The following is a 144,179-nucleotide window of genomic DNA, read 5'->3' as shown; positions in this document are numbered from 1 at the left end:
ATCTAGATCTCAGAATCATCTGCATAGAGATGCTAATTAAGCTCATGGGAGTTGATGAAACTCTTGGGAGAGTGTAGAGAGAAAAGAGCAGAAGGAAGAGGATACAACGTTAGGAGATACCCACACTTAGTGGGTTTGACATTAATGAAGAACCAGCAAAAGGGAATGAGAAAAAGCTATCTTATAGATAGGAAGAGAACCAGGAGAAAGCATTCACTAGTATCAGATATTGGAGGATGGTTAAGAAGGATAAGAAAGAAGAGACTATCAGTCTTGCCAATTAAAAAGCCACTGAAAATTTGGAAAGGGAGCTTTTATTTGAGTGATGAGGTCATTTTATGTATGAACTGATTCAAGTTCAATATGTAGAAACAGAACTAAACAGAACCAGGAGAAGAATCCACACAATAACCACAGCAATAGAAATGAAATGATCCCTAAAAGAAAGTTGAATTTAAAGAAACATAAAAATGAAGCAATTATTGGAAAGCCAAGGATGATTCTGGAGAAGAGATACATCGTCCCTCCAGACACAGAGGTGGGACTCCTAGGATAGAAGCTTGTATTTCTTGTCAGGTACAACTATTGTATCGGATGTTTTGCTTTCTTGTTTTTCTTTTTCACAAGAGAGAATTCAGTATGAAAGGGGAAGGTATTAAAAAGACTTATATAAAGACAAAAGGAATCAACAAAACATCAATGAAAAAGAAATGAATACACAAATGCAAAATTAGGTCAGGGTAACTGGGACTTTACCCCAAGGTACTGAAATTTTAATGGTGAAAAATTAAAAAGACTAATTCCAAAAGTTTCTGAAATTTAAAAATATTACTATGATAAAAACATATAAAGGTAAAAGATTTGCTGCACATATACACATATGTTATACACACTACATTTGCATTTTAGCAGTTTAGAAATTAGTGAATGTAACCAGTATGTTTCCTCTCTCTCCAGGGATGAGTTTTGTTACACCTTCTCCTCAGGGTCCTCTGATGCTTTTGAAGAGGTTGCTCTTTTCTGTCAGCTTCAATTCCCCAGTCGTGTTTCCCCTATTCTTAGGTGCCAGTAAGTAGCACTCCAATTCCATTTAACAAGTTAACACCAATTAGATTTTTTTTTTTTTTTGCTGAGGCAATTGGGGTTAAGTGACTGGCCCAAGGTCACATAGCTAGGAAATGTTAAGTGTCTGAGAACAGATTTGAACTCAGGTAGTCATGACTTCAGAGCTGGTGCTCCATCCACTGAGCCACCTAACTGCACCATCAATTAGATTTTTTAAAGGCATATTTAAACAATGGGATCACAAATGTACAAACATTTCCCCCTAGTTCCTGGAGACTTTCCCTTATTTCATCTTCATCTCTGTGGAAAATGGGCTAACTCTTAGAACTGTTCCCATATAACATCCTCTCATCAATTTCACATCCAAATTCGACATGACTGCTAGATGAATCCCTCTCTGACCTATTAGTTGACTGGGTCTTGATATTTACTCCATGATCCTTGAAGTACAGATACTAAGCCAACTGCTGAAAGAATTCAATACCATAATGGTAATAACTAATTATTCATTTGTGAGCCATCTTTTTACTCTTATTTCTATTAAGACCCCACTCCTGAAGAGATCAGGCAGTTTTAGAAGGAGAATAGTAATCTCCTAACCTCTAAGACTTAACTAGGTTGGACAGGATATCCCTCCTCCCCTTCCCCCCTGAGAAACTTGATTTCTATTTAGATTATAAACAGAATCTATTCTGGACAAACTCTTACTCTGGGGGAAGGAACTCCTGTCCTTAGTCCCCTCCTTTAGAGTTTAAGGTGACCCAGCTCATGAAGGAAAAATCTAATCAGAGAAGCCCAGAGAGAAATGGCTTCCCCTGTCTGGATTTCTGTAGGCTGCAGAGTTTCATGATCAAGCCATGTTCTCAGTAGAAGTTAAAGACTTTGAGCTTACCTCCTCATTAAATGTCCACTAATCAAAGCTGAGTTTGACCTGTCAGGAAAGTTTCCTATCAGAAGGTATACATCTGATTTTTTACATCAATAATAGCTTTTTTATTTTTCAAAATATATGCAAAGATAGTTTTCAGCATTCATCCTTGCAAAACCTTGTGTTTCAAAGTTCTCTCCCCTCTTCCCCTTCCCCCTTCCCTAGGCAGCAAGTAATCCAATATCAGTTAAACATGGACTTCTTCTAAACATTTCCACATTTATCATACTGTACAAAGAAAATTAGTTCAAAAAGGAAAAAAAATGAGAAAGAAAAACAAGCAATCAAACAACAACAACAAAAAAGGTAAAAATACTATGTTGTGATCTATATTCAGTCTCCTTAGTCCTTTTTCTGGATGCAGATGACTTTCTCCATCACAAGTCTATTGGAATTGTTCTGAATTATCTTGTTTAAAAGAGTTGATTATCACATAATCTTGTTGCTGTGTACAGAGTTCTCCTGGTTCTGCTCATTTTACTCAGCATCAGTTCATGTAAGTTTCTCCAGGCCTTTCTGAAATCATCTTGCTAATCATTTCTTCTAGAATAATAATATCCCATTATATACATACACAGAACTTGTTCAGCCATTCCCCAACTAATGGATCTCCATTCAGTCTCCAATTCTTTGCCTTTATAAGAAGAATTGTACAAACATTTTGCATGTGTGGGTCCTTTTCCCATTTTTATGATCTTTTGGGGATATAGACCCAATAGAGACACACCTGGATCAAAAAGTACACACAGTGTACAAAGGGTATGGTATATATTTCCATACAGTGGAAGTACGCCCTTTGCTCTCCAGAATGGTTGCATCCATTCACAGTTCTACCAACAATGTGTTAGTGCTCCAGTTTTCCCATATCCCCTCCAATATTTATCATTATCTTTTCCTGTCATCTTAGTCAACCTGAGAGGTGTGAAGTGGTGCCTCAGAGTTGTCTTAATTTGCATTTCTCTCATTAATATTGACTTAGAGAATTTTTCATATGACTAGAAATGGATTTAATTTCTTCATCTGAAAATTGTCTGTTCATATGCTTTGACCATTAAGTAATTTGAGAATGCCTTGTATTCTTATAGATTTGAGTTAATTCTCTATATATTTTAGAAAGGAAGCTTTTATCAGAGCCCTTGGATGTAAATTTTTTTCCCCCAGTTTTCTGCTTCCCTTCTGATCTTGACTGCATTGGTTTTGTTTGTACAAAACCTTTTAATATAATCAAAATTATCCATTTTGCATTTCATAATGTTCTCAAGTTTTTCTTTGGCTATACATCTGATTTAAGGCAATTTTAGAGCTTCTCTTGGTATCTTTTGTTATTAATTTTGTTATCTTTTTTGTTACTGAGAGAAAATACTAATCAACTATTTATTGATTATTAGCTAGCCTAATAAATAAATAAATTGATTATTAATCTCCTGGAAGCTTTGCTTCTCAGGGATTTTATTCATCAAACTGCAATCCTAGATACTGAAATGCTAGTATGCAGGTTTGTCAATATGTCTGGGATGCTATGATCTCGGGAAGCCATTTTCCTTGCTGATGGTGTTTCTGGAGACCCAAATGCTCACATTCTTGACATTCTGGTCAGAGTTTCCATGTTCTTCACCTAGAACAGGAGAGAGGAAATACAGAGGTCTAGCACCAAGGCCATGTCTTTATCATGATGGAGGCCCAAGACTTATCTTATCTAGCCATTCACTAGAATCTGTTAGGGGAGGAGCCAAAACTAAAGGGAAGCAGACAATCAATCAGAATGAAACCAAAAAGAAAATGGTGGAGGCTGAGGCCCTTTTGAAGATATCCCCAGTTCCTACTACACAGCCAATCAAAAAGGCTTCTTTTAATCATGTAGCTAGAAAACCAGAACCAATTACAACAGGTTCATATATGCTCAAATCTTTCCAGCTCTATCCATTATATGATATGGCAACTCTCTTGGAAAAAAAAGGGTCCCTAGTAACTTCCATATTGGAAGATGCTTATTAAAGGTACAATGCCCAATTTTTCCATTCCCCGTGATATGAGTAGAATTAGTTAAAGCAGCAGGTTAGCAGGTGTCCAAGAAGCTCCTTCTTGGTCTACCCCCACTCTGCTCTTTTTTGGCAAGTGGCCTTTACAACAATGGCTTTTGGTATCCTGGGCTCTATCCCAAAGTATCAGTTTCCCCCGCCATGTTGTTTAAACATGTTTCAGCACTACAATGGCTAATTTTGACTTTACTAAGAACTGGAAGCAGCCAGTATAGACCACATGCTTGAGGCATTTGACAGCTAGAAGAGTAAGGGAGATTTGACACTGGCTAAAGGGAACAGTGAGGAGATTTTTTTTAAAGACTGAGAGAACTTGTATTTGAAAGGGAGTTTGGAAGCCCTCAGATAGGGAGAGACTGAGAATATAAGAGTGGGAGGGACTAATTGTGCATCCAGGAGAGGTTGAGAATAATGGTCATTTAGGGGATGGGTCAGGGCTAGCTTTAGGATGAAAACATCTCTGTTGTTGTTCAGTACTTCCATCAGGGAGAGGTCTGACTCTTCCTGACCTAATTGGTGGTTTTCTAGGCAGAGATATTGGAGTAGCTTGACATTTCCTTCTTCTCTGGCTCATTTTGCAGGTGAAGAAGCTGAGGAAAACAGGGTTAAGGGATTTCAGCCAGAGCTGGGAGATAAGTCTTCCTTTGCCAAGCTTGGTGCTCTATCCACTGTGTCACCTAGCTGCCCCAAGCTACCCCAGACACTCTGCATTGAGAGGGAGGCTAAAAGACAGCTCTAGTGCCTTGTTTGCTGCAGAAAAGCAGAGAGTCCATGAAGGAGTTAATGTCAGATGTTCTCTGGCTTCTCTGTGAAATATGCGAAGTCATCCTCCACTAGTGAGGGAGGCAGGCGAGCTCCCCTAAGGAACAGCCACTCAGACAGGCAAAACGTGGAGACTTAATGAGGGAGGAGACAGTCTGGAATCTTTCCACCCCAGGAGATGGTGAGGGGAAGATGAAAGACGAGAGAGAGAATTTCTGAGTAATGGCGACCAGCAGGTTGACGTGAGAGAGCATGTATTGAGAACATCCTGCTTGCAATGATTTTGCATCTTTCTTCCCCACTCATCTTTGGCTTGAGAGCTACAGAGGGATAAGCTGGCTGAGGCTGGCCCATGACTTAGCATCCATCCAGGTGCCTTTGAGCAGGTTGTTCTGCTCCTTATTCTATAAAGTGAGAAGGAGAGAAAATAGGGTCTCTGAGGTCCCTTCTGGCTGCAAAGCCTCTGATCCTTTCCTGTCCTCCTTAAGACACACATGGAACCTGGATCAAATGTCATTTAGCAATGTGGTCCTGCCCTCAAGGAGCTTCCAGTCCAGTTGTAGGCAAGAGAAACTAGTGACAAGATATAGACAAGGTCCCATCATTTCTTCTTCCTCTTTTTTTCCTCCTCCTCTTCCTCTTCTTCCTCCTCCTCCTCCTCCTCCTGCTCCTCTTCTTCCTCCTCCTCCTCCTGCTCCTCTTCTTCCTCCTCCTCCTCCTGCTCCTCTTCTTCCTCCTCCTCCTCCTCTTCCTTTTCTTCTTCCTCTTCTTTCTCCTCTGCCTCCTTTTCTTCCTCTCATCTCTTTTCCTTCTCCTACTCTTCTTCTTCCTCCTCCTCCTTTCCTCCTCTTTCTCTTCCTTTGTTCTCCTTCCTTTTCTTCTCTTTTCCTCCTTCTCTCCTTCACACTCTCCTTGTCTTGATCCTCATCCTATTGTTGTCCTGCTCCTTGCTCTCTTCTTTCTCCTCTTTCTTTTCTCTCTTCCCCATTCTTCCTTCTTTCTTTCTCTCCCTCATTCCTTCCCTCCCTCCATTCCCTCCCTCCCTCTCCCTTTTCCTTCCTCCCCCTCTCCCCTCTCTTTCTCCCTCTTTTTCCATTTCTTCTTCTCCTCCTTCCTCCTCCTCCTCCTCCTCCTCCTCCTCCTCCTCCTCCTCCTCCTCCTCCTCCTCCTCCTCCTCCTCCTCCTCCTCTTCCTCCTCCTCCTCCTCCTCCTCCTCCTCCTCCTCCCCTTTCTCCTTCTCTTTCTCCCCTCTTTCTCCTTCTTCTCCCTATCTCTTAGTCTCTCTCTGTCTCTGTCTCTGTCCCTCCCTCCCTCTTCTTCATTCTTTTTAATTTTTTTTCTGAATTCCACAAACACCAGATAAACAAAGATGTCCATTAACCCTTTTGTTGTGGAACAATAGAAGAGGACTGCTCAGGAAACCCCACATCTCAGTCATGTGGGGCCCTGTTTGTTTTTTTAAGTATGTAATAAATCTGTCACTTAACTTCAAAAGTGATCTTGCTTATCTTGATTTCCTTCTTTCTGTCCCTCACTTCTATGTCTCCATCTCTTCTGCCTTCACTCTTCTTTTCCTTTCATTTCCTTCTTCCCAAGACCAAAGAATAAAGGTAAATTTAAGACAAAGAAACATTCATTTAGTTTGTAAGTTCCAAACATTAGTTATCTCTGAAAATTCATCATCTCCTACTGGTTTAATTAACACCTTTGCAGAAACAACTCCCAAATCTACAGACCCAGTTCTATCTTGTCTGCTGCATGTGAGACCCCATTGCTAATGGTCTGTTGGATGTTTCTAACTGCTAGATGCCCATCAACCTCTCAAGTTTGACACATCAAAAATGGAACTTATCTTCTAAACCTTTTCATTACTCCAAAGCTTCTATTTTTTTTTCTGAATGTACCATTACTTTATTCGGCTCACAATTTTAGAACAATCCTTGATTCTTTGTTCTTCAACCTTCCTAATCAATTTTTAAAAAAAAATCCTTATTAAGTGCCTACTACATGCCAGGAACTGTGCTAAGCACCTTAAAAAATATTACCTCAATTTTATCTTCACAAGTTTCAAAGGTAGATGCTATTAAGATCTCCATTTTACAACTGAGGAAACTTAAGCAAATAGGAGTTAAGTGACTTAGTTACATAACTAATAAAATTGGATTTGAATCCAAGTCCTCCTTACTCAAAATCTAATACCCTAGCCATCATACCACATTACCCTTTCCCTTTGAATATTAATTCAAAAGAAAGTTTTGAAAACATTATCTCAAGGTTTCCACCAAATGATTGAAACTATCATTTCATTTTAGGTAGTCTGTTTTTATTATTGTTACCCAAATCAACGGAGTTTAATATATCTTGTAATCCATCCTTCTGGCTTTACTGATATTTACCCTTCCATGATTATTATTATTACTATTATTATTATTATTATTATTTTTTTTTTTTTTTGGTGAGGCACTTGGGGTTAAATGACTGCCCAGAGTCACAAACTCAGTTAAGTGTTTTTGTTCAGATTTGAACTCAGATCCTCCTGACTCCAAGGCTGGTGCTTTCTTCCACTATACCATCTAGCTGCAGTCCCCCCAACTTTTTTTTTCAGCACATAAAATAAAATCAAGGAATATTCTCTCTCTCTTTCCCCCTTTGTCTCTGTTTCGGTCTTGCTCTGTCTCTGTCTGTTTTTCTTTCTCCCTCCCTTTCCCTTTCCCTCTTCCTTTCTCCCTTCTGTCTTTGAATTTGTCTCTGTCTGTCTCTCTTCCAAATCATCCAATGGTCCTAGAAATCACCCATTATCATCCAACCCTCCAAGGTGTCTCTCTGACAGGGAGTTTGTGGACAGGATGCTTTAAGAGCAGCCATGTCTGTAGCCTCAGTGTGGAAAGCACTCATTTATTTCATCTAATCTTGCTAGAGAGTTTGTAATTTATCAAAGCTCAGAATCCTTCCTAAACCTTTTCTCTCAGCAACTTAAGACATGAGAAATGTTTCTAGAAGATGGAAAGATTAAGAAAATAGCCAAGCAGCAGGCAGGACTTCCAAAACCTTAGGAATAAAAATATTAATTATAATCCTAATAATTTGCAATGATGAAGTATTTTAAGGGTAGATATACTGAGCACAGTAGCAAGCCCTTTCAGGTAGGCACTACACTGCATGGGATTTTCAGCTGGTATCTGTGAATTAAAAAAAATTAAAATTGTAACTAGGCAACAGAGGTTTTGGCCCAGAGCTTCATTATCATGGAGGGGAGAAATGTTATAATGGCTGGCTGGTGATCCAGCTTCCTATCCATGCCCAAGCTACTGTGGCTTTGTGCCACTCTCTGAGGACTTGCCTTTTCTTCCAACTTCACTGGGGCACAGCCCCATCAATTTGGAGAATGTACTTCCCCTCATCCTGGCAAGGGTGCACCCATCTCTGCCACCGCTGCCCATCCTACCCCTGTCCCTGGTGCAAAGACTCCTACTTATGGCTCTGTCTTTCATAGTGCTTTTTCATTGCCAGAAGGGGGAATCTGCAATGCTCTGAGGCTCAGCTACCTTTGCACTGTGGGTTTTATGTGAGTTTTCAGGGATTTCAGGTGGGGGGGTGTCAAACTCTGAACCTCCACTAGACCACAAACCAGATGAAAATATTAGGAAATGTTTCATAAAATTAATACAAATAGAGTATGACACAGAGAATATTAATTTGGGGTTTTCTAAATCAACATGCAGCTCACAGGAACCTTTTTCAATCTGAAATAGATACCACTGCCATGACTGACATTTTCCCAAACCAAAAGCCGGGGGGAGTAAATCCCTTTTGCAATCTCCCAGACACTACAGGAAAAGAGCTATAGCTGTAGCCTATGCCTTGTTTTGTCCTGAAACTGGAGAGATCTCTTCAAAGGAGGGGAAATCTCTGAATCTTCAGGCTTTCGGGCTGAAGGAGGGAAACATTGGATTTAAGAAGCCCAAATGAATGTTATCAGATATAATCAATTCCCAGGCCTTCCTGTTTGTGTAGAGTGATTAGGAGGAAGAAACTCTTTATCAGTCCCTATTTTCCATCCCCCAGCCTCTGTGCATCTTTAAACAACCTTTGAGATAGTGATTAGCAGGTCTGGGACCTGGTTTGCCAGGTGAACTGCATCTGGTTCCTTGATCCTTCCCTCTAAGTTCCTGCCTTACTTTCTTGGTTTTCCCTAGAAACCTCTAAAGCTGTATTTTCCCTATCAAGGATCTGCTCATGATGAAAATCTTTGCTACATTCTTTTCATGACCAAATCCAGTACAAAGTACTCTTTTTCTCTTCCTCATAGGGCCTTCTCTTTAATGGCACTTTTCCCCCTTACTTTAGCTAACTCTGGTTAGTCTGCTGAATTCCTCTATGGATCTAACTTCAGTCAATGGCTCCCACTTCATAGGATATTTCCTTTCCCCTGGTTAATTGTGAGTTCCCCTGGGGAACTTGTCTTTTCCTTTCTAATTATATGCTCTTCCAACTTTATTTCAGATTTCCCACTCCTATTTTGCCTCTTATTTTTGTCTGTAATCTTTCCCCCTAAATAGGCTTGCCTTTTGCCAAAGAGAATCAATGGCCATTGTGAATTTGTCACATGTTTATTTTTAATTTTTTTAATTTTATGTTTTTATTGACAAAACATATACATGGGTAATTTTTCAACATTGACTCTTGCAAAAACTTCAACTTTTCCCCTCCTTCCCTCAACCCCCTCCCCTAGATGGCAGGTAGTCCCATGCATGCTAGATAGTCACATGTTTATTTTGAACTAGGCATTGCTACCCCGACCTCATCAAATGCATTTGTTTTATTCCTTGATTAACTCTTCAATGCTTATTTAAAATTCCGCCACCCTCCCTCCTTGGGTGATAGCCATTGGGGTAATGACTTAGAATCAAATCAAATTCAAATCAGAAAACCAGAAATTTTTCCAAGGGAAAATGTGGAAGGTTCTGACTGAGATGCCGTGAAAAATCCGGGATGTTTGAGTTCAGAGGGCCAGGGATCAAAGCCCAGTTTTGCCATTTTCAGATTATGTGACCATGAATCAAGTCTCTTAAACTCTCTAGTCCTCAGTTTCCTCATCTGCAAAATGAGGGGATTGGACTAGATTACTGAGAAGATGTCTAGGTCCATGGTGCTGAGATCTCATGTGTACAATGAGCAGATTGGACTCAATGGAAAAGGTACTTTGAGCTATAAATCTGTGATTGAGAAAATGCTTGAATGGTCTGCCATTGCATTTAGGATATAATATAATTTAGAACTCGGTACAGAAATTGGCACTTAGTAGATGCTTAATAAAGGCTTGTTAATTTGACAAACTCCCATGTATAACGGTTTGTCACCTAAACCCCTTTGCCACCTGCCTGTAATCAGCAATTTTAGACTTATTTCAGTTGATTACATTTTCTACTCTGTGTTTCACACAAACTGCCCTTCCCTGCTTACAATTCTGTCTTTTCCCTTTGTTTGGCTGTGCTCCATATTGCAAATGCTCTCCTTTTGCATCTCCATCTTTTGCACTCTCTAGAGTCTTTCCTGTTCAAACAACAACTTCTACAGGAAGCCTTTTCTGATGCCCTCTTTGTTGATACCTCCTTCAAGTAGTTTTATATGTTCTCTCTTTCATGCACCACAAATGGAAGGTAAGCTTTTCTGAAGGCAGAAAACTCATTTGTGTATCTCTAGCATCTCGAGTCCTGGAGCACAGGACATATTTAAAAGATCAATTGAATTGAATTCTTTGGTCTTCTGTAATCACCGAGGTTTTCCTCTTCCTCACCACCATTTTAAAGAGTCACACTGACTTTTTCTCGGCTATGAATTCTGAAATGAGTCATTTCTAAATCAGAAAGGGAGGGGAACCATTATTGATGATAACTCATCACCCAAGTTAATTTCTTGTCAGAGGAGATAATTAGCTATTCCAGGTGTTCTTCATCAGTTTAACAAGACATCATGTGGCTAGTGATGGTTCCTTTTGCAATGAAGCTAATTAAACGTAATCCAACCACTTTGGGTTTGCAATACCCAGCTAATTATGAGTAATTAAACAATGCTAGGTTTTAGCATATGCATATTATAACATATTTGAATTTGGAAAATCATTTTCTTCAGGACAGAATGATCCTTGATACAATAAGATGCAGGGATCAGGCCAAGAAAGAGGAAGTTTACTCAAGTTTCCCCCCCTTCCCCTATGATCCTTCATCAACTTTTTTCATCATCAACTCTGAGATGTTTCATAATATTTTAATTCATAAAACATGTAAGAGAATGAATTTCCCCAGGCAGGGTACAACATACAGAAGAGCCAATTAACTGTGATATTATGGAATACATTACTTATGGAAAACGAGGTATTTTGAAAGTCATGGTGAATCATGTATTGAAAGACACACTCCAGTGCACCCGAACTCCCTCTGGCTCTCCCTTTCTGCTTTTGCAATGTGCATCAATTTGGAACTCTTTCCCAGGGGTGAAAAAACCTTCCCTTCTACTTCTCATTTCTCTGCTGCTCTCTGATTTATATCTTGAATGCATAGAGACTGGTTCTCTTGTAGCTAGCTTGGTGACAAACTACTGTGTTGAGTTGGGAATCATAGAGACTGCTTCTGCATTTATCCCCAAAGGCATTATGTCACCGGGGGGCACATAGCTAACAGTCTGAATGACAGATTCAAGATTGAAAAAAGAGTTTGACAGTATAGAATGTTGGGCTGAATCTAAAAAAATAAAATCTAATAGGAAAGTCTTAGATGTGGGTTAAAAAGTCAACTTTACAAGTAAACAACATGGCAGTTATGGTTAGATTGAAGTTCATCTAAAGAGAATCTTAGTGGACTACAAGCTCAATATGTGTCAAAAATGTATTATGAAAAAGCCCAAATTGACTAGAGAGTATGTTTAGGGAAATGATAGCATTTGTTTTTGCCTTGTCTGCCTTTTAAAGAACATTTGTTTGTTCCATACTATATCTTTCACAAGCTTTGAATACTCACTATTGTGGAATGCTGTGATGGATACTATGATGGACACATGGTTCATGCTCTTTTAAGAGCTCAGATCTTTGGGATTCGGATGGATTTAAAGATTTCAAATCCAAATTCTGATGTAAATTATCTGCATGTCACTTTCTTTGGGCTTCAGTTTCCACATCTGTAAAAAGATGGAGATGGATTAGATAATTCCTAAGGTCTCAATCAGCTCTAAATAGCATGTTCCTATGAACTGTGCTAACCACGGAAGGATTACTATAATTTCTACTAGTTCTCTATATCACTTACAGCCTACTTCTGAGCATATTTACTGCTATGTTTTGGATTCACATAGACCATGTCTTACTAGAGGGTTCCTGCAAAAAGATATTTAATAAATGTTTCTGGATCAACTGATATAACTTAAGTATAATTCTTATCTTTTAATTTTTTTTTTATAAATGTGGGTCTCCATGGGGTTTTATATAAACATTTAGATGAACAAATGGCATTGGGAATAGGACAGACTGCATTTTACTACACAGAAGATACAAAGGACTTTAAAGAGTCCATAAACAAATATGGGAAACATATAAAAAGACTCAAAATAACTCTTTAGGGATCAATATTATTTTCCTATATCTTAGCTTCTCTGACTTCCCTCCTACTTTAGCTTAAGTCATCTCTTCCAATAAGCTTCTCTTCAGCTTTTGATGCTTTTCTGATTCCAAATAATTCTATTTTCTTTGTATTTATCTCATATAGTTATAGTAAATAACTATTAGCATAGTTATTTATGTTATTTCCCCCATTAGAATATGAATTCCTTGAGAGCAGGGGCTACTTTCCCCTTTCTCTGTATCCAAGTTCCAGCTTTAGTCCTTAGCATAATACCTGGTATATAGTAAAGTGCTTAATAAATGCTTGTTTGACTGATTGATTTTCTCTTTAGTAGGAATCTTGTCCACAAGAGTTCTAGAATCTTTCAGAGTGCTATCCATGGTTTTGACACCTTTTTGAAAAGAATTGAACTTGGGTTTTTATATAGGACAATACTTCAAAACTGGTGAATCATTCCTTCTCACAGAATTCTACATGGACATAATAGTACTTTTGAGATATTTGGACTTTCCTAGAAGGGAAATAAGTTTTGAGCTATTAGGTAAGTAGCCTTTTTCCATCCTTACTACCATCCTTCCCTCTACCATTATCTGAATAATTTACTATAATAGATCTTTTGTCTTTTGCCTTTTGCAATATCTTATTCCATGTTCTTTAGTTCTTTAAAATAATAGCTAATAAATCTTGTGTGATTGTGAGTCCTCAGACTTTGAATTCTTTCTGGTTGTGTCAATATTTTTATCTTTTGTTGAAAGTTTTGGAGTAGGATGTGTGCGTGTGTTCACACATGGGTTTACTCACACATACACCATTCATGGTGGGAGTGTGTGTCAAGGCAATGACTTTGTTTTTTGTTTCCAATTTTTTGTCCATCCATCCTATCATCACCTGGTTGGGGCCATAGTCCTTTGTTTTTGTTCTTCTCAGTGGGAAATTCCCCTTCTCTGGATAAAATGGGGATCTTCACACTCTCAAACTGGAGTTTATTGACAAGGTTTTAAAGTCTGTGGTTCGTGTTGCCCAATAATTCTTTTTTCTATGACTAGAAAGATAAACTCTGAGATTAAATTGACTAGTAAATTCTTCCCATTGGGCTAGAAGAAGTACTTCAGAATTCTTGAACTTGGGGAATATTTTCAAAAATCTCAAAATAAAATTCATTACCTTATAACCCATAAAAGTATTGTGTTTGAAAGCATACTTTTAAAAAAACTTTGTTTTTCTTCTTTCTTTTGTTTGTGTTTTCTTTCACAACATGACTAATATAAAAATGTGTTTTTGCATGACTGCACATCTATAATCTATATCACATTGTCATCTGATGAAAGGATAAGGGAGGGAAAGAATTAAAATAAAAAACTCTTAAAATTGTTTTTATGTGTAATTGGAAAAAATAAACTATTTTAAAAGGAAAAAATTACCTTATGTTTACTTTGCAAATACTTTGAATAAACTTATGTTTTGCAAGTGTTTTCCCTGTTAGAAAACAAGATCCTTGAGGACAACAAATTTTTTTCCTTTTGTATTTGTAGTCAAGACTCACCATTGGTAATTCATGTCTAGACTATGCTCTGGATTGTCCAGACTTTGCCACTAAGATTTTATGGCTTTCTCCTGCTGGAATATCCTTCTGTCTTGCCTTTTTCCATTAGTGAGTTCCACATGGATCCTCTAATTTTTCTTTTAATTTTTAATTTATAGAATAAAACAAGTATTTCTATAAAATAGCATATATATAAAATTGCTTATGGTTGCATATAAAACTGCAAATCCACCATGTACAACTTATTATTCTTTCTAAATATATAACAAAGGTATCATGTAAATTTCTTCCCCCCCCCTTTTTTCTTCTTTGTTCCTGTACTGCCTTAAGAGATGGCTACCATTTTACACAAATACACCTATACATGTAAAATTATTCTATACATACTTCTATTTATTAGTTCTTCCTCTGGATGGAGATAACATCTATCTTCATACATCCTTTCTTTTTAATTTGTATATTTATAATATTCAAAATGATTTTGTTGCTCAAAATTCTTCTTAATACTATTGTTACCATATACAATGTTTCTCTTGTTTCTGTTCACTTCACTTTTCAGCATTTTATGTAAGTCTTTTCATGCCTTTCTAAGATCACTGAGCTTATCAGTTGTTGTTTTTTTATTAAAGCCTTTTATTTTCAAAATATATGCATGGCTAATTTTTCAACATTGGCCCCTGCAAAATCTTGTGTTCCAAAATTTTCCCTCCTTCTCCCCATCCCCACCCCTAGATGGCAAATAATCCAATATATGTTAAACATGTTAAAATAAATGTTAAATCATATATATATATATATACATACATATTTATACAATTATCTTTCTGCACAAGAAAAATCAGATCAAAAAGGAAAAAAATGAGAAAGAAAACAAAAAATGCAAGCAAACAACAACAAAAAGAGTGAAAATACTATGTTGTGATCTACACTAAGTTCTCATAGTCCTCTCCTGGGTGTAGATGGCTCATAAGATAAAAAATCTTATTGTTGGAAAGAGCCACATCCATCAGAATTGATCATCATTAATCTTGCTGTTGTTGTGTACAATGATCTCCTGGTTTTGCTCATTTCACTCGGCATCAGTTCATGTAAGTCTCTCCAGATCTCTCTGAAATCACCTGCTGATTGTTTCTTATAGAACAATAGTGTTCCAAAACATGCATATACCATAACTCATTCAGTCATTCTCCAGCAAATGAGCATCCACTCAGTTTCCAATGTCTTACCACTACAAAAAGGGCTGCCACAAACAGTTTTGCACGTGTGGGTCCTTTTCCCTACTTTAAGATTTCCTTGGGATGTAAACCCAGTAGAAACAGTGTTGGATCAAAGGGTAACTTTAGAAGAGCTCATCATTTTTTTATAACAGTAGTATTTCATTACAACCATACATCACAACTTGTTTAGCCATTCCCCAAACTATGGGGACCTCTACAATTTCCAGTTCTTTGTGACCACAAAGCTACTATAAATGTCCCATTCTTATTTAAAATTATAACGCCTATGAATTTTCCTCTATCTTACTCATTATTTCCTTTCTCAACCTCTTTTTACCCTGTTTTGGTTATTTTATCTTCTCCCTCATTCTCCCACTTCCCATCCCACTCTTCTCTAAGAATCCTCTTCACCCTATCCCCCTTCCCAATCCACATATTTATCCAAAAGTTCCTCTCCAGTCTTTGTTCCTACACTCCCAAATCTCAGTCAACGCACTCATTTCCCCACCCTGTCTCTCAATTTTCTTACCTCTCTATGTTCACAAGGCTTCTATCCCCTTCCAGATGTACATGTTGTTTCCTTTTTAACCCAGATGAAAGTAAGGTTACATTACCAGTTTTTCACCCCTACCTCCTTCCTCTGTATAAATTCTTCCTTTCGCCCCCCATTTGAAAAATACAATTGCTCCCTTTAATCTTTTCCTATCCACTTTTACTTTTTAGAATCAACTTCTCATATTCAACTTGGCTCCAGCCTTTCTTTCAAACTTTCTTCGTAATGATAACAGTTTTAAGAATACTGATAATATTGAGAAATTGGGGCCTGTATTTTGAGGACAGGCCCATGAGAGTCATGTTCTATTTCTCTCTTTCTCTTCCCTTTGTGTATCGTCTTTTCTCATTAGAATATAAGCTATTTGAAGGTAGAAACTATTTTTCTTTTGGCTTGTATTTATATCTCCAGTGCTTAGCACAGTGCTTGGCACATACTAAGTGCCTAATTAATGCTTGTGGCCTGTCAATACCCAGCACAGTGCCTAGAACATAATAAACACTTAAAAATGCTAGTTGATTGATTAAAATATAGATGACTTGGAAATGATACCCCAACTATAGATATACACATCCATCCATCCATCCATCCATCCATCCATCTATCCACACGAGACAAATATACATAAGAAGAAGTAAGTTTTATGCTTTATTAACCTTTCCTTTCTATACCATTCTTTCCCAAACACAGCAAATAAGAAGACAGTACTTTGAAAAAAAGAACTCCTTGGCTTTCTGTGACCCAGAAAGGTTTCTATTTTCCTTTGAATAGGCACGATCAGTAAATATGATTTCAGGTCTCTCTCCAAGGACATGTCTAGTGTCTGTTTTTGAAATCTGGAGATATTCAATTGAAGAAGGGTTAAGACAAGAGTGAGGGTAAGTGCCCATGTGTTTGTTGTTTCTCCAGAGGGCCAGCTAGGTGTGATATTTCAATAGAGACATCAGTTCTACATGGGCAGGTAGAATAGACCCAGATCAGCAGTTACACTTAGGAGTAGATAAGTAATGAAAAGGTCATTTCTCAGCTGACATCCATTTTCACTTCTCTTCCCCTCTATGGACCAGCAATGAGCCTTTCTTTTGATTGAATTTTGATTCCAATTCCGGGTTTCATGGTTAGCACTTGAAATGTGGCTGAAATGTGAATCTTCGAAAATGAGAGAAAGGGGTAACACACACATTCACGCTTGAATGAGAGACGGAGACAGAGAAAGACAAAGCGACTGAGGGAAAGACAGAGACACAGAGAACTAACTTTTTATTTTATTTTATTTTACTTTTTGCTGAGACAATTGGGGTTAAGTGTCATGCCCAAGATCACCCAGCTAGATATTTGGCTAATTTTAAAAATACTTCCAGGAATGGATGATGATGTTGATAGTAAAAGATCTTTCAAAGGGACAATTTCTGATCCTCCTCTGCCTTCTCATTTTGTGAGCAGTTAGGTATAAAAGATTAGCATACATTCCCCCTTTCAGGTATAGTGACAAGGGAAGCTAAAAACCAGCAATATTTAGGAAGAAGGCAAATAGTTATAATCTTAGTTCAGTCCTACTCTCTTTCGGAGAAGAGAACTGTCAGTCTCATGGCTCATTTTCCTGCTTCCCATCCAGGCAGAAATGTTTTCCTTGAAGAAGGGTGGGCAAGAATCCAAAGCTCTACTCAAGCTGTTGGTGTATTCATTTAGACATCTCAGGAAGACACGAGGGGTATAGTTGGTAAGAGCACTGGGCTTAAGGTCAGAAAGACCTGAATTCAAATTCTGTCTCAGATACTTAATAGCTATATGAACTCAGGGAGATCACTTAACCTCACAGATTCAGTTTCCTCAGCTGGGAAATGGGGATAATAATAGGACTTATCTCACAGGGTTGTTGTGATGGTCAAATGAGAAATTATATGTGCCATACTTTCCAACCCTAAAGGCCTATACAAATGTTAACCCATTCTCCTCTTCCTTTACCTCCTCCTCTTCCCTTTCCTTTCCTTTTCTTTCTCCTCCTCCTTTTTCTTTTCTTTCTCCTCCTCCTCATTCCCCACCGGTAGCACACACCTTGAAGACAAAGAAATGCTCCATTTATGCATTTGTCTTCTCAGCATTTAACACTGTTCCTGGTATATAGCATGCATTTAGTAAATGGTTTTTAATTAATTTATTCAATTATTCATTCATTCAGGGATCAGCAGGAGTAATGAAATCTCTTGAAGCTATTTCAGTGCTTAGTATCTGGACTTTGGCCTGAGGGGGAGAACAAATGAAAAAGTCCACAATCTCCTGGTGGGATGCTCATGGGATGCCATATTCCTTCCTGCCATTCATCTTCTTTTAGCTTTCTTTTCCAAAACTCCATCCCAGAAACATCCTTAAAGTCCATGTACTGACACAACCTTGGGGCATTCTGGTGGCTTTCTGTGGGGCTCTATATGGGAGACCTCTTCTTGGAGGAGAATCTTTAAGAGGACATTTTGGTCTACCAAATTAAGGACTTAAACCCCAAACAATAGGTTTGGCAGTGGGAATCTTGTATTCTCTACCCCTTTCCGTTTTGTGTGTCATGGTAGGATCTGCTCTGCTCTAGAATATGGCTTGTGAAAACTCTTCTGTTCATATTTTCATCAAGGACGTTCTCAGCATGTGTTTTGAGCATTCTCATAAAGATTTTGTAGAGGAGAAAAAAGAGGCATATAGTGATTGATGTCTTCTCAATTGCCTTTTTTATCTGATTTCCAACCCCCACCCCCTCATTCTGTAGTTTTCCCATTTTTCAGATATTCAGGTTTGACTAATGAACCAATTAATATAGAAGAATGACAGGCAGGAATTAAGAGAGGTTGTTGCATGTATTACTTTCTTTCACTCCTGAATTATTCAATATCCCTGTCTTCCTATTTCCAGGATTTTCTCCACTCCACTTCATCCTTCTCAATGTGGTCAGATTAGTCTTTCTAATATATTATTTTCGTGATGATTTCCATCCCCTGCTCAAAACCCTTGAATGGCCCTCGCTGCCAATCAGAAAAAGGCTGGCTCAATTTTACTTTTTCAGTCTTATTTCACATTATTCCCCTTTGTGCTAAGATGAAGAAACACAGAAGAGAGAGAGATTTAGCCTCAAAGCTGGGAAGGCCAGGGTTCAAATACATCCTTGACCATACTGGCTGTGTGACCCTGGGAAAGTTACATAACCTCACAGTGCTTTAGGCAACTCTCTAAAGATATAAATTGCTGACGTGTAATGGTAGAAGGAGTTTCCTTGCTGAGAATCTCCTATATAGGCTAAAGGAATCACAGATCCACTGTCTATTTTTCCATTCCATCTTACACAAACTTCATGTTTCAACTGGATGACGGATCTCCAGTCTAGTCATTTCATTTCCAGTCTCTATAACTTTATATAAGACATACCCATTTCTTTCTTATTCCTGTCTCTTAGTATCCTTATGCTCTTTCAAGGATCAATTGAAATGCCATATTCTCTGATTTGTTAAATACTTCTCTCTCTTCTCAGATTACCTTACAGTTACTTATATACAGAAGTTTTTGCCCTCATGGAGTTAACATTCTACTGAATGGAAACAAGATTCTTCCAAATCCAAAGATAATAGAATCATAGACTGACAAGACTTCCCAGCATTTACTTAGTTTAGTGTCTTGTAAAAATAGCAGGTGCTTAATAATGATCAACCTGTTGACTTCTCAACTTCCTCTGAATGCTTTATATCCATCATTTAAAATTATTTATTTTAAATTTCTGGAATAAAATAAGCATTTCCATTACATAGTATAATAAAAAGATGATTGTATGTGGAACTGCAAATATTATATACAATTTTCTATTCCTTTTAAATATATAATAAAGTTATTATGAAAATTTCTTTCTTTTTTCCTCCTCACAATATTGTAATATTCTATTACATTTATGTGCTGTTTGGGCTGTGTTAGCAGTTCTCCAATCGATAGGTTCCCACTTGGTTTTTAGCTCTTTGCTATTTTAAAAATTGATTTAATTGAATAATTTGATTAAATTAATTAATCTATTATTAATATTTTTGCCTTCATAGGTCCTTAGGGATAGGCAAGATTCCAAAGCTATCTTCCCCTTGATTTAACAATCTTTATGTTTAGACCTCCTAGAGAACATAAGAGGTGAGAACCAATGGGTAAGAGTCCTGGACTTGAAGTCAATCTGGTTCAAATTCTACCTCAGACTCTTAATAGCTGTGTGAGCTTTCCCACTGTCTCTGATCTCTTTGGGATCTAGTAGTGATTTAGTCCCTTTCCTGCTCTGTTTTCCAACCTTCCTTCCCCCTTTAGAGTAGTACCATTGGGTCTAGTTTAGTGACAATGTCAAATTGTTTTGCAGCAAGGAAAGGTAAAGTTATTGTTCCAGCAACAGAGCACCAGGAATCCGAGTAAAATTTTCATGAAACTTGAGCAGCATGTGTGGATTTAAGGGAAAATAAAGAATTCATCTTCTGGGAACGTGTCAAGTGCCAAGAACACCAAGACTCTTAAGCTGACTCCTTAATGAGGTCACATGGGGAGAAGCAGCTTACCTTGAATATGCTTTGTTTTCTTATATGTTCTGTGTTTTCTTTTTATCTCTGGTGTCAGCAATGATGGGGGAGAGAAGGTGGATGGGATGGGATGAGAGCCTCTCATTTTTCTTTCTTTCTGATATTGTTGCCTTCTATTGAATACACCCCAGAGACTGGCCTGTCTCCCCCTTCTGTTGATTGCCAACAATTTATCATATAGGTATATTTGATTTGTACATAGTTGTTTGCATGTCATTTTCCCCATTAGATTGTGAGCTGCTAGAGGGCAGAGGTTGTGTTTTTACCTTTCTTTGTACCTGACACATGATAAACGCTTCATCAATGCTTGCTAATGGATATGGAGTCCATGGACTGAATGATATTACTTCTGGTTTACCTTCTTGACTAGGAAGTCCATTCAAGGTCCAGAACAAAACCATAGGAACCTTGATTGCAGTTGTAATGAGCCTGAGAGAAAAAGTAATACAAGGTGGTCAAGAGATTATAAAATTAAATTGAGTCAAGTCAACTCACTCTTGGAGGGATACTACTATGTTTTTTCAAATTTCTTAGATTTCTCAACTTTATATAGATGTTGGATGGCTTAATGGACTTTTTTTATGAGAGTGAGCTAATTTTGACTTCAAGAAAGTACTGAAAACAAGCTTATTGGTGTTCAATCCTCCTGTTCTTGATTTCAAACTTCGCATAGATTTTCTAAAATCTTAAAACAAGATTCACCCTGTTGAAATAATTCTCTCCTTTTCAATTTCACATCTTGGTGAAAAGTTAAAATGAAACAGAACTTCATTATAGCACGTATCAGAAATGGATGGTCTTGGGAGGTATTAGGTTCTCTTTCATTAGAAGGCTGTAGTCAAAGATCTGATAGTTACAGCTTTTTGGGTGTGATTCTTATTCAAGTTCAATTCAGACTAGACTTCGCAAATCCTTTCCAGTTCTGACATATTTTTTGGCCCCTGAAAATCCACAAATAATGACAATGTTCTATTCATCCCCATCAATGGGTAATTTTTGACAAGGACCTTAAAAGTAGGTGATAGTTACTTGGTAGCAGTGAGAGTTAGGGAAGTTGTAGAAGTGTTTTTGTTTTTTTTTAATCAAGATGCTGTAGGGTTCAAAGATTTAGATGGAGGAGGTGACATAACCAGAAAGGAAATTCTGATGGCACCATTTCCCAAAATCATTTAGGATTTAGTGAGTGCCAGAAAGCTCTTGTCATGCTGTTAAAACAGCTGGATCCTGAATAGGACTGGAAACTTGGCTTGGAGGAAATCCTCTGTGGATCTTGGTTTCCTGCAGATAGGATTTACTCCTTACCGGTTGAGGACAAGGATGCAATAGGCAATGTTTAGAATACAAAGCCAGATAAGATGCCTGCCCACTGGAGCTAACCTTTCTCCAGAAGAATTAACCACAGTCATCCCCCTCAATTGCAATGACACCATTTCCTGTCTTGAGATTTAATTGTTCATGACCTACAAAGTGAAAATTAAAAACAAAATCATAAATGAAACTGATTCATAGAATTCCTCCTAGAATTCTTGTTATCATATATTATTTATTCATCAGAATTCATCAAGATATTCATCGAATACATAGAAATGCTTTCCACTTAAAAATGCCACTTGTTTGTGACCTATAAGGAATAAAATGTTTATATTCATTTTATTTCTTTTTAAAATGTTTTTCTCTATCTCACCTTTTGGAAGTACATGGTGGATTTATTTGGAACCTTAAGTAGAAATACAGATGGTACTTTGGGAATCTTTGCTCATAATAAAATATGATTCTATTAGCAGTACAATGGGGAAAAAACACTTTAGATTTGGCATCAGGAAGATCTGAGTTCAGAACCTGTTCTGAAAAACAATCTGTTTGGCTACAAGCAAATCACTTAATCTCTCTGAGCCTGTTTTCTTATCTGTAAGACAGTGATAACCATACTTTTAGTCCTAAACTAACAGCATTGTTTCAAGCCTGAGAGGAAATAATGTATATTAGACAGAATCTTAAAGCAAATGGTTTCACTTAAACTTGGTTGGAAAAAATATTGTTAATCCCAAAGGTGAAATATTTTATAAATGTAATTTGTTGTTATTAGTATCACTTAGTATTTTCTGTCTTGAGTCTTATCTCTGGCAAAGATGGCAATGCTAAATTCTTTCCCCTGGAAAGTTTCACAATAAACATATGTTCTCAGTGGGAGCAGGTCAAAAGATATGTCAATTTCTTCATCCCAATATGTTCCCCATTTCCATCATGGAGGTCTGACTTGTAACCTGATAGCTTTTTTTGTCATGTTATTAAAACAAGAAAACAAACAAAAAACCCAAGAAAACAAATATAGATTAGCTGGGAATAAAGAAATGTCCAGGTGAACTCCTCTGAGGAATTGAGTGACTACAAAAACATTTCCTAAAAAAATGAGGATGTGGCCTGAATTTAGGTTTAATACCATCAGTTTTATCTTCCTTTCCTTCCAAATTTGTTGATGAAGGGTTTCCATCAAGCAAAAGCAAAAAATAAACAATAAAATCCAAACAAGATTCTGGGAATTATTGTAATTATCATTTTTTAAATAAAGCCCCCAATCCAACTTCTAATACATAGTGTACATACATATATACATACACATACACAAATTTTTTTTAGATCATGTGTGCTTATCAGAGAGAGAGGCTCAATGAAAATGTGATTGAAAAAACAGACCTTCCAAGGGAAGGAATTCTACCAGAGACAGCAACACCATCCTTGCCTGAGATCCTAAATGATACCAAAGAGCCAGACCCTTGACTGTTTTTACAGAAGCCAATGATTAATTGAATAGCTTTTCCAATTGCTGGAAGTGACACATGGACTCAATCAGCCTGAAGGTGGAGGAAAGGAACAGGGATAAAAGAAGCAGATGTTCCGCTTGAAATTTTCACTAGGGTCAGATGTTTTTGCTTGGGAAATTGATGCTATTTTAATTTTTCCTTGCTCATTCTCCCTCCTGCCATCTTATATCACCCTTAGTTGACTAGCTCCACATTCTGGGAGATTTCAGAAGTCTGTTCAGAATGAATAGATGATTCTCTTTGCATTTAGATTAATTGGCTCTTCCCTGGGTTCTATCAATCAATAGTCCTATGGTTCAAGATTGAAGGATGGGTTTCTGAAGGGCCTTGGAATTACTGAATGGTCAAAAACTTTCTGAACCAAAAACCTTTCTATTCCTGTGTCTTGTTCCCTTCCCTCCCCAAAAAAGATTTTTAAGTTTCAGGAGGCAATTTCTATCACTAATCTATTCGTTCTGTAACATCTAGGCTTGATCTAAAGTACTTCACTCAGGTTCCATTTTGAAAGGGGGAGACAATCACAAAATTTCAGAGTTGGAGGGGACTTGAGTAAGTAGCACATAATGTCCCATACATATGATCAATAGCTTTTCCTTCAAGACCTCCTATGAGGTAGAAAATCCTATTTCCCAAGCAATCCCCTCATTCTGCTTTTCAATCATTCTATTTGTCAGGAAGTTTTTCTTTATATCAAGCCCACATATAACATATATAAGGACAGAAAGCATGTCTTAACATTTGTTTCATAGAGTGGAATAGCATGTACAACAGTTCTCACTGTTCTCCTCCCTCTAAGTTCCCTCATTAATTTTCACTACTCACTATCATGTATGTCTTTGGATTGGCAGATTTCATTTTTAGAAACCCATCATGGAAGACAGAGTAAGAGCAAGAGGAAGAGTAATTATATTCCTGAGTTCCCAACAGAGCTTACACTTGAGCTGCTTGTGAAAGGTTTGTATATGGCTTCATCTCTTCCTCATCCTCCCACCGGGAGTGAAGGTGATGATGGTAGGGAAGGTTGCTGTTTGTATGAGCAAGTTTCTCTAGATTATGTTTTGAGAGAAAGGTCTCGTTTAGATTCTGCTAGCCAAGAGGGGAAAGGCTGTCCATGGATTGTTCAGAGTGAGAAATATGTTTCTAGTTAGTAAAATGGCAGTCACCTTCTCCAAGCTTGATAACAGAGTGTATTAATTTCTGGCAAGGTGACATTTGGAAACCTCCAGTGTTGTATTTCAATGAAACCCAGAGTTCATGGAATATGATGGAGAGAGTTGGAATACTCTTGGAGCCACATGGAGTCAGGAGAGTTGGGTTTCAGTCCTGGCTCAACTCCTCGGGGCTATGTGATGTTAGCCAAGTTTCCTCACCCATAAAATGGGAATCATAACAATCTCACTTCCTACTTTACTGGGATGGTTTATAAAGGGTAAAAGCTTAAAACACTTTAAGGTTTACTTACTTTAAGAATTGGTGATTTCCTTCTAGCTTCCAAAAATATTCTAGATTAGCACCCACTCAAAACCATGAGCCTTTAACCCAATCTATGTTCCTCTAACTAAATTTGACCAGTGGATAAATAGGACAAAGTAAAACACATTTACTTAAAGAGCTTAACAAAAGAGATGACGAGGACAATTATACACACAATACACTTCTGTTGTTAAGTTGTTCCAGTCATGTCTGTTTCTTTGTGACATTATTTGGGGTTTTCTTGGCAAAGATACTGCAGTGATTTGCCATTTCCATCTCCAGCTCATCTTACAGATGAGAAAACTGAGGGAAACAGGGTGAAGTGACTTGCTTAGGGTCACCTAACTAGGAAGTGTTTGAGACTGGATTTGAATTCACATTCTCCTGACTTCAAGCTCAGTGCACCACCTAGCTGTCCACATTGAATTCCACTTAGTCAATTAATTAATAAGAATTTAAAAAAATAACTTTTTTTAGTTAGCCAAAACTTCCCCCTAACTTCTTCCATTTCAATTTGAGAACAAAAGAAAAGCAAACCCCAATACAAACGTGTTCAGTTGTACCTGATTCATTGTGACCTCCTGTGGCCCAAATCCCATGAATCCTGTGTTTGGTGTTTTCTTGGCAAAGATTCTGGCATGGTTTTCCATTTCCTTCTCCAGTGGCTTAAGACAAAAAGAGTTAAGTAACTAATCCAGGTTCACACAGCTAATAAGTATTTGAAGCTGGATATGAACTCTCATCTTGCCTCCAGACCAAGCAGTGAATCAACTGAGCCATCTACCTGCCTCTACAAACATGTGTAGTCAATCAAAATTAGGCAGGTCTAACAAATATTGTCTCATTGGATTAGAGGGGTTATGGATATTGAGAATATGTGGAAGTAGGTGATTAAGATGATTATAAGGATAGAGGAACCACATTATACCCTCTAGGTATAAGAGAGTAGATATTAGGTGGGATTGATAAATTAGGACTCCCATGAGGGCCAGCAGGAAAGCCACGATTAGGTTTAGGTTGATAGGAAGCATAAAGTATTCATGGGGTAGAACCATGATTTATTAAGTCAAAATCAATTATCTTAATTAGATTAAAAACCTATTCAGTCCATTCAAGACCTTTTTGGAATATATTCTGAATCCTTCACTTCTCTATCAACAGGTGGGTAACATGTTTCATTATTAGTCCCCTGGAATTGTGGTTGCTCATAATGCTGATAAGAGTTCATTACAACAATATTATATCACATTTATATATGATAACTTGTTCAGCCACTCCCCAATTTATGAGCAGCCCCTCAGATTGCCATCATTTATCAGTTCATCAAACAACTACATACTAACACATATATGTAAGTATATGCTTTTGGGGCACATACTTAGATTTCATTTTGCTTAGGATGAATCCTTCCCTCAATCTACTTTCCTTTTAATTCTAGTTCTCATTACCTTTCCTTTCCTCTTTCCTCCCTTTTCCTGTTGAATGAACTATATTTCTGGGCTAATTCATGTGTGTGTATGTATATTCTTTCTTCTTTTGATGAGTTCATATGAGAATGAGATTCAAGTGCTAGCTGTATAAAGGTCTACTTGTGCATTCTAATTATGTAAGATATTACTTTCCCTTTTCCTCACTCTCCCTGATTCCTTTCTCTTTTCTTCTCTTTCTATTTTTCTCTTAAGATCATGAAGGCATAATGAAACAGCCCCTGACTGTGTCTAATTGAATTCCCTCTATGATTCCTGATAATAATAGAGCTCAGAAGGGAAACATGTATCATGTCCCCATATTTAAAAGTAAATACTTGATCCTTGTTTGATCCTTAATAATTATCATTAAAGTTTATTTTTTATGTTTTTCTTCCTCCTTTGTTTGAACTTTAGATTGTTTCCCACAGTTCTGGTCATCTTTTTTTTCCTTCCTTCCTTCCTTCCTTCCTTCCTTCCTTCCTTCCTTCCTTCCTTCCTTCCTTCCTTCCTTCCTTCCTTCCTTCCTCCCTTCCTTCCTTCCTTCCTTCCTCCCTCCCTCCCTCCCTCCCTCCCTCCCTCCCTCCCTTCCTTCCTCCCTCCCTCCCTCCCTCCCTCCCTTCCTTCCCTCTCTCCCTTCCTTCCTTCCTTCCTTCCTTCCTTCCTTCCTCTCTCCCTTCCTTCCTTCCTTCCCTCTCTCCCTTCCTTCCTTCCTTCCTCTCTCCCTTCCTTCCTTCCTTCCCTCTCTCCCTTCCTTCCTTCCTTCCTCTCTCCCTTCCTTCCTTCCTTCCCTCTCTCCCTTCCTTCCTTCCTTCCTCTCTCCCTTCCTTCCTTCCTTCCCTCTCTCCCTTCCTTCCTTCCTTCCTTCCTTCCTTCCTTCCTTCCTTCCTTCCTTCCTTCCTTCCTTCCTTCCTTCCTTCCTCCCTTCCTTCCTTCCTTCCTTCCTTCCTCCCTCCCTTCCTCCCTCCCTCCCTTCCTCCCTCCCTCCCTCCCTCCCTTCCTTCCTCCCTCCCTCCCTCCCTCCCTCCCTCCTTCCCTCCTTCCCTCCTTCCCTCCTTCCCTCCTTCCCTCCTTCCTTCCTTCCTTCCTTCCTCCCTCCCTCCCTTCCCTCCCTCCCTCCCTCCCTCCCTCCCTCCCTTCCTTCCTTCCTTCCTTCCTTCCTTCCTTCCTTCCTTCCTTCCTTCCTTCCTTCCTTCCTTCCTTCCTTCCTTCCTTCCTTCCTTCCTTCCTTCCTTCCTTCCTTCCTTCCTTCCCTCCCTCCCTCCCTCCCTCCCTCCCTCCCTCCTTCCTTCCTTCCTTCCTTCCTTCCTTCCTTCCTTCCTTCCTTCCTTCCTTCCCTCCCTCCCTCCCTCCCTCCCTCCCTCCCTCCCTCCCTCCCTCCCTCCTTCCTTCCTTCCTTCCTTCCTTCCTTCCTTCCTTCCTTCCTTCCTTCCTTCCTTCCTTCCTTCCTTCCTTCCTTCCTTCCTTCCTTCCTTCCTTCCTTCCTTCCTTCCTTCCTTCCTTCCTTCCTTCCTTCCTTCCTTCCTTCTTTCTTTTTTATTGAAGCTTTTTTTTTCAAAACATATATAAGGATAATTTTTCAACATTGACTCTTGTAAAACCTTGTGTTCCAATTTCCCATCCTTCCCTCTACCACCTTCTCTAAATGGCAAGTAATCCAATATATGTTAAACATGGTAAACATATATGTAAATTGAATATAGACATGCATATTTATATAATTATCTTGCTACACAAGAAAAATCTGATCAAAAAGGAAGGAAAATGAGAAAGAAAATAAAATTCAAGCAAGCAACAACAAAAGAAGTGAAAATATTATATTGCACAGTCAGTTGCTGTATACAATGATCTGGTTCTGCTCATTTCACTTAGCATTAGTTCCTGTAAGTCTCTCTAGACCTCTCTGAAATCATCCTGTTGATCATTTCTTATAGAACAATAATATTCCACAGCATTCATACACCATAACTAATAAATTATGGTATATGGGTATCCATTCAGCTTCCAGGTTATAGCCACTACAAAAAGGGCTACCACAAACACTTTTGCACATGTGGATCCCTTTCCCTCCTCTAAGAGCTCTTTGGAATTTAAGCCCAGTTGTAACACTGCTAGGTCAAAGGGTGTGCACAGTTTGTTGCACTTTGGGCATAGTTCCAAATCACTGTCCAGAATGGTTGGATCAGTTCACAACTCTAACACCAATGTACTAGTGTCCCAGTTTTCACACATCCCATCTAACATTTATCATTATCATTTCCTGTCATCTTAGGCAATCTGAGAGGTGTGTAGTGATATCTCAGAGTTGTCTTAATTTGCATTTTTAATCAAAAGTGATTTAGAGCACCTTTTCATATGACTAGAAATAGTTTCAATTTCTCCGTCTGAAAGTTATTAGTTCATATCCTTTAACTATTAATCAATTGGAAAATGGCTTGAATTCTTATAAATTTGCATCAGTTCTGTATGTTTTAGAAATGAGGCCTTTATCAAAATCTTTGAATGTAAATTTTTTCCCAGTTTATTTGCTTCCCTTCTAATCTTGTCTGTATTAGTTTTGTTTGTACAAAACTTTTTAACTTAATATAATAAACATTATCTATTTTGTGTTCAATAGAGAGTTCCAGTTCTTCTTTGGTCACAAATTCCTGCCTTCTCCACAGATCTGAGAGGTAAACCATCTTTTGTTCTTCTAGTTTGCTTATAATATCACTTTTTATATCTAAATTATGAACCCATTCCAACATCATCTTGGTATGTGGTGTTAAGTGTTGGTCAATGCCTAGTTTCTACCATATTAGATTTCCATTTTTTCTAGCAGTTTTTGTCAAATAGTGAATTCTTATTCTAAAAGCTGGAGTGTTTGGGTTCCTCAAACACTAGATTGCTATAGTTATTGATGATTTTGTCCTGTGAACCTAACCTACTCTACTGATCAACTACTCTGTTTCTTAGCTAGTATCAAATGGTTTGATGACCACTGCTTTATAATATAGGTTTAGGTCTGGTACAGTTAGGCCACTTTCATTTCCTTTTTTTCATTAATTCCTTTGAAATTCTTGATCTTTTGTTCTTTCAGATGAACTGTGTTACTATTTTTTCTAGATCTGTAAAATAATTTCTTGGGAGTTTGATTGGTATGGCACTGAATTAATAGATTAATTAGGTAATATTGCCATTTTTATTATATTTACTTGACCTACATGAGCACTTGATATTTTCCCAATTGATTAGATCTGATTTGATTTAGGATAGAAAATGTTTTGTAGTTATGTTTACATAGTTCCTGACTTTGCCTTGGCCAATATACTCCCAAATATTTTATATTATCAACAGTTATTTTAAATGGAATTTCTCTTTGTATCTCTTTGCTGCTGGACTTTGTCGGTAATATATAAAAATGCTAATGATTTATGTGGACTTATTTTGTATCCTGTAACTTTGTTAAAGTTGTGAATTGTTTCTAGGATGGTCTATAATTTTCTTTCTCTGTTTTCACCCTACCTGGTTTAGCTATCAGCACCATATCAGTGCCATAGAAGGAATTTGGTAGGTCTCCTTCTTTCCCTATTTTTTGAATTAGTTTGTATAATATTGGAATTAATTGTTCTTTAGATGTTTGGTAGAATTCACATGTAAATCCATCTGTCTCTGGAGATATTTTCTTAGGGAGTTGATTAATAGCTTGTTGTATTTCTTTTTCTAAAAGGGACTGTTTAAGTAATTTATTTTTTTCCCATTGATTTGTGCAATTTTTTCGTAGGTGTTTCTCTATTTTATTTAGTTTATAAAATTTATTGATGTGTAGTTGGGCAAAATAACTCCTAATCATTGCTCCAATTTCCTCTTCATTGGTGAAAAGTTCTCTCTTTTCATTTCTGAGACTACAATTTTACAATTTGATTTTCTCCTTTCCTTTTTTCTAATCAAATTAACTAAAGGTTTATCTATTTTGTTTTTTTTTTTTCATAGAACCAATTGTTAGATTTATTAATTCAACAATTTTCTTACTTTCAATTTTATTAATCTTCCCTTTTATTTTCAGAATTTCACATCTGATATATAATTGGGGGATTTTAATTTGTTCTTTTTCTACCTTTTTTAGTTGCAAGCCCAATTCTTGAAAGTATTTTGTGCAAGTAAGCATCTAGAGATAGAAAATTTATCCTAATCACTGCTTTGGCTCTATCCCATAAATTTTGATGTGTTGTCTCATTATTGTCATTATCTTGGATGAAATTATTAATTGTATCTATGATTTGTTGTTTCATCCATTAATTATTTAGGATTACATTATAAATTAAAAAATATATTCTATTTTCCCCTGGCCTTTTATTGCATGTAATTTTTATTGCATCATGATCTAAAAAAATGCATTTGCCATTTCTACTTTTATGCATTTGATTTTGAAGCCCTTTTTGCCCTGATATATTGTCAATTTTTGTATAGGTTCCATGAACCACCAAGAAAAAAGTGTACTTTTGTCTCAATTCAATTTTCTCCAAAGATCTAGCATATCTAATCTTTCTGAAATTCTATTTACTTCCTTAACCTCTTTCTTATTTATTTGGTGGTTTGATTTATCAAGTTCTGAGAGAGCAAGGTTGAGATCTCCATTAGAATAGTTTTGCTGTCTATTTCTTCTTTTATCTCTTTTAACTTTTCCTTTAGGAATTTGAATGCTCTACTACTTGGTGCCTAAATGTTTAGTATTGATATTTCTTCATTATCTATGGTACCTTTTTAGCAAGATATAGTTACCTTGCTAATCTCTTTTAATTAGATCTATTTTTGCTTTCCCTAGATTGGAGATCTATCCCTGCTTATTTTACTTCACCTGAAGCATAATAGATTCTGCTCCAGCCTTTTATCTTTACTCTAAATGTATCATTCTGCTTTAAATGTGTTTCTTGTAAACAACATATTGTAGGATTCTGGCTTTTAATCAAGTCTGCCATCTGCTTCCGTTTTTACAGAAGAGTTCATTCCATTCACATTCACAGTTAAAATGACTAATTTTGTATTTCTCACCATCTTATTTACCTCAAGTTATGCTTTTCCCTTTTCCTTCCCCTTTCCCTCCTCCCCAGTATTTAGTTTCTGACCACCACCTCCCTCAAACAGCTCTCCCCCTTTACAGCCCCTCCCTTTTTATATCTTTCCCGTACTACTTCTGTTTTTTTTTTTTTCTTCTATTAGCCTCTTCTTTTCCTTTCCCACTTTCCTATAAGATAAAACAAGTTTCTCTATGAAACCAAATCTTTGAGTTTGAGCTAAATCTGATGGGAGTAAGATTCACACAAAGTTCACCCCCTCCCTTATTTCCCTCAATTATAATAGGTCTTTTTTTTTTTGTTGTTGTCTTTTCATGAGATATAATTTCCCTTATTTTACCTCCATTTTCTTTTTCTAGGATAATTCCCTTTTCACCTTTAGTTTCTTTTTTATATAATCACAGTAAAATCAAATTATACCTGCATTCCCTAAGTATACTCATACCAGAGATATAGTTCTCAAGAGTTCTTTCCTTTTTACCTTTTTATGCTTCTCTTGAGTTCTGTATTTGGAAATAAATTTTTTTGTTCAGTTCTTGTCTTTTTATCAGAAATAAATGAAATTCACCTGTGTCATCGAATATCCATATTCTTCCTTGAAAGACTTAGTGGGATAGTTGATTCTTGACTGAAATCCAAGTTCCTTTGCCTTTTGGAAAGTCAGATTCCAGGCGCTTTTATCCTTTAAGGTGGAAGCTTCTAAGTCCTGGGTAATACAGATTGTGGCTCCTTGATATTTGTATTGTTTCTTTCTGGCTGCTTGCAATATTTTTTCTTGGTCGAACAAATCTTAAATTTAGCTACGATATTCCTTGGAATTTTCATTTTGGGGTCTCTTTAAGGTCGTGATTGGTGAATTCTTTCAATGGCTATTTTAACTTCTGATTCTAGCACATCAGGGCAGTTTTCCTTGATTTCCTTAAAGATAATGTCTAGGCTCTTTTTTCATCCTGGTTTTCAGGAAGTCCAATAATCTGTAGATTATCTCCCTTAGTTCTATTTTCCAGGTCAATTGTTTTTCCAATAAGGCATTTTATATTTTCTTTTATTTCTTCCTTTTTTTTTTTTGACTGATTCTTTTTTTAATTTTATTTTTTATTATAGCTTTTAATATACAAAACATATTCATGGGTAATTTTTCAATATTGACCCTTGCAAAACCTTTTCCAACTTTTCGCCTCCTTCCCCCACCCCCTCTCCTAGATGGCAAGTAGTCCCTTACATGTTAAATATGTTAAAGTACATGTTAAATACTATGTATATATATATATATATATATATATATATATATATATAAATATGTTAAAGTACATGTTAAATACTATGTATATATATATATATATATATATATGTATATATATATATATATATATATATATATATATATATATATATATATATATATATATATATAGTTATCTTATTGCACAGGAAAGGTCAAATTTAGAAAGAAGGTAAAAGTAACCTGAGAAGCAAAAAAACAAAAATGCAAGCAAACATTAACAGAAAGAGAGGAAATGTTATATTGTAGTCCATACTCATTTCCCAGTGTTCTTTCTCTGGGTGAAGCTGGTTCTGTTCATTACAGATCAATTGGAACTGATTGGGATCCTCTCATTGTTGAAGAGAGCTACGTCCATCAGAATTGATCATTATGCAGTATTGTTGTAGAAGTGTATAATGATTTCTTGGTTCTGCTCATTTTACTAAGCATCAGTTCATGATAGTCTCTCCAAGCCTCTCTGTATTTATTCTGCTGGTCATTTCTTATAGAACAATTATATTCCATAACATTCATATACCACAAGTTATTAAGTCATTCTCCAATTGGTGAGCATCCCTTCAATTTCCAGTTTCTAAAGGGCTGCCACAAACATTTTTGCACATACAGGTCCCTTTCCCTTCTTTAATATCTCTTTGGGATATAAGCCCAGTAGTAACACTGCTGGGTTAAAGGGTATGCACAGTTTGGTAACTTTTTGAGTATAGTTCCAAATTGCTCTCCAGAATGGTTGGATCCATTCACAACTCCATTAACAATGCATCAGTGTTCCAGTTTTCCCACATCCCCTCCAACATTCATTATTATCTTTTCCTGTCATCTTAGCCAATCTGACAGGTGTGTAGTGGTATCTCAGAGTCATCTTAATTTGCATTTCTCTGATCAACAATGATTTGGAACACTTTTTCATATGACTAGAAATAGTTTTAATTTCTTTATCTGAAAATTATCTATTCATATCATTTGACCATTTATCAATTGGAGAATGACTTGATTTCTTATAAATTAGAGTCAATTCTCTATATATTTTGAAGATGAGGCCTTTATCAGAACCTTTGAATGTAAAAATATTTCCTCTTCCCTTATCATCATTTTATTTGTACAAAAGTTTTTTAACTTAATATAATTGAAATTTTCTATTTTGTTATCAGTAATGACCTCTAGTTCTTCTTTGATCACAAACTCCTTCCTCCTCCACAGGTCTGAGAGGCCAACGATCCTATGTTCTTCTAATTTATTTATAATCTCATTCTTTATGTCTAAATCATGAACCCATTTCGATCTTTTCTTGGTGTATGGTGTTAAGTATGGGTCAATGCCTAGTTTCTGCCATACTAATGTCCAATTTTCCCAGCAGTTTTTGTCAAATAGTGAATTCTTATCCCCAAAGTTGGGATCTTTGGGTTTGTCAAACACTAGATTGCTATAGTTATTAACTATTTTGTTCTATTAACCTAATCTATTCCACTGATCAACTAGTCTGTTTCTTAGCCAATACCAAATGGTTTTGATGACTGCTACTTTATAATACAGTTTTAGATCAGGTACAATTAGGCCACCTTTATTGATTTTTTTTTTCATTAGTTCTCTTGAAATTCTTGACCTTTTGTTCTTCCAGAAGAATTTTGTTGTTATTTTTTCTAGGTCATTAAAATAGTTTATTGGGAGTCTGATTGGTAAAGCACTAAATAAAAGATTAGTTTAGGTAGTATTGTCATCTTTATTATATTTGCTCGACCTGTCCAGGAGCGCTTAATATTTTTCCAATTGTTTAGATCTGACTTTATATGTGTGCAAAGTGTTTTGTAGTTTTACTCATATAGTTCCTGACTTTCCCTTGGCAGATAGATTCCCAAATATTTTATACTGTTAACAGTTATTTTAAATGGAATTTCCCTTTGTATCTCTTGCTCCTGGATTTTGTTAGTGATGTATAAAAATGCTGATTATTTAGGTGGATTTATTTTGTATCCTGCAACTTTGCTAAAGTTGTGTATTATTTCTAATAGCTTTTTAGTAGAAGCTCTAGGGTTCTCTAAGTATACAATCGTATCATCTGCAAAGAGTGATAATTTGGTTTACTCATTACCTACTCTAATTCCTTTAATCTCTTTCTCAATTGTTATTGCTGAAGCTAGCGTTTCTAATACAATATTGAATAGTAATAGTGATAATAGTCAACCTTGTTTCACTCCTGATTTTACTGGGAATGGTTCTAGTTTATCACCATTACATATGTTTACTGATGATCTTAAATAGATGCTATTGACTATTTTAAGCAAAAGTCCATTTATTCCTATACTCTCTAGTGTTTTTAATAGGCATGGATGTTGGATTTTATCAAATGCTTTTTCTGCATCTATTGAGATGATCATATGGTTTTTGTTAATTTGGTTATTGATATAGTCAGTTATGCTAATAGTTTTCCTAATATTGAAACAGCCCTGCATTCCTGATATAAATCCTATTTGGCCATGTTGTATTATCCTAGATACGATTTTCTGTAGTCTTTTTTCCAAGATTTTATTTAATATTTTTGCATTGATGTTCATTAGGGAGATTGGTCTATAGTTTTCTTTCTCTGTTTTCATCCTACCTGGTTTAGGTATCAGTACCATGCCTGTGTCATAAAAGGAATTTGGTAGGACTCCTTTATTCCCTATTTTTTCAAATAGTTTATATAGCATTAGAACTAATTGTTCTTTAAATGTTTGGTAGAATTCATATGTAAATCCATCTGGTCCTGGGGCTTTTTTTTTTTTAGGGAGCTGATTAATAGCTTGTTGTATTTCTTTTTCTAAAATGGGACTATTTAATGAATTTACTTCTTCCTCTGTTAATCTTGGCAATTTATATTTTTGAAGATATTCATCCATTTCATTTAAATTATCAAATTTATTGGCATAAAGTTAGGCAAAGTAACTCCTAATTATTGCTCTAATTTTCTCTTCATTAGTAGAAATTTCTCTCTTTTCATTCTTAAGACTAACAATTTGATTTTCCTCTTTCCTTTTTCTAATCAAATTTACCAAGGGCTTATCTTTTTTTTTTTTTTTTATAAAACCAACTCTTAGTTTTATTTATTAATTCAATAGTTTTTTTATTTTTAATTTTATTGATATCTCCTTTTATTTTTAGAATTTCAAGTTTAGTGTTTGATTGTGGGTTTTTAATTTGCTCCTTTTCTAGCTTTTTTAGTTGTAAGCCTAATTAGTTGATTTTATCTTTCTCTTTTTTATGCAAGTAAGCCTCTAGAAATATAAAATTTCCCCTTATTGCCAGCTTGGCTGCATCCCACACATTCTGGTATGATGTCTCATTATTGTCATTCTCTTGGGTAAAATTATTAATTATGTCTATGATTGTCTGTTTCATCTAATCATTCTTTAGGATGAGATTTAGTTTCCAATTACTTTTTGGTCTATTTTCTCCTGGCTTTTTATTGAATGTAATTTTTATTGCATTGTGATCTGAGAAGGATGCATTTACTACTTCTGCCTTTCTGCATTCGAATTTGAGGTCTTTATGTCCTAATATATGTTCAGTTTTTGTATAGGTTCCATGAATTGCTTGAAAAGAAAGTGTACTCCATTCTGTCTCCATTCAGTTTTCTCCAAAGATCTATCATGCCTAACTTTTCTAATGTTCTATTTCCCTCTAACTTCTTTCTTATCTATGCTACGTTTAGCAAGATATAGTGCCCTTCATTATCTCTTTTGATTAGATCAATTTTTGCTTTTGCTTGATCTGAGATCAGAATGGCTACTCCTGCTTTTTTGGCTTCACCTGAAGCATAGTAGATTCTTCTCCGGCCTTTTACCTTTACTCTGTATATATCTGTATATATATTCTGTTCCATGTGTGTTTCCTGTAAACACTATATTGTAGGATTCTGGCTTTTAATCCAATCTGCTATCCTCCTCCTCTTTATGGGGGAGTTTACCCCATTCACATTCATGGTTAAAACTACTAATTCTGTATTTCCTGTCATCTTATTATCCCCAAATTATGCTTTTCTCTTTCCTTTCCCTCTTACCCCCTCCCCAGTATTAGACTTATGAGAACCACTTGCCTTAAGCAGCACTTCCTCTTAAGAATCCCTCCCTCCCCATTGAAGTTCTTTCCCTTTTCTTAACTGTTTTCCTTACTATTTCTGTATTCCCTTCTATTTATCCTAACCCTTCCCTTTTCATTTTTCCCTTCCCACTTTTCAATGAGGTGGGAAAAGTTTCTATATAAACCAAATATGTTTAATATTTTTTCTTTGAGCCAAATCTGATGAGAGTTCACACCTATGTTCATCCCCCTCCCTTAATTCTTTTAGATATAATAGATTTCCTTTGCCTCTTTGTGAGAAGTAGTTTCCCTCTTTTTACCTCCACTTTTCCCTTTTTCTGGTACAATTTCCTTTCTACCTCTAGTTTTTTTTTTTAATAACAGTAAAATCAAATTATATGTACATTTTATGTATACCCATAACAGAAATACAGACCTATTCTGAAGGTCCTCCAAACCATCTTCTGCTGGAAATTTGTTATAGTCCAAACATTTGTTGGTTCTGTCACACCAAAACCAGTTCAGAGGCTTAATTTGCTGTTAATTTGAGGGATATGGGAAGAGCTCAGAAGAAGACTTGTCTCCTCTCTGCCATCTTGGCTCTGCCTCCTTAGATATCACAGTGCTGATCTTTTCATTAGGGATGCTTGGAGGTCTTCTATTTCATAAAAAAACCCAAAACAAAAACTAACCTCTACCTCTATCTTTATCCAGTCCCTGTCATAAATTTATACTCAGTTTTGCTGTGTAAGTTTTTCTTTGCTGTAAACCTATGTTTATTTTATATTGTAGAATAATTTATTATAAGTTTTCTGCTCCTTTATAATGATGGTTGTCAAATCATGTGTGATTTCTATTGTGGATCCTTGGTATTTGGATTCTCTGGCTACTTGCAGTGTATTTGAAATGCCCTGACTATGATATTCCTGGGAGTTTTCCTTTTTATTTCAGGAGATGACCAATGAATTATTTTTTCTACTTTGCTCTCTGGTTTTCAGAGATCTGAGAAGTTTTTAAGATTTCTAAAGACTTTGTTTTTGGTTATGATATTCAGATAGTCCAAGTATTCTTACTTACTCTCCACCCCCACAATCTGGTTTCCAGATTATCTTTGCTGTGATACACCACAAATTTTCTTCTGTATTTTCAGGCTTTTGACTTTTTTAATATTTCCTTGACTCATAGAGTTATTTGTTTCTCTTTGGTCCATTCTAATTTGGGAGTTTGTTGCTTAGTCAGGATTTGTTACATCTTTTTAATTTTTTTTAGAAATTAAAGCTTTTTATTTTCAAAAGCATGCAATAGGTAATTTTTAACATTTGCCCTTCAAAACCTTGTGTTTCATTTTTTTCTCTTTCCCTTACATCTCACTACCTCTCTTAGATGCTAAGTAATTCAATATATGTTAAACATGTGCAATTTAATACATATTTCTACAGTCATGCTACACAAGATAAATCAGATCAAAAAGGAAAAAAAATGAAAAAGAAAACAAAATGCAAGCAAATTACAACAAAATAGTGAAAATATTATGTTGTGGTCCATTCTCAGTCCCCATAGTCCTCTTTCAGGGTGCAGATGACTCTCTCCATTACAAGTCTATTGGAACTGTACTGAATCATCTCACTGTTGAAAAGAGCCACATACTGCTTCAGAATTGATCATCATATAACAGGTATTAAACGGTACCTCAGAGTTATCTTAATTTTAACCTCTCAGATCAATAGTGATTTAGAGCATTTTTTATATGACTAGAAATAGTTTTAATTTCTTCATCTGAAAATTGTATCCTTTGGCCATTTATCAATTGGGAATGGATTGTATTCTTATAAATTTAAGTCAATTATCCATATATTTTAGAAATGATGTCTTTAGCAGAACCCTGACAAAATTTTATTCTCCAGTTTACTGCTTCCCTTCTAATCTTATCTACATTGGTATTGTTTGTAAAAAAAAACTTTTTAACTTAGTATAATCAAAATTATTCATTTTGCATTTCATAATGTACTCTCATTCTTCTTTGGGCACAAATTCCTTCCTTTTCCACAGATGTGAGAGGTAAACTCTCCTTTGTTCTTCTAATTTGCTTATAATATCACTATTCCTAAATCATGAACCCATTTTGACCTTATCTTGGTATAGGTGTGGGTTGATGCCTAGTTTCTCTTATACTAATTTTGGGTTTGAGACATGTTATATCAAAATGTTAATTCCTTTTCCAATTCTTTCTTCCATATCTCTCATTTTTTTCTCATATTTTCTTCTACCACTCTCATTTGATTTATAAAAACACTTAAACCCCCCCCCCCACTTTTGCTTTACTTCTTCTAAGAATTCTAATTGAATTTTTGTTTTTGGCCAGGCAGTGTTTTTCTCTGAAGTATTGTTTGTATATGTTTTTCAGTCATTCTCTTCTGGGTCTATGTCTTGAGGTTCCCTGACACTATACTTTATGGTGAAATTCTTTCTTTCTTTTTTGGGGGGGGTCTATTAAATCTTCCACCCTACTTCATAACTTTGGACTTGATGTGAGGGAACTTTCTTGATGGAGGGAAACTCTGGGCTGATCCTCTAACTTTTTTCTTGAGTGTTGTGTTATTCCAAGTCCTCAGTCACCCAGGCAGGGAGCAGCAAGCTGTCAAAGTGATTGGGAAGTCTGATTGCTGCCCCCCGGAGTTTGAGCTCTCTAAGTTGCTGAGCTGGTTTTAAGGTCTGGGCAAGAGGAGACACCCTGCTGGGCTCCTTCCCTATCAGGCAGCTGAAAAGCTATGTCGGTTCAGAATGGCATAATTGCAGGCTCTCCCTTGATCTGGGAACAAGGCCCTGCTCTGTATCAGAGCTCTGAGTCCACTGCTGCTCTCAATGCTTGCTTCTGAACTTTCCCCTTCCCCTTTCTACTGGGGAATCCCCCTTTGTGCCCAGTTATCCTCAGTCTACCCAGAGTAAGGGACTTCAGACTGAATGGAGGGCAAGCAAAGCATTTGCCATTTTACACCTGTCCCTATCACAGTCTGGATCTGGAGCCTCCTCCAGCCATTTTGGGGGTGCTGTAGTGGCGCACCCAAATTCTCAGTGGCCACAGACCTCTATGTCTTCTCCCCTTACTGAGTGGGGCCACATGGCTCACTGTAACTTTTTCTGGGTTTTCCCAACATGATTCTGTCTGGTACATTTTTCAAGCTGTTTTGGAGTTTTGTGGAAAGTAATTTGTGTTACTTTCTGCCACTCTGTCACCTTCATTAAGCATCTATTTCATGACAATCACCTTGTGAGTCATTGATTCTACAAAGCCAAACAATGAAGCATCTCAACCGACTAGCTCACGTTCTAACGTGGGAGGCCAGCAGCACTTACTAAGTATTTGCTTTTGTTGTTGTTGAGTCATTTTTGGTCCTGTCTGAATCTTCATGACCCCTGATAAGGTTTTCTTGGCAAAGATACTGGCTACATTTCCTTCTCCAGCTCATTTGGTAGATGAGGAAACCAAGGAAAATAAATGTCCTGGGTCACAGAGCTAGTGTCTGAGGCTACATTTGAATTTAGGTCTCCTTGAATCCAGACCTGGCCCTTACACACTCTATCCATCTATATACATTTAAACCAAATATGTAGAAAAAGGATAGATACAGATAACACTCTCCCATATATTCTCATAGCAACTCGCCTTGCCTTGCTGTTTCCTGTTGAGATTTCAGTCCTAACCCCCTTCAGTTGCTTTTTTGCTGCTCTTGGAGAGGACAGGCAGTTTTACAGTGAATGGGTATTGCTAATTAGTGTCAGCAGCAGTGTCCCTCTACTGCTTTTCTGGTTCTGCTTCTTGGTTTTGTTTGGAAGTGGGAGTCAGGAACCGACTCCCAAATAGCCTTTCTAGCATCCCAGAATAGGGAGAGAGGGAATTGCTCAGTTCCTCATAGAAAGCAGCAGAAAATCTTACTGCAGCTTTTGGAGTGTGCTAGAAATTGGAACTGGAAAGCATTGAAATTGGCAGCATAATTTTTAAGGACAGAAACCTGAGTAACTGAGAGAAACAGCTTCCTTCTGCTGTTCAGTGCAGCATCTGCCATGGAGTAAGCTCTTAATAAATGCCTGTAGATTTGATTTGACTTCTAGCCAGGACATATTTCCTTGGCGTGGTCAGGATTCCAAAAGGCCCAATACTATAGCTTGCCATTGTTGTTTTTGCCATCTATTTGTCTTCTTTTGGATTCTAATTCTAAAAATCAAAGTCAAAAATCTCAAAATCAAGTCAAAACAAACCAAAACCCATCAGGAAAATAAATAACAAGAAACTCTTAGTGCTTGTAGAGTTTTTCTACGTTAGGGACACAATGTGTGCCCTCTGGGCTGAGACATTCAGGACCTTTTTCTAAACAGACTCAGAGCTTTGTGGGAAAACCAATGTAAGTGTCTGACTCCCACCTCCAAGCAAAGCCAAGAGGCGGACCCAGAACAGTAGGAAAATGAGTTGGTATCTACCTGGATGCTCTCCTTACACTACCTTAAGTACACTTACACTACTAATTTTTATTTAATTTATTTAATAGTTTAAGGTTCTAACCTAAGCCTTGCATGGAAGGGCCTAGTAAGCTTGAGACATGCCCATTTTTAGTTCTGTAAGAGGAAGAGATAGATAACCATTGTACTCGGACAGTCATTTTCAAGTAAATGAACATTTTCAGAGTTAGGGAATGACAGATTATCAACTAAAAGTAAGTTAAAGAGAGATGTGCATTACGGCAAGTTTGATCCTAGTTTAAGATTGGATAGTAAAATTCTTGCCCATTATATCTTTCATAGATCCTTAAAATGAAATTAATTCAAAATCAGTCTCAAGAGTCTCTCTTCAGGGTGCAATCTGGCTTTGAGTATGATCAATTTGTCTAACACAGTGCTCCCTAATCACCAACCATGTGGATAGTGGAGTAGCTGGTCCAATTGGATGTATGCATCTTTAAGTGTTGTTTTTTTGTCCTTCATCCTGGAAGAAGCAGCAGGGAGGGGAATGCCATGACATGCAAGTGAATTGAATTTAAGTGAGGGAGGGCTGGGCAAGTTCACCAGTCTCACTTTTCTTCTCCAGAGCTATCTGGGGCCAGTGGCCAGAGAGAGATCAGAAATAGAGATCTGGATGACTGGAGATGGCCCTAGAGATCTTTAACAGCAGGACTTGAGTCATTAGATCTCTTTTCTGCTTTAAGCAATACTTTCCTCAGTAGTTATCCTAAATGAGAACTCTGAGAAATGAGCCTGGGGATGTTTATCTCTGTTTTGTGTTCTTTATTTTCAGTTTAAGGCACTTGAGGTGATTTCCATTGAACCAGGAGCTGGAATTATGGTGACCTTGGAAGCAGCATTTTAGGAGAGATGCATAGCAGCTCATTACCTTGACATGAAACCTTGAGAAGTCAGGATGCCTGGTATTCCAGCGCCAGGTGGGGATGGGCATGGGAATGATACATAGCTAAGCTACATAAGCTTGGTTCCAGAGACCAAGCTGGTCAAGAGGGAAGGAAAACTTTGCCTCTCCTTTGTTGGGAGGAGCATTTACAGAATTGTGATGATATCTTTGGAAGTGAATATATTCCTTCATAAATGCTCCACTTTGCTAAATAGTACTAAGGAGTAAATAATTTATAATTTTTTTTTATTAATTTGTTTTTGCTATACCTAGATTTCCTTCATAACCTTATCCTACTCTCAAAGAGCTTGGAACCTCATAAAAATAATTTATTTACTTATTTTTTCTTTTGCTTTACTTTATAGTATTTTATTTTTCTAATTATACATGAAGATAGTTTTCAACATTCATTTTGTAAGATTTTGAGTTCCAAGTATTTTTTCTTCCTTCTCTCCCCTTTCCCAAGACAGCAAACAATCTGATATCGGTTATATATGTATTTTGTCATATATGTATATATAAAATCATTTTAAATATATTTCCATATTAGTGGATTTTGATTTCAAAATATTTTTTCTTCCTTCCTTCCCCTTTCCCAAGACAGCAATCTGATATCAGTTATATATGTATTTTGTCATATATGCATATATATCACATATATATATATATATAATCATTTTAAGCATATTTCCATATTAGTCTTACTATGAAAAAAAAAAAAAACAAGAGAGTAAACCATGAAAAAGAAAAAAAAAGGTAAAAATAGTATGCTTCAATATGCATTCAGTCTCCATGCATTCTCTGGATGTGGATGATATTTTCCATCCTTAGTCTACTGGAATTATCCTACATCACTGTTTTACTGAGAAGAGGTAATTCTGTTACTGTGTACAAAGTCTTCCTGGCTCTGCTCACTTAGAATCAATTAATAAGTCAGAAAGAACTCATAAAAGAAAAAAAAGAGAAAATAAATCAACAAACCCAAACAATACATCAAAAATAAAATCTATTGTTGTATGTAATATTCTATACCAATAGACCTTCCCTCCCTCTCATTTCTATAGAGAAGGAGTGGTGAGGGAAGGTATCTTCTCAAAGAAAATGTTATTTTAAATATACTATTTCAGGGGAGGGTAACATCCTTTTTTTCAGTTTGTTCAGAAAAGGGAATATTAACATATAAAATATTCCTTTTCCCTGTTTCCCTTGTTGATTTTTATTTATTCCCAAGAGTTCAATCACTTTCTCTGAGGAGATGACTCACAGATCTCCCTTGAATTCTAATCCCACATGGTCAGTTAACAATTGGACTGCTAGTTGGATGTCCTGTTGGCATCTTGCATCCAACCTGATCAAAAGGGTATTGTTTATTTTCCCTTTGAACCTGAACCCCTTCCCAATTTCTCTATTTCAGTCAGCATTATCAGCATGCTCCCAGACACTCATGCTTTTTAGTTAAGAACTATCTTGGACTTTTAATTTTTTTTCATCTCACATATCAACAAGTTGCCAGGTCTTGTTGCTTGTATCTTCACAACTTCTCTTGTAAATGTTTAATTTTCTCCACTCAATAAGTTACTATTCTACTTCAGTCCTTACCTCCTCTTTCCTGGACTACTCCAATGATCTCCTTGATTTCAGTCTTTCTCTTCAATATATCCTAAGAAATGACCTTCCTTAGAAAATGATATTCCTGAGCAACAGATCTGTTCATGTCACTTAAAAACAAAACAAAACAAAACAAAATATAAACCTTCAGGGCTCTCTATTGCTTTCAGGACAAAACATAAATTTATCAGCTTAGTATTTAAGGTCCTGCATATATTTTGGCTTAAATATGTCTTTTCAGCACATTTCCCATTCTTCCCTTTTAAGGACCTTACCTTACAGTCAAACCAAATTTCCAGCTGTCTCAGAACTTGCATTTACTCTCCTAATAATTCTTTTCTGGACACTCTACTAAATATATAACATGTAACAGAACATAACGCTCCAGATGTTGTCTTACTAGGGCAAGATTTCTCACCTCCCTCACCTGAATGGTGTTCCTCCATTGATATCCATGTTTTCTTTTTGGTATGGGTGATGTAGACACCAGATGATGTAGACATCAAAACTGGGATCCAGTCATTTGAAGAATTCACAGTGATCATTCTCTTTGGCAAAAGGTAGATTTATTTAGGGGAAGGGGTTATAGACGAAATGAAAGGATACAATAGATACCAGAAATGATAAATATGAGTGGGAGAGCATATGAAAGACAAGTTCCTCAGTGGAACTCACAAATACCTAGGAGAAAGGGAGCATGAGATTGGGGCACGCCCTTAGATGGCAGGATTTAAAAGGGATTTTAAAAAGTTCCTAAAAGAGTTAGTTTGCTGTAAGGAAAAGAAGTGGGGTTGAAATTCACAGTGGAGTTAGGGGAAATACCACATAGCATGGGGAGGTAAGGAAAAGATATCACAAGGTAAGGGCTGGTGGACTGACCCAAAGGAAAGCAGCAGTCATGAGATGGCCCATAAGTAGATTTTATAGGGAAAATCTAACCTGAAGGACATGACTAGGATATCTGACAGGACATGGCAAGGTAAGACTGCTCAAAATCTTACAGAGGGTCGGTCTCAGGATTTGATACAACTTGCATTTCGGAGGATGGGACCATAGATCTCCATCAGTACCTTTTTCCTGCCTGCTTCAAAGATTAATTTTTATCAATTCCTCTGCTAACCACACCCAACACTGAAGACCTCATCATTTTAGCTTTTTTTGACTACCATATTCACTGACTCCTCTCCCCCCCCCCAAAAAAAAAACTTTTGAAATTGCTTTCTAATCATACTTTTTCCTTCCTGTACTTGTGGAGTTGATTTTTTGAACCCAAGTGAAATCCTTTACATTTATTCCTCTGAAATTACATCTTTGATCTTTTGCATTGATATAATATAGTAGTTACTTCTCCCAACTTTGTCTCATATCAAACTTAATAAGTATATTATTTAGGGAGCTAAATAGTGGATAGAAGGAAAGAATGGGAGTCAAGAAAACTGGAACTTAAATCCTGCCTTACACACCAACCCAGCAATTTACTTAACCTCTATGTCTCAGATTATTTATCTATAAAATGAGGCTAATAGTAGCACCTACTTCCCAGGATTGTTGTAAAGATAAAAATAGATAATATTTGTAAAATGCTTTGTAAATTTAAAGCACTATATGAATGCCACAGTGATGATAAGGATGAAGACATGATACTATATGGCCCAGCACACATTCCTGGAGCATTTCATTAAAGACGTACTTTTAAGCTGAAATTGAACCATTTATAACTACTTCAAGCTTTTCAATCATTTTTTCAAATTTATCTCCCAGTATGATTATCTATCCATACCTTTATGTACATATATATATATATATATATATATATATATATATATATGTTTAATAAGAATTCCAAGAGAAGTTTTTTGAAATGTTTTGCTAGAAGTATAAGTAAATTATAATTACTGCATCTCCCAGGTCTTCCAATCTAGCCTAAAATTGTGGGATGAAGAATTGAGGTCTCAGTACTTTATCTTTTCTTCTCTCTCCTTCCTACTAATTAGAGGCTTTGCTTCATTTCCCTCAGATGTGTCTTATTTCTTGGGTGGTAGTTGGTTTAGGGTATAATCTTCTCTTCAACCCTGGTCCTCTCATCTTTAGGATTTTAATCAGCCTTCTTCTATTAGTTTCATTTTTATCATAGGGCAATATGATGGCCCTCAGGTCCATAAGGTTCCCTTCTTCACACTTTTATGAGGTCATTATTTATGAGGTAATACAATCACAATAGTTCAGAATCCCTTCCCCACTATCCCAGTTAGAAACATTCCTAACATTAAGACTGAGATTTGACTCTGAACCCTAATTTAATTTTTTTTCTCCAGTTAAACTCTTCTCAATTTGAGGCAAGATCATGACACAGAAAATGTTAAGTTTAAAGAAGTGAGTAGAGTATATTACAGTGTCTCTTATTGGACAGACATAGGAAGGGTAAGTTGGGGAAACTGCCTTTTTTTTTTTTTTAATAATTTACTTCCATTCTTGGAGTTGTACAGTCATTCAGTTGCCTTACTCATGTAAATCTACTTTGGCAAAGATACATTTCCTTCTCTAGCTCATTTTATAGAAGAAAAAATTGAGGCAAATGAGAATAAGTTATTTGCTTGGGTTCCCACAATTAGTAAGTGTCTGAGGCCAGATTGGAACTCAGGTTTTTAGTCTTCAGGACCAGTACTCTATCTATTAAGCCACCAAGTGACTCTATGTATGTATGCATATACCTATCTTTACCTCTATCTCTCCCCATCTCTATTTGTATCTAGCTATTCATATCTCTATCTTTATTTCTATTTCTATACTTACCTATATCTATTTCTCTCAAACTTCTATCCATCAATATCTATCTAGCTATATGCATATCTATTTATATCTGTATCTATCTGTATATCTATCTATTTATATCTGTATCTATCTCAATATCAATATATCCATCCATATCTATCTATATTTATTTCCATCTCTATTAATCTATATTTCTCTCTATTTCTATATCTATCCATATCTATATCTATTTAATGTCTATCTATCAATCTATACCTATATATCAATCTATATCTATGTATGTTTCTCTATGTGTATCTCTGTATCTGTCTCTCATCTATATCTATCCATATCTATCTCCCTCTTTATCTCTGTATATCTATCTCTTTCTATCTAGATATATTTTTATATTTCTATTTGCTCCTTCCTTCTTTCCTTTTCTTCAATCTCTACTTATTTACTTATCTATCTTTAACCATCTCTATCTTTATCTATCTCTTATTTCTATCTATACTATAAATCTACCTATATTTTTAAATGTATATATCTCTCTATGCATATCTATTTCCATATAATAATCTATCTCTATCTCTCCATCCTTCTATCTCTCTTTTTCTACTTCTGTGTCTATACATCTATATACCTGTTTGTTTCTCTCTATATCTATCTATCCATCTATATCTATTTATATTTATCTCTACCTATCTACCATTCTATTTATATATCTACTTATCTTTATTTATCTGTATCTATATCCATTTAGAGCAATCTGTATCTATGCATTTTTCTTTATCTACATTTATATCTATCTCTAACTCTATATTTATCTATGTCTATATTTACTTATCCATCTCTCTCTATATCTATCTATTTATGCCTATCTCTATATATCTATATCTATTTATCTCTCTCTCTCTATATCTATTTATATCTATCTACTATGTATCTAGATATCTCTCTCTCTATATATATATATTTATATTTCTATCTGCTATTTCCTTCTTTCTATCTATATATCTGTACCTACCTACCTAACTCTATGTCTCTACCTACCTACTTATCTTTATCTCTATCTATCTATATATCAATCTATATCTACATCTATGTATCTCTGTATCTCTGTCTCTGTCTCTGTTTACCTATCTGTCTATCTATATCTTATCCATATCCGTCTGTCTATTGATCTCTATCTCTCTATATCTATCTCTGTCACTCTATTTATATTACACATCTATCTATCTAGTTATATCTATATATTTCTATTTCTTTCTAACTATTTCTATCTATATATGTCTATCTTTATCTCTCTATCTCTCTATCCATTTATATCTATCCATATCTGCCTGTCTATTTATCTCTATCTCTATATCTATCTGCTTATATCTACCTATCTAGATATAGCTCTCTATATTTTATTTTTCTATTTATCTATCATCTATGTATCTATATTTCTATCTATATCTATCTATATGTACCTATATATCTATCTATATCTAACAATCTATCTTTATCTCCCTCTGTCTCCCTTTGTCTCGGTCTGTCTATTTATCTATCTTTATCCATTTATCTGTATATGTCTATCTATCCATTTATCTGTCTGTCTATCTTTATCTCTCTATATCTATATACCTATCGCTATCTACTTACCTACCTACCCGTCTGTCTGTCTATCTCTATCTGCCTATCTATTTTATCTCATTATCTATCTCTATTCATCTATTTATCTCTATTTGTCTATTTATCTAGCTATATCTACATCTTTATATATATCTATATATATAGATATATATATATATCTATATCTGCCTATCTTTTTGTCTATCTTTATCTGTATTTATATCAATCTATATCTACATTTATGTATTTAGTTTTATCTTTCTATCTACATGTATATATGTACCAATCTATCTACCCATCTACCTCTATATGCTTATCTATCTATATATCCCTCTTTCTACATGTACATCCATCTATCTATAACAATCTATCTTTATCTTTCTCTGTCTCTGTATGTTTCTCCTTTTACCTGTTTTTTTCTCTCTCTGTTTATTTCTCTCTCTCTATCCATCTATTTCTGTCTATCTCTTTCTATCTTTATCTGTCTGTCTGTCTATGTGTCTATCTTTATATACATTTCTTTATCTCTCTCTGTTTCTCTCTCTACCTGTATCTATATCTTTATTCATATGTATTTTCTATATCTATTTATTTCTATATTCTATATTTTTCTGCCTATCTATTTCTATGTATGCCTCCATCTGTGTATGTATTTATATGTCTCTATTTCTATTCTTTTATCTCTGTCTCTTTCTGTCTCTCTCTCTATATATCCTTATCTGTCTGTCTGCCTGTCTATTTTTATTTATATATATATATATATCTTTATCTATCCATATCTATCTATTTCTCTCTCTGTATATCTATTTATCTCTACCTCTATTTATGTATCTATGCATCTATGTATCTCTTTATCTCTTTCTATCTTCATTTTTCTATATATCTATACTGATCTATCTTTCTGCCTGTCTATATATCTATATTTATTTTTCTGTCTATCTCTCTATCTATATGTGTCTGTGTATCTCATAAGTATCTATCTATATCTCTCTCTCTATTTTCATCTATATCTGTCTATCTATGTCTATATCTCTCTTTCCTTGTTTATATATCTATATCTATCGATATCTATTTGTCTGTCTCTATCTCTTCCTCTCTATATCCATGTGTATCTATTTATATCTATCTTTCTATCTATATATCTACCTATACCTGTCTATGTCTATCTATATATGCATCTTTCTATCTATATATTTATTTATCCATCTATTTCTCTATTTATCTCTATATCTGTATCTCTATCCATCTACCCATCTGTCTCTATCCATATATCTATTTATATTTATGTTTCTTTTTATTTTTCTGTCTATATTTATATCTCTATCTTTATTTATATGTATACATATTTATATCTGCATCTATTTCTATCCATATGTCTATCTATATATTTTAGATCTTTTTATATATCTGTTTGTCCATCTATTTATCTCTTTTTCTCTATCTTCATCTATCTCTATCTATATGTATATATATATTAATCTATATATACCAATATATCTACTATATCTCTACCTATCCATGTATATCTATCTTTCTTTTTTTTTTTCATGTAGAAGGTGTTTATTGAGATTCTTCTTATGGGAAGTGAGGGATTCTTTTTTTTTATTTTTTATTATATATATATATTTTATAATATTATCCCTTGTATTCATTTTTCCAAATTACCCCCCCTCCCTCTATTCCCTCCCCCCGATGACAGGCAATCCCATACATTTTACATGTGTTACAATATAGTCTAGGTACAATACATGTGTGTGAATATCATTTTCTTGTTGCACAATAAACATTAGAATCCGAAGGTACATGCAACCTGGGCAGACAGATATTAGTGCTAACAATTTACATTCACTTCCCAGTGTTTCTTCTCTGGGTGTAGCTACCTCTGTCCATCATTGATCATTTATGTTGAAGATTTCCACTTCCATCAGAATACATCCTCATACAGTATTGTTGTTGAAGTGTACAGTGATCTCCTGGTTCTGCTCATTTCACTCAGCATCAGTTGATTTAAGTCTCTCCAGGCCTCTCTGTATTCCTCCTGCTGGTCATTTCTTACAGAACAATAATATTCCATAACCTTCATATACCATAATTTACCCAACCATTCTCCAACTGATGGACATCCATTCATCTTCCAGTTTCTAGCTACAACAAAAAGAGCTGCCACAAACATTTTGGCACATATATGTCTCTTTCCGCTCTTTAGTATTTCTTTGGGATATAAGCCCAATAGTAGCGCTGCTGGGTCAAAGGGTTTGATAACTTTTTGGGCATAGTTCCAAATTGCTCTCCAGAATGGCTGGATTCTTTCACAACTCCACCAACAATGTATCAGTGTCCCAGTTTCCCCACATTCCCTCCAACATTTATCATTATTTGTTCCTGTCATCTTAGCCAATCTGACAGGTGTGTAGTGGTATCTCAGAGTGGTCTTAATTTGCATTTCTCTGATCAGTAGTGATTTGGAACACTCTTTCATGTGAGTGGATATAGTTTCAATTTCTTCCTCTGAGAATTGTCTGTTCATATCCTTTGACCATTTATCAATTGGAGAATGGTTCGGTTTCTTATAAATTAGGGTCAGTTCTCTATATATTTTGGAAATGAGACCTTTGTCAGAACCTTTGTTTTTAAAAATATTTTCCCAATTTGTTACTTCCCTTCTAATCTTGTTTGCATTAGTATTATTTGTACAGAAACTTTTTAGTTTGATGTAATCAAACTCTTCTATTTTGTGATCAATAATGATCTCTAGTTCTTCTCTGGTCATAAATTCCTTCCTCCTCCACTATATCTATCTTTCTTTATCTATTTCTTCATCTCTCTTTCTACCTGTCTATATGCATATCTTGTTGTAAGATTACATCAATCATACTGAATCTTAAGTATACCTTTCTTGCTCTCTACATCTCCCACTTTCTTTTGTTTTAGAACACAAGTTATCACACTCTCCCTGAAGTCTCAGGAAAGGAGATGAAAACACCAAAGGGAAATGGGGAATCAAACCAGTTTAGGGTTTCCTCTAGGCTGAAATTGAAACAGACATACATAAATCCATCAGCATGGGAGGTATTACAAAAGCACATAGCAATATAGCACAGGCTAGTAGTGATGACTCTCCCCATAGTTAGTGCACGCTCAGTTGGTGTAACATACATGAATTATACGTGCATGTAGTGATATAACAATATGAGGAATGGAATTATACATGGCCATAAGTCCTAGAAGGAGGGTATAGAGATATACCTCCTTCAGCAGCCGAGAGATAGTCCAAAACCAATCTATTGTCCATAACTTCACATGTCAGGGATCCCTGTAAGTTTTGAAGGCCTGCAACAGTCTTATCATGTGTTGGGGAATCCAATGATTCCTGCAGATTTTGAAGTTCTGTAACAGTCTTATTAGGTGTTAGGGAATCCAGTGATTCCTGTGGGTTTTGAATTCCAGCATCAGTCTCATTAACAATGTTTGATATCCATGAGTCAGTTGCCATAATTGCCATGCTCTTTCAGTGGTAGGCACAATCAGCAATGGAACCACTTGATGTTTCTGGGGTCTTCTCCATCCCTCTCCAAATGGACAAAGTGAATATGGCTCATTGGCACCCATCTGATTCCTTCTCTATCTGTAGAAATACAAGCAAACCCTTTCCCTCAAGCAGCTAACTTATCTGGTCCCTTCCATTCATCACTTTCTGGATCTCTCCATATTACCTGGCAATTATCTAAAGATAGTCTAACTGCTTGCACTGCACACTGCCCTTCCAGTGGGTTATAAAACCTGTCTGCTGGAGCCAACGCACCTTTGTCAAAAATCAAGAAGTTATTAGTATAAAGAGATAGATTTAGAAGTTCTCTAGGATTACCTATGGCTCCCCCTTTCTTTTGTTTTTTTGAAGAGCATCTGAATGTCTCTGTTTCTCCTCTCTACTATTGCCTGTCCTTGAGGATTAAAAGGTATGCCATTGGTATGTAAAATCTTATACTGTGCACAAAAGTGTGCAAAATGTTTAGAAGTATATGCAGGTCCATTATCTGAAATTTTATTGCTTGTGGCACACCTATAATTGACTCAGGCTGTCTCTTTTGCTGCTTGTATTGCAAAAGTGAATCTTGAATAGGTGTCTACCACAACATGGATAAAAGATGACCATAAGATTTATAATGGTTCACATCCATTTGCTAAATTTCATTGATTCTCAAACCACGAGGGTTCTTCCCTGGAGGGAATGTAGGAGCATGAAAAGGACGGCAAGCTGGACAGGCTTTTACTAGGCTCCTAGCTTCCTCTCTTGTTATTCCAAATTGTAAATGTAAAGCTTGAGCAGCCTGATGATATTTTAAATGAGATTCTTGGGCTTCTTGAAATAAAGCAGTATTGGCCAACATGGTTAGAAGGCTATCTGCCTTTGAATTACCATCAAAAATAGGACATGGAAGTCTACTATATGAGTGGATCTGAAAGATATAAATCTTATCTAGATGCTTTCTCACTTGCTCTTGAAGTTCCTTAAAGAGCTGATATATATTGGAAACTATACATTTTATTTGGGCTGTGGCAATTCTTTATACCACACCTACTGAATAGGCTGAATCAAATATTATATTTATATCTCCTGGATAATAAGTAAGAGCTAGCATGATTGCATATAATTCATTCTGCTAGTGGCCTGAAAAGGAGTTCTGACTACTCTCTTTATAATTAAGTCACGAGAGTATACAGCACTAATATTATGTTTGGATGCATCTATAAAGATAGTTGGTCCTTTAAGAGGAACTTTAGAAACCTTTTCTTCAAGAATCTATTGCCAATTATATAATAGTTGGGTTATTTTTAATGGAGACCTCTGTGTAAAATCTGGAGCTGTGGCCAATAAAATTTTCCACTCTGGGATGGTTTCATAGTATACATTAATTTGTGCATTAGTATAAAAGCTATATATCTTGTCAGGTCTTATCCCAGATAATTGTACTGCTCTCTTAATAGCCATTAATAAAATTCTAGCCACAAGCACTGGGTAAGGAATAAGGCGTTGTTCTGGTTGAGCTGGGAGATTCACCCACTCTATTATACTATCTCCTTGATGAAAGACTGCTGTGGGTGCCTCTTGTGTAGCAAAAACTGATATTTCCAAGGGATTTTGAGTGACTCTTTCAACCACATTGGATAAAGCCAGTTCTACTTGTCTCAAAGCCTCTTGAGCTTCTTTTGTAAGCTGGCTTGGTGAGTTTAAAGCACTCTCTCCCCTTAAAATGTCATATATAAGTTGCAATTGATAGGTAGTAAAGCCTAACACTGGACGCATCCATTGGATATCTCCTATTAATTTTTGAAAGTCATTTAAGGTGTTTAGCTTCTCTATTCTTCTCTGTTCTTAGTGAAAGTTTTTGTACTCTAAGCACAGGTATACTTCATATCCTAAATATTGAAAAGGAGCATGTCTTTGAATTTTTTCTGGAGCTATGTGCAATTTATAATTCCTTAGTGTCTCTATGGTTTTTTTGTAAACATGCCTCTAACATTTGCTCCTCAGGTGCACATCCCAATAAATCACCCATGTAATGTAATAACATTACTTTTGGAAATGCTTTTCTTACTGGAATAAGAGCAGCAGCAACATATATTTGACACATAGTAGGGCTGTTTTTCATTCCCTGTGGCAAAACTGTCCCTTCATATCTTTTATAAGGCTCAGCTAAGTTAATGCTGAGCACTGAAAAGGAAAATCTTTGAATACCCTCCTTATCTGGAGGGATAGAATAGAAACAATCATTAATGTCTATAACCCAGAAAGGCCATTCTCTAGGCAATTGAGTAGGAGATGGAAGTCCAGGCTGAAGAATTCCCATAGTTTCCATCTGTTCATTTACTTTTCTCAGATCAGGCAACATTCTCCATTTCCCAGATTTCTTTCTTACAACAAATACTGAGGAATTCCAAGGACTTAGAGAAGGTTGTAAGTGTCCTTGGTCAAGTTGCTCCTGTACTATATCTAATAAGACCTGAATTTAATCACTAGCTAAGGGCCACTGTTCTATCCACACTGGTGTATCAGTTTTCCATTAGACAGGATCAGGTGAAAGTGTTGGCAAGCCTTTAACATCAGCCCTGCCTAAAAAGCTGAAGTACTCATTTGTAATCCTAACTGTTATAAAATGTCTCTTCCCCACAGATTGATGGGATTTTTTCAACTATAAACAGAGTAAAAATTCCTGTTTCACCTTCAACAGTACATCTCAAAGGGGGTAGCACTAACTTCAGCTGCTACACCAGACATGTAAGTGTCTGCCTTAATCTTTGGCCAGTGACTGGGCCAGTTTCACCTCTAATGACTGTATGATCTGTACCTGTCTCTACCCATCCTTCTAATGGTATGCCATTTATATAGATGGTGAGCATAGGTCGGTCAGCAGTCACCACTGCTGTCAAGAATATTCCTAGATTCTGCTGCTTGGAGTCAGAATCTGGACAACTATCACCAGATTGCATAGTAGGAGTCTGTATCAGTAAATCTGATGCTACTACTTCTCCTGGTTAATAAGTCACACATTGTCTACCTGTATTAGTGTCTGAGATATTAGCTACACATTCCCTAGTTTCCCACATCAGTGTATGGATGAATATTGTACTCTCAGGAGGTGAAATGGTCAAGCCTACTGTGCCTGGAGGCAAGAGATACATCAGCTGGACAGGAACATATTTCACCTTTTAGGGGATATCTCAATAGTCCCAGCTGCATACCACTCTATTTTCTCCAATTGTAATCCCTTTCTCCCATCAGGTTGCTTTTTGGCTGATTGATCATGTCTGAGTTCTGAACTTCTAAACACTCTCTAGGTGTAACATCAATTGCCATCATGTCCCACCTGTTTTTTGTTTGAGGTCTTGGAGCTGGGCTCTGCTTCCTGTTTTCCTGAGTCATTCTACATACTGATGCCCAATGGAAGCCTCTGTTGCATTTTGGATATGGGGTTTTGGGTCTTGTTCTCTCATCCTGTTTTCTCACTCTGTCTCTATGCCAACATTGAACTTTCAAATGCCCTACTTTACCACATTGAAAGCATTGACGAGTCTCTCTGGAAGTCCCTTGCCAAAGGGGACCCTGTCTTCCCATGCTCGGATCTTGAGAAGTCTGCATCATAGCCTGGGTATAAAAGGCATTTGTGCCCACTGTGGCACATCATCTTATGCTCTCCTATAAAGGAGCATCCTGCGTAGTTCCAGTAGAATTCTTCTACAAACCTCATTAGCATTTTCTCTGGCAAGTTGTTTTATCATGACTCCTGTTGCTGCATGTTCACCAATAGTTTGTATGATAGCTGTTTGCAGACATCCCATAAAAGGGTTCATTTGGCCCTTGTACTATTTTTGTGAAGGCTTCTCCTCTGTCTTGCCTTCATGCTTTGATAGCAGCAGCAATTTGGTTATATGCTGGAATAGGGTAATTAATCTGCACTAAAGTGTCTGCATAAGGACCTACACTTGCTAGTTGATCAGAGGTGATTGTTATATTAACTCCAGTTTGCCTATTTCATTGGTCTTTTATTCTACATAGTTTACTATACTCCCAAAAGCTACAAGAAGTTTTGTCCAGGTTCTAAACATGTCCTTGTTACAGATTTCCAGTCATTAGGTGTTAAAACTTCAAAAGCCAAATTTTCTATCATCTTAACATAAGATGATGTAGACCCATAAAGACCGCAAGCCTTTTTCAGATCTTTGATAATTTCTAGATGAAACAGAGTGTATCTTCTACTTTCATGAGCTGAAGAGTCAAACTCTTCAATCACAGAGTATCTATCTTTGTACCTCTCTATCTCTATGTACCTCTCTATCTATCTATATCTATGTAAATATCTCTATGTATATCTATCTGAATAATCTATCTTTATCTCTTTATATATCTTTATCTTTCTCTATTTTTTGCTATCTCTCTATATCTACATACTTATCTCTATCTATCTACCTACTTAGCTATGTAGATATATCTATCTCTATTTGCCTTTTTCTTCTTTCTTTCTTTCTCCTTCCTTCCTTTCCTTCTCCCTAATTTTTTCTTTTTCTCTCATTCTCTATCTCTTTCTTTCTCTCTGTCTGTGTCTGTCTCTCTTCACTATCTCCCTTTCTCTCTCTTCTCATCTACTTATCTCTATCTTTCTATATCTATTTCTATCCATACATCCATTACAATATAATAATATAATATATCTATTAGATCTTTCTGTATATTTACACCTACCTGTCTGTTTATCTATCTCTATTTGTCTCTCCCTCTATTTCTATCTCTACTTATCTACCTAATTACCCCCTCCCCTATTTCTTAATATATTTATCTCTATCTCTATTTCTATCTATATATCTATCTATATCTATTAGATCTTTCTATATATCTATGTTTGTACATCTATGTGTCTCTTTATCTATCTCCATCTATTTATATCTATATGTATATCTATCTACATCTACCAATATATCTACATCTATATCTATTTATATATATCTATGTGTGTCTAACTTTCTTTATCTTTTTCTCAATTTCTTGCTCTCTCTTTCTGCCTGAGTATGTACATATCTTTATCCATATTTGTCTCTATCTCTCTATATTTATTTATATCTATCTATCTCTATCTGCCTATCTATTTCTGTCTATGTGTATATGTATGTATGTATGTATCCATCCATCCATCCATCCATCTATTTCTCTATCTCTATTTGTGGCTATATCTATCTCTTTTTATCTATCTATCACTCTATCTCTATTCATCTATATATTCATTTCTATATATCTGTTTCTATCTATATATCTATTTATATCAATCTATATCTATATATTTATCTTTATCTATCTATATCTGCATCTTTCTATATCTATCTATCCTGTATTAATCTACCTACCTACTTACCTATCTACTTAACTACCTACCCTTTTCTGTCTCGGTCTCTGTCTCTGCTTCTCTTTGTCTGTCTGTCTGTCTGTCTGTCTCTTTATCTCTATCTCTAATTGTTTCTATCTATGTATGTATCTATATCTATTAGTTCTCTCTGCCTATTTTTCTCTATCTTTCTATCTCCATCTATATATCTATCTCTGTCTATATGTATATCTATCTATATGTACCAACATATCTATCTATATCTATGCATATCTATCTCTCTATGTATGTCTATTTTTCTTTATCTCTCTGTATTTCTCTGTCCCTCTCTCTACTTGTCTAGATATCCTTTTTCTATCAATATCTATCTCTCTGTCTCTCCATATATCTTTATTTATATCTATCTCTATCTGCCTATTTATATCTATATATGTATATATATATCTCCATATATCTCTTTCCATCTACATCTTTCTTTTATCTATACCTATTTATCTTTCTGTCTGTCTAATTATCTCTATCTCAACCTATCTCTATCTATATGTACTAATATATTTATATATCTCTATTTGCCTATCTATTTCTATTTATGTATCTCTCTATCTCTCTATCTCTATCTCTGTCTCTACATTTCTTTCTAGCTACATCTTTCTGTATATCTATACCTATATTTCTTTCTTTCTTTCTGTCTGTCTCTGTATCTATCTTTAAATTTATCTGTTTGTGTATCTATATGCATCTATCTATATCTATCTACCTGTCTATTTATCTATATCTATCTATCTATCCATATCTATATATCTATTTTTACCTCTCTATCCGTATGTATCTCTTTACATCTATCTCTATAGCTACCTATATATCTATGTCTGTCTTTATCTCTCTCTCTCTTTTAATTCTCTACCTGTTTCTGTCTCTTTGTCTATTTATCTCTATCTCTCTATATACTTATCTTTATCTGCCTATTCTTTCTATCTATCTATCCATCTATCTATCTATCTATCTATCTATCTATCTCTACCTATTTACTCTCTCCATCTCTCTTTTTTCTCTCTCTCCTTTCTCCCTCCCTTCCCTATCTCTATTCATCAATTCATCTCTCTCTCTATTTCTATCCATATATCTATCTATATCTATTAAATCTTTCTATTTATCTCTATCTATATGTATATCCATCTATAAATAGCAATCTATCTATCTATCTATCTATCTATCTATCTGTCTAGGTATGTTTATCCATCTATCTTTATCTTGCTCTCTATTTGTCTGTCTCTACTTGTCTATCTATATATCTTTAACTATCCATATCTATTTATTTGACTATCTCTATTTCTCTGTATTTATCTATATCTGTCTATCTAGCTATCTGTAACTGCCTATTTCTATGTATATATGTATCTATCTTTGTATGTATCTATATATCTCTTTCTCTATCCATGTCTATCTCTATCTCTACCTATCTCTCTAGCTATATCTTTTTATATATCTATACCTATCTGTCTATGTGTGCCTATTCATCTCTCTCTTATATATATCTTTATTTATCTCTCTATCTTTCTGCTTGTCTATCTATCTATATATTTATATATCCACATCTATTTGTCTATCTCTATATCTATCTATCTCTATCCATCTATCTATTTTTATGTATCTCTCTTTATCTTTTTATCTACTTCTATCCATCCATCTCTATCTTTCTATCTATATATTTCTCTATAGCTATGCCTATCTTTCTGTCTATGAATCTATCTATCTATCTATATCTATATCTATCTATCTATCTATCTATCTATCTATCTATCTATCTATGTGTGTGTATCTGTATCTATATTATCTGTCTATTTATGTATCTATTTATATCTATCTATCTGTCTCTATAGGTCTATTTATCTCTCTCTATCTATCTGTCTATATCTATATATATCCATTTATCTGTCTTTCTGTCTATTTACTTCTACCTCTACTAATTTAACTGTCTATCTCTTTCTATCTATAGTTTTATCTATCTATCCATCCATTTTTCTATTTATCTTTATCATTTATATCTGTCTATCTCTATCTCTATCTACCTATTTATCTCTATGGATCCATTTGTCTCTATTTTTCTATCTATATTTATCTCTCTCTCTCTCTCTATATATATATTTATATCAATCTATATCTATGTATTTATCTTTATCCATAGATATAGCTAGTTATATCTGCATCTTTCTATATCCATCTGTCCAATCTATCTCTACCTACCTATCTACTTACCTATCTCTATGTACCTATATATTCATCTATATCTATATCTATGTATATATCTATCTGAATAATCTATCTTTATTTCTATTTGTCTCTTTTTCTCTATCTGCCTATTTCTATCTATGTATCTATTTACCTCTCTCTCTCTCTATCCATCTATCTATATCTATCTCTATATCTCTTTCTATACCTATCTTATCTATGTATCTATCTTTAGCGGTATTTATCTGTCTGTCTATGAATCTATCTTTCTATATCTGTCTATGTGTCTATCTATATTTCTCTCTCTCTCCCTATCTATCCTTGTATCTATATCTATACATACCTATTTATCTTTTTCTCTATATCTACCTCTCTATCTATATTATCTATATCTAGCTATCCATCTCTTTCTCTCTTTATGCCTGTAAACTCTATCTATCTATCTATCTATCTATCTATCTATCTATCTATCTATCTATCTATCTATCCATCTATCTGTATATCTATCTAACAGCAAAACTAAGCATAGTTTCCAAAAAATATACAGCATATGCATGATCCTAAATAAAGCAAATGAACATACATAGGACAGGAAAACAATCAAAAAAGTATTTTAAGTATGCCACAATTATGGATCAGTGAACATATGTTATTGTCAGCACGGTGCCCATTGAATGAGTAAATGTTGCCATCATTGTCTTGCTCTGTCTGTCCTCATTTCTCCTATTTCCCATACTCCATAATAGGTTTCACTGGTCCCTGGCTGGATGGTTCTTACTCCCTTGACACTTGTTGACCTAACTGCTCTGATTGGTATTTATGAGTCACATGAATCAATAGGTAACAAAAAGATCCATGCTGCATTTAGTGGAGAACCTGGGCAATTTGTCTATAAAATTGCTCTGGAGACTGGTGGGAGCCTGAATAGGCAATCTAGCAATCACTTACCAATAGGTAAGCTTGTTGGATTCCCTGATGAACAAGTTGAAACTGATGGACCATCATCTCAGTGGACTTTAAACAAAAGAGATCTGAGTAAAACTTGAAGACTTTTTTGAAAATCTTCACAATGAACTTGGGCATCATACCATTATTTACTTCTTTGAGCATTTTCCTGGGCTGACATTGTAGCTACATGGTAGATTTCTTTTAACTTCCCTCAAACTGATATACCATATCTATGGTTTTTCTATCTTCAGAGATTCTAAAATACAGTCAATAAATAGGAATGGCTAATTTCCAAACATCAGCAAAGAAGGCAGAAAGCCAATGGCATCTTTCTTGGTGGAGCTGAATGGAAGATCTAGAAACATGCTGACTCCCCTGAGATTTTTGTTTGGGGCTCAGTGAACCTAATATGTTCATTGGTGTGAGTTTGAAATATTTAGGTTGTGGGTCCCTGGGAGGAGGAACAACATCTTATTCTAGACTTTTTAATGCCAACTTTTCTTGATCTAAATGCATCCTGGCAGCAAAGTCATACACTGAGAATATTTCTCCAACACTATTTTATCAAATATGGAAGATTTCTAGTGCTTTGGTGAAGTGGAGACAGCATCGGTACAAAGGATCTCCCAAGAGTCTTAGTGCAAATTTAATCTTTGTTCATTCTAAACTCAAACTTTTTGGGCATCTTGTATTACATGTCCTTGCTATCTTCTGGAGACAAAAAAGTCCATAATGCATGTAAGTTCCAAAGCTTTGTGAGCACCTCTATTCTCCAAATCTGCACTACAAGTTGGTAGAACCTTTCTTTCCTTTTTTGTTCACACCAAAGATAAATCTCACACATTCTGGTGACATCTGTAGACGTCTCAGGTGAGTCAGAATCTATTTCTTGATAGCTCTAGGGCCTCTTCTTGACCCATATTCCCAAAGTCATCATGTGGTGCTCTAATAGCACCAATTGCTTCCTAGTTCCATGTGTGGGAGTTAGAGACAGTCCAGGTCAGTGCTAAATCTTACAACTCCAACTTCTGTCATTGTCTCCATGATAAGGGACCTTCAAGGAACTGACTCATCACTTCATATAATACTTCATTAACCATTTGCTCTTTTCTCTCAGATACCTGTGGCAAAGAAGGTTGTTTTAATGAAATGAGCTTAATGCATGCTATTGACATTTTGTGTAGGATAAATCCCAAATTTACAGCTATACTGTCATTCATTTGTGATAAGGTTCTGGGGTGCAAATGGGAAGAGGGCATTCTAGGGAGACATAACAGTTGGAACAAAGTACTTTCTTAATCCTGTGATTTTTCTCTTTGTTGGTTTATAAAATTTGAATGAGAACATTTCTAAGATGGCCGCCAGATTTCCTGGAATTACATATAGAAGAACAAAATGGCAAAACTAATTGTGTGCCTTTTTCATTCCCATTCTGTCTTAATGGAAGATGCTTACCTGTGATTAGTTAATCAGAGCAAGTGGTCCTTGAGATAGAATTGTCAAAAGCTGCTCTTGGATAAAGAAGGAAAGATGTGTACTTGAGAATGAAATATGTCCTTAAATCAGCACATTCTGATGACATAATCTGGCAGTACTTCAAGAACTGATGTGATGGGTCATTATTATGCACTTCATTTCTAACACTTTCTCTGCCCCTGCCTCGCTGGGTGATGCAAGCTCTTGATACTCTCTGAGCCTCCCAGAATATAGATTGCCATCTGTCCATTCCTTATCAACCTTTTACCCCCATAGATCTTTGATGGAAAATTCACATTTCCTGCTGTTGACCTTCCTCTGGTCAGATCTTTTTAGATTTTATGGGCTGTCCCTCTGCCATCTCTCCAAGATGATATACTCTGCTTCTAAGTTGTGTGACTCTCAACAAGTCAGGCAGCTTTTAAAAACCTTAAGTTATAGGACAAGGGGAGGAGAAGGGAAGGGAATAAGCATTTACTTAGAGCCTACTATGTGTCAGGAATGGTGCTAAATACTTTTTAGGGATATGATCACATTGGATCCTTACAACAACCCTTTGTGATAGGTGCTATTATTATCCCCATTTTACAGTTGAGGAAACTGAAGTAAACAGAGGATAAATGACTTGCCTAGGATGACCCAGTTAGTAGCTGACTGACTCTAGATTTGAATTCAGGTCTTTCTGACTCTGGTCCTGCACTCTGTTGGTTAAGGGTGTTTGAAATGGATGAAATCCCAAATGAGGCCTCCTGAAAATCTCTTTATGCCATTTGTTACACTTAAATCATTGCTGTAGCTTACTTATCATTACCAGGTGTCTCTCTGTTGCCCCTTGGGTCACTGACAACTTAGATTCTTCTGAGATTGGGGTGTTCCAGTATTCTGAACCACTGAGCATTGCTAGGAGTACATTTGTGTTTAAAAGATGGGTCTTTTCAAGCTGTATAAATATGAGTTATTTTTCTAGCTCTACCACTTGGTGATTCATGGGTAACAAGGCCAGCTCTGAAGACTGGAAAATATCTGCCTACAGATCTTTCAAAAACAAGGGGAGGAAGGCAGAGAACTCCTTGTCTTGGCTGATTTCATCATTTAGCTGCCCAGAAAAGGGGACTTGATGGCCTTACCAGGTCCTTTTGAGCTCGGTGATTTTATAATTATTCTTCACACTTTGTTCATTTTGCTTCTTTTTATTATAGTTTGGGGCACACTCTTGGGGTGGGAGTGAGGAAGGCATTTCATAATTAGTCTAAAAGTAGAGGAAACCATGGTTTTGGACCTGAAAATGGTGGACAAACAGATAATCCACAGGAATGCTGTTTTCTCTGCTGCTTTGTCAGAAATTCTGCTGAATTTTGGTCCATCGGAACAACTGGGCCTCTTCTTTCCAAGAACACAGTGTGCTGTCCGGGGCCTTGTCTTGGAAGGGCCCGGAGTTTGTGTTCTGAGATTTTTTTCCTGCCTCAATTTTCCTTCTCTTTGAGTGTCTGCCGATCACTGCAAGGGATGATGGAGAGGGGATTCCCAGTCAGGTGTGGGGGCAACTAGTCGGCTTCTGAAGCCCCTTCCCACTCTGGAGACTCTCTGATTGTGTGAGAAAAAACCAAAAGTATTCATTTAATGGATAATTCCCCTTCTTACGGGGAGGGTTAGGATGTGAGCTCCTATCTGATAATAATAATGGCCAACATTTATATAGAGCTTCAAATTTTGCAAACAGCTCATTGGATTTACACAGCAGCTCTGTCTGGTAAGGGCGACTATTCTGCCCAGTCTATAGGTAAGGAGGCTGAGGCAAAGGGAAATTTAGTGATTTGCTCAGTCCAAAAGCTTTTGAATTTAGGGCTTCTCAACTCCAGGTTCTATGCACGATGGCGCCATCTAGTGGTCTTGAGGGTAAGTACAGCCTCGCCCATTTAAATGGATGTCCTTGGTACTTTATAAATACTAATATTCCTGTCATATACATTTTTATATTTCCATGAACATTCTGGGCATAGAGTAAGTAATTAATAAGCGCTCTTTCTCTCATAGCTATCAATGTTAACCATCTGTCATGGTGCATGATCTTTGAATCTGAAGAATATGATGTAAGCCCTTAATTCTACCTTTGACTGAATCTCCTTGTTTTCCAATGGAAACCATCCAGCTCTTCTCTTGCACATATGCAGTTGGATTGACCTTTAACCTCACCTCCCACAAACAGATGGGGATTGCGTGTACTCGCAAAGGGCCCCAGAAGAGAATTAATAGCTTTCTCCGTGGAACCAGACCTCTATGCCAAAATACTCTGGTGATTATTTCATGTCTATTTCTTGCACAGGCCTACTTGGAGAGGACCAGAGAATTCCAGCCCATTTCACAAATTAGCACTTTCCAAAACACATTAGAGATCTTATGGGTACATCGTAGTAGCTTCGGACAACTCCCTGAACTACTCGGGCTTCATCCAGTTCCTGTAAATGAATGACTTGGGAACAGAAGACCTGCAAGGTCCTTTTCAGTTCTAAATCTATTCTTTGGTGGCCTAGCAAGAAAGTGTGACCTGAAGTTCATGAACTTGTTTAAAAATTTTTTCTTTGATAGAACATTCCATAGATCTTAGTGCAGTTTTAAATTTTAATATTTAATCTTTTTTTTTTTTAATTTTTTTTTTTGCTGAGGCAATTGGAGTTAAGTGACTTGCCCAGGGTCACCCAGCTAGGAAATGCCAAGTATCTGAGACCAGATTTGAACTCAACTCTGACTTCTGGGCTGGTGTTCTATCTACTGCACCACCTTGTTGCCCTTAAACTTTAACATTTATGTCAAAATTAGTACCCTGAAAAGTATTTTAATATAATTGGCTCCCTTTATAAGCTTATGCATCTTATTCCATTATTTAAAAACATTATCCTAAGAAGGACAGCTTTTCCAAGCTATTCAGAGATCAAAAAAGGTTACGAAGCTCTGAATTTGAGTAGAAGGCTGACTGGAAACATGGTCATTATTTGCAAGAGTTGTCATGTACAGGAAGGGGTAGTCTTGTACCCCATGGCCACATAAGGTAGGAAGACAAGTTGTTGACAGGTCGATTTCTGCTCCATGTCTCAGAAAGTGATAGTGTCACCCATTGTTCCTGTCCTGGCCAGGGCTAAGAAGAAAGGGATTTGGATGAATCACTGGAACATTCTGCCCTAGAGAGCAGGCTACTCTAAAGATGTTGTCAGGTGTTTTGGGGAGCTTTAAAAGAGTGGACCAGATTTTTTTCCCTGCTTGCTCTTGTCTGGGCAGCTTCCAGAGAGAGTAAAGGTCATATTGACCCATAGCTCAGGTGCTGTGGACCAAACTTTTTTCCCCTTCTTTTCTTTTTAGATCCTGAAGCTCTGAATAATGGCATTAGGGTATTTCTGCTTAGTCACTTCCTTTTATTTTTCCCTTTTCATGACACCAGATTAACCCATAGTGACCTTGGAGATAGAATTCTAGGCAGGATGTTGTAGCCAGCCAACATCACTCAGGGAGATCTTGAGTGATGTTGTTGAGCCAGGGTTCCTGGGACTTTGGACTTGCACTTGGGACTGGGTTACATAGGAACTGAGCTATATATTTATTTCCCTTTAGACTGAGTTCATGTGTGTATTATGCCCCAATATTAAGGAATATATTCATATATTTGTTATATTCTTTTGTAAAAACTAAAAAAAGGAGTGGACTACATTGTCAGAATGGAGATTGTGGTTGGGTCAATAAAGATAAGAATATGATTTGTATATTCTGAGGAATACTCAGTTTTAAAAGAGAAAGGGAGAGGGTAAGCTAGGTGGCGCAGTGGATAGAGCACCAGCCCTGAATTCAGGAGGACCCGAGTTCAAATCTGGTCTCAGATACTTAACACTTCCTAGCTGCATGACCCTGGGCAAGTCACTTAACCCCAGCCTCAGGGGGAAAAAAGAGAGAAAGGGAGGTTTAAAGATCTTGTTTGTCTCTGCCATCTCTCTCATCTTTGCCTTCTAACTCAGGGTCTTATACACATTAAGTATTTAATAAATGCAAATTGAATTGAATTGTTTAGGCTATTAAATGTCTCATATCTATATTGGAACCCATTTTCTGTACTGTTCACCTGTTAGACTACAGTTAGAATATATGTCCAATCCTAGGAGCATGTTTTAGAAATGATATTGACAGAATGTCCTGGGGAGGATAATCAGGCTGATGAGAGGATTGGAGACCATGTTATAAGATGGAAAACTGCAGGAAGTGGATGTGTTTATCCTAGAGATGTGAAGACATGGGAATAGGCAAAAGTACATTTTGAAGAATTTGAAAGAGGGAATAGGCTTCTGCTTGGCCACAGAGGGCAGAACTAGACATAAAGACATAAGTTGTGAATACAAAAAATTTAGTTGGATATAAGGGGAAACTTCCTACCAAATCTGGGATCTCCAAAAGTGGAATGGGTCCTTCCAATGAGAGGACTGGATTAGAAAGCCTTCCATTTCTAGAGCTATGAGTGCACACTCATTTGGCAATCCAGAAGAAGGAGATTCAGGGGAAGTCCTGCTATCTTCTCATGGAGGCTTTCCTGTCTCAGCCTTCTCTCAGTCTTCACCTGATATAACATAGTACTATATTCTCAAAATTCTCTATATAGGCTGATTCTATAACACTCATCTCTTGCTGTGCATGCTCAACCTATCTATTTTATTGCACCCTGTATAATCCTCATGAAATTGTGATCATCCATTCTTCTCCCCAGTTGCTCTGCAGGAAAGGTGGGATCAATAACATCTGTAACCTTCCAAATTTTTAGCCTCCTCTCAATCTGTTTTCTTGTGTAAAATGACCTTACTTTTTGTACTATGACATTATGTTTAGAATATCCTCCTCTTCCCCCTCTGAGCTCCCTTTTATATTTTGTTTTTCTCCACTAGAATGTAAGCTACTTGAGGTTAGGGACTATCTTATTTCATTATATTTTTATTCCCAGTGTCTTGTACAGTGTTTAGCACACAACAAGCACTGAATATATACATTATATTTATCTGATTTAGCTCTAAAAACTCTTCCTGCCCCCAAATTCTTCAATCCCACAATTCTATTTTCTAAAGTAGAACAAAGTTTTATGGTACCACTTAATGTTGTTTTAATGGTAGGATACCATTCTCTGTCCAAAAGTACCCAAAGCTGAACACAAAGCCCAATACATTTCCAAGTTGTTTGTCTTCATACACATATTAAAGTATGCTAGAGAGCTAACTTTAGGTTTCTGGGGTCTCCTCTGTTTTCAAAGAAATTTCTGATTCATGCCTAGTATAACACATGTGAGAGTAGTCTATTTTTTTTTTTAAATAATAGTGAATTCTAGACTAGGATATAAGCATTCCCATGCTGCCACAGAATCTATCTACCTCCCTAGAATCCCTCTCACAGTCATGTGAAAAACTCTATTATTACTATGAGTCTACATCAATCACTCCAACAAGTTCTATAGATACAAATTTCCAAGAATAGGTCACATGATTACATGTATATTCTATCAGGATCCTAGGGATAACCTTATTGAGAGAAAATACTCTCTCTTTACTAACCTATGTAGGTTCTAGAGTCCCCATCTAAAGTATTTTCAGTTTACATAGTCATTTATAATAATGGCACTCTTAGATCTTAAAGATAACTATGTATTAAGGCAAGAGAATAATATTATACATATCAATCTATTAAAGAAAATATATAAATAAAAAACATATGCTAGATCCCATTATCTCATCAATGCACTCAGTATCTTTGGTGAAGAATGGATCATACACAAGGACTTGGCAGGGAAGCATATGAAGCAATATGCTGAGGGTAACTCACAACTCTGGATTGTTGGCTTCAATTGCTGGTTGAAAACTTGCACAACAAGAAACTATTTTTCTGCTCATTGCATGGCTGACAATCTTTGGCTTTCTTCATCTGGAAAAATCATTTTTTTCTACTCAAATGCAGCAGTTAGCCATAACTCTTAAAAGGATGTTAAGAAAATGTTAGCTATTAAAGTGAATAGCAGTACTCTTTAAGCTAGAAAGCTGTAAAACTTACCAAATTACTAGCTTTGGACTATATAGACCAATTCAGTTGGTCATGAAGCCACAGAGATGCTGGGTTTTCCAATCAGATGTGGAGCTCACATCAAGACTGGATTTTGGTCATCTCACCAGTATATCAAAACAATTGCCAGAGGTGGCAGCAGAGAGCAATAATCACTCATGAGAAGCTTTATCTCTATCCACCTTCAGGTGGTGCTGAAAGGCCATAGCTGTGACTGGTGCTCTTGGTATTGAAGTTAATTCTTTTCTCAATTAATTAATCAGGAATTATTCAACTGAATCCTTCTGTTTTCCATGGCTGGCAGAGTAGATTTTCAGTCCCTCTCCTGCCCCGTTTACTGTGTCTTCAATTCTTCTTTCAGGCTTCTCTTCTGGTTCTTATCCCCAGTTCCTCATTCTTTTTCCAAAGTTTCCTACCTTTCAGGGACTCACTTTTCATTTAAAAAGTCACAATTCCTCCAACTCAATAGTTCTTTAAAAATATAACAGCTCCTAAATGCTTTTATACACTTTTAAAGGTTTCACTCTCTTTAGTAGTAAAACAGTATATGTGCATTAGCTGATGTGTTCATCATACTTAGAATATGTCTGTAAGTTTCAACATAGTCTTTTATTTTATTGATACACTTGAAACTGTATTTTGTCACATTCATATTGCTCTAATTTTTAATAAATAAAAGACCTGCTCCTGACTCTTTATAATATTAAACTGTTCCTATGCAAGCAAAGTATTCATTTCTTTACAGTATTGGCAAAGAAATCCCAAATTTCAAGTCTAAACCATAGAGTATTTTCTTTTTCTTTCTTTCTTTCTTTCTTTCTTTCTTTCTTTCTTTCTTTCTTTCTTTCTTTCTTTTGAGCATTTTCTTTTTAAAACTATACAAATACAACCTAAAAGTTATTATATTAAAGCAACATTATTTTTTCTATTCCTTTTAGGTATAACATTTAAATTAAAACAAAATTATTTTTCTATTCCTTTATATATATAAGTTTATGTTAAATATATAAACATATATATGTTTATATTAAAATAAAATTATTTTTCTATTCCTTTTATATATATATATATTCCTTTTTGGTATAAAGTTTATATTAAAACAAAATTTTTTTTCTATTCCTTTTAGTTATAAAAATGACATCTATGGTAGTAGCAATATCTTATATCATTTGGCCATTGCTGTAACTCTCTTACACAAAAAACTTTTTCTGGCCCTTTTTTCTGGCTCTGTTTATCTTATATGGACATGATACCTTGAGAATAGAAGTGGGTTTGATAGAGATACTACTAGACTTGGTGTCAGGAAGGCCTGGATCCAAATTATTCCATTGATACATCACCTGTGTGACCCCAGTGGGTTATAACCTCTCTGTGTCTCAGGTTAAAGCCACTTGGGGCTTATTTATTAGGATATGAGTGTATTGCAATCTACATTGGTGAAAGAATTTTCTATATAAATGACATCACTGATATTTTGTGTATTGAAATATATCAAAGCAAATTTCAATCTTTTGAGGATCAATGATAACTTTCCTGTGGGATCTGCCTCCATTGACACAGACCATAACTGCTCCACAGATTATAGTTGCCCTTGGAGATTGCCATGGCCAAAAAAATGAATCTCCTTAAAATTAAGGTTAATCTTATGATGAGCCTCTCCTCATCATAGATCCCTAAAATATTGGAGTTATCAGTCAATACGCCTAAAATATTGGAGTTATCAGTCAATACGCATATATATACAGAGGGAAGACATGAAGAGTAAGGAGAATTGTTAAAATCTTCTTAGCATAGACTTTAAGGTAGCTAGCAAGTACCAATGAGAAGGGAAATAGTTTCATGGATAAGGACAGCCAACAAAAGGCCCTGAGTTCAAAGGCAAAGTCATGTTGTGTAGATAGAGTGTTGTGTATGAGGACAGCAAAGAGCTACTGTAGCTATTGTATTACTGGATTGCAGATGTATGTGAAGAAGAATTAAGGTGGAAGTAGCATGGGAAGGTAGAGAAAGATCAGGTTGTGAAGGGCTTTATAATACAGACAGAAGATTTTATATTTGAAACTTGAGGCAATAGGGAGACATTGGAGTTTATTGAATGTGTGTGTGTGTGTGTGTGTGTGTGTGTGTGAGAGAGAGAGAGAGAGAGAGAGAGAGAGAGAGAGAGAGAGAGAGAGAGAGAGAGACAGACAGACAGACAGACAGACAGACACAAGCAGAGCTTTAGGACTTTAGGAAGATTACTTTGTCAGCAGAGTGCAGGATGGACGCCTGGAGAGAGACTTGAGGGCAGGAAGGCAACAGCTCGTCTATTCCAATATCTTGGACATTTAGTTGGAAATATTTCTTTCACTGGTTAGAAACTCTGGTAGAATTTGTTTGCTGTGACTAACCATGGAACAGAAGCAGCAGAGAAGGACAATTAGCCAATTTGTTAATCAGTGTGCTATTTATGCTCCTATTGTAAAGGGTAATAATTTGTGCCAGCACGTGGAAGTACCAAGTGTTCCTTGTTCCCTGGTGTGAAGAATAAGACTTGGGAAATTGAAATGTACTTACTATTCAGGCACATTTTCATTTACTCAATGGGCAGCTGCAATTTTTCTCCTTTTGTAGGACCTTTGATTCCATTTGAATAGAGACTTCCTGGTGAAAAAGCTCTCTCAAAGATGTATATTGGAAATTTGTTTTTAATGTATAACCTCACAGAATTTCTTGAGGGACATTAAGGTAAATAATGCCTCTTGTTACACATTAATTGATTTCAGATCTTTATGTAAATTTATATGTAAATTCAGATCTTTCTGACATTAAGTCTTTCTGTCCATTCTGGAACAGAAGGGCAAAAGTTTTCTTGAATTTTATTTTCAGTCCTGATTTCAATAAAGACAAAATCAGAGGATCAGAGAACTTAGAGGTTATCAAGTCTAGTCCTTTTATTTTACACATGAGGAAACTGAGGTCTAGGGAGCCTAAATTAGTCATCAAAGGTCACGCAAGTTATAAATATCAGAGCTAGGATTTGAATCTAGGTCTTTTGACTTTTTGGGTCAGAGTTAATTTTTTTTAATTCATTTTTCTAAATTATCCCCTCCCTCCCTCCACTCCCTCCCCCCGATGACAGGTAATCCCATACATTTTACATGTGTTACAATATAACCTAGATACAATATATGTGTGTAAATACCATTTTCTTGTTGCACATTAAGTATTAATTAGATTCCAAAGGTATAAGTAGACTGGGTAGATAGACAGTAGTGCTAACAATTTACATTCACTTCCCAGTGTTTCTTCTCTGGGTGTATCTACCTCTGTCCATCATTTATCAGCTGGAAGTGAGTTGGATCTTCCTTATGTTGAAGATATCCACTTCCATCAGAATACATCCTCATACAGTATTGTTGTTGAAGTGTACAGTGATCTTCTGGTTCTGTTCTTTTCACTCAGCATCAGTTGATGTAAGTCTCTCCAAGCCTCTCTGTATTCCTCCTGCTGGTCATTTCTTACAGAGCAATAATATTCCATAACCTTCATATACCATAATTTACCCAACCATTCTCCAACTGATGGACATCCATTCATCTTCCAGCTTCTAGCTACAACAAAAAGAGCTGCCACAAACATTTTGGCACATACAGGTCCCTTTCCACTCTTTAGTATTTCTTTGGGATATAATCCCAATTACAGCAATGCTGGGTCAAAGGGTATGCACAGTTTGATAACTTTTTGGGCATAGTTCCAAAGTGCTCTCCAGAATGGCTGGATTCTTTCACAACTCCACCAACAATGTATCAGTGTCCCAGTTTTCCCACATCCCCTCCAACATTCATCATTATTTGTTCGGGTCAGAGTTAATTTTAAGGAACCAAAACTGGTTACTTTTAAAATAATTAGCCTTGAAGATCAAAATATAACCAAGCTCAATTTAATGATTTCCTTTAAGAACTACCAGTGTAGCATTTCAGAGACCATCTATTTCAAATTATTTTTTCTTCTCTTTCATACCTAAGAAGTGATCATGTAGTCATTTGAAGATCTCTAGTGAAGGGGAGAGGGGAAGTCACTTCTTTCTGGACTGGAGCAAACATTTACTAAATGCCTATTAGATGTCAGACACAGTGCTAAGTGCTTTACAAATATCTCATTTGATTCTCAAAACAACCTTGTGAGAGGTAGGTGCTATTAAGATCTCCATTTTACAATTAAGGAAACTGAGGCATTTGATTTGTCTAGGTTCATCCACTTAATGTCTGAGGCCAGATTTCAACTCAAGCCTTTCTGATTTCAGGCCCAATCCTCTTTGAACTGTCCATCTAACTGCCCAATGCACTTTGTTTAGCTCTAATTTTATAAATACTTTCCATTCTGTGGAATAGAAATCTGCCTCTTATCACTTCTGTTCATTGTCCCTACTATCTAGGCTGAGATGGAGCAAGCTTGATGCCCAACTTTACATGGTAACTGTTCAAAACCATGAAGACAACAACCAGTTGCTTCTGGTTAGCTCATTAAATCATAGATTTAGAGCCAGAAAATTTAGCCATCGTTCAGTCGAAATTCCATATTTTATAGATAAACTGAGACCCAGGGAAATTCGCCATGTAGATGGCCTAAATGGCAGCATCTTCAGGCTAATCCTCCTTATCCCAGACCATTTAGCAGCTGAATTGAAAAAGGTGTGTTTTTTTTCCAGAAATGAAAGTAATTTTAAAAAACCCAACATGTTCTCATTTGAATGTCTCAGTCTGAACTAAACTGCTCCCCTCTAAGGCTCTGTTGTTGATCTGAGCTGTGGGGAATCTGATTAAATTATCTGTTATCACTCTCCTTTGAAACTCAGATTCATTTCCCAGCAGTTTTCCTTTCTAAGCATCATGTCTGTACTGTTTGGTATCAGCTAGGGGGGAAGGAGCTATCTGCTTTTATCCTCCAAACCTCTGTTTATTCCCATCTCGCCACATAAGCAAGCATCCAGGAACAATATACCCACATGTGCCTTTTCTCCTTTTCCCTTTCCCTTTGTTATTTTAGTGGTGAGATACCTGCTAAAAAGAGATGGAGGCAATTATTTCAGCAAATCTAGTGTTGAAAACAGGCTTGTCTCAGGTTCGGCAAGTCCTCTGATTATAGCTGAGTCAAGGTTACAAAAGGTAAGCTTCCTTGATGTGAAGGCCTTATTTCAGTACTGCCTTGGCAGCCATGCTTCAGAAATTCAAGATCCCTGAAAAGGAAAGGGGAGGAAGCAAGACTCTCACCAGGATTAGAAGGGAGTGAGAGGATCAGAAAACCCAACTCTATTTTGGATAAAAAATAAGGTAGAGCTAACCCAGGACCAGGTGTGGGAGGGGTCAGTGTATCATTAAACCAACTTGCTCAGTGGCCTAGATCTATTAAGCATCAGAGGCAGAATTTAAACCTAAGCCCTTGAAGCCCAGCACTATTCTTTATGCCAAATAATTCATGACCAACTAGTGATGGAATAAGAATTACCATTTTTTTCCAAGTATAAAACTTTATCAAAACTTATTCAAATCAAAACAGAATAGTAAATTTGGCCTTTCTTTTATTTTAGTTTTATTTTTCAACATTCTCCTTTGCAAAACCTTGTATTCCAATTTTTCTCCTTTCCACCCTCCCTTCCTCCCCAAGACACCAAGCAATCTGATATAGATTAAATATGTGCAATTCTTCTAAATATATTTCCCCATTAATCATGCTAGACAAGAAAAATAAGATTAAAAGAGGAAAAATGAGAAAAAAAAACAAGCAAACAAAAAATAACAACAAAAATGGTGAAAATCCTATGCTATGATCCACATTCAGTCTCCATAATTCTCTCTGGATGTTGATGGTAGTTTCCAGCACGAGTCTATTGAAATAAGCTGAATCACCTCACTGTTAAAAAGAGCCATGTGCATCACAGTTGATCATCGTGTGATACTGCTAATAGTAACAGTTGTACAATGTTCTCTTGGTTCTTATCATGTCTCTTAGCATTGGTTCATATAAGTCTTTTCTGGCTTTTCTGGAATCAGTCTGATCATAATTTCTAATAGAACAATAATATTTCATTATATTCATATACCATAACTTATTCATCCATTCTCCAACTGTTGGGCATCCACTCAATTTCCAAGGACTCTTACAAACATTTCCTTTTTTTATGATCTCTTTGGGACACAAATCCAGTAGAGACACTGCTGGACCAAAAGACATGCATAGTTTTATAGCCCTTTGGGCATCATTCCTGTTCTCTGGAATAATTGGATCAGTTCACAACTCCACCAACAATGTATTAATGTCCCAGTTTTCCCACATCCCCTCCAACTTTATTGTTATCTTTTCTTGTCATCTTAGCCAATCTGAGGTGTGAAGACCATTATTTTAAAAAATTACTTTTTTGTTTGAATTCCTTCCCTTCTGAATTATCTTTTTTTTTCTTTTGCTGAGGCAATTGGGGATAAGTGACTTGCCCAGGGTCACACAGCTAGGAAGTGTTAAGTGGCTGAGGTCAAATTTGAACTCAGCTCCTCCTCACTTCAGGGCTGGTGCTCTATCCACTGCACCACTGGTGGATAATTTCCACTATTCACTATAGATAGATTCGCAGCCATCTTGCTGCCCCCTGAATTATCTTTCAATTGAGAAATCAAGAAAAACAAAATCTTCATTATATATATGTACTGTGAAAAAAATTCCTTTATTAATTGTGTCCCCAAAAATATGTCTCAGTTTGCACTTTTACTCCACCAGCTCTCTGTTTCAGGTGGGCAGCCATTTTTATTTACGAGTCCTTTGAAATTATGATTGGTCATTATGTTGATCAGAGTTCTTCAGCTTTTCAAAGATTATTGTTTTACAAAATTGTTATTGGACAAATTGTTCTCCTTGTTCTTTTTATTTCACTTAGCATTAGTTCATACAAGTCTTCTTATATTTCTTGAAACTACTCCCTTCACCATTTCTTACAGCACAGTAGTATTCCATTACATTTATATACCAGTTTGCTCACCTGTTCCCTAATTGATGGACAATATCCCCCAGTTTCTAATTCTTTGTCACAACAAAAAGAATTAGTATAAATTTTGGATTGTATGTGTTCTTTCTTTCTTTGATATCTCTGGGATTATAGATCCAATAGCATTGTTACTGGGTCAAAGATTATGACAACTTAAGCATTTTTGGACATAGTTCCAAATTGCTTTCTAGAATGGCTGGACCAGTTCACAGCTCCACCATTAATGTATATATTTTCTCACAGTTCTTCCAACATCTGTCATTTTCTCTTTTTGTTTACATTACCAGTCTGAGGGGTATGAAGTATTACCTTAGAGTTGTTTAATTAACATTTCTTTAAATACTGGTGATTTGGGGCAGTTTTTTATGTGGCTATTGATAGCTTAGGTTTCTTTTTTTGAAAGTGATTGTTCATATCCTTTGAAAATTTGTCAAGTGGAAACTGGATCTTATTCTTATAAATTTAAATCGGTTCTCTATGTGTCTTAGAAATGAGACCTTTAGATCTTTTCTAAATAAAAAAAAATAGGACCTCAAGCTTTAGTATGCTTCTCTGACCTTGTATACATATATCACTTAATGTCTTTTGAATTCAGTTTGCTCACCTGTAAGATAATGGGGGCTAGATGAGATGAGCTCTAAGGTCCCTTTCAGCTCTGTTTATATGTATATGTATATTTTTTACTATTGAGGTAGATAATGGGGAGAACAGTATTATGGAAAGAAGATTAAGCTTGAAATCTTGTGATTTAGTTCACATTAGATGTCATTTGAAGACATCAGGCCTCAATTTCCTCAACTCTAAAATTCAATGTAATTCAATAAACATTTATTAAGCACCTACTAAGTGCCACTGAAGTAATCCTGACCTCTGGAAGGCTTGTGGTCTCAGGTTCTGGCAGGTGCATTGGGGCTAGATCACATTTCTTTTATATAATTCCAGCCTAGTTAGATTTGGATAAACTCATGACTAGGTTGGCCATGCAATGACTAAATTTTTGAAAGACTGTATTAATTTGTAGAGGGATTACAGGGTGTGTTAACGAGTGATACCATGCTGATAAAATCTCAGATCTTTAACTTGTTGAAGTATATAATTCATTGTCCATTTGCTTTCCTAACTCCAAAGACTCTGAGATTGTGTGCACCAGATGTAATTCTTGTTACTGATCCTAGATGGTATCCTTATTTATTCCTTTTTGGTTAATGTTTTCTACCTGGAACTTCTTTAGAGAATATTCAAATATATATGATGTCCTAAGTCTCAAGTTAATAGTTTATAGGTGCACTAAGACTTTTGGGACACTCTGTACTATTCTCATTCAATCAATAAGCATTTATTAAGCACCTACTATATATTAGATACTGTGATAAGTACTGAGGCTATAGAGAAAGACAAAAAAGTGCATTCTTTCAAGGAGCTTACAGTCTAAAGGGGAAGAAAAACAACTATGTACAAACAAGATAAAATGGAGATAATTTATAGGAAGAAAGCACCATCATCAAAGAGATCAGAAAAGATTCCCATAAAGGTTGTATTTATGGTGTAGCTTTGTGCCTAAATTCCCCCCAAATGTGAATAAAAGGATCTTGAGCTTATGAAAAAGCATGCTAGGTACTAAGGGGCATTTTTTTACATGTTGAAGTCACAAAGGACTTAACAGTGATCTATAAATATGCAAAAATTGCATAAAGATTCCAAATGGGTCATCCACTCCATGAAGGAGGGAGATTAAATTGGAATTTCTCTCTGGGTAATCCTGGGACATTCTTGTGAAACTTTCTTTCTCACAGTATTCTACATAGTCTCCTCAAGACTCAAGTTAACTCTTTGTAGTAGAAACTTGCTCTCAAAGATTTTATGGACTGCAGATCAAAAATCCCCTTTTTGTGAGATCTGCCTACATTCAGTAATCACTCTGTGACTTACCTTTTGAAGTGGGAAGAGATATAGGAGAAATATGGATTAATATTCCTTCCTTCCTTCCTTCCTTCCTTCCTTCCTTCCTTCCTTCCTTCCTTCCTTCCTTCCTTCCTTCCTTCCTTCCTTCCTTCCTTCCTTCCTTCCTTCCTTCCTTCCTTCCTTCCTTCCTTCCTTCCTTCCTTCCTTCCTTCCTTCCTTCCTTCCTTCCTTCCTTCCTTCCTTCCTTCCTTCCTTCCTTCCTATTAGGGTTAAGTGACTTGCCCAAGGTCACATAGTAAGTGTCAAGTGTTTGAGGATGAATTTGAACTCAAGTCCTTCTGACTCCAGGGCTGGTGCTCAATCCATTGTGCCACCCAGATGTCCGCACCTTTTGTTTTCCCAAAGCACATATGTTCAAGAATTCAAGGATCTCACCTTATAAAGGGGGGGGATTTCCTGGTGCCGTTAGCTCTTAGGATTTTTAAGGCAAATACTACCCAGTATACTCTCCTTAGTTGGAAAACTAACTGCTGCCTAGGGGATTAAAAATCCCTCCTTCCACCACATGGAAGTTGAGATTCATGAACACTATCCATAAAGGAACCCTTTTGGGCTGACTGGACCCTTACATGTACTTCTGCTAAAAAAGTTGCAATTAACTTCCTGGTGGGTAGCAAACTTGCCAGAACTGATTTCACAACTTGAATCTTTCTGGGACATTTCATAGATGCAATACAAATAATAATAGCTAACAATCATATGTTAGCTACTATGTGCCAGGTACTGTGCTAAAAATCCTAAGAGATAGTTATCATTATTATTCCCATTTTACAGTTGGGGGAACTGAGGTTAAGTGACTTAAGCGTTTCATAGTTAGTAGATGTCTGAGACTGGCTTTGAATTAAGGTCTTTCTGACTCCAGATTGCAGCACCCTACCCACTTCTCCACTAGTGTGTTCTCTTTCTTTTCTCCTATCTAAAAAAAACCATGATTTACAGAATCACAATTTTCACAGCTGGAAGGGATCTCAACATCCAGCTAATCTAACCCATCTCCCCATTAAATTACCATTATAATTTATTGTCAAGTGGGTCATTCAGCCTTAGCTCACAGACTTTTAATGAAGGAGAACCTACCATCTTCCCGTTCTCTCAGCCTATCCCTGTTTGGACAGCTCGAAGTGTTTGCAAGTCCCCCTCTCCCAACCCTGGCTCCCAAATCAGGTCTAAATATGGCTCTGTAACTTTTATTCAATGCTTCTGATTCTAGGATCTAGCAGAATGAATAAAGTTCATCTCATTGTGCATCTTCCACAGACCTGGATCTGTGATTCACACTTGGGCATCTCCTCTATCAAGGACTGGGAACCATGCTAGAAATACAGAAGTCACTTTGAGGATTTAGTACAAAATATGCCCAGGGAGAGACTTTAACTTTATATTATGCCTCTCTGATCAGTTGAGGAAAGCCTTAAGCCTCATGTAAAAAACATTTGAGGAATGAGTTGATGTTAGGCAGGCAAAGCAGGTTGGGTTAAGGCAGTTCAGCATCTGCTGGGCTTTGTTCAGTTTGGGGATAAAGAAAAAAGTGGACCTTTTCCAAGAAAGCAGCTTCATACAGAGGGTTCATTATTTTAGCTGACAGATGAAGAGGCAAATAGACATTGACTTCCCAGCTAAGAATACTTGTCGCCACAGGGAGCCTGCATCTCATCAGGAAGGTGCATTTTTTTAAGCTTTCATTATGAAGGTTTCAAATGAGTAGCCCAAAAAGTGGGTTCCCTTCTTTTTGAATTTGGAAACTTCTACAATAAGTGTTTTACAGAATAGGCAACTGAGGAAGTTGACATGAATTGCCCATGATTACAGCAAGTAAAAGAGATGTTAACGATGCTTTTTTCAGTCATTTCCAGATATACGCCTGCCCTTTCAATAACTTTCCTTGTCAACAAAGAAATAACATTCAAGCAAAATCAATGGATAGAGTGATTGCATCTGACAACGTATGTCTCATTTCACATCCATAGTACCCCACTTTTTTACTGAAAGGGGATAGAAATATTTTATAGATTTAGTTGGGTTTGATGTGGGCATTATTAATGTGTTCCTTGACTCTCTACAGGAGCTGTTATATGCATAATTATTACAGTTGAACGTTGGAGACTCTCATCGACATCTCTGAACACTTGCAGAGATCTACTTTATATCCAAGGTGCTTTATTATCTTAATAGTACATGGATACTCAAAGGGCATGTGATTTCACTGATGAAGGAAATTCCTAGTATGGGAATTATCTTCACAGAGATGCTGTAATTGTCTATAATTGAACACATATATCCTAAGGTGTCACTTAAATCATATAAATGTTAAGTGACGCGTTTATGAGGAGTAATTTGACTTTAATCCCAGCATGCTATTCACCCTACTAGATTGTCTCTCAAGTTAATAATCAGGCAGTTTGGTGAAGTGGCTAGAGAACTAGTAGTTCTTAGAGGCTGAATTCAAATCCTGACTTTGATGCTTACTACCTCTTTGTATGATCTTGGGCAAATAGTTTAACTTTCCCAGATTCATTGTCCTCATCTGTTAAATCAGGGGGTTGTATTAAAAGGCCTTTGAGATCCTTTTTAGTTCTTTATGAGTTATAATAATAGTTTGGATTTCCATAGCTTGGCAACATTTCTAAAACCAGGTCTAGGACTCTATTAAGCCTTAAGGATAGTGCTAGATTTGGAGTCAGAAGGAACTGAGTTCTAATCTTGTCTCAGATAAGTAGTACCAGGTGTGTGATCCTGGGCAAATCTTAATCTCTCTCTGCCTCAGTTTCTTCAACCATAAAATGGGGATAATAACACTTATCTCTCATTGTTGTTATGAGGGTCAAATAAGTTAATAATTAAAAAATGTTTAGTTTAGTGCCTGGCACATAATAAGTGTTATATAAATATTAGCTATTAATAATAATAATAACATCTACCTCCCGGGATTATTGTGAGGATCAAATAAAATAGTTATATTTAGCTTAGTGCTTATATTTATAAGATAAATAATTCTATTTATCTCATTTATGGCTATATAAATATTAACTATTAATCATCATCATAATAATACCTCCCAGGGTGGTTGTGAGGATCAAATGACATACATACACATAAAGTGCTCTATAAATACTAGTTATTTATACATGTATTTTCTTGAACAGGTCACTTACATTTTTGGGGCCTCAGTTTATTCATCTGTAAAATGAATAATAGAATAGGAACTGTTCTATGCATAACTATTAGAGTTCAATATTGGAGAGAATGCTGATATAAAGTACAGAGAATGTACTTTATATCCAGAATACTGTATTATCTGAATACTACGTGGATATTCAAAGGGCATATGATTTCATTGATGTAGGAAATTTCTAATATAGGGATTATCTACATAGAGATGTTGTAATTGTCTATAACTGAAGAAATATATCCTAGGATGTTTTTTAAATCATATAAATGTTAAGTGACTTGTTTTTGAGTTGAAATCTCCATCTTGGTGCCCCCCTTTGATAAATGAAAAACCTGAAGTTCAGGAAAGTTAAATGTCTTGACTGAGGTAACAGGGAGAAAACATAGAGGTAGGATTTGAATTCAGGTCATTTGACTCCTGAGCTGGTGCTCTTTTGAGGTATTATGGACGGATTTTCACTGCAGTAAGAGAATCAATAATCGATTATATCCAAGAAATGGAAATCATCTGTTCCTTGTTTGCATTATTTCAAGCCTGTGGTCAAATATCAAGGAGCTTTGGAGGAAACTTAAATATTTATTTCCTTTTTTTCTGGGGCTTTTCAGGGAGAAGTCTGGCTGGCCCTCTCTGTTTATGGTTCTGGCAGGTGAGGAGAGGACTGACTTCCTTGCAGGGGAGAACCGTTGCTCATGCACTACACTGATGGGGGCTCTAGATGGTGCTAAATCTCCAAAGAATGGGAGGATTTCTCTTCAGCTTTCTGCAACTTCAGAGATCTGCTTTTCGGACAGATAAAGGGAAAAGGGGATTCTCCAAATCGGACTCAGGGAGGCACTGACAGACCTTTCTCAGCCCTCTGTGCTTTTGCAAAGGTTTTGTAACCAAAAGCAGAAACAGCCACGAAAAGGGAGTCCTAGATTTTACTTGCCTAAATCTGGACCAGTTAGGAGCCTGGCCTGTGAAAGAGGGAAATGGGTGTTGTGAGAGTTGGGAGGTCAGCCTGGGCTCTGGGCAGAGGTGATCTCAAGATCACTGCAGTCTTGACATATCCTTCCCTTTTTCCTTCCTTCCCTTTTTCCTTCCTTCCCTTTTTCCCTCCTTCCCTTTTCCCCTCCTTCCCTTCTTCCTTCCTTCCTTCCTTCCTTCCTTCCTTCCTTCCTTCCTTCCTTCCTTCCTTCCTTCCTTCCTTCCTTCCTTCCTTCCTTCCTTCCTTCCTTCCTTCCTTCCTTCCTTCCTTCCTTCCTTCCTTCCTTCCTTCCTTCCTCCTTCCTTCCTACCCTTCTTCCCTCTTTTCCTCCTTCTCTCCTTCCCTTCTACTCCTCCAACTACCTCCTCACCAGTTTGTTGAATATGTCTGGAAATTCCTTTAGTAAGGGACCGAATCATTTCAGATCCCAATATCCACTTGCTTTTGTTCTGAGACATCAATGAATGAATGAAGGAACTTGTATGAAGCACCTACTTTGTGTCAGGAGCTGTGCTTAAACCCTGGGCTAGGGAAGACTAGAGGGAGACAGTTCTTGCCCTCAGGGAGCTTGCATTGAAATTGGGAAACAATGTAAAATTAAATCCAAAGTAAATGCAAGAGAGTCTGGGAGGCTCTGTAGCGGGGGAGCCTGGAAAGGCTTCCAGTGAAAGGTGGTGCTTTGAGCTGAGACTGGAAGAAAGTTAGAGAGGGAGAGCATTCTAGGATTGCAGGGACAGCAAGAGCAAAATTTTAGGGATCAACCAGGGAGTCCAGGAAAGGGAGGCACATGTAGTGAGGGAGGTTGTGGTCAGGCTGTGAAGGGCTTTAAGGCCAAATAGAGAAACTTAAGTTTATTCTATTTTAGAATCATTCTTAAGACCATATATATATATTTTTTTTGGGGGGGTAGAGGGAGAGAAAGAGAGACAGAGACAGAGATAGAGATGAGAGAGAAAGAGAGACACAGAGAGAGACAGAGACTGAGAGAATGAGAAGGAACACACACACACACACACACACACACACACACAAGAACACTCCAGGAGTGGGGAGACCCTGAGGGGGTTTGACATGGAGGGAGCCTAGCCTAAAGGAAGACCCTTTGGGGGAAGTCTGTGGGAGGGCACTTGCTGCCCTGCCAGGATGGGACGGATGGACAGACTATCAGTGATTCCCATGAGAGCCAGGGAGAAGGCTGCGGGGCAACCCTGCTGCCCATCCCTGGTGCTCAGCAGGCCCAGGCTTGGCTGTGATTCCAGAACTTGGGTTGGTGCCACACAGAAGGCAAGAAGCCAGACAGGAAAGCCAAAAAGATGCTTGGGCAGCGGAGGCAAATGCCTTTCTTCTAGGGCCCCTGATTTCTGGGGCTGGGGGCCAGTGGGACCTGAGAATCCTCAGATTGAGGTGGGGAAGCCTGAGTGCTAAAGAGGCTCCAGTGCCGGCCCTTGCCAGCCCAGAACTTTCCTCTCTCCAGTTTCTTTACATCTGTTCAGAGAAGGAAGAAAGTGGCTCCTATGAGATTGGCCCTTGGAAACATTGGGAGACAGAGGAGAAAGCCCCAGGGAGGAAAGTTGGTTTTTAGTGTCTCCATTGCTTTCTTTTTCTCATTTCTCTGATGTCTATAGGGGCCCAACCTAACTTTCAGCCGGTTTACTACTAATCGTTGCTGAAGTGTTAGTTGCCTCAGTTTCCCCATCTGTAAAATGAGGCAGTTGAACTACAAGATTTCTAGAGTTCCTTCCAGCTCTGCTACTCTGTGGTTAGAGTAATTAATTATATAAGGCAGAGTAATATGGTGGATAGAGACTTAAAATAGAGAGGGAAGAAGAACTGGGTTCAAATTCTCCCTCAGTTACCAGCTTTGTGACACTGGTCACATCACTTTGCCTCTTTCTCCTCACTTGGAAATGCTCTGGATGATTTCTGGAGCCCTTTCTAGCCTTTCTAATCTCTGATTAATGTAATTACCTCAGCTGTGTGGTGTAGTGGATAGAGCATTAGACTTTCAGTGAGAAAGACTACAGTTCTCTCAGATACTTTTAGCCTTGTGACTTTTGATCAATCACTTTAACTCTGTAAGTCTCAGTTTCCTTATTTGTAAAATGGGGTTAATAAAAGCATTTCCTGTGCAGTATTATTGTGAGGTTAAGAGAATCATGGGTTCAAGTAAGGGATCTTAGAGTATTCCCCCATCACTGTGCTTTTGAGGAAACTGAGGCACAGAGAAATCAAGATCCCACGAGGAATGCCCAAGGTCATACTGGAACCCCAATTGTCTTGTCTCCAAGTCTGGGGTCCTGCCTGACAAATGAGGCGATGTTCTAGAGAGCTTTGCAAGGATTGTAGCACTCTGTAAATTGTAGCTATTATTACTTCTCAGTGGGTGATATTTTCATGATCTGTGATTTTGTTTGTTATTACTTCTACTGGTACGGATTGCAACCCTCTGAGACTTAGCAGACCGTTTTGGGGAAATTCTGGGTCCCCAAAATTCATCACCTTGAAGCCAGGCTAATGTCAAGACTGAGGTTAAATAGACTTTAAAAATCACTTCTGGGAAAGCAGGGCAAAGGAGTCTGTGGAGCAGGAAGTCAGCAGCAGATGCTGCCACTTAACCTGCGGAGGGCACCAGTCTCACCTCTCCTGAGATTGCCTGCTGCCAGCCTCCCTACAGGAAGACAGCTGAGCCAGGCTTCTGGTCCGGTGATCAGAGATGACAATCAGCAGACTGTTGTCAGGAGAGCAGCGAAGGGGCCAGGGTGACCTCAGTGTAGCCCAGCAAGCAATGGGAACGAATCTCTTAAGGACATTCTAAGTGTCGAGCACTGAACAGCTCAGACATCCCCTGCTCTCAAAGAGTTTCACTCTAACAGGAGAAGACAATAATGGAGCTAGTTTTGGAAAGGGGAGATGGGGAAAAGGGACATGGAGAAGGTCTCAAGAATAGTTCTAAAATAGAATAAAGTTAATTTTCTCTATTTGGCCTTAAAGCTCTCAGTTCTTATGGGAGGAGGAGCCCAGAGTGGAAGTGGACGACGGATGGGCCTGGACTTGCAAGATTAGATGAAAGCCCAATGATCACAACCAAGCTCAGAGAGTTTAGTTATCTGCATGGCTTTCCCTGCATGTCTGTATTTGCATGTTTCTGTTTAATATATTTACTCCGGTATCAGCAAGCTCAGTGAGCTAAGGTTTCCCTGAAGGTGTGGGACACGGTCGTTGCATTTAAGGATGCATCCTTGGCAATGCTTTCTGAGTCTTGTTGTCTTGGGCCAGAGGTCTCAGGATCTCAGCAAGCACAGATTGTCAGACCCTGATGGTCTGGTCCTCAGGTTCCTCTTGCCTCTCTATTTTAAGCCTCTCTCCACCATATTACTCTGCCTTATATAATTACCCTGACCATAGAGTAGCAGAGCTGGAAGGAACTCTAGAAATCTCCTAGTTCAACTAACTGCCTTATTTTACAGATGGGGAAACTGAGGCAGCTAACACTTCAGCAGAGATTAGTAGTAAACCGGCTGAAAGTTAGGTTGGGCACCCAGCCTTTCCAGCTTGGTAGAGCTTGTGCTTTGCTGACCTATTCTTCTAGAACCCAAGGTCACCTCTGAACACAATAACGTATCTAGAATAAATATATTTCAGTCATGGATTCTTATTTTCATGTTAAACATGGTAGAAGTATATTTTAAATGCAATATATGCATACATATTTATACAATTATCATGATGCACAAGAAAAATTCAATCAAACCAGTTTTTTTTAAAGGAGAAGCAAAATAAAACGCAAGCAAACAATAGCAAAAAGAGTGAAAATGCCATGTTGTGAACCACACTCAGTTCCCACCATCCTCTCTCTAGGTACAGATGGCTCTCTTCATGACTGAATAATTGGAACTGGTTTGAATCACATCATTGTTGAAGAGGGTCACTTCCATCAGAATTGATCATTTTATAGTCTTCTTGTTGCCATGTAAAATGATCTCCTGCTCCTGCTCATTTCACTTAGCATCACTTCATGTAGGTCTCTCCAGGCTTCTCTGAAATCATTCTGCTGGTCGTTTCTTACACAACAATAGTATCCCATAACATTCATGTACCATAATTTATTCAGTCATTCTCTAATTGATGGGCAGCCACTTAGTTTCTAGTTCCTTGCCACTACAAAAAGGGCTGCACAAACATTTTTGCACATGTGGGTCCCTTTCCTTCCTTTAATATCTCTTTGGGATATAAGCCCGGTAGTAACACTGCTGGGTCAAAGGGTATGCACAGTTTGATAGCTTTTTTTTTTTTCAAATTGCTCTCCAGAATGGTTGGATCCATTTACAACTCCACCAACAATCCATCAGTGTCCCAGTTTTACCACATTCCCTCCAACATTTGTCATTATCTTTTCCTGTCGTCCTAGCCAATCTGAGAAGTGTGTAGTGGTATCTCAGAGTTATCTTAATTTGCATTTCTTGAAAAAATCAGGGCCCTGGGAAGTAGTATGGGGGAACTCTCTTGGGGTCAAAGGCTAGACTGAAGTACCCTTGAAATCAAGCACATTACTTGTCCCCATCACAAGTTCTTAATGTTCTATTTCTCGTGGTTTTCCCATTGATTAATGTGATTGTTAAATCTGTATTATAATTGGAACAATACAGATTTAACAATCACATTACACAGTTACATGAAAGGTATATTACATATATATTATATGATTTATTAAAGTATAAAACATTGCCTATTTCAAACTATCAATATGGAGGTAGAAAAATCCAAGGCCACATGAAGGTTAAATGACCAGTCTCCTGGCTGGTAACTGACTAGTAACCCAGGTCTCTAAGACAAAAGTGATTACTGTGTAACACTTTTGCAATAGCATCAATACTGATAATATTCTGAATATATATATATATATATATATATATATATATATATATATATATATATATATATATATATATATATATAAACCCAAATGTATCTAGTGTTGATATTATATTAATGCTAATATAATCATCACCTTGAATTTTTGTTTCTCCTTGTCTTCAAGGGTTTTGAGGCTTTCTGCATAAAGTCCTTACATATGGTAGCGATCTGAGGAAAACTGAGTTTTCTTCCTGTGACAGCTCATGCTTAGTGTCTCTAGACACCGTTTGGATATGTAGATTGTGGCTGAAGCAATATTAGCATTGAGAGAAATTCCAAGGAATCTACTTGTTGGCAATCATTTCAAAAAGTGGGATGTAATCATGAAAGAGACTAAAACTACAGAAATAGTCGTTCAGAAACTCAGGGGGACCCTCCATCCAGATGCAACCTTTTTTCCCCTAGAGCTATAATTGGTTGTCATTTAGGGTGTCCCAAAAATCTCAGTGCAGCCTTTAAGCTTAAATACTTCATTGATTTTTAGAATTCTCCCTGTTTCTCTATTTTTTTTACTCCCTTTTGTTCTATCATGATAAGAACAATTATAATAACAGAAATTCTCTTAAATCCTCTTCCACTGTCTACCCATGGCATGATGGTGAACCTGGTTCATAAAGACTACCTGATGAAGCCCAAGTTCTCATGAATCCTGCTGGACTGTAGAAGATAAATTGAATGCATCTTATGCAGATGGTATCTACTCAGCAGGATTTAGAGAAGCTCATTCCCAGGTGGCAAACAGGGAGCTATTTTTTGTGTCACCAGCAATTCTCAAGCTAAGCAATAAAGAGACTTCTGTTTACTTGGAGAAGGAAAATATGCAAAGATGTATACAAAAATACAAAATATACAAAATTCAGTTTTCAATGTGTTTTTGAGTTTCTCCATCAGTCCAATGGGGATAATCTCTCTTACCATATGTAAGGATTTTGTGCAGAAGGCCTCAAAACCCTTAAAGACAAGGAGAAACAAAGTCTATCTGTCTATTTGTATCTATCCTTCCTTCCTTCCTCCCTCCCTTCCTTCCTTCTTTCCTCCCTCCCTTCCTTCCTTCTTTCCTTCCTTCCTTCCTTCCTTCCTTCCTTCCTTCCTTCCTTCCTTCCTTCCTTCCTTCCTTCCTTCCTTCCTTCCTTCCTTCCTTCCTTCCTTCCTTCCTTCCTTCCTTCCTTCCTTCCTTCCTTCCTTCCTTCCTTCCTTCCTTCCTTCCTTCCTTTTATCCATCCATCCATTCATCTATCTATCTATCTATCTATCTATCTATCTATCTATCTATCTATCTATCTATCTATCTATCTCCTCAACAGAATATAAAGCTCCCTGAGGGCAGAAACTTATTTAAAAAATCAATCAATTAGTGAATGAACATTCATTATTTCAGGCCCTGTGCTGGGTGCTGGAGAAACAATGACAAAAGTGGATAGTGTCTGTCCTTGAAGAGGTCACATTTTGCCTTGCATTTGTATTCCTAGCACTGGCAATACTAAATACTTTGTAAATATTTGTTGAATTGAACAATCCAAGTCACAGCAATAATTCATATGATAATAGCTAGCATGTATGCATATACAAACATACTTAATGTAGTTATTTATTCTTTACAACAGTCCTGTCAGGGAGGTTACCTTATTCCCATTTTACAGATAAGGAAACAGATTGAAAAAGATTAAATGACTTGCCCAGGATAACACAGCTAGTAAGTGTCTGAATCTGAATTTGAACCCACGTTTTCCTGACTCCAAGGTTCTTCACCTTATATATCATGTCACTTTGTTCATATTCTCTTAATGCTCAGGATAATGTAAAAAAAACCCTTTTCCCTTTATTTATATACCATGCCAGAGGCAGCATAGCATAATGAATGGATAGCTGGTCTTGAAATCAGGAATCATGTCTCAGGATGCTTTCATTGCCTTTCCATGCAATTCTCTGAGGTTCTAAGTTGCAGAGTAGGTTCCAGTCTACACTTTAAGAGGGATTTCCTTATGTGGAGCTCCCAATTTATAAAATATCTGATTTGGTAAAACCCATAGTCCCTTAAGGTTTACAACAGACTTTTCTCAAGGCAGTCCTTTGAATTAGAGAGTTCTAGGATTATTTTCCCCATTTTAGAGATGACAGCATCTCATGTTGCTCAAGACTTCTATGTGATGAAAGAAGGACAGGTAGATGATAAATTAATTTGTGCTAAAGTTTAGGGATTTCCTAGTTTATCTTTTCCAGGAAACTTTAATTTGAAAGAAGACTGGTGGGAGAAAGCAATGCTTAAAACAAAGGAAAACCTTTTTAATGGTACTATAATTATAAATCAGGTAGTTGGGGAAGACATTGGTAGAGTTAGGGAAGGCTTCCCAAAGCCCTTTGAATCACAACACATGAGTATGTGTGAGGACTTTCTGACTACCCATGAGCCTCACTGTTGACAAGAAAACTTTGGGTCAAAAGCATGCCTCTCTCTCTCTTTAGCTATCTTAGGCTCCATGAAGAATTGGTGTTCTCCATTGGTGACTGCAGATGGCAGTAAAAGCAAAGCTACACACACACACACACACACACACACACACACACACACACACACACACACACACACTGCATGCTCATACACATGTACACTCTAGCGTCATCTCCACACCTATGCATACGCATGTACCTTTATATGCAAAGTGAAAGAAATCCAATTCTTTTTCAGATAAAAAACTGTTTCCAGGGCTACAGGACTATAGATATGGACATAAAATAGATGCAGTTAATTCTCTGTATAACTCCAGCAAACACATTTTGGTAATCTGACTCAGAATTGCCAATTGCAGTGTCTTGCAGCTCCTAATCACTTTAATGATTTTCCCCTTCTGAATGGATCTCATTGTAGAGTGAGTTTTATGCTATGCTTTTTGTAGTTCACAATATCATGATTACTGCCCCATGTTGCATCGGTGACCTGGTAGGATGATAGGCCACAAGTAGATAGAAGCACGGTAAAGGGGATTATGGGAGGTGGCCATCCCAGGAGAAGGGTAAGAAAAGAACAAAATCTGAGGGGAGATAGTGGATTTGTATGCTCTTGGATGAAAGGCTTAGGAGCATTTGAGATCATCAAGTCTATGACCCACTTTTTTTTTTGACAAATGAGAAAAGTGTAAGAAAACTTAGATATTTAAGTGACTTGCACATTTAGTGAGTCTCAGAGTTTGGATCCAGGTTTTGCCAGCTCCTATCACCCTCCCTATTGCCAGGTAATCCTATCTATACCCCACTCTCCAAAGCAATGTTGGAATTCAAGTGAAAAAAAAATATGAGTTTGAATCCCAGCTGTATCATTCAGCAGCTGTGTAATCATGGAGATTTTATATAACTTTCATTTACTTAAATTTCTGGATGCTACATTTTAGGAAGTAGAAACGAAGGAACTGAGGGTATTTATCTTGAAATCAGTCAGTTAAGCATTTATTAAGAGTATACTACATGGCAGTTATTATGCTGAATGCGGGGGACACAAAGACAAAAGATAGTTTATTAGATTGTGATTTCTCACAGTGGGGAGAAAACATACAAACAACTACACACAAACAAAGCATATATCAAAATTAGAGATAATCAATAGAGAGAAAACATATTAGTATTAAGGTGGATCAGGCAAGACTTTTTTTAGAAGATGGGCTTTTAGCTAGAACTTGAAGAAAGCCAGGGAAATCAGTCAAGAGATGGAGTTCAGTAGCTGATGGAAGAGAGTGGGGAAAGAGGATATAATGGTTTCCTTTAAATACTATAAAGATTTCCATATGGATGAGGGATTATACATGTCCGTGTCCCACAGAGCAGAAAAGCAAGCTACAGGTAGAAGCTGTTGGGGAATTGTTGGTGAGATAGAGTAGATTTAAGCTTGCTGAAGCTCAGAAAAATCTCCCTAACAATTAGAGCTGTCCATGAGAGTACAGACTCCCCTCTGGAGGTAATAGGCTTCCCTCACAGGAGGTCTATTAATTAAGGCTGCATTGTCAGTTTGGACATGTTGTCAAACACCTAAAGTGATTTTTGTTTAATTAATGGTAAGTTAGTTGATCACTGAGTACCTTCTAACCCTGAGGTTCTGTTAATAAGTATGAAATTCACAGTAAAGGATGGATGACTGATGGAGCAGTTTTTGAGACTAGCTTTTGTTTGGGAGGATAAGGATGGGATCATAAATGCATCGGTACCTAAAGAGGATGATGGGAAGGAGAAATGGCTTAAAGGTGTGGGATGTCCTAAACAAACTTGGCTTACTTCCCAGCTTTGCTCAGCTATGTGCAAGAAGAGTAAATGAGAGTTTGGAGTCACAGTGGATGACAAATTGCCACTGAACCAGTGTCGTTCTATTGTAGCTTCCAAAATGATTTTAGTACTTCCATGAAGCAATTTTGCAGGTGAGACAAAATTGGGAGGAATCGCTAAGGTACCGGATGAGTCAGCATGCAAACAGATCTCGACAGAGTGGAGTATTGGGCTGAATACAATAAGACAACATTCAATAGGGGTAAATATCAAGTCTTATGCTGGGTTCCAAAATCAATTTCACCTTTGAAATATAGGGGAAGAATAACTAGATAGAAACTCATCTTAAAAAGAGCTGGGGGGGGTTAGCCTATTGCAAACGTAATATTAGTGAATGCTGTGAGAAGACAACCATGAAGATGGAAATTATCTTGGACAATTTTAAGAAGCATGTTTTGGGGTTGTGATGGTTAGTGTCTAGATAATTTTATGGGGGAAGAGAACTATTGGAATGGAAACTCCCTTCATTGCTGTAGATCAGCAACTGTTGAAATTTGGTCTTACAGATTTGTCTCCTGGTTATTGAGATCATGAGGATATAATGATAATGGTGTATGTTTGGAAAAATGGTGGAATCCAGATCTATCCAGTGTTCCTTCCTATTTCTCTGACACTTACCAACACTTTGATGAAAGGACATAACTTGAAGGAATAAGGTGATCACACTGCTGTATTGTGTTCTGATCTGACCCTAAAATTCAGTTCTGGGGACCCTGGTGTAGATAGGACATTGACAAGCTGCTGGAAAGCATCCAGAGGCAGTTATCCAGGCTCAGGAAATTCAAGCATTTCAGAGGAAGTTAAGATGAGGAACTGGAGAACAGAGGGCTTAAGCAGAAGATCTTCACCAGGTTATATAAACTTGCTTTTAAAAAACTATAGTTGTATATTTCAACATAACTGATTTCTTCTGTCATTCTATGGATTTATTTTATACATTTATACATTTAATTTATACATTTAAAATATGATTCTGAAAAGAGGTCCACAGGACTACTAACAGGGTCTATGAAACACCAAGATTTAAGAAACTCTGGATTAGGGGAATATGGCTCTGACCAAGGTACCAAGGTGCATCAGTGATTAGAATGCTGCATCTGAAGTCAGCAAGACCTGAGTTCAAATTTGATCTAAGACAGTTAATCACTGTGTTATCCTGAATGAATTGCTTCACCACTGTCTGCCTCAGTTTCCTCATCTGCAAAATGGGGATAGTAATAGCATCTATCTTCCAGCTTTGTTGCAATTAGAAAATGAAATATTTATTAGTAAAACAATTTGTAAACCCGAAAGGGCTATATAAATGTTATTATTATTACTTGTTGTTGGTATTATTATTATCATTCCACTCAAGTACGCCTTAACTCAGAAATTGAAATAGGATGTCAGAAACTGAGAGGTGTCCACCATTTTGAAGCATTTGCCAGGTCCTTTGACAGTATTAAAGAGAAGAGAAGGAAGGAAAACTATAGTGATCAAGGAACAAAACCCTGTGGGCTGGTTATAGGAATTTACTTTTTCCATTTAGAGAATGATGATGGTGAGTTAATGTTCCCTTGTGGTTTATGAAGGATTTCTCCATTAAGTGTGAGAATCATCACTCTATTTCCACTGAGGATAGAGAATGAAGAAGATCCTTAAACTGTCGTGTAGTTGCACAGGAAAATTCTGCAAAAATGTTAAATATTGGAGATCCAACTTGGCATAGTGGGTGATATGCTGGATCATGAACTGAGAATATATGATTTCAAATCTTGCTTTCAACACTTACTAGCTTTGTGCGTATAGATGACTTCTTTTACCTCTTGAGTCACAAGTTACTTTCTAATTCCCATTTATTAAGTTATGAATGCTTTGGGATCTGTCTTGGTGGGCGTACCATTCATGAGACTGCAGATCCTTGAAATGGTGATGTAGTTAATAAGTGTTGGGATTTGTTGATGACAGTGGGATCTTTAGACCTTTGGCGATCACAGTATGGCTAGTGTCGGTATCCCAGTGTATTTGTTGATTAAAAAAATAAGAGATTACATCTACCTGTGATGTTTTAAAATGGATGTGCCTAGAAAGAGAGTGGTGAACCAGATGAACTTCCAAGGACCCTTATAATCCTAAAGCCTATGACTGAACACCTTCACTGTAAATGTGATCAAGGCGACTTGTCCGAGAAGTTTATTCTTATGGTTGGTGTGTCTAGACCAGGGGTTCTCAAACTGCAGCCCACGGTCCAGATGCGGCCTGCTGAGGATGTTTATGTGGCTCACCAGGTGATGGCAATGGGCTGAGGGCCAGAGACAGAGTGTGAGCTTTTGTTTTTACTATAGTCCGGCCCTCCAACAGTCTGAGGGACAGTGAACTGGCCCCCTATTTACAAAGTTTGAGGACCAGTGGGACCATCATGATCACTTTGGACATTTTAATTTGATGAATTTGGGTAATGACTTTGGGCCTTTGCATGCACAAGATACATTGTCAGCTTAGGCAAAGGAAAATGACTATGGTCAGGTAAAGCAAGATAAGAAAATCACCACAATTATTTCTTCCTTTGGGTGAATAAGACTGTAGAAAGAGTAGATGAAGAGTGACTAATAAAGGTGAGATAAGGTTGGAAAGTTAGGATGGCAAACAATTATGACTAACCTTTAATACCAGGGTAAGATGCTTGAACATGTAACTATGGAAGATGTTTGAACAGACTAGTGATATAACCAACCGAGTCTCTAAATAAAGATGATTATTCTAACAGCTGTAAAAGAAGGACTGGAGAAGGGAGAAAGACTTGGGATGTTTTATCAAAGAACTACTGCGATAATTTAGGCAGAAAGGGTAATGAGGATCTGCACAAGGGAAGTGGCAGTGGAAATAGAGAAAAAAGAATTTGAAGAGGGGACTTGATTTTTGAGAGAGCAGTTTTAGTTAGAGTAAAGGGAATAGAAACCCAAGTGTAGTAGGTTTCTGCTTGTAATCTAACATGTCTCTGTTGAAAGGGGATAGGTTGTCACCAGTCCATTGGAGTTCATTGGCCATTGCAGTGATCTGTATCATATCTGTCCCCTTCTTTCCCTTATTGTAACCATTATTTGTATTATACTCTTGGTTTTGATTATTTAGTTTCTTCATAAGTTTATACAAATTTCATTGCTTTTTACTCTCCAATCATATTTCATTATATTCACCTATCACAATCGATATGTAGCCATATCATGACATGTTGTGACAGATAAGTTTTCCTGATTTTGGGTCCAGCACTGCACTACCTAACTGCCCTGAAGTATTCATGTAGCCCTTCTCTCTTTAAGACTGCTTAAGACGTATACTTTAACATATTTAACCTGTATTGGTCAACCTGTCATCTAGGGGAAGGGGTGGGGCGAAGAAGGGGAAAAGTTAGAACAAAAGGTTTTGCGATTGCCAATGCTGAAAAATTACCCATGCATTAATCTTGTAAATAAAAAGCTATAATAAAAAAGAAAGAAAAAGACTTCTTAAGATGTAAAATGCACTCCATTAGAAGTTAGTCCATTCCACTTGTGGATAGCTATGAAAGTAGGTTCACTAATGGTGGCACACTCTTTTAATTCCTGTTATTGTCAAGACCGAAGCAGGAAGATCTTTTGGGCTTGGGAGCACTGAACTATTTTATGCTAAGCTGTTTTGATAACTATAGTAGATTTAGCACCAATATAGTGAGCTCCTGGGAGCAGAGACCCACAGATTGTCAAAGGGGAGCAGACAAGCTCAGGTTGGAAACAGAGCATGCTGGTCAAGGTTCCATACAATTCAGAATAGGATTGGGTCTGTGAAGGGCCCTTGTATTTCTCGGTTGGCTGAGAAAAGAGCCCCTAGTTTTAAAAAAATAAAAATAATACAGATTTGGGTCTGCTAGAGAGATGACAGATACAAAGAAGGGAAACAAAGGGTAAGTGCTTGGCTGTTTTGAAGAAGGATTGAGATTGAGTAGGGAAGGAGTATGCAGAGAAATAATCATAGGATGATGGATTTTAGGCTTGGAAAGGACCTCAGAAAGCATTTGGTTCAAATGCTTAATTTTGTGCATGAGGAAGCTGAGTCCTAGAAATGCAAAATGACTTACCCCATGTAACACAGCTAGTAAATAGCAGAAAGAGATTTTGAATCTCAGTTTCCATCCCAAATCCAGCTCTCTTGTCATTGTATCATGGAACCTCCTGGCCCATGAATTGGAGAAGAAAATAGTGGCTGAGTCCTTCCATGTGAGCAGGGAATGAGAGGGAATACAGCCAGCACTCCCACCTATTTCTAGTGTCATTGGCCCATCCTACTCAGAGTTTGATCTCCTGAAACTTTAAAAAGCAGGTCAGTAAACTCTGATCATTTTTTTTCTACAACTTCCAAGATCTGATTGCTGCTCTGTTTTCTTACTTATTGGCTTTGGTCTTGGGGTTTATCATTTGGACCCTGCAGTAGACTCCTCTATTTCTTGTGCTTTGTCCGGCTTTATATTGGTGTTGTTCTGGATCGGGAGTTCAGCCCTGAGTTCAGATGTGGCCTAAGACATAGCCTCTTGTCTCAGTTTCACCATCTGTAAAGTGGACACAATGATATCATCTTTCTCACAGTTATGAGGATCAAATGAGAAAATATATGCAAAGTATTTTGTAAAACTTAAATTGCTGTACAATTTCCCACTATTATTATCAATGTATGCCTATATCTATACACACGCATATATGTTTTATGCATTTATCTGCTTGTCTGTCTGTTTCTGCCAGTATTTATCTGTCTATCTCCGAATCTATAAATGTATCTGTGTATCCAAATAGACTTTTGGGATTCTTGTGAGTCTACATGTCTGACCCTTAGAAATCACCATGGAAACTTGAAGAGATCATTATCAGGAAACATGAGACCTCGAATATGTAATTCAGAAAGGATTACATGGTCAGTAAGGGCCCAAGTGGGTTGTTTGGTTTGAAGTAGGGGATGATGCCCTTTCATCACTCTCCATTAAGTACTTCAGGATGAAAGACAGCCTGCTGTCATGGAAGGAGTTTTGTATCTGAAGTCAGAGGACCTGGATTTGAGGCCCTGCTTTATTAATTACCACTTGAATGACTTTGATCCCCTTTCTGGGCTCCTGACTTTCCATTTGCAAAATGAGGAGAGTAGGAGTTATATAATTTCCAAAGTCTCTTCAACATCTTAAAACCAATGATCCTATTTTTTTTTATTTAGAATTTTTTTCACAGTATATATGCATGAGTAATTTTTTTATAATATTATCCCTTGTATTCATTTTTCCAAATTATCCACCCCCTTCCTCTACTCCCTCCCTTAGATGACAGGCAATCCCATACATTTTACATGTGTTACAATACAACCTAGATACAATATGTGTGTGTAAATACCATTTTCTTGTTGCACATTAAGTATTGGATTCCGAAGGTATAAGTAACCTGGGTAGATAGATAGTAGTGCTAACAATTTACATTCACTTCCCAGTGTTTCTTCTCTGGGTGTAGCTACCTCTGTCCATCATTGATCAACTGGAAGTGAGTTGGATCTTCTTTATGTTGAAGATTTCCACTTCCATCAGAATACATCCTCATACAGCATTGAAGTGTACAGCGATCTTCTGGTTCTGTTCATTTCACTCAGCATCAGTTAATGTAAGTCTCTCCAAGCCTCTCTGTATTCCTCCTGCTGGTCATTTCTTACAGAGCAATAATATTCCATAACCTTCATATACCATAATTTACCCAACTATTCTCCAATTGATGGGCACCAATGATCCTATTATTAAATTTACCTACTAGCAGGGATACTTACAGGGAACATGTTTGGGCTTATCCTGAGCCCTATTGGAGTGGAGTTGGAACAAAGCACAATGTGTGTGTGAGAGAGACAGACAGACAGAGAGCAGCAGAATGAGAGAGACAGGGACAAGGAGAGACAGAGAGACACAGAGGGAGAGGGAGGAGGAGAGAGACACAGAGGGAGAGGAAGAAGGAGAGAGAGAGAGAGAGAGAGAGAGAGAGAGAGAGAGAGAGAGAGAGAGAGAGAGGGAGGGAGGGAGAGAGGGGAAGGGAGAGAGGGAGAGATCACATATGGTGAGAGAGAGGGAGAGAGAGAGACAGAGACAAGGAGAGACAGAAGGAGAGGGAGAGGGAGAGAGAGGGAGAGGGAGAGAGAGAATGAATTCTTGTCAGGACCTTAGAGGTGGTTTTCTTGGAGCACAGATGTATGTTTAGCTTGCCACTGTCTTTATTCTGTAAAGTTTATTTATTATTTAATGACTTGCCAGATCCACCAAGCCTCTCTGGTGCTAGTCTTGGTCCTGACCTCTCCCTCCCATCCAGACCAACTGGAACATGACAGTCCTCACAAAGGGATTGTATTCTACTGGGATGGAGGATGTTCCTGGATTGAATAATAATTGCATAGAAAATAGAATTTCAGAGCTAAAACAAAGCCCTAGGGATCGTCTGGTCTCCCTCTGAGGGCCAAAAGAAGTGATTTGCCTACAATCACCCAGTTAGACAATAACCAAGTCACAGATTGAGTGCGGATCTCTTGGACTCCTTAGGCCTGGCTCTTTCTACTTTCCAGAGCTGCTCTCCTCTGCAAATATTAGATTCCAGTTAAGCTACATGGGAGTTAATAAAAGTGATTGCTAATAAGCCACAATTGTGTAATTCATAAATGAAAGTGTCCAGAGAGGCCTGAGCTTCTGCATTGTTATCCAGCCCATTACCAACAGGAATAAGCCTGGGTAATATGCTGTGTGTCTAATGATGTTGGCATTTATTCATTCAGGCATGTTTACCAAAGTAATTACAAGTCAGATTAAGTTTGATGCTCACCGACCTTTAAAGTGGAATTTGGCCCCGAACAACAACCAAAAAAAAAAAAATTAAAAGATGCCTGTTTCAAAGGTTAATCAGAACAAAGTCTGCTGTGACTGGCCCAGATCTCCTGACATGAAAATAGGAGGGATCTGAATTGGAGTTAAGGATGGGGTGGTGGTCGAGAAGGGGTAGCTCATTATTCTCAATGTCTGGTGGGCAAAGAGTCTCAAGTCGAAATTACCAGGAACAACCTAGAACTTAGAGCTGAGAGTGGAGCTGAATTTTCTGAGTTCTGCTGGGGGGACAATGTGGACAGTTCCTGCATGCTTCCTATTGTGCTTCAGTGTTTTTTATTTTTCCTCTACATTCTGAATGCTGGAAATTTCTTCTAGAGCCAGAGGATTATGGAAATAGAGCAGAAAGGGCCTTTAGAGACCATCTCATCTAACACCTTAATTTTGCAAGTATGGAAAACACTAAAATGATGTGACATGGTCTAAAATCATACAGTGTGCAAGCATTAGAGGTGGGATTTGAATCCAAGTACTCTGAAATTAGAATCATCTAGGTGACCAAAGTCAGGAAGTTTAATTTTCCTGAGTTCAAATATGGCCTCTGACACTAACTGGGTGACTCGGGGCAAGCCACTTAACCCTGCTTGCCTTAGTTTCTTCGTCTGTAAAATGAATTGGAGAAGGAAATAATGAACTTCTTTGCCAAAAAAAATTCTCAGTGGGATCACAAAGGGTCAGATTTAACTTAAAATGACTGAACAACAACCATTCTCAAAAATCAGGATATATTTCACTGTACCACACTGAATGATGCCTTATAAGAAAGAAAAACAGTTAAGGAAAAACAGTGGTCATGTTCAATTGTGAATCCAATATTTCATATTCTTTATCAGAAATGTCTTTTTAACCTCAAAAGATTGCAGGGATCCTACTTTCATAATGTTATTTTTCTCTTGATTGTAAAAATATGTAATCACAAAAGGTTTCTCTGAATTTTTTTGATTTTTCTATTGATTTTCTATTGTTATTTTTTATTGATTATAAAAATATGGAATGACAAAAGATTTCTCTGAATTAAGTGGAATGTTCAGATGACTTACTTGTATCTGATTAAACACAACAGCACCTACCTGTGTCAATTTTTACTCCAGCAACCTCTCATCATCTTTTCTGGACTATTGTGATAGCCTTATAATTAGGTTCCATGCATCAGGTCTCTCTGTACCCAATACAATCTCTACTCAGCTGCCAAAGTGACTTTTCTAGCATAGCTCTGACCATGTCACTTCCTTGCTCTAGGAACTCCAGTGTCTATTACCTCCAGGACCATGTTAAAAAGTCCTTTGTTTGATATTTAAACCTGGCTTTTTCCTACTTTTTTTCTCACATCTTATTCTTTTTTATATGCTCAATAATCTGTCTATACTTGCTGACTTGCACCAACTGTGCCTTCATGTCTGTGCCTTTGCCTGGATTGCTTCTACTCCTCACTTTTGCCTTGCAGTTTCTCTGGCTTCCTCCCAGGCTCAGTTCAAATATTACATTGTGCAGATCTTTCCAGGTGCCCCCCAGCTATGAATACTTTCTCCTGTCCAATTAACTTTATCTACATGGTACATCAGATGCATCAAACTCACCGCAGTATCAAGCCCCCAATGCAGCAACGTTGATGTGATCCTAAGGAATTTAAAATGTAATTTGTTTACAAAACAAATAAAATTTAATATAATCTAGTTTATGCTAATCTCTGATGTTCTAAGTCAAAATGTTGGTTGCCCATTTGTATTTGAAATGATGCTGTAAATAATAAATATCTACTTGTATATATGTTGTCTCCTTGATTAGAATATGTCTTTCTTTGTATTCTTAGCACTTAACACAGTGCCTAGCACATAGTAAGCTCTTTTTAAAAATTTTTTTATTTTTATAATTATGATTTTTTTTGACAGTACATAATCATAGGTATTTTTTTTTTTTTTACAACATTATCCTTGTACTCACTTCTGTTCTAAAAATTTCCCCCCTTCCCTCCACCCCCTCCCCTAGATGACAGGCAATCCTATAGATGTTAAATATGTTATAGTATATCCTAGATACAATATACGTGTACAGAACCGAATTTCTTGTTGCACAGGAAGAATTGGATTCAGATGGTAAAAATAACCTGGAAGAAAGACAAAAATGCAAAGAGTTTACACTGATATCCCAGTGTTTCTCTGGGTGTAGCTGATTCTGTCCATCATTGATCAACTGGAACTGAATTAGATCTTCTCACATAGTAAGCTCTTAATGAATGTTGTTGATTGATATCTTTATAGAAGGTCTGTTTGCTTGTTTTTTTAATACTGGAGTCATTCAATAAGACATCCTTTGTAAAACCTCTTGTATGACATTTTGGGAACCATTGTAATAGTACAAACTCCTCATTTTGTGAGGAAACTGACTTGTATGGAGTACTACAACAGCTTCAAGACAGATCCAGCACTTAATCTTAATACTCTTCCTATATATGATGCTGTCTCCCTTTCCTGGAGTCCAAGAGAAAACTGCAGTTGACAGATTGCATCTGGGTTCTGCTGTGAGCATCGTGTAACTTTAGAGGAGACACCTATCTGCTTTATGCTTCCTTTTCCTCATCTGTTAAATGATGACACATAGTCTTTCCCTTTGTACTTTCCAAGATTGTTGTCAGGATTGGAGAAACAGGGAAGGTTTTCAATTCCTCACACTGAAGAAGTGTGAAAAATCTTGGCTCTGATGCTTCCTTCCCATGTGGCTTTGGACATGTCACTTCTCTGGGCCTCAGCTGCCTCCTCCTTTTTATATTTGAACTTTTAGAGAAAATTATTGCTACCACTAAAACAAAAAGGGACTTGAGCTCATGGCACTAGTTTCAAATTTCCTGCTGGGGCTCAGTTTCCCCTCATCATTTGATGGAGACTGCTCTCTCTTTAATGATCTTTTAATTGCTAAATCCACCAGCCATTTCTCTTTCCTCCTTCTTCTTGACTTTTCTCTAGTGTCTGACAGGAATGACCATACTCTCCTTCTGGAGTTCCTCCTTTCTGTGTTTTTATGATTATTGTCCCTCATGTTTCTCCTACTGTCTTTTTGAAAGATCATCATTTATAGCCAGCCCTTTAAACATGGGTGATAATAGGACTCTTTCCTGCATCCTCTTCTATCATCCTCTCTTCTGATGATGTCATCAACTATCATTGGATGCACTTATTATTTCTCTGTGGATATCTCTCAGATCTTTACATCCAGCCCTCATTTTTCTCCTGAACTCAATCTCTGACTCTTGGATACCCCCACCTGTATGATCGATAAGCTCCTCGAATCCAACACATAAGTGTCTAGTAACTCATTTTTGACCATCCAAAACAGAACTCCTTATATTTAGCTTGTCTATGTGATGCTGCATGATTTCAATACTTGTTAAGCTGGTAGATAGCCCGAGTCCAGGAGTTCTGAGTTACAGTAGGGCTGATTCTGGCAGCAATATGATAAACCCTGCTCCCTCCCTTCTGGCCCTGGAACTAGAGCTAACAAGCCGATTATTCACGTTGGAGAAAGAGTGGATCAAAGCTTCTTTGCCTATTAACAGTGCAATAGAGTTTGTGAGTGAGCTCTGAACTTCCAGCCTACACGAGATAGTGAAACATAATTTAAAAAAATCAAATCTTATGCCAATCAAGGAAGCAGCCTAGTAGAAAGGACAGAGGGGATCTCTGTAGCCAAACCTAGCATTTAGTTTCTTAATAGCCCTCCAGATAATGAAAAAGATCGTTTGTGTTTTTCTTTTTTTTCCCTTTTAATCGAATTTGAATCCAGCATCCCTTCAGAGGAAATCATTTTGGGTGAGAACACTAATAGCTAATGACTGACATGGAAAATAAAGCAAGAGGAACATGTCGGATGTAATGGGTGTTTACTGTGGCATATGCTTCTCCTCCCCGATTTCTACTTACTGTGTTATCCAGGCAAGGAATTTGTTTCGAAGAAGAAGAGGTATTCTGCAGATGGCAGGGTATCTGAGGAGTTGTCAGAAAGAGTGGAGATAATATCAGACTCAGATTGAATCAAATGTTCATTTGGGAATGAGTCGGAGATCATCTTTCCTCCCGATAATGAATATTTTAGTGCGTTCAGCCTGCTGTTCTCTGTGACTAATGTACTTATCCCAAAAGGATATCTCTGGAGACCCCAGAGGAGCCTTAATACAACTGTGAGGAGAAGCATACTGAGCATGCTGAGTATAGAAAGAGTCAATATGGGTCAGACTGAGCAGGTTTATACCAACCACATACAAAAATGGGGCCATTTAGGTGTAGTAGAGGATAGAGTTGTGACCTTGGAGCCAAGACCCAAGTTTGAATCCTGCCTCAGAATTTACTAGCTGTGTGACATTGGACGAGTCATTTATTTTCTATCTGTCTCAGTTTCCTCAACTATAAAATAAAAATACCTCCCAGGGTTGTTGTAAGGATAAAATGAGATAAGATATATAAAAATGCTTTGCCAAATAAAAATGCTACATAAATAGTAACTATTATTACTACTGGATGGAATAAGAGGCAGCCTACAGGGTACTATTTGTAGGATATTCTCTCTGCTCTTCATATTCTCCAAGTCATCAAAAAGCCCCGTTAAGATGGAGTGGTTATGCAATAGACACACAATATGGTATGGGAGGAGGATTGAATTTGGAGTTAGGATTTGGGTTTGAGCCTGACTTGACTCTTTAAAGAACCATCAATCTAGACCCAGAGGGACCACAGAGACCATCTGGTCTAGCTATCTCATTTTACAGATGAGAAAACTGAGATTCATGTGGATAACTTTTTTGAACAAGATTTCTCATTAGCTGTGTGGTCTTGTTCAAATCACTTAATATCTCTGACCTCATTTCCTCATCTGTAAAATGAAGGGATTGGATTTAGGGAGTGATTAAGATCCCTTTCAGCTCAAAATGCTGATTTCATAATCAGCCAGCTTATTTTGTAAGATGAGATCTTGTTAACATCCCAGGGAGTGGATGGGATTTTAGGTCAAGGTAGGTCTTGATGGCAAGGAAAGATTTAGAGGAACGAGAGATGCTATTGGGGAGGATGGAGTTGGATGAGCAGCCACATTGGGACCTATAAAACATTTTGAAGGATGTGTGCCCTTGGTCAGGAGTGATGGAGGAATAAGGAGAAGAGTAAAGCAAGATGAGTGAAGAGGGACTTTCTTTTACTTTATTTCCTGGTGTGAACTTCAGAAAGGTCAGATGATCTCTTTGGCTGTGAGCTTCATAGATTCATAAAGAGTTTGTTTTCTCTTTTTATTCCTAAAATAGTACCAAGTGTCTGGATTTGGATCTGAAGCTTTGGGCTCTACTTCTTTCTACTTGTGGCACTTTCTAAATCAATGTTTGCTGATGATTCTCAAATATATTTAAGTGGACCTTAAACCTTCAGGTTTGCATATATAATTGGATATCTCATAGACATCTTAAGTTTGATGTGCCCCAAACTAGAATATCTTCCTTCCTAAACCACCTTTCCTAATTTCTTGATTATTGCTGAGGATGCTAGCATCCTCCCATGGACCCAGATTTACAATCCAAGTTTCATCCTCAGATTCTTTTTACCTCATTCTCTCCCTTCTTCACATTTTCTCTCTCTTTTCCCTCCCTCTCCCTTTTTTCTCCCTCTCCCTCTCTTTCTTCCCCTTTCCCTTTCCTTCTTCTCCATATCCAATCTGTTACCAAGATTTTTACCTCCATAGAATTTCATGCATGTCTCTTTTCCTCTTCTGATACTTCTAATATCCTAGGCCAGACCCTCATCATCTAATGCCTGCTAAATGGGGTCTCCCTGCCTCAAATCTCTTCCTACTCAAATCTATTTTTAACTCGGCTGTCAAATAAATTTGCCGAAAGAACAGTTATGTGCGACTGTCTCCTATTTAGTAAGCTCTAGTGGTTCTCATCTTCAAGATGCACTATAAAACCCTCTGGGATTATGCTTCCCTCCTACCTTTCCAATCATTTTACACCTTTCCTTTCATCATGTGCTCTGTGGTGTAGTGATGCTGGCCTCCTTACCCTTAGAACTAGATGCTCCATTTCCCAACTCTATACATTTTCATTTTTTCCCCCTATGATTAGAATTACCTCCTCATCTCTCCCTCTTGGCTTCCTTCAAGTCCCAGTTAAAATTTATCTTCCCTGCTAAAACCCACCTTTTATAACCTTTGCTTTTCGCAATCCCCCTCAATGTTAAGGTCTTCCCTCTGCTGATTTTTTCCCAATTTACCCTGACTTTTAGCTCATTTATACATACCATTTACATTAGACTAGCTCCTATATAATCTTTTGTTTGTTTGTTTTGTATACTTGCTGCTTAGTACAGTATTTGGTGCATAATAAGTGTTTAACAAATGTTTGCTGACTGACTGGATTGTAATCAGGAAGGGAGAGGCCAAATGCACAACTTCTTAGTATCCCCTATCTTCTTTTCTCTGCCTGGAAAAGAACATAGATAGAACTGTGGGAAAAGTATTGAATTTGGAGATGTAAGATCATAGCTCTAGAGGTGGAAGGGAACCCAGAAATCACAGTTCAACCCTTTATTTTATAAATGAGGAAAATTAAGTCTAGGGAGGCCAAATGATTTGCCCAAGATTATAAAACCAGGAAGCCCCTGAAATAGGACTGGAATCCAGCTCCTCTTGCCATTGTTTTTTGACTATATTTTAGCTCTGTTACTTGTTACCTGTGTAATTTGGATAAGTCACTTTACTCAATCTCTTTGAACTCTTCTTTTTTAAACTGTAAATTGAGAAAGTCAGACTAGATGCCCTCTGAAGTCCTTTGTGGTTTGAATTTATGATCCTATTTAGGAAACAAAGTCAGGATTGGAAGCCAGATCCTTTGACTCCTGCTCTATTGCTCTTTCTATGACATTTTGGATGGATGATCTCTTAGATTCCTTGTAACTCTAAAATAGTAAAGATTATTGATAGAGATTGAACATCCTTCTCAGGGACATTCCCAACAATTCAAGAGCTTGTTGGGAACATAACTCAACCCCTCTGCCCATTACAAGAATCAACTTGGAATAAATCTTCATGGTCACCTTGTCTAACTCCCTCATTTTATAGTTGAGGAACAGATAATTCAGTGGTAAAGTGATTTTTCCAAGGTCACATAGATAGTAAAAGAGTAGAGTCAGGTCCTTAGATTCTAAATTCAGCTCTCTTTCTCTTCTTCTACTGTGACTACCTTCTAACCAATAGAAGGAAATTCAGTTGTTCATTTGTTTTTTTCCAGTCACGTCTGACTCTTTGTGAACCCCATTTGGAGTTTTCTTGGTCAAAATACTGGAGTACTTTACCATTTCTTTCTGCAGCTTATTTGACATATGGAGAAACCGAGGCAAAGAGAGGCAAATGAGTTGTCCAGGGCCACTCAGCTCATATCTGAGGCTGAATTTGAAGTCAGGAAGAAGAGTCAGCAGCAACAACAACACAGAAATCTCCACCTCTCCAGTATCACTATTACAATAATAACTTTTGCCTTCTTGTTCACAATCCAGTGAGCCAATGGCTCTGAATATTTTGTGAACATGAGCCTGGGGTGCTATGAAGAGGCACAAGGAAAAATTATACACAGGCTTGTGGTATAATGGGAAAATTCAAAATGAGCTCAGCTCCGGTATAAATTCTGAACTCAGGATCACACATTGAGAACTTAGAGGTCTCTAGTTTACAGATCAAGAAGCTGAAAACTAATGACAGGAAGCTTTACAGATCAGAATGATGGTCCTTGGAAGCCAAAATCAGTGCTTATTCAAGGTTGGCCACTGCATGGGGATCTTGCATATGTATGAAAAATACTGATAAAGCACCTACTCTGGTGCAAGGTCCTATGTCAAATGCTGGGAATATGAAGATAATATTTTAGCTGGGGCTAAGAAAATCCATCCCCTCAGCTGAGTGCCCATTTGTGTGTGCCCCATCCCCTCTTCCTTGATCCCTAGATATGGAAATGGCTACAGTGAATCTTTTTCTGATTGTTGCCTGGGAGCCTTGTTTGGGTACAGGAGAGCAGAAGAGAAGGGATGGAAATTTCAATGTAAAATCCAATGTCCTGATGAACCTTGAAAATGTCAAAGAATTTTTTTCTTCCTCTCAAGCAGTCCAAATAGCAGTTGTTTTTTTTTTTCCATAGAGGGCTCAGGGCACCATGTTGACACAGGAGGGACATTGTTGCTGAAGCATCAAAATGAGAATCTGAATGCTCCCCATTCCAAATACCCAGGACTGCATGTGGCCGGAGGCTGGAAGCCTTTCCCCCAGGATGCCAAAGGGCAGATGTTTGCTTTGGATGTTTCTTAGAGAATAGTTCTTCTCTTGACATTTTCTCTAGTAGCTGAAGCCTGCTCAATGCCTTCCCTGGAAGCATCTGTTCTGTCAGAGATGACATATTTTGCACTTGTCTGTGGGAAATTACCAGAGCATCCTTTAGAAGCCCAGGATACCTTATGTTCAAAGTGGCTTTTGAGTTGTATCTGTCCTTCAAAGCTCAGTGAAGACATGTATTTAACTAGAGCTAGTTCCTTAAAGTGCTTGTCCAAATCATTTCAATCCATTTGAGTCAATTCACTAGTTATCAACCATCCATTATGTACCAGGAATTGTTGGGGATGCTAGACAACAAGGAAATAATCTCTGCCCTCACTGAGCTTACATTAGAATGGGAGAAATATTATATGCCTATATGAGCCTATGCAATATATGCACACACACAAGTGAATATATATATAAACAAAAAAGAAACTAGAATAAATGAAAAATGATATAATATACATATATACACACACATACACACACACATATATATTTATACCTCTTTTTAGATGTATTTTCTATTCTATTCCATATATCCTGTTTTTTACATATATATATATATATATATATATATATATATAAAATGTAAGGTAATTTGGGGAGGGGGAATGTTTGTAGCTGTAGCAGTGAGGAAAGTCTTCATGAAGTAGGTGACACTTGAGTATTGGAGGGAATGAGGAATTCTAAGGGGCAGAGGAAAGGACAAAATTCATTCCACATAAGAGAGATGGGGAATTTCTTTGAAGAAGAAGGAGGTAAAGTTTAAGAAGCTTGGGAGGTTGGAAGAGGGGTAATAAAGAATGTTAGAGGTCAAACAGAAAAATTTATATTTCATTCCTTTGGACAAGAATCCCTCTCGAATTGGGACTCCTTGAGGCAGTAGAATGTATAGTGGACAGAGCTTTGGACTTGGAGTTAGGAAGATTGGAATTCAAAAACTTAAAATGGAGATAATAATGACACCTGCCTCTCAGGATTATTATTAGGATCAAATAACATAATACTTCTAAAACAAAGTGCCTGGCACATAGCAGATGCCTTATAAACGACTGTTTCCTTTCTTCCTTCTATTTTGATTAGGGGATAGATAGATGACCCACAAGTGCAAAATCACTTTGCTAGTTATGTGGAGGATTGATTGGTTAGTGCGAAGTGAGATGAGTCAGGGAGAATAAATAGGAGGCTATTGCAATAGTCTAGGAGAGAGACAATAACCTCTTGGACTAGAGTTATGGCTATGTAAGGTGGAAAAGAATGAAAATGTGAAAGATGTTATAGACATGACGAACTTTGGCAACTTATTGAACCTATCAGGGCAGGAAATGAGAGCAAGGAATTGAAGATTTTGTGAATTTGAGTGACTAGAATGATGGTGTGATCTTAACAACAATAGGGAAGTTTGGAAGTTTTGGGTTTGGGGTGTCTAAGGAATATTTTTTTGAATATGTGTTTGAGAGGTCTCTGGGACATGCAAATGTTCAATGGTAGTTGGTGATGGAGTTGTGGAGCCCAGGAGAGAGAAAAGGACTGGATAGATAGATCTGGCATTTATCTGTAGTGAGATTATAATTAAAAGCAGAGGGACACAATTAGGAAGGGATGGAGTGTCCCAGCCCTTTGGGAGAAGCTGTTGATTTGTATTTATTGGTAGAGGAAGATTCTAGGAATTCTCATAGTTCAGAAAGGTCATAGTTCCAGTCCTTATTTCCTTTAACTAAACCTGCCATGCCTATCATCAGGTGAGTTAGGAACTTCATGTGGATTGGCTTATGCAGTGTCAGAAACCACTGGGAAAATTCTAGGTGTTCATTTGGATGCAGGTACCCAGAGGAAATTTTTTGTTTAGATGTGTTATTGTCCTATGGATTTTAGGGATTTCTGGAAAAATTGTGTTGGGACCTTTGTGTTGAGGGGACATATAGATATATTTCATCTAGACTTCCAGTTGGGTCATTGTAGATGCTGAAGGAAATCATAAAAGTTTTCACCCAGGACAGTTTGGTTTTCTACTTAAGTGTAGATAACTTATAATTGACCCCAGTTTCTTAATATCTGTGAGGAGAGAGTGGTACTCCTTCTAGGGAGATCACTTGGGATTAGAGTTTTTCTTTGAAAGAGGAAGCCTACATGTTTCTTTTCTTGTTTTCCTGTTCATTTTGTTAGTTGTTTTTCAATTGCTTGATTGGGGCAGGCTTCTTTTAAGTACTGAGTTGTTATTCATCTCTGATAATGCTTTGTAAAATGTCTATAGGTCTAACAACTATGAATTTTGGTAGAATTGTTTAAGAATTATGTGATGTGAAACATTTGTAATTCTCTAGTACAACATATTTGGGGAGACATATGAAAGGAAAATGTTTCCGCTTCCCTGGGGTCATAAGATTTGGGTTAAGGCCAAATAGGTTGAATACAACAAAGTTGCTGAAGTCATTAATTAATGAGAAAAAGTGGAGTGGACCTCAAATTAGGATGTAGAGATCACTTTAAGGAATATTTTAAGGAAGTTTACTCTTGTAAACTTGGAGGAACTCCTGTGATGGTGACCTAGAACTTGAGGCTTTGACCACTTTTGTCATGTTTCATCTTGATGCTTTGATAAGACACAGAAAACTCTTAAGTGCCCCATTTAGTCCTGAGCCATTGGTAGAAAGTAAGGAACTGTATCAGTTAAAGGAGAGAGAACTTGGGACACTCCTCAAGTTGCATTGATGTATCTTCTCTGAAAGATAGAATTTGGATTACCTCTTTCCTATCCCGGCATCCTGATAATGACTGTGACATAGAAGCTGGTATATAGGGCTTTGGTTTTAGGGCTGGTATTCAAGAAAGAAATCTAACCAGCAAACCCCAAGATATATTGGGGAGAGGGTTCAGAAAAAGAGAAAAAACTTTTTGGGGGGAGAGAGGGAGGGAGGGGAAAAAAGAGTGGAAGGAAGGGGGAAAGAAAGAAGGAAGAAAGGAAAGAAGGAAAGAATGAAGGAAGAAAGGAGTCTTCCAACTGACCAGTTCCAGGCCAGCTTTATTCACAGAGGTTGTTTGTCCATAATTCTCAAAGAGAACCATGACATCAGGGAAGTGACGCCATGACATGCTAATGACTTAGATTTAAGTGACATACTTCACTTTCCCCTTTGAAGCCATCTGGATTCAGTAGCCAGGTATAGATTGAGATGACTAGAGATGGCGCTGGATGCACTGCGAGACCTTGGCCTTTTTAAGCAAAGGTCTTTAACAGATCTCAGTTTGACCGAGGCTGCAGTCAATGATTAAGGCTAGATGGCAATTGAGGCAAAGAACCTCCTTTTTTAGTCCAAAAAAAATCTAAATGAATGAATGAATGAATCTGGGAGGCAAAGATTCAAGGTTTCTGGCCAAAGCAGAAATGATTGCTATTTACATTCAATCTAAGTTTATCAGGATACAAACAATTACTAAATGGTGCTTGGCCTAGGACTTATTAGTGGCCAATTAGAATCATATTAGTTTTGGTTTAAGGCCCAGTCCAAGAGAGAAATCTAGCCAGTAAACCCTAGAGATTTTCTAGACTGTTTATTCTTATTTTTTTTTTAGCCTCAAGCATTCTGGTTTTTCTGGGGTTGGATGCTATCTCCCCACATTTTATTCTTGAAGGTGTCTTGCCAAATGTTAACCTGCTTGGACATTGCCTCTGTAGCAGTCCTCAGCTTTGACATCTGGGATCAAATGAGGTTGTCAAGTGAAGGCTTGGTATAGACTTTCCATTCTCCTCTAGCATAGAACCTCTTTAGTGTATTGACCTTGAAGGCAGTTTATAAACATCATTCTCTCCCCTGATCATAATCTTCTACATTTGCATATTTTTCAAAGTGCTTTCTCAGGAGACATAAAGCTACATAAAGGAATGCATATGAGAAAACACTTGAGCAATAACCTCTTCACTAGTCTTACTGTTTTTAGCATTTCTTCCTTCTATATTTCAGTATCTGAACCAATGACAAAAACCATAACTTTGATTATATCATTATTCCTGATGAAAAATCTTTGTAGCACTTGCTCTAAGGTGACTGTCTCAACTCCGATGAGTCAGGTCCCCAGAATATGACTACTCTGTCTCCTCAAGTCCTTCTAGACCGAGGATTGGAGGGTCATCTTTTCTATTTCTATATCTCATAAGCCCCTATCAGTATACTTATCACCATGATTCCCATCATTAAGACAGCAAGATCATATTTTTTGGTGACCAACTCCCTCAAACAGTCATCCCCTTTAGAGCCTTCCCCCCCCTTTTATACTTTTCCCCTAATTCTTCTGTTTTCCCTTCTATTAGTTTTTCCCTTTCATTTCCCCCTTTCCCTATTTTCCTATAAGGTAAAACAAGTTTCTTTATGATACCAAATATATCTGATATTGTCTCAGAGTCAAATCTGATGAGAGTAAGAGTCACATAATGCTCACCCCCCTTCCTTCTTTCTCTCAATTATAATAGGTTTTCTTTGCCTCTTTGTGAGATGTAATTTCACTTATTTTACCTCCTTTTCCTCCTTCTTTTAGTATGATCCCCTTTCTACTTTTAGTTTCTTTTTTCATATTATCATAATAAAATCAGATTATAGCCATATTTTCTAAGTATACCCATAACAGAAATATAGTTCTCAAGAGTTCTTTCTTTTTTTTTTTTTTTACCTTTTTATGCTTCTCTTGAGTTCTGTGTTTAGAGGTCAAATTTTTTATTCAGTTCTGTACTTTTCATTAGAAATAGGTGAGATTCACCTGTATCATTGAATGTCTATCTACTTCCATGAAAGATAATGCTCATTTTAGCTGGATAGCTTATTCTTGGCTGTAATCCTAGTTCCCTTGCCTTTTGGAATATCATATTCCAGGCCTTTCAATCCTTTAAAGTGGAAGCTGCTAGGTCCTGGGTAATCCTGATTGTGGCTTCTCTGTAGTTAAATTATATCTTTTTGTCTGCTTGCAATATGTTTTCCTTGGTGAGATAGTTCTGAAATTTAGCCATGATATTCCTTGGAGTTTTAATTTTGAGGTCCTTTTCAGGAGATGATCAGGGGATTTGTTCTATGGCTATTTTACCTTCTGATTCTAAAATATCAGGGCAGTTTCCTTTTATGATTTCCTGTAAGATATTGTCTAGATTCTTTTTTTCATCATGGCTTTCAAGAAGCCCAATAATCCTTAGATTGTCTCTCCTATATTTATTTTCCAGGTCAGTTGTTTTTCTTAGGAGATATTTCATATTTTCTTCTATTTTTTTCATTTTTTTTTGTTTTTGACTTAGTCTTGAAGTCTTATTGAGTCATTCACTTCCATTTGTCCAATTCTAATTTTTAGTGTATTATTTTCTTCAGTTACCTTTTTTAGCTCCTTTTGCAATTAGCCAATTAAATTTTTTTTGTTCATTGCATTTTTTTTTCATTTTTTCATTCTTTCTTGCAATGATCTCATTCATTTCCCCATTTTTTTCTAACTCTCTTTTAAGATCCTTTATGCAACCTTTGAAGAAAGCCTTATGTTTCTCTTTAGAGCTTTTTTTGGAGTTGCTTTGCCTTTAGGAATCTCAGGATTTGAGGTCTGTTCTCTCTCCATAAAAGCTGTTTATGGTGAGCATCTTTTTTATTTTTTATTCATTTTTTAAAGGCTTGAAGTTTGTTTAATACAAAGGGGGGACAGCTGTTTTAATTTGCCCTGGGGAAGTTCTGCTGATTGATTTCCAGTGCTGGTATAGGCTAGGTCCTGTGTTCTTCCAGGGCTCAGTGGTTTATAATTTGCCTTTACTAGCAAATCTACCAAATTACTTGTTTGCAACCAGGACAGAGAGCATAAGAAGCTCACAGAAGATTCCCAGATGCTTGGAAATGCAACCCTCTGACTTGCTGCTCCATTTCCTTGCCCCTATCTCCCTGTGTTGGTGACTCTCCCCCTGCCTGATTGAAAAAGACCTGTTCTGAAGTTCTTCCAAGGTATCTTCTTATGGTAATGTGTTGTGTGTGTTGTATTCTAAATATTTGTGAATTTTTTGACTTTAGAACCAATTTAGAGGCTTAATCTGTTGTTGGTTTGAGAGAAGGTTAGAGGAGGTTACAGAAAGTTGTGTCTGCTCTCCACCATCTTGGCTCCCCAGATCATATTTTTTTAAGAGAGATATTTACTAAGGTGGTATAATTGGTATAAAACATACTGCTCTCCATCCCAATTCTATAATATCTTCTTCCACTATTACATGTAGATTCCAAGGGAAAGTGAGCTTAAACTGAGAAACCACATATGGAAAAAGGAGAAACTCACAACTCCTTTGCAGCTCCTTTGGTAAAGTCCTAAAGATGGAGACTCTTTCCTGGACTCCTTGTAGAGCCATCAACATGATTTCCCATATGGTATGTAATTGTGATTGTCTTATGGGATGATGCTGGAATAATGATGATGATGTTGATGATGAAAAAAGCCAAAATTATCAGATATTTCAAAATGGGTCAAGGGGAATGGTGAAGGAGACCTACTTCATACATGTCAAAGTAAAACTTTCCTTCAAGTCATTTTACTGGAATGCCATTCTTACTCCAGTATCTTGAGTAACTTGAACAACCTTAATTTTATAGATGACTCCTAAGTTTCATCAAGTCAATTCTAATGGTCATCTTGTGCAATGTAATTCTAGTTCATACAATAGCTCATCAGAGGTTTATATATATATATATATATATATATATATGGAAGATTTTCTACCGATTTGATTCACTTGGGTTGGTTAAGGCACTTTGGTTAAAAATACCAAGATATTATTTCATAATTTATTTTAGGTGATATTTAGGTGACTTAACTGTGGTTGTGATTTAAGCATTTGACCCCTTTACACTTTCAACATATCAGAGCAAATCCTTCCCTGAAAGAGATCACCATTTCCTAGGATAACAAATCCTATATCCACATAACAGAGAATTATCCAGTAACGAATCAAGTGCCAAACAAAGGTGTATACAAATCTGTATCATATGCTATTGGCCCATCTCTACACTCTCTCCATTCCTGTGATGCTGTAAGTGATATATAGGAAGCTAAGGTCTGAAGGTGTTGAATGGGATGAGAAATAGAGTTCCTTCCATTTTGAAACTTCTTGATAAGCTTTGAACAAATGCTTTCTTGATTTGGGTTTCTAGGTTTTTGTTGTCTGTGTCTAGGACTCCTACTCTGAGATATTGTCAGGCTTATTCTGAAACTTGGTACACTTTCAGGAAGGCACAACATTGGAGGCAAAGCCTCTTTAAAGTTTATGATCTTTGAGTAAATTTCAAATTTGGGCACTTCAAATGGCCTTGGAATTTACTTAAGCACATCTTTTCACCTCCATTAGAAGCCATGAAATTAGCTAGCATGATACAGGGGAACTGTACAGCCAAGAGATAGACTGAATTAATTTGGTAAGCCAATGGGGAGGATTGATAGCTCCCCTCTTTTATCAGGGGGATTCTCTTTACGGGGAAGATAATTTTGGAGAAAGGGTTCTCTTTTCCTCTTTGGGATCTGATTCTCATCATTATAATGCTAGCTGGTATTTATATTGCCTTTTAAGATTTGCCAAACATGTTACCTTATTTCATCCTCACAATGGGAAGATTAACCCTATATTACAGATGAAGAAACTGAGACAGATGGATTGGGACTAGCTCAGTTTATGCGGTAGGATTTGGACTCAGGTCTTTCTGCCTCCAGGTTCAACACTCTTCTATTCACTATATCACCTACCTTTCTCTAATCAAGGGGATTTTACAGGAAACCCCCTTTCTGAAGATCTCTAAGCAAATGCTGGATGTCACTTGTCAAGTATGTCACAGTGGATTTTGTTCAAAAACCAAGACAGCCACTGAGGCAACTTCCAAATCTCGATTCTGTTATTTCCTTGGCTTAGGGGAGGTCCTTCGTGATCTCGGAGCCATCTCCAGAGCTCTAGGGACTTAAGAAACCAAAAATATTGATCGAGTACCTGCATGCCTGGTATTATAACTTGCTATATAGAGGCAGTATTGCATAATGGAAAGAATACTGGGCTGGAAATCAAGTAGCAAGTTCCACTCATGACTTTGCCACTAACTGTTTAACTCTGGACAAGTCACTTCAACTTTCTGAGCCTCAGTTTCCTTATCTGTTCAATGAGAGGGGATTGGCCTAGATGACCTTTAAGGTCCCTTCAAATGAGATAATATTTATAAAATACTTAATTTAGTACCTAGCACATAGTAAGTGCATTTCTTCTACTTATAAATCTATGTTGCAATAGAATATAGTGCTTGCCTCAAGTTCAATTCAATTTACATTAGTAGGTTTAGTTTAAATTGTTCCAGGAGGGAAACTTTATACTAACCATCAAGTTTTTTAGATAAGGAAACCAAGGCACAGAAAAGAGAGGGCACATGGTCAATATTATAGAGGACTTTTCTGTCTCTCTGTCTCTGTCTCTCTCTCATCTGTCTTCTTCTTCCTCATTCTTCTTCTTGTTATTCTTGTTCTTTATTTCTTTCTGTGAATTCACAGAAAAATGTCAGTTTCTGTTTTCCCATCAATCCATTCGTATAACTCCTTAGTAGAAGAGAGAAATTATGATATGTGAGTAAATAACTGTGATGTATATTTGTTTCCCCAGGGCATACTTCAGCACCATTCACATAGTAGGCATTAACTAAACATTTGTTAAATTTCAGGAGAGATTATTTGTCATTAGATCTCCATTCCTAGCACAGTGCCTTGAACGTTGTGGCACTTATTCAGTTTTTATTGGCTTGCATGTTATTTGGATTATTGAGGAAAATGGGGTTCCAGTTGGGAAGGGACTGGAAGCTTCTTGACACTATCAGATGACATTTGAAGAGCTGCAGATGATTTGGAGAAATGACTCATATTAGACTTGGAGTAGGAAGATCTGAATTTAAATCCTCCGTAAGACATAGCTGTGTGATATTGGGCAAGTTACCAAGCATCTACTAGCTTCAGTTTTCCTCCTATAAAATAAGGATAGGGATACTACCTACAGCAGAGGTTTGTTGTAAGAGTCAAATGAGATAATACATGTAGAGGTTTTTTTTCAATCTTCATGCTATATAAATGTTAGTTATTGTTATTATTATTAATTATTATTTATTATATCTGCCTGACTATTCATACCATACATGGAATATGGAATATGATATATATACATACATATATATATATATATACATATATATGTATACATATAAATGTTTATTTTAGCACTCCACTGCTGACTGTTTTATATTGTTCTTGGGTTGTTCTATGTGTGAACACATCATCTTCCCAACAAGATTGTGATTGCAAGCTCTTTGAAGATGGAGGCCATAACACATGCTGCTTCATAGCTATTATAGCACTCATACGTGATACTTATCCTTGAGATGAGTTAGGGATTTAGTAAATGCTGTTTCTGATATTTAAGTGAAAGAATTTGTTACTGAGACCAGTTTGAGCATGGCAAAACCATTTCCGTTTATGTCAGTAGACCACCTTAAGAGAGTCAATTTTGTCCATAGAATCTCAGAATTGGAACCTTAGAAGTCATCTAGCTCAGCCTGAGCCTGAGCAAGAAAACATTTGCCCCACACAAAGCATGCTTTTGTCTATAGACCTACAGTGCAGGGAAATCTACTAATTTCTGCATTAGCCTTTTGGATAGCTTTCTCCGTCAGGAAGTTTTTCTTTATATTAAGGAAAAATCTTTGTCTCTGTGACCTCTACCCATCTCTATGGTAATGTCAGGGCAGAACAAGTCTAATTTCTCTTTCATATTAGAAACCTTCAGACATTTGCACATGGGTCTCATACCATCAATATCTTCATATGAATATATTGGAAATCACACTTGACTGGACTCTAGAATTCAATTCTAGTTTCTATTGGACCACTAGCTAAGCACTTGCAGGACATTAACCATGTTATTTAATCTCTCAGTTTCCTCTTCTAGAAGTGAAAAGATTGAACTAGATGGTTTCTAAGACACTTTCAAGCTCCAAGAGTCTACGAAAAATGTCCAACTACATCTCAGCCGGAAGAAGCGGATCATCCATCTGCAGCCATCATCTGGGTTTCCATTGGTGGACATTCATTGGGTTGGTAGTTGTTTTCCTCTGAAATCTGCTAGACTTTTACTTAAGAAAGCAGACTTTTGGAATTGTCATATTCCACTGCTACATGAGTGACAGATGTGGAGAGAAAAAACAGATCTGCATTTAATTATGCAATTATGTGGCTAAACTTAATAAGGCATTGGGATAAAATTGTTATAATTGCCAAGTTTGGGAAATGTATGTGGCCATCATATTTGGAGGAAAAAAAAACAAAAAGGGGCTCAAAAAGGGCCCATCCCTCTCGAAGAAATAAGAGCTACATATCAGGGATCCCCAAGCTTCTTGCTCCTGCCAGATGCCATTCATGATGACAACTGACGCTGAAAGTTCCAGCAGCTGACACCAGCCTCCCTGGGAAAGGAGAAAGCTGACGTTTCAAGGTTGCTCTTTTTCTAAGGAGAACTGAGAGAGATGATATGTCCTATAATCACCTGCCAACTCTAACTCGTGGTCAGCCGGCTTCCTTCAGTACCACTGCTGGGCTCTGCTTTTTGTGTGTTCCTCCCACCTGGGACAGAGTGAGACAGAGTGCCTCAGCTACTTTTAGAAAGGACTGGGGAATATTCCCTTCCATGTGGCCGGACAGTGGATGGATATTTGGCAGACTACTTCCTATCCCAACTGCCCTTAGTGTCTTTTTTTTTTTTTTGCTCAGATCACTCTCCATCTACTCTCTCTATATCTTGTATGGACTTAGTTATTTATTTGTTTTCTCTCCCAATAGAATGTGATCCTCTTGAGGAGAGAGGAAGGACATTTTTGGGAGGCCTTTTTGTATCCTCAGTATGTAGCAGAGTTCCTGGCCTTTAATAATTGCTTAATAAATGCTTGTGGACTTGACTTGACTTTGGGACCATTGTTAAAAGCTCATTTTTTTTTCAGATTATGCTAGTGTCTGCAAATTATTTTCTTTCCAACAGTCTTATGTGGTATAAGATTTGGAATTAGAAGATTTGAATTCCATGTGTGCTATTTACTTCTGTGTGATCTTAAGCAAGTCACAAGCTTTCTGGGCTCAGTTTTCCGTAAAAAGAGGGAGTTGGACCTGAAGAGCTCTGTTCTTTCCAGGTCATTGTTCACCATAGAACTGCCTACTGATAATTGTACTTATTCCCTTGTTATGGGTGAGAAAATGGGGGAGTATAGCTGGGAAGGGTCAGAGACAGCATTCAAGCTCAGATCTCCGGCCTTGGGAGCCAGAACTTTTCCTACTATCAAATGCTTAATCAATAAGCATTTATTAGACATCTAGGATATTCCAGGTGCTATGCTAGGTTCTATAAATGCAAAGACAGAATTTATTAACCTCTGCAGCAAACTTTGAGCTGATGAAACCTTGTCTTTCATTTATTAATTCACTAAAAAGCAACTGGACAAAATACAGTGCTACCTACTCAGAATACAAAAAGAAACATTTAATTGTCTTTGTCCTTAAATGGTTTGTACTAAAAAAGCTGTACATACGAACACTTACACTCATACTCCACACCTACTCACACTCACACACATAAAATGAAGTAAACACAAAATACTTCCAAAGCAAGTATAAAGTAATTATTGCATTAAGGACAGGCACTAACAACTGATAGAGATCTGTTTCCATTATATCATTCCATTTTGATATAGGACTAATTTTCCAACTCTATTTCCATGGCTTGTTCATCCCATGGCATTGTTTAACCTCAATAACCCCAGACATCAGCAGGAACTTCTTAACTTTTTTCTATTTACACCCCCTTCTCACCAAAGAACTTTTTATGTGACTCCAGATCTATAGATATTTAAAAATAGGTATATAAGTCAAACATTTATTGATAACTAAATCATAATTTTACATCCATCAAATTCAGTTATGTGAGGATCACATAAGGAGCACAGCTCACAATTTAAGAAACCTTGATCTATATTATTGTTCTATGGGAAATGATGAGCAGGATGTTATCAGAAGAAAACCTGGAAAGTCCTCCATGAACTCAAAGTGAAATATACTGTATAGTAATAGCAATGTTCTGCTCTAAACGACTTTACTATTCTCAGTAGTTCAGTGATCCATGACTACTTTGAAGGATTTATGATGGGAAATCCCATCCATACCTAGATAAAGGGAAAAAAAAAACAATGTAAAAAAATTTTGCTATAGAACAGAATCTCTTAGTTTTTCCCCTTGTGACTCCTTTTTCACTTGAGAAATTTTTATGTGACTCTAGATTTATAGGCATATAAAAATCAAATATTTGCTGATAATAAATCATAAAGAAATTTATTTAAAAATAATTCTTTGATATGTATATGTTAACCACATTAAAGATGAAAGCAAATTTTCCTACTAATGAAGTGGATGGGCTTGTTTATTTTTACATAAAGAATTACATCTTAACAAAATATTTGATACCTTTTACTATTGCCAAATTTTTCACCACTCCCACATTGTCATGTGACCCCATATAACATTGTGACTCACAGTGTAAGAACTTTTGATCTGGACATATATCCATATGTGGGTGTGAGTTAAGAATTATTGTTTTATATTCCCATGTACTTATTGGATTGGTCCTTCTCAGTCAGGAATCACAGACAGCACAAGTCAATCATCGGACAGAATCTCGAGGTTGGAAAGGATTTCAGTAGTCTTCTATTTCAACACAAGAATCCCATCTACAGAATTTTGTTTGTTTGTAGATTTTCAGTAAGGGTTAACCCATGATCTACCAAGGATGTCATTCTCCTTTTGAAATGTTTAATTGTTATGAAGTTTCTTCTGACATCAAGTTGAAAACTGACTTCTTTGTAACTTCCACTATGTCGTCTCCTTCTCCTCTTGGGCACCAAGCAGAACAAAGCTGACCCTTCTTTCCCTTTGCAGCCCTTCTCACTCGAAGACAGATATTGTTGTCTTCCTCCTAAGTCTTTTCTTCTTCAGGTTATATGTCTTAAAGTCCTTTGATTAATCCTCAAATGACATTCTTAGAAGATTTTTTGAGAACTTCCCTTTCTTTTTCTTTAGCCATTAGAGTCTTCTTGAGAATATAATAAAACAGAGTATTAATATCTTTGGGAAACAGCTCATAATGGAAACTTTGGGGTGTCATGGAAAGAAGACTGAACCAAGTTCTTATCTTCGATTTGTCAGCACCTGGACAAGTGACCTTAAGTAAGTCACTTAACCTATAATCTGTATTCATTTACTTAGTGATCAAATGGAGAGAATACCACCCTTTATGTATATTTGCTGATGTTGTGGGGGGTCAAAAGAAAGTAATACATGCAAAAAATGTGGTGGATGCTGCTCCAGAGAATGGAAATAGTGATGATTATGTAACTGTAGTGATAATGTAAGGTGAAAATGTCAGTGACAATATTGGTGATAATGATATAATCATGGTGGTGAGTTTGATAGTAAATGTTGATGATGTGGATGGTGGTGATGGTATAGGGACAACCTTCCCTCCTTCCTTTATCCATTACCAAACATCTCTGAGGGACTGATTGCCATCCCAGTATTGCTGGAGTGATACGTAACTTCCCTTCCTCTACTCCTAGAGTGGTCATAGAAACATCATCTTTAAAACAAAACAGTAATAACAATTCACATTTCCATAGCACATCTTTAAGGGTTAAAGACTGCTTTAGATATATTATTTCTTACTTTTGAGGTAGGTGCTCCTGTGGTCCTCATTTTATAGATGAGAAAACTGAGCAATAAAAAAATTAAGTGACTTGCTCTGGACCACTTGGCTTGCAAGTGTCATATAAACTCAGGTCTTTCAAGATCCAAGTCCAGTGCCCTGCCCATCACAATATAGATTTTTAGGGGAGAGAGGACCAAGTTCTAATGGTAAGTGGTAGATATGCTGACCTTGCTATAGGCTCAAATATCACTTTTTGTATCTTTCATTGGGTAGGTTTTGTTTTTGTTTTATACATTTTTTATTAATTTTATAATTATAACTTTTTTTGAAAGCATATATGCATGGGTAATTTTTTACAACATTTATCCCTTGTACTCCCTTCTATTCCGAATTTTCCCCTCCCTCCCTCCACTCCCTCCCCTAGATGGCAAGCAGTTTTATATATGTGCTAAATGTGTTATAATATATCCTAGATACAATATATGTATGCAGAACTGAATTTCTTGTTGCACAGGAAGAATTGGATTCAGAAGGTAAAAATAACCTGGGAAGAAAAACAAAAATACAAACAGTTTACACTCATTTGCCAGTGTTCCTTCACTGAGTGCAGCTGATTCTGTCCATCATTGATCAATTGGAACTGAATTAGATCTTCTCTTTGTTGAAGATAGCCACTTCCATTAGAATACATCCTTATACAGTATCATTGTTGAAGTGTATAATGATCTCCTGGTCCTGCTCATTGCACTCAGCATCAGGTCATGTAAATCTCTCCAGGCCTCTCTGTATTCCTCCTGCTGGTCATTTCTTACAGAACAATAATATTCCATAACCTTCATATACCATAACTTACCCACCCATTCTCCAATGGATGGGCATCCATTCATTTTCCAGTTTCTAGCCACTATAAAAAGGGCTGCCACAAACATTTTGGCCATTGGGTAGATTTTATTAGAAAATTTGAGCATCCTTCTCTTCCCTGACAACCTAGATTTGGATAAAAAATACCCTATGGCTTATATTTAGAGAGACACTTAGAGCACGTAGAGAATAAAGGACTTGTCTAAGTTAACACAAGTCATTAGTAGCGGAACTAGGATTTGAATCAAGGTCTGTTGACTCCAGATTATACGTTCTTTCTATTGCACCCTATAACATTTGTCACAGTAACATTATTGTACCACATGCTCATCTAGCTGGTGGGCTTCAGAGCAAACAATAGCCAGTGTGAGACTCGACCTTATCACAAAAAAATGGATGGAAAATATTTAATTAAACAAGTTAATTGTTGGAAGTATAAACATAAAAACCAGTCGGTCTCCTGCTTTCAAGGATATTACATGTTAACAGATGGAGACAGAGCATCACAGGGAGGGGTGGTTGGAGAGATTTTGGCTTGGGAAGCCACGAGGATGGGATGGGCTCCCATGCTTGTCATGTTAACATTGATTTTTTTACTAGCCCCAGAGCAAGAAAATGGATAGAAAGGAGAAGGGCAGAATATGGCCTGCTTGGGTGGTCGGTTGGGGCGTCTATCTTGGATTGGCCAGATACAGTGGGCCTTGTGCTTTGAATCGACTCCTCCATCGGGACTGCATAATGGTGCTTCCAAAGCTGTGATGAAATCATGCGGGGCACCGTCTCAGGAGGTTTGGCCATTCAGAGGGAGCAGTATGCAATTTGGAATGAACTTGAATTTGAACTTGAATTGGAAGATAGAGGATTTCAACCCTCCTTTCCATGGTTTAAAATCCCATTGTTTTTCCCCTGGGACAAAAAGAAACACATTCTCCGTCCTCTCTCTTTTCTTCCCCATAAAGCTGGAGAAGTTTGTACTTTGGGATTGCAGATGTAATTGACAGAGTAAATGAAACTGTCAAGAGTCCCACTCCTGCTGCTTCAGGGTTGGCTGGAGAGCAGTTCCCTCAGCAGCCAGGAGAAATGAAACAGAGGAATAATGGACATAGCCCATGAACCCGAGTCAGTCTTCATCCACCTTAGTTGAGACACCTCTGAAGAGAGAAGCTCTCTGGATGTCAGAAAGTCTCTCATGCGAGCGTTTATAGGGAAAAAATGTTATCTCTGAGAGTTTTTCCCAGTCTTGAACAACTGTTGTACTCAATGACTTTAGAGATCCGGACACAAAAGGGTAAGATTGGCTTTCAGGGATTTCATAGCAGGGGCTGTAAATGGAAAGCTCTTATTGTTTTCTTTATTTTTATCACCAAATTCCATTACACAATGGTAACAACTCTCAGGGCAGAACATTTGGAGGGTTTATTGTCCTCTCCGAGTTGTTAGCCGGCTGATCTCTGGCCCCCAGCCTTGGAACTCCACAAATGTTAGTGCTGTCATTCCCCAGGGTGAGTGGTAATTGTCAAATGGAGCTCTCCAACTGTCCCCTGTCAGTAATGGTTTTTAAAGGCCTGGCAAGCGGTTTCCTTAAAATCACAAACAAAACAAGCTCTCCAGCACTTTTAGTCCTTAGCTGTCTCTGCCACTCTCCTTCAACGTGATGTCATGTTGTCATTCACAACAAGCTGCCTTAGGAAGCGATTTTATTTTCTGCACTAATTATAAAGGAACCCTACATTCTGGATCAGAGGAGCAGAGGTTTAGAGCTGGAAGGGACCTCCAAGATAAAGTTATCTAGCCAGTTATCTCATTTTATTAATGAGGAAACTGTGGCCCAGGAAGGAAAAAAAATGACTTTTCCAAGGTCACACAGACAGGAAGTGATGCATCCAGCAACTCAACCCCAGTTCTCTAATGCCAAATTGATAAATCAAGAAATACCTACTATGTGCAAGACACATTAGAACAATTCTGGATCCAAAACGGGCTATATTATCCCTCAGCTCACTTATCTGCCATTGGATTTTAAAAATCGTTTTTGGGATGAGGCAGTTGGAGTTAGGTCACTTGCCCAGGGACACACAGCTAGGAAGTGTTAAGTGTTTGAGCACAAGTCCTCCAGACTTCAGGACTGGTACTCTATCCACTGCACCCGATAGCTGCCCCACAGCATGAGAGCTTTTGTCAAATGCCTTGCTGAATTCCAGGCTTCCTATTTCTCCAGCATTCTCCTGGGCTGCAGTTTGTGCAAAAGATTAGGGGTAGTTAGGTGGAACTCTGTGCCTAGAGTCAGGAAGACCTGAATTTAAAACTGACTTCAGACACTTAGTAGCTGTGTGACCCTAGTCAATTAATCTCCATCTGCATGAAGATAATATCACCTACCTTCCAGGACTACTGAATAGATCAAAGGGAATAATATTGGTAAAACACTTTCACATGGAAAGCACATCATATAAAAGCTTGTTTTCTTTCATCCTTGTCAGTATAGGGGGAACTACTGTTGTAGAAACCCCTCTAAAACAATGGCAACCTATCTGTCAATGCAATTAAGAATATTTTCCATTTCTAATGCAACTTTCCATTTCTATTAGCAATAATTTTGTCTTAGTTAAATCTCATTGGCTACTATACTGCTACTGCTCAAAACTAACTTTCCATTTTTGAAATAATTTCAGAGGGTAGGAGAATAAAAACTGGGGAAGTCTGAAAAGGTTTCTTATAGGAGATTACATTTTTCATATCTAAATATTGCATAAAATAGGATAATTGGGGCTCCTAGAAGTCGGAGGGTTTCTGAGTGACTTCTCCAAGGTATTTCCTCTAAGGTGTCAATTTATTACTTTGAAGTCTCCATAAGGGAATATCTCTCTGTTTTTCTTCTGCTTATTTTTTTTTTCAATTTTATCAGCATCCACCATTTTTATGTCCTGGGAGCCTGCAGATCATAGATTCATCCAACTTTCATTATCTTAATAAAGACTCAGCAAGGTAGCTAGTAGCCATTTGTAGGGTCATTTTATCCAAGGTCTTGGCAGTCTCTGTAGGGAGAATGGGGCATTTCTGTGAATAGAAAACCTGTGGGGGGACAAGTTTTGATGAGGCTAGGCAAGTGTATAACAATCTAAGACTTAAAAAAATCCTTCAAGCCATACCTTAGCAGCCAGATGTGAACAACTGGGATAAGAAATGGCAGCTATGTCCCTGTTCCCAGATACTAAGAAGTATGGGAATCTGCTGCTTTAATTCTGGCAATGCATGGGAATGAAGTAAGGGAAACGAAAAGTTTCTCATTCCATGTATCCTTGCAGATCTGGATGTTGCCTCTGAAGCAATAAGGAAAGATCTGTGGTATGAAAAATAAGGAAAAAGTCTAACTAAACCTTTCTTCTCACCATTTTTGCCAGGAGATTGATTAGAAAATATATTAACCATCAAGTTATAAATATTATATAATTATATATCACTTGAAAAATAGTTTTTGCTTTTGCATTTCCCATTATTTATGATGACTATTCCTTCCAGAGATTAATCCTTTATGAAAAAGATTTTAAAAACCAAGTTAAAAAGAAAACAGTACAGCAAAATGAATTCCTAAGTCTGACATTATATGCAGTGTTCTGCAAAGTTAGTCTCTCATTTCTGCAAAGAATTAGACATTTTACATCTCTTTTTGGGCGCCTTGGCTATGATCATTTCACAGAACTTAATTTTGCTCATTTTTTGTTTTTTTTTAATGTACATTTTGATAGTTTTGCATATTGTTTTCCTAGTTTTGCTTATTTCACTTTGCATCTGTCTATAATATTTTTTTCCATGCTTCTCGATAGTCATCATTTCTTACTGCACAGCCATATTACATACACATATCACAATTTGTGTAGCCATTCTCCAGTTAGTGAGCATCTGCTTCATTTACAATTCTTTGAAACCACAGACAATATTTTGTTGTACATGGATTCATTCAAAATATGTTTTTCCAAGATTGGCTCTGTAGTTTGTATCTTGGGTTTAATTCTCCAGGATTCTCTAGAATTACTCTAGAGCAGTGCTTAAACTTTTCTCACTTGCTTAAACTTTCAACTTTCTCACCTTTTCAAGCAAGAAATTTTCATATGATTCAGAGTATATAGGTATATAATATATATATATATATATATATATTAAACATTTGCTGATAATAAAGCATAATTTTGTGACCTCCACATTCAGTTACAAATTGCCATATGGAATTGTGAACCATTGTTCAAGAAGCTGGGCTCTACAGCACAATAAAGCAGAGTGGCAAAAGTGTTAGTCATTGCTAACAGTGTTTGATGGGTCTCGTACCTATATATGTAGATGGTAAGTTTCCATGACTTTTCCATTCTCTATATGATTTTGCATAAATTCTTTATTCTCTCCGCAACTCTTAAGATTGATTATAAGATTTATAACCAGAATGGGCTTCAAAGATTGAGTCTAATTTTCTCATTTTACAGATGGGAAAACTGAGGCCCAAAGAGGGGCAAATTCTAGTTTGTAGGTAGGTAGCAGAGTTTGAATTCTAATCATGATCAAATCCAAAACTCTTCACCAAAATCTTGCTCTTTTAGGTATTTTTCTCATCTTTTAAATGGGGAAGCAAATACTTATCTCTTTCAGTCCATTGTACTGGACTTTGCAGCTAAATGGCACAAGGGGTAGAATTTTAGACCTGAAGCCCTGAATTGAAATCCTGCCTCAGACATTTCCTGACTGTGTGGTCCTAGATAAATCATTTACTCTTACAGAGCCTTAGCTTCTCATTTATAAACTGAAGGCACTGGATTTGAAACTTTCTAAGGTCCCTCCCAGCTCTAAGATTATGCTTCTATGATCTTACCAAGAGATTTTTCCATAGAGGAGATGGACTTCCCAGTGAAAGCAGCAGGTCTTTTTCTAGAGCAATGGAAATAAGGGAAGGCTTTTGGATTAACTTTTAGGAGCCTGAGGAGTAGAGCAAAGGAAAAGGGCACAGTGATACATTCAGGAACATGAATGAAAAAACAAAGAGAAGGAGGTTTGGAAAACATAAAGTGCTATGGCAATGTTAGCTTTTATTGGTAAGCATTCTTGCAATTAGAATTCTAGGGAACCATCAGAAGCAGATTTCTCTTTAATAGAGATGAAGAATTTTATTCCTTAAAATCTGGAAAGCGACCTCCTGTGATAGAAATTACTTAGGTGATAGAAATAGAAAGTCACTAGGTCAATTTGAGTTGAAGAGCCCTAAGATTACAGGGCTGTCTCAGCACCCAGTAGGTGCGCAATGAATGTTGACTGACAAGAGTTGATTAGCTCCTAGGAGAGCTCTATCTTCAGGCATCACTTTATTGAACTCAGCTTTGATCAGCAATTTAAAGTTCATCTTGGCTCATCGGAAGGGTGCCAGAACACAGAGGGAAAAATTGTTTCATGATACAGTAATGCTAGCTCTTAATCAACATTTTGTCCTAAGAGATACAAGGAAGTCTCAAATTTCAGTTGTAAACACGGTGCTAGAGAATTCTAAAGACCCATTGGGATGACTTCCTGGGGGTAAATTACATGAAAATGATTCTTTTCATTTTTCTTAATCTACAGAGTTATTGAGTGAGTCTAAATGATTTGGTCATTGGGGAAGTTTCTAACAGCCTATACCCCAAAGCAGAAGCCTTGGATCATGGAGCAAAGGGGAGAAGAAGGAAGGAGCTCACAGTTGAATAGACTTGCCATCTGTGAAGATTCTAGGGCATATAAAGGCCTTCCCACATGTTGTCCCATTGGGTGTTTATAATAATTCTAGGAGGTGGTAATGCCATTCTTATTGTTCTGATTGTACAAATGCGAAAATTGGATGTGAGAGGTGTTAGATGACTTGTCCAAGGTACCAGTGCTCATAAGTGACAGATCCTGGATTTCAGTGTAGAATCTTCTGATTTCAAATTCAAGGATCTTTCCACTACTCCAACAAACAACTGGAGATAGAGAAAGTCTTTAGCAAATACTTCCTATGTGACAGAAACTGTGCTCAATGCTGGGGATACAAATGTAAATTCAGTCTCTACCCTCAAGGTGCTTACATTTTAATGGAGGAAGACAACATATAGAAGAGAGCTTGAAAATCAGGTGGGGTTGTGGGCATTGTTTGGAGCTAGTGCCCAGAAAATGAGGAGACTTGTTTTCAAGGCAAGATAAAGCATATTAGACCTAAGTGTAGTAATGATGGCTAAAATTTATATATCTCCTTATATATCCCTTTATAAAGAACTTCACATAAAGCATTTCATTTGATCCTCATAATAACCATGTGATTTAGGTGCTATTGTTACTCCTTTTTTATAGATGAAGAAACTGAGGCTGATAGAAATTATATGGCTTGTCCATGGTCATATAACTAGTTACTGTCAGAAGTGAAAATAGATTTCCCTGTCTCTAAGTCCAGTATTCATATATTATTCCATTTGGCTGCCTTAAAAATGATGATAATGATGCTAATAGCTAATATTTATACATAGCTTTAGTGTTTGCAAAGCACTTTACATGTGCTAATTAATTTGATACTTGCAACGGTCCTGTGAGGCAGGTGTTATTTTTATTATGATTATAATTTATAATAATTAAAATTTAATAATATCTACTATGTGCCAGCCACTATGCTAAGTACTATACAATTAATATCTGATATTATTTTCACAACAACACTGGTAAATGGGGTTATTATTATTTTTGCCATTTTAAAGATAAGAAAACTGAGACATGCAGAAAGGAAATAAAGCAAACTGATAGATTTTGAATATTAATAGAAGCTGATCTCTCACACATGTCATTGAAATAATCTCCAGATTTTAAAATAACTTCCTAAAGACCCAGATTCTTGATTTCATACATACACAGAGAGGAGACCATCTATAGAATTCCACGGGAAATTAAACCTTTATTGCCAAAATAAATTTTGACATTATTTAAAGATGAAGGATGAGCTGTCTGTGAGTCACAGCTGAAATGATGTGAAATGATTAAAATGATTTGGATTAAACTCATGGAGAGAATATCAAAGTTCACAGGGAATGGCCTAACAGATTCCATGCGGCTTGGGTCCACTAGAGGATGTGACAGGATTTGAATTAGAATTGCACAGGCCTCAGAGTTACATGGGGCCTCATTGACCAGCCAGTCCAATTTATTTCTGCACAATATAGCATCTCCAAGACATCAAATCTTTTTCTTGAAGAGAGAGATAGCTTTCTGTCCTCTTCTGTCCTTAAGTTAGGAAGACTTGAGTTCAACTCTAGATTTAAACACTTACTAGATGTGTGATTCTGGATAAGATATTTTGCTTTCATTTACCTCAGTTTCCTCAATTGTAAAATGGGAATAATAATAGCATCTACTTCACAGAATTATTATATTGCTCAATGATAAAACATATGTAGAGTGCTTTGCAAACCTCAAAGCACTGTGTAAATGCCATCTATTCTTCATATTCATCATCATTATCTTCTTTTTCATTATCATCATCATCAAAAAGAGTCCCAAAAGATTATATTAAACTATAGTGGTAGCATAGAACTTGAACTCAGGAATACTTGAGTATACATCCAACCGCAGACACTTACTAGTTGTGTGACCCTGGGTAAGACAGTTCTATTTTCCTCTGTTTCCTTATCTGTAAAATAAGCCATAAATTGACAAATCACTCTAGTATCTCTGTTAAGGAATCCCCAAATGGGTTGATGAAGAGTCAGACATGATTGAAATGACTGAACAACAATTAGATGAATGGGGATTAACATAAAGTATTAAACTTAGTTAAAAAAAAACCCAACCTACAAGTCCAAGATGGAAGAGCCAGTGGATAAAAAGCAAATGTTCTGAAAAAGATCTGGGAGGCTTAATCTGAGAGACTGCAAGTTTCTTCTCCTTTCAGAAGAGCAAACAACCTTCAGGTCTTAGCATTTGAGGACCAATAAAAGGTATTGGACACATTTAGTTGGGAGATGCTAAGTAGAAATGCCAAATATCTGTGAGTAGTTATGAGATGATGGCAGAGAAGACTTGTTGCCTTTAGCTTTAGATGGCAGAGCCAGGAGAAATATTTGAAAGTGAGAAGGAAGATTCCATGTCAGGAGCTGTCCAAAGTCACAGGGGCTATCTTTAAGGTGGTTGGCTCCTCAAATGTCTTTAGACCTAGATTGAATGATCTTTTGGTTGAGAATTTATATTGGTGACTCCTTTTGGATCTGAGTTGAACTAGATGGACACTGAGGTCTTTGCCAGCTCTCAAATTATGATTCCTATGTGAAATTATGATTCTCATTATGATTCCCATATGGATTAACGGAGAGAGATATTAGCATAGTTCTCCTTTCAGTCATGACTTAAAAATATGCAGCTTTTGTTTAATTAGCTAAATTCAACCATTAGAATCATTATACTCAAAAGACATACATAATTAGAGAATGATTCATTTAAAGAACTATGAGCATCTAGGTATAATTATGTACCATATTCCCTAATGCTTAAATGCTATCAAGAATTATTTAAGTCAATCCTGGTGGTAGAATACAGTTATCCCTTCCACACAGCAGGATTAAGGGGTGCAGCACCTCATTATCTGCAAAATATTTTGGCCTTCTCTTCAAATCAGAGGTCTGATTTTTTTTCTTTTTCTTTTACAGGATATAAAGTTTGCAGTTCCTTATTGTGAATTTGGATTTATATTATATAACACTGTATATATATATTATGTTTTTCTGAATTTTTAAACTTTTTCTGTGCTATTTTCTGGCTTTCATGTATCATCCATGGCTTCAGCAAAACTCCCCCCAAATTCCCATTTAATTTCTTATGCCGACCTGTGATATATTGAAACTGCAATGGGAAAGTTGTTATGTGTTAGGAATGACTCTACTTCATTCAGTTCACTCTGACTCTCAAAAATTCTATTGTGTTTGGAGTGTTCAGGCCATTTTGGTGTCCTCATCTCTGCTTTCCTATTTCTGGTTCTCCATTGTCAGAGAGCCTTAGTTATCCAGTCCAGCGACTAAAATAATTTTTTTGTGGTCCTTCTTTGCAGCCTATTATCAATGTAATATCATTTGGGATAGCTTCCTTGGAGGAAGGTTTTAGCTTTCTCCCGTCTGAAAGCCACTCTTTCTTCTCCCATTTATGGGAGCCAAGGACAAGGAGAAGAAGATCACAGGCTCAAATGCTTTAACTTGGCAATTGTGTTTTTGTTAATCAGAGAATAGGGATTTCTCTTCTCAGCCTTATCTCTTTGCCCTTTAAAGTTAGAGCTCCTATTATTCCTAATTTGCATCAATTGGTCCCTTAGCAACAATCACACACACAGGAATAAATAATAGCTGACATTTAAGATTGGCAAAGGGCTTTACATACATTATCTCATTTGACCCTTCCAACACCTTCATGTAATAGGTAGTTTTTGGTCATTATCCCCATTTTGCAAGGAAGGAAACTGAGGCTGAGAGTGGCTAAATGATTTGTGTAAGATGAAATAGCTGGGAAGTGGTGGAAGCAGCATTCTATCCCAGACTTTTTCAGACTCCCAGACCAAAGCTCTTTTTATTATCTAGATATACCAGAATAAGACTTTTTTTTTCCCTCGCTCCCTTTCAACTTCTTCTTTCTCACCATCCAATTAGTTGCCAAGTTCTGTTGATTTGACTTTTGAAATATTTATTGACTTTCTCTTTTTGTCTTGTCTGAAATTGCTTCCATCCTGATCTAGGAGCCTTCATCATCTTAGACTTGGACTATTCCAATAAAAGTCTGCTGGTTGGTCTTCTCCACTTAATTTTCCCACTCTAATTTATTTTCTACTTTCTTTACTGCACCATGCTATTATGCCTCTTATTTGTATGATGTCTCCTGCCCCACCTGTCCCTGGCTACTTTTATAGTTATTATTTTCCTCATTAAATGTTCTCTACTACTATGAAATAGGGCAGATATTATTATTCCCATTTGACAGATGAGAAAAAGGAGGCAAAATTAGTTAGCCTTATTCAAGGCTACATAACTGGGTAATGATAGAACCAGAATTAGATAGTAGAGCAAGACAGATACTATCCATGATCTTCAGGATTGTCGTGGCCTTCTTGAGATAATCATAGCTAATTAAACTTGATTGGAAAATAGGCCTGTTGCTGGAGCCAAACACCATTTGATGGTATAGATGCTTCAATGTTGTGCTCTGTAGTTTATCCATACATTGCATGCTTTCATAATTATGCTCTCTGCCATTTTGGGGTCTCCAGCTAGATTGAATAGTAATGGATTCCAAAGGATTTATAGACTCATTAAAAATAGGTACAAATATAGTTCTACCTTACCTGGTTTTGTTTTTGCTGCTCAGTTTATTTGTATGTCAATCAGGGAGCATTATGGGAGCTGAGTTCTTAGTCCTCCCATCCCCAACTTTCCGGATCCCCAGACAATTTGTTGGCTGGAACTCCAAAATGGATTTTTAAAAACTAATTTGAGATAGCTTAAAGGAACTCCCTAACTTCAAGTGTGGATTGGGACCAGGGACTTTAAGTCTAAAGTAGGAAAAATGATTTAAAAAAAGAGACAATATTGTGCTGGATTTTTTTTTTTTTTTTGCTAGTTTTTGCTATTTACACTCCAAGGTCATTAGTATTTCTTTGGCATTGTTTTGTCCTTCGTTTTTGGAGACATGAAGTGAGGGAGGTGAGGCAAATTAATTGGATTTAAGGGAGGTAAGACTATGCAAGGCCCAAGGTCACCTGCCTCACTTTCCCTCCAGAGCCATCTGGGTCCAGTGGCCAGATATAGATCAGGATGACTGGAGATGGCCCTGGATGCAGTGGAAAACCTTTTAAATTAAGGTCTTTGGTTTAACTGAGCCACACCCAGTTAGTGATTAAGACTAGGTAGAAATTGAGGCCAGGGATGGCTTCTTTCACCTAGTAAAAAAAAAGTTACTCTCTACCACAGCCCAGAATAGAGAGCAGTGGATGGCATTAAAGCAGAGCAATAGTAGTAGAGAGCAGTTCAGTGATCTACAGATTAGGGTTAATGCCCAACAGGCAATGTCCAGCAAGATAAAATGGAGAGATAATGTGATAGAAAACAGAAATATGACATCCAGAAGAAAGGATATAAGGTTTATCAGAAGCCCATGAGGTTCATCAGAGAGTGACTAGATTGTCAAGGACATTGCTGACTCGGTAGCATTGAAAATGAGTTCTTGTGATCAGGAATGAATATCAGTTACGTATATCTCTCCCTTTGTACCATACTCATCTGGGCTCTCACTGTATGCACATCTGATGCTTGTGCTCTTTCATACATGTAACTTCTTTCAGCCTCAGTTTCCTCATCTGTAAATTAGGGATAATAATAGCAAATAGGATTGCTGGGAGAATCTAATGAGACAACATCAGCAAAGTGTTTTGCAAACCTTAAGGGAGTCAGTCAACAAGCATGTATTAAATGCATACTTATGTGCCAGGCACTGCCAGAGATGATGCTAATGATGCTGCTGCTGGTGATTAGCTATGCTTGTTGTTTCCATGTATATCCCCTGGTCCTATGCATTCTCTGTGAGAATGCTCAACTTGGTTTTGAATTCAGCTTGTTTGATTTACCACATTTGTGATACTGGATCAGTCATTTAATTCCTTAGGTCTATACCTCTCTCCAGAATCACTGTCTTGACTGCTTTATCTGTTTTTTAACATTTATGTAGTGCTTACAGCATGCTAGGCACAGTGCTGAGTGCTTTACAATCATTCTCTCCTTTGATTTTCACAATCCTGGGAGATAGGTGCTCTATTATCCTCATTTTTACAGATGGGGAAACTGAGGTAAATAGGGTTTAAGAGACTTTTCCAGAATCATAGAACTGCTAAGTATCTGAGACTGGATTTGAGTGCAAGTTTTCTGAGCACTGTGCTACTATCTAGATGCCTCAACACTTGCTCTGCTCTTTAACAATGCTTCTCAAGAAGTTACAACTTCCTTGTTATAGTTTACTCCTCCTGCTCAGATTTGTCCCCAGTACCATTTTAAGTGTGTGTGTGTGTGTGTGTGTGTGTGTGTGAGAGAGAGAGAGAGAGAGAGAGAGAGAGAGAGAGAGAGAGAGAGAGAGAGAGAGAGAGAGAGAGAGAGAGAGAGAGAGAGAGAGAACCAGAGACAGAGAGAAACAGACACGGAGACAGAGAGGGAGAGGGAGAAGAAGACGAAGAGACACACACGCACACATAGAGTGTGTCACACAAAGTGAGAAAGAGACCCAAAGAGAGAGATGGAGAGAGACAGAGACAAACAGAGAGAGAAGCAGAAACAGTCGGGGAGATATGGAGAAAGAGGACAGAGGGAGAAAAGAGGAGGGAGGGAGAGAGGAAGACCCTTTCTTCTCTGCAACAGTGAGACATCATGATCTGGAGAAACTTCTGTCCTGAGCGTGTCTGTCTCTATCCCTTACTTTCTGAATGGTGACTCTCTCTCTGGGACCACTGTTTCAGGAAAGCCCCATCTATGCTTCTCTTCACTCTTTCCTTCAGTTCAGGAACCATGAATCATGACCAAGTCCATTATTTTATTGTGCATGGATGGTGTTTGTCAACCCTTTCATCATCCCAGTAACTTTCCCTTCTCTCCTTTTCTGATCATCACTTTACTGTTTTTATTTTTTTACCCTACCCATTAGTACCTTGAGGATAGGGGGTATCTGCAACACAGAAAGGATGTGATAAATGCTTTTTTCATTCATCCCTTTATCCATTCATTCTTCCTTTGCAGTTTACTTTTCCCAAGATTTTTGTTTCACTTCCAAATCCCTTATTTCATTCCTTTATTAGAACAACATGTTCCAGAAGACCAATAATTAATGTATGTTATACAACAAAATTCTTGGTCAAGCCAGGATTGGAGAAAGAGTTTTAAAAATTTCCCTTCAGGCACTAGGCGTATTGCCAAATTTCATATCCTTGAATTTCAGTTGATTCTCACACAGCCCATGCCAATCACTTTAACTTTTAGCCAATTTGACCGCATGTACATCATAACAGAAGATGACAGAGGAAAGTTGAAGGAGACTTGCATCCAGATCACTGTGCGATCTGGACCAAAGTTCTTTAACCTCTCTTAAGTTTCTGTTTTTTTTTTTTTTGTTTTGTTTTTTTTTTTTTTTTTCATTTGCAAAGAAAGACTTAACCTGGATGAGCTCCAAGGTCCCGTTCAGCTCTCAAATTCCATGCCATCTCTAGGTGAATGCCACAAAAATGTGAGGGCCTTGGTGGTAACTGAGAGGGTGGAAATGGGCATGATATAAATTGAGTAGGAAGTAAATGTGATGAGGAGAATAAAGGAAGGAGAAAACCAATTTCTTAGAGCAGCCATTTAAGGGAAATCAGTGTTAAGTACATCATAAAAAATAAAAATGTAGAAGTTTATATCTGGATAATGTGGTTATTAATTAGTGTTGAGTTGTTAACTAGTTTATAGTCTCCTGGAACTGGAAAAATCTTTTTAGAGGACACTTAGCAAATAGCACACAGATCTGATAATCACCATCTCATTTGGAGTTTTTACTCATTTCAGCCAGATCCATTTGGGATTCAATTCAGCAGACTTTAATTAAATGACTTCTCTGTGCAGAGTACTGTATTAAGTCCTGGGAAGAGATATAACACTTAGATGTAGTGACCTTGCACATAGTATGGTAGGAATGAAATTGGAATCAATGGCTTTGGATTCAAATTCTGCTTCTCCAACTTAGTAACTATGGGGTCTTGGAGAACTCACTTGCAACCTCCAGGCCTTAGTTTTTTCCAATCTGTAAAATGAGTCAGATTGGACTCCATGACCTCCAGATCTTACCCATGTCTCAAGTGTGATTCCTTTCTGCCTTAATGGAGCCAAAAATCTTATAAGATAACATAGCAATAATGCAGGTGACTATAATGTATCATAAATGAATTAGAAAACTACAAAAATAAAATTATGAATATGGGTTGAGCAGTGGAAAGTCACTAATGATTATAGAATTGGGTAGATGGACATCTTGATAGGTAGAAGCCAGGTAGTATAGTGGATAGAATGCTGGGATTGGAAACAGAAGCCCTTTGCTCAAAAATCCTTAGAGTAGTGATATTATTTTGTTCTTCTTGTTATTGTTCAGTTGGGTCTTACTCTTTGGGAACCCATGCTGTCTATGGGGATTTCTTGACAAACATATGGAAGTGGTCTGCCATATTCTTCTCTAATAGATTGAAACAAACAATGGTTAAGTTACTGTTTATAAATATTTGAGGTTGTATATGAATTCATCTTCCAGACTCCATGACCAGCACCCTGTCCACTGAGCCATTTAGCTGCCCCTTCCCTATTGTCTAAGAGGGAAAATAATCTTCCCAATGGTCTGGTAAAAACAAGCTCCTTTGCCTGATATTTAAGACCCTCCATCATGTGGTAGGGACTCTACTTTTCCAGTGTTACCTCATACCATTATTCTCTCAGAAATCTTGATTTACTGTCTTTATACCAAGCTACCTCTATTCCAACCATCATTATCTTCTTCTTCCTACCAGAAACTTGGATTCTGCCCTGAGAAGCTGGGTATTAATAGGTGAACTTTTCAGTCTGAAAGCTGTCCTCCACCATTTTGTTTCAGCCATCTCCACAGCATGTCACCGAGTGGGTTACATTATATATTGTTTTCCTCGGTTAGGCGATATGTTCCTTGACATACTTTTCTTTGTGCCAGATGATGCATCTCCCTCCCTTGCACTGTAATGTATGGATAGAGTAAGGCTATTACCAACTTTTACTCTAAATTGAAATAATATATATATATATATATATATATATATATATATATATATATATATATATATATATATATATTGTAACAATAACAAAACACACAAATTAAAAAAAAACTGTGCTATAACTGTAATGAATAAATGCATTCCTCAATAGTAAAAAGAAGAAGAAGAAAGAAGAAGAAGAAGAAAGAAGAAGGAGAAGGAGGAGGAGGAGGAGGAGGAGGAGAAGGGTATCTATAGTAATACTAATTGTTATCTTTTAAAATAACTTTTTAAAAGCACTTATACTATGTGAGCTAAATGCTTTACAAATATTATCTCATTTGATGCTCACAACCTTGTGATGTAATCCCTATTAATATCTCCATTTTACAGATTGGGAAACTAAGGCAAACAGAGATGAGGTGACTTGCAAATTAGCTCTCTACCTCTATCTTTCTGTCTCTCTGTCTCTCTTTAGAGCACTATACAGTGTTTGGGGTAGATTTGAACTAGCTATCCTAGATTATTGTCAGTTTGTGAAAGATGTATTATAATGTGGAATGCCAGAGACAGGATGAGCTGTGAGTGGGCTATTATAATAGACCAGGTAGATGGTAACGAGGCCCTTGAGAAGCAGTAAAGATATAGGAATGATTCATGCCAGAGATGCTAATGGGGTGCAGTGACTTAATATCCTGGCTATAAAATCCCTGAGATGCTTTGCCTTGACTCTAGAGAGAGCTCATTATCTAGGCCATCCCAGAATTACAAAGACCTAGAAGACCCCCTCATTCGACCCCTGCCTGACCAGGCATCTGCAAGGCAACCATCAAAGAAAAGATCTTTAGACTTATCAACATTGGAAAACTATCACCTATTCAGCCAGCCCATCTCACTTTTGGTCATCTCTGAGTGCTAATTAGCTCTAATTGTCATAGGACTGGGAATAAGAGAAGTGGGCATATATAGCTCTAGGGCAGGATGGAATATTATCCCAAAGTTTTCCATCTTGGCTCACAACAACCTGTGGAAAAGGTGCTCAGGATAATATTATCCCATGTTAGAGATGAGTATACTGGGACTCAAATCCTGAGGTGCAGAAAAGTGACATGTCTTGCCTGTCACTAACCAACAATGGGCAGAGGTAGGATTGAAACTCCAGTGGACTCTCTGGACTCTAAGCACAGCTTTCTTTCTACTGTTCCTTGTTGCCTGAAATTAGAACTCAGGACTCTGGACTTCCAGGAGCCCGGTGGTCTTCTCTGTGCATCCCTCTGCTTCCAACAGGACTATATCTTCCTCTGAGTGAAGATTTTTCCTCTGGCCTCTCCTCTTACCCAATTAAGTGGAAGACCTCTCAAAGCAGGTTATAAACATGTTTCATTGTGATGGACATTTTTGAAGGAAAGGTAAAGTCCTTGAAATCCCACCAGAGTAACTTTGTTTCCTCTTAATGGTAAAAATGAGAATTATTATCCTTGGGGACAAGAATCACCTTTAAAGACAGCTCATTTTCTTTCCAGATGCCATTCTTCCAGCTTCTCAAAGCTGTCACGTCCTGCTTGGCTTCTCCCCCTGATGAATCTGCTCTCCCGGCATTCAGAGCTGGCACTGGAGAAACAGCAATTAAAGTGGCCAATCATGGGCGCTCCTAAATCACGGCTGAGTGCTGGTGACATGATTAACGGCAGATGCTCCAAGTGCTGGAGTCAGCACGTTGGATGCTTCCTTCCTTCCTTCCTCTCTGGCCACCTTGCAGCCACTTGACCTGAATTTTCTCTGAACTTTCCTGGAAAAGGTTCAACTTTATTGAGGTGATGTTGGGCAAGCCATTTTCTTTTTGTTGACCTTTGGTTGCTGCCTCTGTAGAATGAAAGGTTGGATCTTAATGTTTTTGTCACAGTCTCATGCAGTTTATGGATCTCTGATCCAAATCATATTTTTAAATGCCTCAAATAAAATACAGGATTATAAATGAAGCCAGTTTGATCAATAGTTGTCAAAATATTAAACAAACAAACATTTTAAATCAGGGCTGCCATACTAAAAGCCCTTCAACTAGCTAGCTTTATGGTTCCATATGACTTCAAATCTTATGAACCTATGATCCTATGAACTGGTTCATATCCAATGATACTGTGCCTACAGCCTTTCACAGTGGCTACTTTGCAAGTTAACTCTGTCTCTTTTATAGTGGGAATCTTCTTTAACTCCTCTGATATTCCTTGTGACTCTAGGCAAGTCACTTAATGTTCTTAAGACTCAGTTTCCTCATCTATTAAAATGAGAGTCTTGGACTCGATGCCTTTGAAATCATCTATCTCTTCAACTCTGCTCCTTGGACTATCTCTGGTTCCAGATACTTTGAGGATATGCACCCCACTTAATGCATCCACATCCATTATCTCTAAATGTTAGATAATAAATCAGATCAGGATTATTTACTCGAAACCTACCAACTAGATTTGGGATTTGGGGTTCCTCAATTTTTGAACCTTGAGTCTGCTCTGTTTCTTTTATAAATAACAATCAAAGAAAAGGTACAAAGAGAAATTAAGTCATGATAGGGGGCTGGGAGAGAGATAACTATCAGTTTCTTGCTTCAGTTTCTGAATTTTTCAAATGCAGACAGAGCAGAGCAAAACTGTCTGAGGGGCTCCCTTACATTTGTAAGCCTCACTCCACAAATAGAAGAAAACTTGGAGATCATCTAATCCATCCTTATGTTATAGATGGGGAAACTGAGGCCAGGTATGATGGTGATCTAGCACTCTTTCTGCTAAGGAATCTAGCAGTCTTTCTATTGGGCTACCTTGTCTCAATTGAGTCAGTGTTTATAAAGTGGAAGTATTGAGGATTGCTGTGACCAACCTGGTAATGATTCTCTGAACATAGTTGGAAATGTACACACACAGTCCAGCCTTGTATTGGAGATGTTCCCAGCATAGGGTTTGCCATTAGGAACCCAGGCTCACTATCATGCTGTGATGAAGTACTGGATGATGGATGATGTGGAGGATGACATAAGTGGGAGATGCTGCCCTCAGAGATTATCTCCAGCTTATCCTGTCTATCTTGAATGAGCAGAGTTTGCAGTTTTTTCTCTTATACAAGTTCCTTGAAATCATGGGCTATTTTTTTGCTTTTATATCTCTAAATGGCCTAGCATACAGTAGGTGCTTAATAAATACCCTAGGCTTGTTGACAGGTAGCAGCAGTGTGACATTGTCTCTAGAATTCTATGTTGAAATGGGTTCAATTCTCTACCTCTGGGGTCAGATGCTTATTATTTATGTAACCCCTAGGATTTATCTTGTTGTTCAGTTGTTTTCAGCAATGTCTGACTCTTCATATTATTGGCAAAGATACTGGAGTGATTGGCCATTTGCCAATTCCTTCTCCAGCTCATTTTACAGATGAGGAAACTGAGGTAAACAAAATTAAGTGACTTGTTTGGGGTCACACAATTAGTAAGGGTCTGTGGACAGATTTGAGCTCAGTTCTTCTGGCCTCCAGACCCCAACCACCCATGGATTTAACTACATTTCAGAATTCCCTATGCTTATGACACCATATGTTGTTTGCACAAGTATATACATATATATTTGTTCCCAAAGCAGTTTGATATGGCGACCTCAAAATCAAGAAGGTCTATAAGTTCAAGTTCTCTTTCTCACTCATATTTATTTGTGTGATCCTGGCTAATTCCTTAACCTATCAATGTCCTGGCAACTCTATGATTTCTAAGCAGGGATTAATTTATTTGGTGGGGAGGAGTTATTTCATATAGAATTCCCTGTGCCAATCAAATCCCAGATTCAAGGTTATTTCTCTGTTTATATACCAACATCCTGTATACCCATACTCTATTTTTGTGACTTTAGTATATTGCAATGGAAAATCCAACTTGGTGATGGTCCACATATGAAATGTGTCATCCTTAAGTTTATAGACTTTTCCTGATGTCAGCTCCCATTGTTCCTCCCTACCTCTCACAACCACAGCTCAGAATTTGGGGAAATTATAATGTGTCTATTTCTAACTAAGAAAAATATTGTTGCTAGTATGTTTGTGTGTGCGTCCCCTGATCAAAATTTATAAAATTCTTCCAGCCATTCATTTTTTTAATCTTGTCAATAAGTTTCTTAAGATTATGTAAGTAAATATTCAAATAGGTGGGAGAATAAAAAATAGGTGGAAGAATTAAAAGTCTACATTCTCTAGGTATTATTCCAGTATTTAGAAAATATATTTTCTATTTCTATGTATGCTGAACTGAAAACAAGATTTCAAAATGAACTAGGTCAACAGGAAGATGATTGTTACATTGGTGGGGAGAGGGTTAGGAAATGTTTTGGGTAGGTGCTATATGTTTGGGTTTTGCAGTGGATAGAGTCCAGCACATGGAGTCCGAGAGAACTTAGTTCAAATCTGGGCTTAGATTACTAACTGGGTGAGTCTAAGCAAGTGACTTTGTTGTCTGCTTCAGTTTCTTTATAAAATGGGAGTTAAAACCTTCCAGGATTGTTGTAAAGATAAAATGAGATAGTATTTTAAAAGCATTTTGTAAACCTTTGAGTGCTATATAAATTCTCTTCCTCCTCCTCCTCCTTCTCTTCCTTCTTCTTCTCCTCTTCTCTTCCTCCTTATCCTCTTCCCATTCTTCTCCTCCTCCTATACTAATTCTTCCTCCTTCTCTCCAACCTCCTCCTCTACTTCTTTCTCCTTCCCTTCTTCACCCTCTCCTTCCTTCCTTCCTCCCCTCCCTCCCTCCCTCCCTCCCTCAATTCCTTCCTTTCTTCCTTCCTTCCTTCCTTCCTTCCTTCCTTCCTTCCTTCCTTCCTTCCTTCCTTCCTTCCTTCCTTCCTTCCTTCCTTCCTTCCTTCCTTCCTCCCTTCCTCCCTTCCTCCCTTCCTCCCTTCCTCCCTTCCTCCCTTCCTCCCTTCCTCCCTTCCTCCCTTCCTCCCTTCCTCCCTTCCTCCCTTCCTCCCTTCCTCCCTTCCTCCCTTCCTCCCTTCCTCCCTCCCTTCCTTCCTTCCTCCCTCCCTTCTTCCCTCCCTTCCTTCCTCTTTCTTCTCCTCTTATTACCTAGGTTCAAATTCTACCTCTGACATTTACCAGCTCTGCCACTATGGGTGGGTGACAATACCTCTCTGACTCAGTTTCCTCATCTGTAAAACAAGAATTCTGATGCCCTAACACCTTCCCTCACAGGGCCATTGTAGGCCCCAAAAGATATGTAAAAATATTGCAAATTTCTAAAGTTAATAGTAATAATAATAGTAGTAACAATAATTACTCTTCCATTATCTTTCATGTAGTTTCTCATTTGATCTGCACAACTGACCTCAGTTCTAAGAGTATTATTTTCCCTAAGGAAACATCCTCCCAGAGGGTAGATGACTTTTCATGGGCACATAGCTAATAAGTGTCAGGGGCAGATTTTGAACTTGTATCTCCTTGAATATAAATCCAGCAGGGGTCCTCCTGCTTGTAATCTACCCCTGAGGATCATGACGACTCCCTGTTCTGGTGTCTTTGTTTTGGGTAATGAAAGTCAGGATCAAACCTGTGGCAGCAAAGGTCCCCTTGGCAAAGTGGTATTTTCTGCTGTTCACAGTAGTTATATTAAGAAAAAAACCCTCCTATTTATTTTCCAGATTCAAGTGTCTTTCAGTTAGATAGAAGACTGGTAATTGTCGCTTCTACTTAGCTCTGGAATTTGCTGAGCTGAGTATCTTTAAATGGAAGAAGTAGCTATAAATCTCGGAAAGTTCAAAATCTATTACCTAGGGATGTGGTTAATTTCTCCTCCTTTGAAGTCATTACCTTTTCAAGGACCTCGCTGGCTAGAGAAAGACACGGTTGATTTAAACAAAAAATCTTCCAAGCCAACGATTGATCTTAATTGAGGTTACTGCTCATGTCCACAAGTGTGGGGGTGGAAAGCAGAAGGGCCTGGGAAATGAATGTGCTCACATCTTCCAGTTTTTTGTATTTGTGTCAGCAGGGCTTGCCTGTCTATGGAGGCGGAGCAGGTGGTCACCTACATATTGTATTTGGAGGGGCATGAGAAGCCCTTTCTCCCTCCCTCCAGTCCCAGCATCGCCCTTCCTGCCTCCCGGCCAACTTGGGAGCTCGGAATTCCCATCATTAATCATTCTTTTGACTTAAAGTATTATTTCCAAAAGGTGGCTATTAAAATGCATCTATTATCTGCTAGCCAAAGGAGGGGTGAAGTAACCCTTTCCTAATTATAATACACTAAAACTCAGCCCATTTGGCTGGATCAGCTTAGCAGGTAGTTTTGCATTTTTATTTTAGAAAGCAGAGAGTTCATTTTCAGGAAATGGGACATTTTCCTGGTAATTGGAGCCAGGGAGAATGGAGGATTTGGGAAGGTGGTTAGGGATGAAGGGGATGGTTATAGGATCAAAGATGAAGAGTTAGAAAATACTTAAGGTTTCATTAAACAGATGGCCCAGGAAAGTCAAGTAAATTCTCCAATATCACAAAGCAAGAAAGTGGTACCTAGTGTTTGAATGCAGTTACTTATTTCCAAAGCCACTCTTTGGACAGTGGCTTTGGAAAGCCACTCTTTCACAACTGAGACTCCCGTAGACAGCTGGGGATAGCTTGTGGGCACCTGTCAGTCAGCCAGTAGGTGAAGGGAGTGTGCTCCAGTTGGGCATAAAATGCAAGAAGTGTTAGCTACTGGGGTAATAGAGAAGAATAAGGTGGAGTCTCTGTCCTTAAGGATCTTGCTTTTCTTTAGGGGACAGGATAGGCACCCAAAGCAGTACACAGTTAACTATTGCAAAGAACCAAAACTATAGTGACATATGGTATGATATCTTAAGAGAAAGGAAGGAAACAAGCATTCATTAAGCACCTGCTGTGTGCCAGTCATTATGTCAAGCTGTTTACAGGTAGCCCATTTGATTCTGACAACAAACAGTAGCAAGGTACTGTTATTACCCCCATTTTATAGATGAGGAAATTACAGATGAGGCAGAGACTGGTTAGGTAACCTGCTCAGGGTCACACAGTTAGTAAAATGTCTGAGGCAGGATTTGAACTCAAATATTCCTGACTCTGTGCCACGTACTCTACCCACTGTATCATCTAGCTGCCTCTCTAGGTACATTTAATGTTAGAATCATGTTGGGAAAATCTGGTTATATTTGTTGTAGCAATTAAATTCTAATTGTTGTGGTTTTGGCTCCTGCTGCACCTTTAACTACAACGAAAGGGTAGGGCCTTTCACATGTGTAGAATAGTGGGAACCCCAACAAGAACCTCTCTAGGAAGACAGTGTTATATCGGGATAGTGGCTATTGCTATTACTACTACTGCTACTGCTATTATTACTAGAACTATTACTGCTACTGCTATTATTACTACTGCTTCTGCTACTATTGCTACTACTACTACTATTACTATTAGTAATTCTGCTACAGCTATTCCTGCTATTATTACTGCTGCTATTACTACTGCTTCCACTGTTGTTACTACTACTACTATTGTTACTACTACCACCACTACTTCTATTGCTGCTGTTGTTGCTACTACTACTACTGCTACTGCTGCAACTACTGCTACTACTATTACATTACTGTTACTACTACTATTGCTACTACTGCCACCACTATTTCTATTGCTGCTACATTGCTACTACTACTATTACAACTGCTGCTAGCTAACTAGCTGGAGGATTGAATGTATAAAGACGTAATAATCATCAAAGAGTGGGACCCATTTGTTGGTGCTGATAAATTTACTTCATTGAAAGTTAAAGCAACTAAACTCAATAAACATATATTAAGTGCCTCCTAGGTGCCAGGCACCATGCTAAATTGTAAGAATTCATATAAGAAAAAAAAAGAGAGTGCTTGCTCTTAAGGAACTTATAATAAATGGAGAAACACAGCCCATAAATGGAAGCAAGAAGGTGTCCGATACAGGCTATCTTGTTCTGCGTTGAAACCTGGCAGAGCAGCAGATGCAAAGTGGAATGAGTGAAAGTCCTCTTTAAAAGATGGCTTTGGAAAGAGTTAGGGTCGGCCCTCTAACCTTCCAAAAAAGAAGGGAAAAGAGGCTGAGGCAGGTGATGTCCATGTGCCAGGTAGCAGCATGGTATGGAGATGGAAGTGATGAGCTTAACCTGGGAAGGACAGGACAGCTTGTTTTCTGAAGCCAAAACGAGATGGAGCAGTGGATGCAGGGACAACTGTGGCTGTGTGGGGACTTGATTTTCTCGTGATGGCCAGGTGATCAAAACTCTCTGCAAACAGGTGCCAACCCAGGCAAACACCTGAAACACTACTGGAAGAGAATCCATCAGTATGTGTTCTCAGAAGAAAAAACCTGATGACCTGGAGATACTTAAATTGGGGCTCCTGCCTACCTGGCTCTGACAAGGAATGGAGAGATGGATGGAGACACCAGATAGTTCCTTCACGGAGCCATATTCTTATGTTAGTTTCTAGTACAGATGGAGTAAAAAGATCCAAAGGTTTAGGGGATTGGTTTGACTCAGAAAAATGGTTAAATCACCGGAGTCAAGCTCCCTTTTTGGATACTGCCTTTCTGGCTCTGAATCTGGTTTCTGGCGATCAGTTTCCCATCCATATCAGGTGCTTGGATCCAAGCCTTTTTTTGCAGCCACACTGGCACAAACCCAGCCAGGATTTTCAGTTCATAGCCTCTGTTCCCATCTCCTTGGGAGGGTTAGGAGCCAGGTATCACTTGTGCCTCTGTCTGAGAGAAGGAAGTGCTTGCCTAATCTCTTCTTTGGGTCAGTCCTACTGCAGTTGGGATGCAATGTATTTTCTCATTGGTTTGTTAAGCCCTTAAGCAGATGCAGAATAACTGTCTATCACAGCTCATCACATTGTAATCCCAGAAACTTTACTTTTCTGCATAAAGTCTTGGTCCTCAAGAAGCAGTTTTCCCGAGATCCTGACCTCTACCTTTCCTCTGAAATATGGCCTTTAGCACATGACTTGTCCTAACTCCTGCCTCTATTCTGAAGATTTTGCACAAGGCCATCTCAGGAGAAAAAAATCACTTCCTCAAGCTGGTAGCATATTTATTGGAACCTGTGCCCAGCCAGGTCCTATTTTGGATAATGAGTGACACGGCTTCTTCTGCTTCTCGTTGTCTGACGAAGCCCACTTACTGTTAGTTAGCAACAACAATAATTTACTGATTTATATATTCACCTGGTTGTCTAGAACAAAGGCAGGCGGGAGGCTGCCTTCCATCCCTAGCCTTAGGATTATTTCATGTTGCAGGTATAAGCATAATATAGAATCATTGTGCAAGAGCACTGCTGCCATATTCTGCTGTTCCATCTGGTTCTTTCCACTTAGGTGATACCCTTCTGACTCCCTCCTCTGGAATAAGGTCCCCAACATATAATTTGGTCTAATTCTTGCCTCCACTCTGAAGATTTTGCACAAGGCCATTTCAAGAGTGATCAATCACTTACTCATACTGGTAGCAGATTTATTGGAACCTGTGCCACCCCCTCAAGGCCTTGCCAATTGACACATTTCATTATACTAAATATAGCTCATGATGCTTTAATATTTCCAATTTAACAGGGATCTTTCATACTTTAAGTGTTTTGAATAATATGGAAATTTCAGGTTAATGATGGAGACATTTTGGGGTAGGGTCCTTTCAACTCCCTTCAAATCACACTATAGAGATGACTGATTGCTTTCCAGGTCTATACAAAGGACTGAGCCTGGCTGTAG

At 37.4% G+C, this 144,179-nt stretch overlaps 2 long non-coding RNA genes across 2 annotated transcripts; both read left to right on the top strand.

The window, feature by feature from the left end:
- The first annotated feature begins 12,850 nt into the window (after positions 1-12,850).
- LOC141553813 (uncharacterized) lies at positions 12,851-28,733 on the top strand. Its single transcript, XR_012485654.1, has 3 exons — positions 12,851-12,948; positions 23,971-24,076; positions 28,679-28,733. It is a non-coding gene; the product is annotated as an uncharacterized LOC141553813 (long non-coding RNA).
- Positions 28,734-45,705: 16,972 nt separating this feature from the next.
- On the top strand, positions 45,706-81,031 carry LOC141558833 (uncharacterized). Its single transcript, XR_012487151.1, has 3 exons — positions 45,706-45,832; positions 78,468-78,557; positions 80,180-81,031. It is a non-coding gene; the product is annotated as an uncharacterized LOC141558833 (long non-coding RNA).
- Positions 81,032-144,179: the final 63,148 nt, after the last annotated feature.

Source organism: Sminthopsis crassicaudata, chromosome 2 (genome assembly GCF_048593235.1).
Source record: "Sminthopsis crassicaudata isolate SCR6 chromosome 2, ASM4859323v1, whole genome shotgun sequence".
NCBI lineage: Eukaryota > Metazoa > Chordata > Mammalia > Dasyuromorphia > Dasyuridae > Sminthopsis > Sminthopsis crassicaudata.
This window is presented reverse-complemented; position numbering and strand designations above follow the sequence as displayed.